The sequence below is a fragment of the Boleophthalmus pectinirostris genome, unplaced genomic scaffold (assembly GCF_026225935.1).
Source record: "Boleophthalmus pectinirostris isolate CB_2022bp ecotype Guang Dong unplaced genomic scaffold, ASM2622593v1 HiC_scaffold_5, whole genome shotgun sequence".
Lineage (NCBI taxonomy): Eukaryota > Metazoa > Chordata > Actinopteri > Gobiiformes > Gobiidae > Boleophthalmus > Boleophthalmus pectinirostris.
The window spans coordinates 24874689-25018867 of NW_026571404.1; the positions used below are offsets into that span (position 1 = coordinate 24874689).

Here is a 144179-nt window from a genome sequence, read left to right on the forward strand (position 1 = left end):
AAATGGCAGCGCCCCACTGCCTGATGGTCTGTAGCACACTATTATGATTGGTATTTCAACTGTACATGCAATATTCAGCAGTTTCAGCATAATTATGTTAAAATGTGATTGGATAGTTTAAAATGACTCACAAATGACTTTTCCTATTGTTTCTAACACAATACACTGGACCAAGACTGTTTAAGATTCCACACAGTCTTTCACGCAATTATCCAGTCAGTGCTTTGTACACAACATTTTGTTCGGCGCACTATAACAGCCTCGAAAATGGTAGAAACCAAATCGCTTTAGAATAGGAGCGGGCAGAAGAATAAGTCAGCATTTTTATCTTCCAGTCATAACAAATAGCTTTGAAAGAAAATAGTCCAAGTGGCAACAAGAGGGATGCGATAAGAACAAGCAATAAGATTAGAGGGCCACGAAGACAGTGTTCGCAACAAGAAAATGGGATATAGGACTGCTGCTTGAAGATAAAAGAAGCTAATTGTGAAATCAGAGAGCGCAGCAGGCAGTGGGGCGCTGGAGTGTGGAGAATGGACCACAGTCACAGGGACAGTTATGATTAAGGCCACTTATTAAGATGCAGCACGGAGCCCAGGCAGACGCATGGAGGGCTCACGGGTGGATAAGGCCTTGTTGTGTGAGATAAGAGCCGGCAGTCATGTGTGACGGGCTCAATACGAATCATGACTCATCGTAATCATAATCCACAGCCATCAACGCCAAACGCCATTACTGCTACGCTTTCGTTTAAGGCTACAATACACCACGTTTATCCTGTCAAGTTTCTGCCACAACAGGAAATAAACAACTGGTATTTACTGTGTTCTCAACAAGAAGGCAGAGCTGTCACTACCAGGCGCTGACCTGATGAGCCATGGTGGTTAGAGGAAGTGGGGGAAGAAGTACTCAATTTTGTTATTTAAGTAAAAGTACAAATACCAAAGCAAAAAAATAAATAAAAAATACTCATGTAAAACTAAAAGAAACACATGAAAAAATACACCAAAGTAAAAGTATTAAAGTGCCTGTTAAAAATTGACTTAAAGAGTAAAACGTAGAAGGATTTTGCTTAGATTTTGAGACCTTATAAAGCTTTAAATGTAGTGATTTTAACAAAGATTTTGACTTAATTTTGTTGTACTTGAACTGTTTTTATTTGTGTAGTTTGTTTGTTCAAACTATGGATGTGTTCAGTCCAGTTCAAAAATGTAGTGGAATAGTGTTTCTTACTGAGCTTTTTCTTGTAGGATGCCGATGGAGAGAAGGTTGGTTAGAGCAGGATTATTGCTTTGTGACGACAGGTGCCCACAACATGCTGTGCTATTGTACGAGGAAGTCTGGAGAAGTGAGGCAGCACTGGGGTAAGAACAGTGGGACAATGGTGAAGTGTGCTGAGGCATGACAGGGGACTTCAAGGAGGAGGGGTTTTGGGCCAGTTGGTGGTCATGAAATATCTAAAAGGTAAATTCACAGATGCTTAACCTGATCATTTCTATTTTTGTCTATTTTGGTCTAGACCCTAGAATTTGGATCTTTCTATGTCAATGAGCTCTTCAAAAGACTGGGTCTTTGTTTATTTATTTATGTGACACAAGCCAGTGTGAGAACTCAGTTTATCTGCAAACTAATCACGGAGAGAAATGACCAAGGCTCAGATCTGTTTAAACTCAGGCTACATTTATATGGTGACGGTCTGAACAGAAGACGCAAAAGTGGTGTATTCACTTTTAATTCCGCATTTAAACGAGCATTTTTGACAGGAAATCTGCGTGCATACGGTGATGCAAAAGTGTATGGGATTCAACTGGGTATGCATGCTCTCCGACATATTTGTTTTTGAGTACTGTATATATGTAAACGCGTATGTGACTTGAGCAGATCTGACCAGAGTTTTGCGTCTTGGGCAGTGTAGACGGAAACACTACAGCGGAACGTATTAAACTTTTCCACTCTGGAGGGTTTTTCAGATTTTTGCATTTTTAAGCCCCCAAAACGCCGTCACCATCTAAACGAAAGGCACTTCCAAAATTAGTTAAAATATTTTGTCATTTTTACCCGCAAGCGTTTTCGTGTACACAGACCCTCATAGTGGGAGTGTGTTTAGCCTTTGAAATGATTCACAACTGAAATAAAACATTGCACTGTAATATGAATAATTTTTTAAAAACTGTTATTTTGATGCCAAATATGTTTTTTTGTTTTGTTTTTTGTGCACAAACCTCTCACTCATGTTGTCTGCTCTACTTCTGTGCTGATTCATGTGTTGGTTCAGTGTTAATTAGTCTTGCAAATGCATATAAATTACAAAGTAAAAGATTTGGTTCTTTAAAAAAAAAAAAGAGAGAGAGAGATCCGGTTCCAACAATTTACATTACAGAACCGTTCAAAACAGCCAACTCATTCACGAACATCATATCACTACTGAGAATGTTCTGTGGTGTGCTGAGGCAGATGGTAGAGCTGCATTTGTCAACAAGGTACTCCAGTTGACCTAGGCTAACCCAGGCTCACCCAGGTTAACCCAGACTAGCCCAGCATCTTGGCAGCAGTGTTAAGATGAGTGCTGTGGTATAGATGCTTTGACACTAACCATAGCCACACTCCTCTCTCACTTCATGAATTTTTCATCAGTTTCACTCTATTAGAAAAAAGTATGATTATTCGTATTCCCAACTAAAATAAACACCTTTTTTGAACACAGAGCTTTTGTGCCAGTAAACAAGCTGATTGTGTTGGCAGACATAACTTGTCTTTGCAGATTCAAAGAGTTTCTTACTATGTTATGTTATGGAGATAGCCAACCATCTGAATTTGTTGATATTAGTTTTGTCCTTTTCTTCTCAGCATCAAACATTAAATTGGACTTGACATTATAATTCTTTCCTACTCTGACTGTTGACTGTGTCTCTTTCAGTATTGCCTGTTGCTGTGCTCAACGCGCTGTTTAAGCAGTGTTGTTCAGGGTATTCAGTATTTATCTCATAAATTGTATATTGATTTTTTACCACAAGGAATAAAGCCACATCTCATCTCCCTTTTACCTGAACGCCACTTTAAAAATTAAACAACTAACGACCTCGTCTACCAGAGCCCGCAGTAAAAACACATTTGTGTGTTGGCAGCAGAAAACCATAAAGCTAATGTTGACAGAGCTGTTGACACTGTGGACCATGAGGCTAGTTATCATGCACACAGCCCATGAACGCAATCATCCCCAAGAGTGAGAGTGTGACAGCAGCACCCAGGGGAGCAGCAGGACCTGTCCTCTCTCTACAAGTGTTCATATGTGTTTATGCACCTCAGAGAAGGTCACACTAATACACCACAAAACACCACAGCACAATGCACCACAACACATCACACCACAACACACCACAATATACCACAACACACCACAGCACAACACATCACAACACACCACAGCACACCACTCACCAGCTGTTTTATTAAGGACCACTTTGAAAAAGTTAATCTGAAGGAGCTATCTTCAAATAAATACATAAAATAAATAATGTCCTGTTAATTTCATAAGAGTTTACACACAGTGGTTTTGCCGTGAGCTCCTCTCCCTCACACCTCTCTCCAGACTGACTGATTTATATATGTCACTTCCTTTATCAGTGTGCCTCTCATACTACTCCAAAGCTGCTCAAAGTCTTTTTGTGCACCTCTTGTATTAAGCCCTGACTTGTCACCCTTTAAAAAAGTGTAGAGCCTCTCACTGCACAGAATCACAGAGAGCCTGTGCAGGAGGGTTAAACTGACCAAATCAATGAGCCGCAGCCTCCATCATTTCACCCTCATGCAGAGCACAGTGGCAGCTGGTGTCCGAGGCTCTTTCTTATGAAGTGCTTCCAGCCCCATGTTTGTTCCTCAGCCCTGTGCTAATTGTATCTGTGTACATGCGCCAGTACAAGAAATAATGAGCTGCTGCACAACATTTATAGGGACAATGTTCTTTGATCATGACAATAAGAGTTAAGAACAGTCTCTGTCTGAACACAGAGTGCTTCATGCCACAAAGAGCAGAAATAACAGGTCAAACTCTAAATTAGTTTGATATTAATAATAATAAGAATAAGAATGCTTTACACTTGCAATGCTCTTTACAGGCTAGTGGAAGTCTCTCAAAGCACTACACTGCAGTCATTATTCATTCACTCCACACTTAGTGGTGGTAAGCTCCTTCTGTAGCCACAGCTGCCCTGGGGCAGACTGATAGAAGCCAGGATGTCAATGTGCACCACCACCAGTCACTCATACCAGTGGTGCTTAGACACTGCTCTAACCACTGAGCCACATGTTCTCTGCACGAATGAGGAATATTAGAACTAGAATACTAGAAGTCCTTGTGTCCACACATTAGCATGCTGCAATGCTGTGTGACCAGGACCAGAGCTCTTGTCTGTGGGCCCAGGTGAACCTGAAGACTGTGTGGTGAAAGAATCAAAGGCAGACTCAGCAGATCGAGCTGAGGCAGCTGTTTGCAGCACGTTGACAGTCCTGTGTTCAGAGAGCCATGTAACATTAATCACATTAACTGATTGCGGATTATAACTGATTACAATAATTATCAACTCACTGAATAATTGATTAATTACAACCTGAATATTCATAAACGCTAAAACAAGCCACATGCATTATTACACTCAAAGAACTGAGCAATGAAGCTCTTCTAAAAGTGCATTTTGTGTTTTTGAGGAAAATTCAGTCTCAACCTGATTGTGTAATTAAACCCAGTAAATCTGATTATGAAGTCACTTTAGTTTAAGCAGAGTTAGAAATCAAAGTCAAACTACAGTGGAAGCCATCTGGTCAGGTTATGTGAATCTGAACAAAAAAATATTCAAATACACATCACTGCCATGTTCATTTGAGTGCCTAACAAAATGTTTAATTGTCATTTTGAAGGCCAAATCTATTAGAAGACATCAGAGCTGATACCAGTCTGAATCAAAAGTGTGAATTCCTCTCATGACGTCTGGTGCTCTCCGTCGTGACTGCAGCCCAGTCAATTTTACCTCCCACCAACCAATAGCGAGGCCCGTCTCCCCGAGTGTCCATCCATCTGTCTGCCTGTCATCCGCGCTCATTCTCACGCGCCCCAACGCAGCGCACCTCTGATTCCTGACAAATAGGGACGTCTCCGCGGACACTCTGCTGACAGCTTTTTCATTAGACTTTTGGGAATGAGTTCTTTCTGCGGCTCTGCTCCCAGCCTGCAGTGGGGCAGAGCAGAAGAGGTGGCTTTCTCTCAAAGTATGTGTTGCAGTGAGCTGTGATGTTGCTTTTTGCATGTTGTTTAATCCATTATTGACGTGCGTTTTTTCTGGGAGCATTCGCAGCCTGTCACAGATACTCAGGTGTAATGGCAGAGGATATGGAGCTAAAGGCACCACCAGCAAACTAAACAAACCCTGCAGAGAGAAGGAAAGAGAAGACCAGCCTCTATTCAAGCTATTCAAATAGGCCTCAAACGATTCTTTTAAAGCCTGTCACAAAAGGCTATTACAATAAATAACTTGACACACAAAAATACAATAAAAACTGATTCAATTACAGATGTTTTTATTGCTTGAAAAATACCTAGAAAAACATGTATTCTTACTAGGAATGTGGTCACCACCTATAACTTGATCAGGTGGTGCGATCCTTTCGTCTCCCCTGTAAATATACATTTCAACTACTATACTGTGCAACATTCATTAATACTATATCCATGAGGAATGCAGGTGGCAGACCCTCCAATAGAATACATACTGCATCTTTAACATTAACATGATATTGGGTTTGGATTTAGCTACATATTAATCTAAGACATAACAGAAAATCAAGTCCTACTACTACCTCACTAGCCTCCATTCCTCCTGCTAGAATGTTTACCTAAAGCTCTTCAAATCCATACGTCTCCGTGTGCAGGTGCCTCTGGACTGTAAAGAATGTGCAAGATTGCAGAACTAGCCCAGTCCTTACTCCAACTTCACTTTCTAATTTGTACTAAGTCCCCTATCTCATTTTTTAAGATGACATGAGTTTATTTTTGGAACCATCTTCAGAGAGCACAGGAGCCGCTCTTATCCAAATGCTGCCAGTTTAGTGCGTTTGAGCGTGTTTGGGCTCCTGCTGCTCAGGTCTGACACAGGTTAAAAGCTTCAGGACCCCCAGTGATCAGCAAGAGTTCAGCTGCAGTCTGGCCCCGTCCTCCATTCATTTGTCAAACTCAACTTAAAGGTACAGTAGGAACTTTCTGGAACACATCACCTGCCAGTCCACAGAAATCGACAATTAAAACCATACTTTGGAATATTTTACAAGCAGATAAGTATGTTTTATGCCATACTATGTGGAACATTGTAGCCAAAGGAATAAAATTTACATGGAAACAAGTAGGGAAAGATTATTATCCAGGCCGAGAGGCAAGTGTACTCACAATAAGGATGCAAGGGTTTTGTATTTTTTGTCTAAAATGTACATACTGTGGCTTTAAAGGTGCATTGTGTAACTTTTTTGGTAGAAGGTTCGCCACCTGCCTGATTCCTTGTAGATGTATTGCTGTCTCTACAATATTGCATTTAATTTTATTTTCCATGGAGACAAGCTGGCCACATCACCAGGGCAAGTTACACGTCAGATCTGTGGAAATGTTTTTACATTGTTTAGGGCCTGTTTACACAAGAATGCTTGCAGGTAAAAATGACAAAATATTTTATCAGAAGTGCGTTTCGTTTAGGTGGTGACGGTGTTTTGGGGGTTTAAAAATGCAAAAATCTGAAACCACCATCCAGAGTGGAAAAGTTAAATACACTTCGCTGTAGTGTTTCCATGTACACTGGCCAAGACACAAAACTCTGGTCAGATCTGCTCACATCACGTACGCGTTTACGTCACATACATCACCATCTAGTGTCACCACCGAGCCTCCTACATGCATATCGAATTAAATTCCCCACACTTTTGCGTCACCGTTTCCTCCCGATTTCCTCCTGAAAACGCTTGTCTGGACGCGGAATAAAAAGTGAAGACGCAACACCACTTTTGCATCTTCTGTTCAGACCGTCATCATAAAAAAGTAGCCTGAATGTCATACTGTGGAACATTCCAGGCAACACATTAACATAACCATGGAGACAAGCAAATGGAGGAGCCTCCACCAAAAAAGTTACCCTGTGCACCTTTAACATAAACATTATATATAATAATTGTTTTAAATGAGACAATATTTTGAAGAACCTACCACACACAATTAGTTCTACTTCTATGACCTTGGACATCTGCTTCTCTGATAGAACTGACCTGCTTTTCTGTAAGTATTTGCTATTGAAAATAATTAAGCATGTTTCTGGAAATTAGAATGTCAAATCCCCTTTTAAGCTCCCATCTTTTTGTGTTCTATTTTGAAAGTGGTTTCTTCAGTGTTATTTTCTGTCAAGCCCTGAATGCATTGGACAATAATCTCGGGCAGTTTTCACTTCCCTCTGTCCATTACAAAGACAGGAGGAGGCGATTGTCTGTTTAAAGAGCAGCTGGAGAAGATGCCTTAAATATGCAGAGCTCAAACTTCCTCTCAGGCAAAAGTGGCATTCATATTTAAATCATGTAACTTTATATAACCTCAATATTATTATTAGCTTCAAAGAGAGTTTCAGTTGGTTTCTTTAACTGCAAATATTCCAATGTTAGTTTAAAATCTCTCACAGATAAGTGTGTATAGCATTGGACAACAACCTGAGGAGACAAACAGGGGCCGCTATCTGTAATATAAATAGTACATATTAGTCTTTTTATTAAACTATAACATGCATAGATAATTATTTTAGATTTTGTTAATTGTAAATAGTAAAATATTAATGTTAAACAGCTTAACTTAGCTGAACTGATAGGCCTCGCTGTATGTAATTAGAAGATTTTCATTTACGTGTTTTAATTGTTTAAAAAAGACTGTGTGACATTTATGAACCCTGTATGTATGACCTGTTTAGTCTTAATTTTTGGAATAATCACCAATAATTACAGAGGAGTGGGCAGAGATAGGGGTAAGTGAAACTTTTCAGAGCACTTCACTTTTGTAGGACAAAGCACTGTGACTTAAGCATGAGTCAAGAGAGAATCAAAATACAATTTTGTGCAAGCTAATGATGAGGGAACATTATTATAACATGGTTAAAGGCTCATAAAAGTCTATTTTACATAATATGTTCCCTTTAAACACGTAATGCTCTACTCAGAGACAAAGTGATAAATCGAAGCAGTAACACTTTTAGCTTGTTGACAAAGCAGTGTGATACTTTTTTTTTTTTTTTTTTATCTTTTTCAGTTTTTCATTATTCTGTGTTTGATGGGGCACACAACAGAATCTAACACATGGCCTGTCTTCATGCCAGAGTAAGTGACATATTTTGAAATCTCCCTATTTCTGTTCAAAAATAGTGAGGTGGCAGACGGATTATTGTTAGATTTGTCAATTCACAGGGAAAATATTACATACCTGTGACTGTCCATGTGCCCATGAGCAATGTCACATCAGCAATTTGACCATTCTTATAGTCACTCACCATTTGTGCAGCTCAGACCCTGCCACTACACATGACTGAGCAGTTAGAGCAGCATTCAGCTGCCCTGTGAACTGAAATAAAAGAACATAAAAATAAGACACAAACTGTACACACAATCAAATACCAGGTGTAAGAACATGGAACAAGTGTGTGGAATCTAGAGGTAGGTGCTAGAGACCATTGGAGGTGATGTATTCAGTGTATGTGCATATTATTTGACCTGATCCTGACCTCACATTAGAGCAGTGACCTGATTGTGTCTTGGAGCGTCTGTGAGTGCTCAGGTTTAAAGGGGATGTGTCTTGGCTCACCTGCTCACATGTGTTCAGATCACGAGTACATTCTTACATTAAACATGCACTGTCCCTTAAACTGTGTCGCACAGAGTATTGCTGTGTATGGGGATGCTGTGGGTCTTTGATCAGAACTGGTTTGTTTTCTGTGCTCACACCTGCAGCAGGACTCCACATGAGCTTAGGTCAGGTCAATCTCCCTCTCACGTGTAGAATGGGCTTTGTCGCTTCACTGATAATCTCATGTGTTGTTGATTTAATGAAATGTGCAGTGTTAACTGCATGTAAGATCCTACTGATACTGATACATACTGATCTAATCTTACATGGACAGTGATCTAATAGAAGGTTGCATCATCTGGAGAGAAAACACAGCACCTGAGTAATGACAGTGACTATGAATGGCTCAGGCACTGGGGGGCGCGGCTCGGTAGGTCACCGGACACAATCAGGTCCCTACACCGATGTCATTGTGCTCTGTGTTTGTGAGTGTGTTTGTGTGTGTGTGTGTGTCTGTGCGTGCGTGTGTGTCTGTTTGTATGTTTGTGCGTGCGTGTGCGTACATTTGTGTGTGCGTGTGTGTGTGTGTGTGTGCGTACGTGCATGTGTGTGTGCGTGTGTCTGTGTGTGTGTTTGTGCGTGCGTGTGCATACGTGTGTGTGTGCGCGTGGACACAGGCCTTAATGGAAGTGGGCAGGTACAGCATGGACATCAGCTGAGTGTGTGTGTGTGTGTGTGTACACATCTAGGATACACATGTTGTAAGGACAGCAGCAGAAAATGCCCTACCTTGGTACAATGATACTGTGAGCCACTGGTCGGAGCCAGAGTGGAAAATATCATCAGTGGAGATAATGGTGTATTTGATGCACACGCCTGGACCACATCCGACCTGCTCTATGTGCTCAGTTGCTCAGTTAGCTCTTAATCTCCACAACACATGAATGTGATGTGGCTTCCAGAGCAGAGGGCAGATAATATTGTGTCAACCAGTTATCTCTGTGTTGCTTAGGTTGGGATTTGCTGGTCCTTTTCTATTTTTATTTCATCCAAGTTCTTCTCTGAATGGGAAATTATTATTATAATTTTTTTTTACAAAACTAGTAGGAATACTTAAAGGCCCTTTAATGGTTAAACCAAATTATATAAAGAAAATGTCATATTTGCTTATCACTTTTTTTGATTGAGGGTATGCATTTTCTTATCTTTAATAATTATTGTGTGGTGATAAGTATACTTAAGTGTACCTGACACTCCAAAGACAGATAAATGAGGGTCTGTGAATGGACAGGAGAGCCATGGTGCCCTGGAGATGGGGTGTGAGCAGAGGGGGCCTCCATCATGGTCCTGTCTGCTTCCGAAAAGAGAAGGCCGACTTTAAGCAGGATTTATGGGCCGTGTCGGGTCCCTGGGATAAGGCTGGGGAAATGGATCATCATGGAGGACACAAATGGAGTGTGCAGCTGATCCTGGGTCAGCATACTGTTACCAAGGCCCTGCACTATCACCAGGCTGGAGTATGTTCACTCACCTGCACAGCCTCACCAAGGACATCCATGGGTGACACTTCTCTGTGCACAATTGTATCTGTGACCTGCACCATCTGAGGAACTAAGTCCTCCAAATACCAATTTGTTAAATATAATAATAATAATAATAATAATAATAATAATATTATTATTATTATTTTTTTTTTATTATTATTATTATTATTATTATTATTATTATTATTACTTGAAAAGCACTCAGAGAGCGCAGACCTCCCCCAAGGACTACAGTCCCCCTCATATTAATTGTGTTTTCCATAAATATTTGTCTCGTATCTTTCAATTTGGAATATGAAAGAGGATCCGATTGTCCATCCCTGAGTCAAATTTCATGGGGTTTGGTCAATAATTAACCAAGATATTGAGAAACAAAATTTTTGGCCCCATTTACCACCACGATGTTAACTAAAATTTCAAAGTGATCCAGAATCCAGGATTTCTTCCGGATCACCCCCAAAATGAAATCAGTTCTTCCTTTTCACATTTCCAACAAATCCTGAAAATTTCATCAAAATCGGTCCATAACTTTTTGAGTTATGTTGCTAACAGACAAACAAACAAACAAACAAACAGACAAACGCCGGCAAAAACATAACCTCCTTGGCGGAGGTAATAATAATAATAATAATGAAACTGAAACTTGACAGTAGCAGTGGAATCAATGCCTATGGATTTGTGAGTGGATCACATCAAAATGTTACAAGCAATAGATCACTTTGAGCCCGGACTGCTCCACAATGGATTGGGAAATTCCCTTTCCTCTTTCCCCCACTTAACTGACAGAGAGCCAACATCCAGTGAGCATGAGTCTGCAAAGTCCTGCATGAATATAAAGATTCTCACTACTTTAATTTATATATATTATATATATATATATATATATATATATATATATATATATATATATATATATATATATATATATATATATATATATATATATATAGACTATGGTAATACAGTCGAGGTCCACTTCCTCACAAATAACACCCTAACTATATGCCAGTGTGAAGTTATTCTCTGACACCACAGAGCCAGGGCTTTCAATACAGACAAAACAGAAGAATTAAACCAGAATGACAGGTTTTTTTTTTATAATGGATATTTTTGTCCACTCCAGACTTGATACTAATAATGCTGCAGACACTGGAGGCAATAGGACCTAATGTCTTGCACAAGGACACACCAGCAGGAAGGACACCCTCCCTGGTTAATGGCCGATATGCTCTACCTCCTGAGTTTTTTTCTCACCTTTAAGTCTCCCTGCAGTCCAATCATTTCCCAAAATGGCCTTGTTCTGTCGGTAACCGTCCAGAGGAGCCAGCCAACAACTACTTCACACAGACTTAAAATACTAAAGCTGCACCTGGCAACACATATTTCTTGCACACTGAAGCTCACATTTGTTAACTGTAAAGTGGAAAACTAAACAAATTCTGACCATTATGTATTTAGCAATAGTTCATCTCATGAACATCTCTAATATTCTTCATAACAAGCTTATGATGATCTGATAGCAGTCTTCTGTTATTATAGCTTGAGTTACCTGTTTCCAAGGTAACAGAGGTGAGTGGAGGAGGTTCTTCCCCATCAGGACTCACGGATGGTCCATGTCATCAGGACCACTCTCTTCATAGTGAGATCTGTTTAATGAGAGTTCACTTCAAAGCCATGGTGTATTCTATGTCCCATCTGTGCAGGCTCCCAAGGGCCTCTCAGATGCCCTCCCAGACTCCAGCTGTGCAGGGGCCGGAGTGAGGCCCCACAGCCCAGACTACACACACATTCACATTAGTGTGTGTGTTTACAGATTACACTTAAAGGACAGTTTATGCAGTTTCACTAACAAATGACAGGAAACTGCGCAGATGCTCCTGAGTGCTGCAGTGAAGTTCAAGTCCTTTTATGGCAGACCTACATTCACCATCTGAGAGAAGTGAGGCAATTCATGATAAAAATAAATATACCTCAACTACATTATATCCTTTAATATGGCATATTTGTATGTCCTGCGGGGGCAACGAGAAACATTTTCTGAGCAATATACGTGTGAGTAACCAATCTGTTTACGCATAATCATATGGATTTTGGAAATAACGTTACATCAGGTTCTGAGCTGGAGCATTGCACATGTACAGCACAGTAGGTCGAGTAAACCTTTGTGAATGGTCCTCCAAAGACTAAAATAGAAAACTGCAAATGGAAGAGAAACTGTGATGGGTGGAGGGAGCTGTGAAAGGGAGAACAGAACACATGCACTGGCTCTTTATGCCTTCAGTTATGAATTATAAAGTAATTGCCCTGATTATATGAGTGCTGGGTGAGAGAGCACGTGTTGAGCTTATTGTGCACCTAATGTTACTGCTTCAGAAAGATCATCAAACTCCACACACATACACTCTAGTATTTCTCATTGCTTCTTGGCTCTCACTCATCAAGTATTTTGCATGTATTTCTCCATAGTATTCCTTTATGTTTAGAGATGACCAAAGTCTAGTTGCAAGTTGTGTTTTTATGCAAGTTGCCATATCCAGTTCTAACCAACAAGTGTTATTTGAGTAAGCAGGTTTCAGTTTTTTGTTTATTTTGTTAGGGGCCAGTGGCATTAACATACAGGCATGGCATGACAAAAGGCAAAAGAAAAACAAAACACAAGAGAAAATACTGAGTCTCCCTTTTGTGTCGCAGCAGGGCAGTGCCATGGGAAGAGTCAGCAATAAGGCTGAAGTGTCTTGTTCATGAACACAAGAACAGTATTAAGTGGACAAGTTTTGCACATATTTACCTTCAAATTGGTGAGCACTAAAGTTCCACTGTCAAAATCATAATTTAAATGTGCACTATGTAACTTTTTGGTTAGGGGTTTGTCACGTGCTGGCTTCTATGGATATGTCATTGCTCTGTCTGGAATGTTCCACAGTATGATATTAAGCACTCAACCTTACATTTATTAAATAACAGGTGTTTTATCGCTCAAAAATACCTAGAAAAACAGGCATTCTGATAGGGAGTGGGACTGCTGCTCCACAGATCTGATCTATAACTTGGTCTGGGTTGGTCTCTATTAAGATAGGAAGATTTAATGCCATACTGTGAAACATTCCAGACAAAGCAATAACATCTCCACGGAGAAAAGCATTTCATGGACACTCAACCAGTAAAGTTACACAAGGCACCTTTTAACTTGACTTTTTGGTGGTATAGACTCTGATAAACTGCAGGCTCTTATATAGTATTAATAACCTTATATCATTTACAGAAGACTTTAGGTGCTTACCTGAATTGCAAGCTGCTTGCCTTTTCATCAGTGTGTCTCCACAAATAATACGTCTCAAGCATCCTTCTTCTCTATCAGTGTAAAGTGTATTTGTGTCTGGATAATCCACTGGTGTCCCTCCGATTTCCACTCTGCGGCTCGAGCTCCAGACTTTTCATGCATAACAATGAGCGCACTGTTCCCACCTCACCCCACCCCCGCCCCCCCGCCCCCCTCTCCTCTGGCTCATTCACTGTACGGATATTCAAATATGTGCAGCTCTGAGCAAAGGACTTAAACAAGGAAGTGCGTATACGTGGGAAAGTGCACAAGACCAAAGTGTGTTAGGAGTGGAATGGAGAAGCAGTAGGAAGACCTGGCTGCTGAGACATCATTTAAATGTAATCTTTCTGTAAAATATGGACGCATATTTTACATGTGGTGTGTGAAGCTGCTCCAACTTCTGCTGCAAAATTGTGTGAGCCTTGCTTTTAAGTGTGCTGCCAGGGGTCGCCTTGGACTATTGCTCAACTGTGGACTTCAGTAGTTTTCAGACAGTTGACACTTGAGTTGTTCAGATTGTGGAATGTTTCAAATGTCTCAGAGTAAAGTGATAATGTGCTTCTTGGAAAATGGAACGCAAATCTTGGATATGCAAAATTTAGATAAACTGGATGAAGATTCTGCAACAGTGCAGAGCTGAACCAATATGAATGAAAAGCCAAAGCAAAGCTGAAGTGGAGTCTGTGGCGGAAAGTTCCTTTTTTGCTGCCTGTTAATCTCTGCGGACCTGACATTTGAAAGCCCCCACCGCCTCTCCTCAGCCCTCTCCACCTCTTGGTGCTGATGTGAAAATCCGGCGCTCCCACTGAATAGACTCCGTTCTCCTTGACTCTAAATCCCTTTAGAAACCCACTAGGACAATGATTTCTGTGTGCTGAAACTCACCTTGAACAAACGACCCGCTGTAACGGCTGTAATACTGCGGCGGGCGGGGCCTGGCCCATGGTGAGCAGGTGATTTTGGAGGGGCACTCTACCCCCAGCAGAACCAGCTCTGGGATTTGGCATCACTTTATATGGGCGCTCCAACATGTCCTTTATGAGTAAGAGGAGGGCAGTAATAGGTTTCACTTTGAAAAAGAAAGATTTGACATTGGCCTGTGAGAGGATACATGATTTGTGTGGATCCTCATTAACTAAAAACCATGCAATCAGCAAAGTAGCCAACAAAATATAACATTTAAGAGAAGAGGAGAAGCCAGTCTTTAGGGCAAAACATATGAAAAGAAGTATGGTCCAGATAAGGCTTAGCCACACATTAGTGTTAGTAATGCTGGATAGTTTTATAGATATTGAAATCAGGGGTAAACACAAAATACAACCAAAGGGCAAACAATAAATGGCAAAATATATAAACATACTTTTGTGGCCCAAAAACTTTAATGTGTGGCATTCGCAAAGAAATGTCTTTCATTCTCTGAGCTTGTTTTGAGGCAGCAATAGCACTCATACTTTTCCTCAACATGACCAGCTTGAGCCCATAGACTGGAATAGTGTCTGAGCTCTTTCCTTTAAAACTCTTCTACCTGATATCAAGCAGATTATGTGGAATGTATATGTGCGCGCCTAATCTTGTGGGTTTTGTTACTTGTGTCCTTTTTGTGGTTAACTGCATTTATTTAGATGTATATTTTTATTGAAGAGCTGAAACTAGAAAATGCATGAGTCTAAATATTTCAAACCTACAATTACACATACATTTTTCTCATTTTCTGTAGGAACCCCATCTGCTTGGCTTAATGAGACAGAAAGCCAAGCTTTTCCACTTCCACAGTATACATCTGTAAATACCAGAGTCATAGATGCCTTTTTCATAGTTTCAAACATGAGCCTGTCTCTGTGGTTACAGCCTCCGGTCTGATGGAACACTCCAAAGTGGACGACAATATTAGTTTTCTGTGCCAATACAAATGCAATATTGGGATACCAAATTGGGAATGAACTTTGTGCAGAACTCCGTAGATAAATAATGCATTTCCAAACATACCATAAGTCACGGGTGCGGGGAAGCATGAAGGCGTGTGGATGGAATTTAAAGTTGTGTGATCAGATTGAGGCGAGTGCTGCAATGTTATGAGGGCCACCGAATGGATTCTATAGGCTCTGCACAGTCGGAGATATGATCTTCAAGTGCTCTGAGCTGCTCATATAAGCTCCATGATGACGCTTATCCAGCACACATGAATGTACACAGCCACATGAGCAGGTGGCCCCCAATCTGAAGGGCTCAGGCAGGCCGAGGCCAGGGCACCTATGCTCTCAGCTAGTGTGCTCCATCATACTTGTCCTTGTACACTGATGCTTTGCAGTGTGCATACCTGGTGCTGTAACAGAAACATATTTCAGTTTATATATTCTCTGTGTGGATTTCTGGTTTGTGTAAATAAATAAGATAACTAATTGCTTCATTCTAAGTTGTTTTGGTGATTACTTGGTTGTATCTTCCGTGGCGCTCCTCCAGTGTGTTCAGATTCTGCTGGCTGACTGGTCTTATGGTGTTTCCAATAAAATGGCATTGGGCAGTAGTAAATACATATACAGACCATTTCTGTGGAAACCCCACTCCTCTTGAGGCTTGAAAATGATATCAACTTTTGATTTGATTTTCCAATTGATATCGATGCAATCTTGGCATTTTAGCTGTAGCTGTCTGTCTGACATTTTCTCACAGTCGAGGCTAGACGAGAAGGAGGAATGCTAATCAGTACTGTCCAATGGAAGATCCAGACTAACTGATGATGTGCAGATCGAGCATTGCACAGCATGAAGATGTGCAGTATCAAGATCAAGATGTGAAGCATCAAGAACAAAAGACATTATAGTAGTTAAAAAAAAAAAAAACATGAATTAAACTTGTCTTATGGTTAATGTAAGATGTACATATTTTATACTGAACAAAATTCAGTTTTTTGGTTGGGTTTTTTTTGTTAGTTTTTTTGTCTCTCAGTGTAGGTGAAAGTATGTATATTCTACAGGTGAACAAATGTGGCCTCATGTGTTATAAAGATGCTTTGTCTCCTGTCTATAACACTGTAGTTATAAGTGTAAGTGAGCCCATGTTGTGATTTGAATGAGTGTGTTGGTGATGTAAATAAATGAGCCCCCTCCCCTTACAGCGCTGCATGTTTAACTACAGCAGAGAGCGCTGGAGGGGGGGTGGGGCGGGGGACCATGGCAGCTCCATAACTCACTAATTCCACAGTGGGTGCTTGTGTTGTGCTACTGTGTTACAAACATGACAAATAACTAAGTGGTGCGCGCTAATTGTCCCCAGAGACAGGAATACAAGCTCTTGTTGTGAGCTAATTATCACCCAAAGGGACTGCTCCAAACACTGAAGGAGCGTGCACGAGTGTGAAGGAACGTGCATGACTCTGAGGAAACTGCATGAGTCTGAAGTAACGTGCACGGGTTTGAGGAAAGTGCGCAAATCTGAAGGAACATCCAAGAGTCTGAGGAAAGTGAGTGAATCTAAAGGAACATGCACAAGACTGAGGAAAGCGTGTAAGTTTGATGTAACGTGTACAAGTCTGAAGAAAGTGTACGAGTCTGAAGGCCTTGCACAGGTCTGAAGAAATGTGCATGAGTCTGCGGAAAGTGCACAAGGCTGAGGAAAGTGCACAAGTCTGAGGAAAGTCCACAAGTCTGAAAAAAGTGCGTAAGTCTGAAGAAAACTGCACGAGTGTGAAGAAACGTGCACAAGTCTGAAGGAAAGGGCACAAGTTTGAAGGAATGTGCATATGTCAGAAGAAAGAGTACAAGTCAGAAGGAACATGCAAGAGTCTGAAGGAATGTGCACAAATCTGAAGGAAAGTTTACCAGGCTGAAGAAAGTGCTCGAGTCTGAAGTAAAGTGTACGAGTTTGAAGGAACATGCACAAATCTGAAGGTGCATGCACGAGTTTGAAGGAACGTGCACAGGTCTGAAGTAACGTTCACGAGTCTGAGGGAATGTGCACGAGTATAAGGAAAGTGCACGAGTCGAAAAGAAAGTGCACGAGTCTGAAGGAATAGGCACAGACTTAAATAATTCCCTGTTCATTTTTCCTATAGACTGTTAGAAAAATTCAAATGTTAAGAGTTTAAAGGCACAATGGAGGATAACCAGCTTTGTGGCAACCAATGTCCCAAACATGGTTTTCAGACTTAAAAAGGAAAATTTTACAAATGTTTTGATAGCTGTTTATAAAGTTTCAGAAACACATTTAAGACCAAATTATAGCTCTTGTGGTCATTAGTAACCACATAGCTTTCAAACTTTTAATAATATGTTCTCTTTTTTTTGGAAAGTCTACAGGAAGAATTAATGGTAAATTTACTTTTTGAACCAAGTGGGCGGTCATTGTGGAGCTCCATAGTAATTGTATTAGGTTATATAAACACATAATTACTGCAAAGTGATTTTTTTTTTTTTCCGGAGTCAGGTAGGCATTTCCAGCAGACTGACTCGTACAGCTCTATTACTGGTAATTAAAGAATTTTTTTGTAATAATGGCACAAAGTAAGAAGAGTAGTGTAAAAATAAAGTTGAGATGGAACTGAATAAAATTTGTATTCAAAAGCTATTGAATGAGTTTTTATTTAGTCTAAAGCAGTGCGAATTGAAGTTCCCAGATGCAGTTTGGTAATGTATTTTAACTCTGCGTTTTTCTGTCTAATACACATAACCTTGAGGTGTTCTGACTCCTTTGTTCTTGAGCAGTGTTTCCGTAGCAGAGGACTGACACAGTTCTGTTCTCATATGAAATTTTAATCCTCCAATCTTCCCCTAGATGCAGCTGGAATTGGCTGAGTGATTGGATAACCTTCGCCCAATGAATTATGCATTTGGTAAATTACAACAGAAATGACAGTGAGTGTGGCTCCTCCTCAGCTGTTCTCTTGCTCTCTGCGGTTATGGCCCTACAGTGCTCTTCTGTGCACTGGAGGAGTCATGCTGTTAGCTGCTCTACATGAAAGTGAATCCATCTCCATTATCAGCTCATGTATTAGTTGCCATGAAGCTCTGTATACTGCTTTTGGTACTGCTCCAACACTCAAATTAATGAAGGCTGCTTGTTGTTGTTTTTTTTCTTCTTCTTTTTCATTTTTTTTTTTTTTGGTGATACTTCATAAATTGAATCAGTCATTGGGTGTCATGGAAAGGCTCTTCGTGCAGATTCAAAGTCATGGCTCATCAGTAGCCCCAGGGCAGCTGTGATGACAGAAGTAACAAGATCAATGGGCTTCTATTTACACCTTAAGAAACATATCAGTGTCAGTGACAAGTGAAATATCTAAGCCACTGTAGTCCTATGTTTGATTATCTGTAAAAGTTCTATGATTATATTGTAAATCATTCTGACCTGAGTGCCTGAAAGAGTGGCAGGTCACAGTAGCTACTGTAGTTCCAAGTAATTCCCCTTGTGGCTCAATAAAGTTTGTCTAAGTCTAGCAGCATATCTAACAGCATATAAATCCTATGATGATGAGTTCTTTTTTATTCTTTTAGAAATGGCCTCAGCTATTGTATGACTTGTAATTGTGTTTGTTGTGTGTTGTGGTGAGTGTGAGTAAGTGATATTTTTAAGTCAAAGTCAAGTGAGAGGGGACTTGTTTCCTTGGTGGTATGTAAATACGCTGAGTGTGAGTGAGGCAGTGCAGCTCCACTCAGTCACCATGAGCTGGAAGATAATGACAAGAGAGCCAGGGCCCCCACAGAGGGACAGGAGTGTGTGCCCTGCGCAGCAGGGGCCCTCAGCTAAGAAAACACTACATTTTCACACATTATCTTTACACACACACCACAGAGACACTTTTCACACATCACGCAGTCTGCTGGAAAACCTGAGCTGACCAGCACTAGAAAAACAACAAGAGGACGCTTCAATGTCACCGTGAACATACAAGCAACACTAGGTAATTACACTCAGTGTTAACGGTGTTAACTCACACTGATCATTGACTTTTACCTCAGCATCAGTTTACTTTAAAAAATCATCTCAATGGCAGTTTACAAAATATCAATGCCCATCTGTTTCACTGTAGGCCTCATGGGAGATTATATTTAGAACACACATTTTATGACATCAGTTTTATAACTGACAGTAGGCCTAGTTTGTATGCAACTTCTTACAGGCATTATAGTGCATGCATCTAAAAAATAAACTATACAGTACTACTGAAAAAATTTACTTCCTAAAATATTGTGATACTCTGTGGACTATCATGAGAATATATTGATTATTGGTAAATCATGACATTATGGGTATGTATCACAAATCATATGAAATTGTGACTAACCCTGTGATTGAGTCCATAGGTCACGAATATGCAGCTGTTTGGATGTAACTTGAATGACCATATATTAAAGGTGCACTGCGCAGCTCTTCTGGTAGAGAGTGCTGCTTGTCTCTATGGAGACATCATTGTTTTCCCTGAAATTTTATCTGGTTTGAAATTTCCATCTAATATTTATTAATTACAGGTATTTCTATTGTTCAAAAATACAATAATTCCTTCTGTGAATAGGGGCGACTCTCCACAGATCTGAATTATGATGTAGTGTAGTGCTGTAACCTGCTTGTCTCCTGTGTGACAGATAGATTTAATCTAAACAAAGCAATAATATTTCCATGGAGACAAGCAGGAGGCAGATCCTCCACTAGAAATGTTATGCAGTGTACCTTTAACAGTCTACTAGTATGTGTTCCTCTTTAGTTTACTTCCTGAGTGAATCTTTTACTGTTATCATCAACATATCAAACAAATAGGTCCAAAGTAAAATCATGTATGACAGAGATGGACGATAAAAGTTACCAATAGCTGTTAAATTAACTAAAGGGCACATATTATGCAATTTTCTTAATCTCTGTTCTGATGTGTCTTCATAAAAACATACTCAGAGGTGTGTTTTGGTTCATTCACAAACAAACCCTGCATATTTAGGCTGATATCATATGGTGCCCCACTATGTTTTAAAATTCATACAATTTTATTAGAATCATTTGGATGATTTCAGCCCTGAAATTGCCAATCTCTACTGAACTGAAGGCAAAAGGAGCTGCTTGAAAGATTACCTTGACAACTATCTCTACATGACATCAAATGTCCAAATGTTGATGAAAGTAAAATCATCAAAGGAAATAAATTATTCCGAACCTGTAAAAATAAAAACAATGTGTGTGTGTTGTTTTTGTTTGTTTGTTTGTTTTTTGTTTGTTTTTTTTGTTTTTTTATCTGCATTGTCACGTACAGCCTGTCAAGCATTACAGGTGAGCTCTTGTCTAAAGTTTGAGCAGTCTGCCAACAGCACAGCCACAATGCAGTCAGCAGGAACTGTAAAAAGTCCGACTGAAGTTGTGTCTGAGAAGCAAACTTTGAAGCCACCCTCATGTGTAGGTGTACTGCAACAAAGACACTGTGGATGTGGAGATGTGAGAGTGAGGGAGCTCGGATACTGAAACCAATGCAGCAAACTGAAAAACAGGAATATATGTGCTTTATCCACAGCTTATATTCAGAGTACAACATTTAGAGCCCGGCTTCTGAGGCTATTTCTGTTTTGTGCACTGCAGACTGTGAAGAAATAGTACAAAATGTATATAGAACGGGGATTCCAGATCTTATTATATTTCCATGATAATATGAGAAAGGAGAAAGCATTAGCTGATGGAAAAAAAGTGTTTAGTCGACTACAGCTAAAATCCCACAAGGACCCCACACAATATGACTTTATTCAAAATATATGCTATGCTTTTACATATAGTTTGAGTAACATATTTAAAAATGTAGTTGTATATATGTAACTAGAGCTGAGCGATATACCCCAAAAAATGAATAATTTTACACCATATTGTTTTTTTCTGAACATAAATATACTTTTAAGAATTGCCCTGTTACACAAAAATAATATTTTGAATCTGAACCCTGCTCCAAATTACATTTACCAACAGGATTGACTATAGATACTTGTGACATCACATTGGGGGTGTTCTGTCTGTATGCCTATGGTGGAATGTTCAGAAGTTACTATGGCGATACAATGCAAACCTGAACAAACACTGCCAAAAATGTGTCTGAAATCTCAAGAAAAAATATAAAATTTTCAGGAGCCTGTGATCAGTACGAGTATTTATGTCCTGTTTAGGGGTTTGATGTTCAAGAGTGACTAACGGGGAAACTGTTGGCTAATACTAGCTAGCTTGTGACTGTAATGTTTATAGTTCTTTAAGGTCAGTCTGTGAAACAAAGCTCAAATAAAAGTCTAACTTGAGTAACAGAACTTCAGACAGAGCAGTGCCTCTAATTAGCTAGGAAATGTTAATGACATCAGCTGCAAAGCATCAATAGAGCTCTTGAATAAAAAACCCAAGCTGATCATTGACAATTAGACAGAACTAAACTAACATTTGATGAACAGCAGCACATATATACTGTCCATGAAACTGTACTCCATTTGACAAAAGTAATCTTCTTCTTTCTGATCTCTGGGGGCATCTTTCAGGACCTCCACAGACCCCTCCTGAAGAGGCCCTGTCCTGCAGTGACTGATGACCTGTGAGCTCTCATTGACAGGAGGAAGAGAGGAGTGTAATGAGCTCTGGTGTTTGTCCAACTGATCGACAATCTGAACCTAAACAGACCCAAGACTCCCCCTGGAGAGCCACAGCACGGGCTTCACACCAGCTGACCTGAAACAAGCAGATGACCCCACCCAGCATCAGAGCAAAGATGGTTACCTTCACCTGACCAGTAAGGTAAGGTAACTAGCGACAGAAAGATGACATTTCTTTTTAACATTATTTTATGTATGTGTGTGTGTGTGTGTATGTATGTATGTATGTATGTATGTATATATATGTATATATGTATGTATGTGTATGTGTGTGTGTGTGTGTGTGTATATATATATATATATATATATATATATATATATATATATATATAATTTTATTTTTTTATTTATTTTTTATTTTTTGTTGTAATGTTGTGCCCTCATAAAATCATACTCAGAGTTGTGTTTTGTGTCATTTACGTAATAACTCACAAACCCTGCATATTTAGGCTGAGTTCTTCTCTTGAACCAAAAACTCTCTGTTCCACCTTGTGATGTCATGTGGTACTGTGCTCCATTGTGTTTTTAACTCCATACACCTTCATTATAATCATTTGAATTAGATTTCAGTCCTGGTATGGCCAGTCTCTACTAAACCAAGGGAAGCTGTTAACATCATGACATCACAAGGTGGAACAGAGCATTTTGAGCTTTGGCGATACAGACAGACTAATATTAAACTCAAACGTGTGAATGAAACAAAACACAACTCCGGTTCACAAGAGTCAAATCTGAGTAATATAGGACCTTTAAAACAATAAAGAGATATATACTTATTGTATATATATTCTCAAAATGTGCATAAAATAAAACAACAAAATAACATACAGGGATAAGAACAGCAGAGTTTTCCTGTCTTGAGTGCAGCAAGACTTGTGGTTCTCTTGGTGAATCTCTCCTCTGCCAAGTGGACAACGATAATGTACTTCTTGTTATTTATTCATGAGATATTAGAAGCAGTGTTAGACTCTTTGTGATACAGACTTGTGCAGTATTAAGAGTCTGAGCCTGGAGAGGAAATGCATCCATCAGCTGAAGCACGGCGCAGTGGTTCAGTGTAGAAAGGCTTCACCAACCAGGGCTGTTACTCTACCTTCAATGTTTGTGCAGCAACAAAAACTCATCACAGCTTTTCAAAAAGTTATTAATTTCCTCAATGAGAAGATGTTATAACAGAACCTCATGACTTATAGGGAATGTAACAACTATAGTACTGTGACATTGCCAAATCAAAAGTTAAAAGGGCCCATATTATGCTATATTCTGAGCTATGTTGTGATGTTGTTTCCTCACCATAAACATACCTGGAGTTGTGTTTTCTCTAGCTACAATATTTTACTTTGATATTGCTACTTCTGTAACTATACTATGCTATACTAATGCATCATGTATGGATGCAAATTGATTCTTTTAAAAAAGGGGAAAAAATTGAATTATCAATAGCTAAAATGCATAGAGCCAAAATAAAAACAAATCTAATTATGGAGTAAAATCTTATTAAAATGGGATATTCTCAAATAAGCAAAGTTTCAAGTGAAAAAACAACACTTTTGATCCCAGCTGTTCGATTTCATATGGTATGGATACTGTCAGTAAAATACTTCTAAATACAACTTATTTTTTCATGAACTGCTTTGTAAAATGAACACTTATAACATAAGCCAACTATGAACCCTCAAGGCATTGAGAGAATAATGTCTGGTCCAGTCTAGTCCAGTCCATTCTTTGCTTCTTTTCTATACCTCTCATAACACAGGCCAAGATTACAAGAATGGAGCTGGTAGTGTGAGGCTGACACAGTACAGTACGGCAGTTTCTCTATCAGGTAACAGCGATTTAAGCCTTGGAATCAGTTGGAATCCAAAGTGAAATCCCTATCAAAAATAGAGCTGGCACAAGATGTTGTGCTACAAGATCTCGCAAGAACTGGTAACTTGCATTTTTTTGAGAAGCTGTAGTCCCAAAAAGCAGTGCTACACAGCAGAAATATTAGATAAAGTAAATAAAATATTGTGAGGCTAAATTTGGGAACTGCTAGATTACACAATGTATTTATTACTATGTCTAAATCTCGTTTTGTCTCATTCCTGCAGACCCAATCTTGTTTCTTGTCTCATCTTGCGAAAATTGTGTCTCGTCTCACCCCTAAAAACACATTTCTGACCAGATAAATCTCAGGATCTCAGAGTATCCACTGGTGAATTCCTCCACTTAGAAACATTTACACGTTTGCTCAAGTCCTCCATCCCCCAAGACCAGCTCTGAAGCCCACGGCTCCATCTGAAGATGCCCTTAACTGCCCCTGCACTGTGCCCAGATGCAAATCACTCACCCGAGCAGCAGCAGTGACGGCGTGAAAACACTGAAAATAGACTGAAAACAGCTCTGCGTCATTACAGATCTTTTGCTGGTGCTCTGGAGAAGCCCCCCCACACTTAAGTTAATGCTGTCCACTGCAGCAAGCCACAAATAACAGGCGTATAATGAGAGTGGAGAAGGCACTGGGTTTGTTTATGCAGCCAGAGAGGAAGCCCGCAGCACCCACCAACAGATCGCCACAACACAAGGACTCCAAATGTCAATGACTTTTTCCAATAATCTAGGGTCTGATTTACACTAGAATCTGGATAAACAGGCTGGAGGAGGATGGAACATGGTCAGGATTGGAAATGGCCAAATGATACTTTGCGGTGACATCATGTTGGGGGTGTTTTACATGTATGTGTGTGGCAGAATGTTCAGAAGTTACCATGGTGACACAATGAGCACATTAGCAAAAACAGCAAAAAAAAGTTTTAAGACTGTGTGAAGACTCAAGACAAAATGGATTTAAGCAACACATTTTCAGGAGCCTGTGATCAATACTAGTGTCCATGGTCTGAATCTAATTTGATGTCAGCCAGACTTGTTTAACAGTAGCAATCAGCTCACATGTTGTAGTTAAAGCTAAATCAGCTCTTTCTGGTCAGATTACCTTAACATTAAATCTTAGATTAAAGTCTAATTTGAGTAAAAGAGTTTCGGACAGAGCAATGCCTACAAGTAGTATCATATCCCCAAGGAATGTAGATGAAATAAGATACAAAGTATCAATAGGAGCATTTTTGGTTTGTTAAAAATGAAGGCAAGAACTAAGAAAAAAGACTTTTGTATTTCTGTTAGAGGGGTTAGTATATAGACCAACCTGAATGATGAATTTAAAAAGTCCAATATTATAGAAGCATTTACAAAGGGGTATAAAGCAGTATTATTTAAAGCTATAGAGCTCTAGAATGATCTGTAAACAACCAAAGCAAGCACTGAAACATCACATTTATAAGTATAAATGCAGATACATGTGTCATTGAATTTAGGTATATGAAACTCAACTTCAAAGGCTTACTGTGTAACTTTTCTGGTACATGATCCACCACGTTGTTTCACTGCCTGCATGTAGCTATGTATAGAATGTTCCACATTATTTATTCAAGGTGTTTCTGTCACTCAAAATATACTGAAAAGACTAGCTTTCTTCCTGTCACCTATGTCACTTCTGTATGTCACCACCTGCTCTTCATGGAGACAAGGAGACCCTTCACCAGAAAAGTTATACAGTGTACCTTTAATTTCAGTTGCAAAGTAACATTTCAAATGTTTTTCATCACACTCCTGTCCTGTGGGTATAAGCTTGAACAAGGACTATTTGTATTCATTACTGAAACTAGGATGCAGTGATCCCATTTCAGAATAAATGAATATTCACAGGATTTTAGCATATATCATTCATTTTATGTCAAATTTTGAATAGTTTGAGACATCTGCTTTCTTTCTTTCTTTTTTTTTTTTTTTTTTTTTTTTGTCTTTTCTGCAAAACATTTTCTTTCAGTTCACTCATAGTTCTCACACTCTGCCCAAATTCAATTATTGCAGCACTGATAATCCCAGCTCTGTGATTGGTCAGTGCCATAGTCCATTACCTCAGCACCACAGGGAGCGTGGGGTCCCAGGGACAGGCAGGGGTCCAGAGGGGGCCATGCAGGGGGGCAGCTACTTGTGTAGCTCTATACATCCAAGGGCCATGAGATAACGCTGCTCTACCTCTGCAGACATGGACTGCATCAACCGGGAGAACAGGAAAAGTTATCATAGACATAGTAAGGTCTACACATAGAGAATAGTCAAACTTGCTTTTGCTGTCACTCAGAGGTTTGTATTAGCCAAGAATGTAGTAAGGTTAGTCATAAATAATATTACTAAAGTCGAAGTACACCATACTGGCCCATGAATTAACTCAACTAAGAGGAAAAAGTCAATAGGAAAAGTACTTCTCATATAAGAGAAGTTTTACATCTATATTGATGTAATTAGAAAGTCAAAAATATTAAATAATGCACAAAATGTGATATTTTCAAATGGTATACATTACAAAAAATTCATATTGTCAGTTTTCACTTACAGTGAGAAGGGTAACCAAAACTTTTACTTAAATTAGAGTACTGTGAACTGTAAAATATATTATTACGTGAGAGTAAAAGCATTTTATCTAAATGACAAAAACAATTTCATTTAAAAGTTATTCAAACAAATCTTGAGACCAGGTAACTGATTGCAGCATCTCTGCAACTGCCATAGTAATAAATCAGCCAAGCAGTGTAATTTTTATTTTCCACTCAAATTTATTTAGGATGTAAAGAGTCATGATTGGAGAAATATTTACCATTTTCATGTTCAGAACAAGTCAGTGGTAAAAAATAAAAAAAAAATGTGTTCACTCATTTCAGATTCCTTGTAAAGAGAAGGGAAAGATGGTGTAATATCTCTGTGATAGAACCCAAGGCAACGTGGGAATAAAAGAGCAGCAGACACTTGACGGAAATCTTGCAGTGAGGCTGAGTAACAAAGCGCTCTGTGTTCAAAGGTTATGTGTAATCGTGTTGGGAAAATCATACTTATAAGACATGCTGAAAATGCATTTACAACATGATAGGAGAGTTCTGCCCTGATGCTTTGTGGTCTATTCCCATCTATAAGAGTGCAACTTACAAGGGCTGCATTCTCACTATAACCTTTTTGTCATCCATTATTTTATTCATTTATATTTTTTTTATCAGTTTTTGTATATTGTAGTGCCATTTTAGGACCATGTAATATACAACATTTACACTTCTAATCCTATCCTCCTAATCAGTATATTACTATAGGATCATTTTATTTCCAATATCTAAAAGCCCAGTAAATTCCAAAAAAAGAGAAAAATGTTCCATATTTTGTACATATTTTTCTCAAATGCAGAAAATCCAGTACACTATACTGTGCAGTGACACCATGCTGGAGGTGTCCTACATGTATTTGTATTGGTGGAATGTTAAGCAGTTTCCATGGTGACACAAGGCATTTTGTACATTAGCACAAACAGACAAAAAAGTATTAAGATCACCTGAAAACTCAAGAAACAATACTAAATGGATAAAAAAAAAACACACACATTTTCATAAGCCAGTGATCTATACAAATGTCCATGGTCCTGTTAAGGTGTTAGGGTTAGTTTGAGTTAGGTTGACTGTAATTTTATGCATGAGAGACTTGTTTAAGTGCAACTCACCTGTTGTAGTTCCAACTAAATCAGCTCTTTCTGGTCAGCATGTGTTAAAATAAAGCTCAGATTAAAATCTAATTTGAGTAACAGAGCTTCTAACACAATAGTGCTTACAGTTAGCTTCACAAGTTTTTCCAACCAGATAGTTATTAGAACTCCAAACGTCATTTTGCAGCTCTACCTGTTAACTACTTTTTTGTGATTTTTGTGGTCTTAAAAGTCTGATGAGGACAATTTATCAGGGTTACAACACTGGACTTATTTGGGTCCTATTCTAATCCTGGTTTAGTTTTGGTTTAGTTCAGGTTCAGCTTTTGTGAGCCCCATTTCTCCCTCCACCCATGTACTGTATGTAGTTATTATTAAGGACATCCACAGTGGCATTGTGACTCATAGTATTGTCTTACTTTTATAGATTTCTTCTCAGACTAGGGTTGGACAGAACAGCTGCAGACCCAGACAATGGCGCACTGTCACAAAAGTAAACCTAAGAGCACTGCATGTTAACATAGGGATTTGTTTGTGTCAGCGCAAAATAATACATTCTTGTGAAAGTTGCAGTAGAGAAAATAAAATAAACATTCATCAGTATAAGTTAAAGTCCACATGAGAGGTTAGAGTGTTTCATTAAAACATTTCATCATTGTATTTAAAGGTGCACACAGTAACTTCCTGTGTGGAGGGTCCGTCACCATGGAGATGTTGCTTTGCCTGGAATTTTTCACAGTATGATATTAAACTTATCTATTTCTATGGAGATAGGTAGCATGTAAATTTACAGATAAAAACAACACCTGGAATTAAATAATGTGCAAGTTTAATGCCATACTGTGGTACATTTCCTTTTCCTGATTACATCTCCTAAGCATATCTCCATGGACACAACCAGGTGCTGGACTCATACCAGAACAGTGCACCTTTAAGAAGTTACTGATTTACTTTTGTAGAGGGGAAGGGGAGTGCTAATTTTGGATGTATTTTTGATGTTGATGACTTGAGTATTATGTTTTAGAACTACTCCTGTACTTTTGCACTTTTCTTTTCAACTTCTTTTTCTATAAACTGACACTTAACTGCAGTAGAACTATGATAAATACTGACCACAGGTACTATCCCACTAAACCTAGTAATAATACACAAACATGCAAACTTGTCATATTCACTTAAATGTAATGAGATTCTTAAAGCTGCTGGTGTCCTGTGAGCTCAAGTTAAAATAAACATTGACCCCAGGGGATTACTCTCTAATCTCTGAGTAATGAGGAGAGAGGACCTTCACATCAGCACCAGCAGGGCTCCTCTGACCAAGGAGAAGATCAACTCTACTGCAAACAGCCAGGGTTGACCCCCGACTGAGTAAGAAGCCTCTGAGATGGAACTGAAGTAATGTATGTGGTCCTTATGAGGCACAGAGAGAGCAAGAGCTGTGACAGGATCATTGGTAACACTTAAAGATCCTATATTTCACAAAATGGATTCTTAAGTGAGTTTTAAGTCTTTTTATCATACTGTTATCTAAAACATACCTGGAGTTGTCTTTTATTTCATTCATACATTTGAGACTAATAACAAGGTTTTCAGTAACCCTTTTGGAGATGTAGACACTCATAAGTCTAGTTTAGAGAAGGTTTATGGAGTTTAAAAACACAGTGGAGCATTTCTTTTGTTACCACATGACATCACAAGGAGTGTTTTCTCTTTGGGAGAAGAATACAGACTAAATATACAAGGCTTGTGTGTTAAACATGTGTGACTGAAACAAAACACAGCTCCAGGTATATTTTTTATGAGGAAACAAAGCAATACCATAAACCAGAAAAAAGTGGAATATGGGTCCTTTAATAATAACTTCACCTGATTGGCCTTAGCATGAAAAGGGCTTAATTGAAAATGCACAGAAGAAGAAGAATCAGAGACAAACCCAGCGCTCATTATCAGAGCTTGTACATGGTGCTACTGATGGTAAAGGTGTGTTAACTGGCTCTATATATAACACATATATGGAAAGTTGGTTGCACACAGTTTGGGCCTTGAATATGGATTAACCAATTAGAAAAAGGTATGGTCAGTTTTTATTATAAATAATGCAGAGGACTGAGAAACAGGGTAGATTTCTCTAGAACCAACAGTCACTTAACTCTCATGTATCTGAAGTAAAAGAAGTTATAGATTTTGTTTAGAATGATCTCAATGATATAAAAACAGCAATAGGACTTCTTCAAGTTTTGTTTGCCGCCATTTATCTAATATCAGACATTTCAACATTCGAATAGGACGTACGAGGAACTGGCTGGTCAGACAACTTTATTGCCATTGTCAATGAACAATATTCAGTGTGATTTGATGGTTTTGGTGTTGGTAACATATTGTAGAAATAATTAAAAGAGTATCCATCATAAAATAAAATCTAAATAAATAGATCTAAATATGTATTGTGTAAAACCAACCAGTAAAAAACATGAGCATTGTTAATGAAGTACATTATTTCAAAGTGTCAGATCCATCAGCAGAGTGGAGGAAGTTTCTCTGTGAAGGTTCTGGCTTGTATACATTATACAAACCAAAAGACTGTACACACAAATAAAACATTAGAACAGTATAAACATGTACATGTGCAACTACTGAAACACAAAGATACAAATGTGAGCTTTACACGGCCATACAATGATTCATTTAGCTGAAGTTAATGAAGCTGAACTCTGTTAGGTCCTGACCCGGGGCAGAGGAAACCTGACCCACCTGACAAACAGAGCTGCTGCTCAGGGTATACTGCGGAAAAGGAATGTCTAGCCTGGGTTAAAATTAGATTAACATTTTTTTTCTGAATTTGAAATGTTTTGACTTGGTTTGAATGCTTATCTATTTACAATATTCATACTAGTTTCATAGTTTTTAATGAATAATAAAAATATATATATTTGGGTTCATCAAGTGCATACATTTACATTTGTCAAAACAGCTTAAAAGAAGTTGACATTTCAATGATTTCACATGGCAAATGGTCATTTTTTTATCATCATTTTTTTTTTAAAGCTTTTCCACTTCCAAGGCACTGAAAGCTCTTTACAACAAGGAATCACTCACCCATTCATACACATTCATACACCAGTGTACGCAGACACTCTAGGGGTGAGGTGGGTTAAGTGGACAAGGACACAACAGCAACATTCATCTGTGGGAGCTGGAATGCTGAACCATTGATGTTTATGTTGAGAGCAGGATTCGAACCTTCAGATCAGTGGACAAACACTACCAACTGATTTAGCTAATTTCACCCATATAATTATAAAATATCTATATGTGTGTCTCCTTCGTTTTTGCAGTGTAGCAGTATCAAGGGATTAACTCAGTCAGAACCCACACTGCTCTATACTGTACAGAGAATCTCCGAACTTGATGTGATGTTTCTGATGACACAGCAGAAAACCAGCTTGGAGAGGAACCATAAATAAGCAAATATTCCAGTTTTGCTCTGCTTGATGTATGTAAATGTACTGCACTTTTCATGTAGCTCTCAAAGTTAGAATGGGGCCCCTCCTTTATGCTGTGTAATGGATTTCAGAATCAAAAGTTAGAACTGTTGTCATAGAAATTAACAATTCAAAACAAAATATGACAACTTTTGAAAGGTCCTAAAAATGGCACCATGTAGCAGGAAGCAGAACCAATAGATAGATTTGTGAACAAGCTCTGAACCACATAGTACTGTATATAGCTCTGGTGTCTGTGGTCAGTGTCTGCTCCTGGAGTCTCAAGTCTAATAAAGTTACATTCTCTCTATGGGAAATGTACAGAAGAGTCAGAGGTGAAGAGGAGACATCTGTTTTTCCAAATAATACAGCAATAAAATAAAACTGTAGTGTATGGTCTATCTTCTGCTGCCCTTGCCAGCGTAAAAAGGAAAAAATATGATTGTGGACATTTACGGAAAGCTGCAGCATTTTTGAATGATTTGTGGGACTGTGCGTTTAATCACATGCTAATGATGATTGGGTCATTTCTAGAGTTTATCTTCCACTGATGAAAGCTGTTGTTGTGTCCTTGGGCAAGATACTTAACCCATATCGCCCCCAGTGTCCATGTACACTAGTGTATGAATGTATGTGTGAAAGGGTGAATGCTTCTTTGAAGTAAAGTGCTTTGAGTGTCTTGAAGGTGGAAAAGGGCTATATAAAAAAGCAACCATGTGACCATCTATAAGGCCTTTTAATTGAAAGGTTCACAGTCAATCATTGGTCAGTAAAATGCATGTGGTTATAGTTTAAAGGGAATGCATCTTTTCAAAATGAGGAAACATTTAGTATTTCAGTTTGTGTGGTCAAAATCTGAAACTTGATGAGCTCAAAAAAGGCCCAAATATGAACATATTTAAACAATGATATAAAGAAATTATTATAGCTAAGTATGTAGAAGAAAGAATTAATGAGTTGGTTAATGAGTCATTTGAATGTACACTAAAACATTTTGAAATGCAATTATTTATTTTGTGTCAGGAGTAATGTGAATTATATTTATAAGAGTCTAGCAGAAGCACATTACTGCTTTAATGGCATTGTAAAAGGGGGTGGGGGCAAATTAGAGTTTGCTTCTCCCAACACCTTTTCAGAATTATTGATTTTTGTAGACTATATTTATGATTAGTAACATAAAATAATTGCCTTTATGTATCTGTTGATTACTGATGGAACATAATGCAATTTATCACTTATCAAATATCTGAATAAACAAAGTATTATTATTATTGTTTGGAGCAGAGTTTAAACTAATTCTGTAATAGTAGTGGTTGTGTTGTTTCTTTTCATGAAATTAATATTGAATGCCATTTGTATTTGTATTAAGAGAAAGTAAAAGGAAATAAGAAATTGGGATCAGAATACACTCCTGTTCTGAAATTGGTGTGTGAGTGTTGCTGGTTTTCATTGCGGTGGTGTAGAATGGCAGCCATGTTTTAGTCATTTAGCCCCAGGGCAAGTGAGGCTATACAAGCAGTTTTCCACCTACATGTAAATTGTTTTGCAACTTTTATTCTTTCAGTATCAAATCCTTCGAGAGTTACTATTTGTACCATCTTGACACAGACCAGAGTTGTGTAAGCCAGTGGTTCCAGGCTTTTTTTTTTTTTTTTACCTTGAGTTCCTCCAAAGCATCTTACTCATGATACACCCTACATATGCCATCATATGTTTACTATATTGCCATTAGTAATAATAACTATTAGTATTTTTTAGTTTTTTCTTGTTTTAATTATATTCATGTCAGAGAATGAGAGCCTCGCACATCAACTACTAGAGACGGGTGCGTTGGAGGAGAGGGAGCAGCCCCAGAACATACAGAAAAATCCCGCACACCGTCTTACTTGCAAACTGTGAAATTTATTAGGACAAACCGTGCCTGCAACGTTTCGGCACTAGGCCTTCGTCAGGCAAACCTGTTTGCCTGACGAAGGCCTAGTGCCGAAACGTTGCACGCACGGTTTGTCCTAATTAATTATATTCATGTCAAAATGATACTACACACATTGTAAAGGAGGTAAACAAGATCTTGTTACATTCAAATACTCAGTTTTGCTTTCTTTTAAATATAAAATCATTCTAAGTACCCTGGTTGCATATCCCCAGAGAGCCCCTCATTTGGAAACACTGTTGTAAGCTTCCTTGTATATCAGAGGCACAAAGAGGCAGGATGGTGGAGGGGGGCTGCAGTGAAACCCTTGACACTGGACTGTCCGTGGAGGATGTGGGGAGCAAAGGACAGAGCTGAGGAGCTCTGTGCCGAGTCTTGGACATGAAGAAGCACTCTGGCCCTCTCTGAAGTGTGGATACAGTGTTCTACAGTAAACACACAGAGGCTTTAAATGTTTATGAGAATCACAGCCTAACACGTGGCAGGCTTGCACACTGAGCACACTCCAGGGTCAAGAGGGTTGGGTCAGAAGAATGTGCTGAATAAATCTGTTGGGTTACAATAGACTTTTTATGTAGCATCTGTGATAAAAATGTTTGTTGTTCTCCTATCGAGCCAAATAAGTGTTTCAGTAAGAGTAAATTTTTCTACTAAAGGTCCTATATTACACAAAATTGACAAAGTGAGCTTTAAGCCATGTCAGAATGATGTTAACTCCTCAAAAACATACCTGGAGTTGTGTTTTGTTTCATTCACATACAGTATGTTGAGTAACCCTGAATTATTGGGCTGCATCTGCATCTCCACAGCTCAAAATGCTCTGTTCCACCTCATGATGACATGAAGCTGTAGTTTTCAAGTTCACAGCTAACAGCCTATTACCTTGTGTTCAGTAAGAGTGTGGTAACTCCAGTCCCATTCAAATTATTTAATGTGATCAACAAAACGGTTTTGTTGTTGTTGTTGTTGTTGTTGTTGTTGTTTTTAACAGTGAAAAAAGTACCGTAACCAAATGTTTTACAGTGTTTTTTAAGATAGGCATTGGGTAAGCTTTAGCCCAAAGTACAACTATGATGTGCATTGTACATATCTATGCATATGTATACACACATTAACATACACATGTACTGTTACACATATCCACACATACCCACACACACATTAGACATAATGTCAAAATGAAAAAAGTATATGCCACAGGCAAAGTCAACAGCTAAGCACTCCATAGAATGCTTAAGTATTCTACAGAATGTTTGCATTATCAGTGCCCCTGTAACATCCACACATTCAAATGCACACATGTATAAGCATACACACATCTTGAGTTGTCACAGCAGCTTTCTCGTTATGATAGCGTCATCGCTGAAGCCAAGCTTCAGATCACTATTATTTATGCACACCATTTCCATTACAAACTTCAGTTACAGTAATTTTCATTTAAATTAATTGTTATTAGCTCTATTGTTTATATTAGATCTGTAGTATACATTTTATTATAGTAATAACTGTTTCATTTCTACATTTTTACTGTTTTAAGTAAGTGCTAAGAAAGTCAACTTTTTAGGCTTAGACAAACTTGATCTTAAACTCACACATTACAACACAAAATAATTTAAGTAGAAGTAAAAGTATTGAGTCATAAAACTACTCTTAAAAGTAAGATTTGTTCAAAAGGTTATCGAAGTAACGTCTATCCATACAGAAAGAAACACATAATGTTCTATTTCTAGGAGCAAAACTTGTGTGCAAAAACGTAAAGGTCATATAAACAACACTGTGCGTGTGGGTTCCAATGAGGTGAGTTTCCACAGCCAGGTCCAAACATCTGCTGAGCGATGACCCGCACACCCGCACCTGGAGGAGGGCGACGTGTGCAGATAAAGTTTAAATAGAATCCTCCATTGCACCAGAAACACTGTAATCACATTTGACAGGGCACACTTAATCTCCTGCTAATGCTGTCGTTTTGCATCTAAAGTAATAGGGACCTGTTGTGGCGCATATGAAATGACAATATGAGTGATCAGAGAATGGATAAGAGCGCGCCTTCAGTGGAGTGACACATCCGAGAGCCGCTCACCACAGGTCTGCGCGCTAAATACTTCTCTCCTTAACGTTGCTCAGAAGTGTGTGAGACAGAATTAGAACACTTGAGATCATCTACTGTAGTGTAATACCACACTGTCTACAGGGAACAGTTTCACCTCACATGTTTACAATGAATGATTTAATTAGGGGTGTCAAATTATCGCGTTAATTGCGATTAATTAATTACAGTCATATTTAGCGCGTTATGTTTTTTAATCGCGTTAATCTCATTTTTAATCTCTAACTTTACTGTTTCTGTATGTGAGTTGCTTTATTATAAAACCTGTTTTTATGTGTTGTTGGGACAACAACACACACACACAAAAAAACACATTTATACATTTTTTTATTTCGGTAATTCCACTCATTGCCGGAAACCCACACAAAACGCGCGCAGTAAGAGCGATGTAAACGTCATGTTAACGTTGGCGGCGTCAGTCGCACAATGGAGGAGGTAGAAGAGCCAGTAGAACAGAGTCAGCAGTGCACAGGTAAAAACGCATTCATGTCTTGGAAATTATTCTCCCGACGTGAAATATAAAAGAAAATAACAAATATAATATCGCCTACAACTTAAATGTCACTGGTGAAAACAACCTGCATAGACTCATGATGTCTGCACTACTGTCCTATAGTGACCTGCCACATGAGGGGACACGCACACAAACACACACAACACACAAACACACACCTTCATTATCGTCATTAACCTGAGAACGCGCGGACCACGTTTCCTTCTGTAGTTACTGCACGGACACAGACGTGCTCCCGTGCGCCGCGTGTGGATCGTGTTTTCTCACGTACGCTGAGTAAACCGCGCTTCCTCCTGTGCGCCTCTAAACCAGAACTAATCCAGTCCAGGACTAAACCAGGACTAAACCAGAACTAAAACCAGGTCTAAACCAGGTCTAAACCAGGACTAAACCAGAACTAACACCAGGACTAAAACCAGGATTAATCCATTCCAGGACTAAACTAGGACTAAAGCAGGTCTAAACCAGGACTCATATATAAAGCATTTCTCTATCGATGATATTTTTAATATGGTTAAGGAAAGACTGGACTTTTTATTGTCTTTAAGTAGACAAAAGTTATTATGTTCAGATTTCCTCGTCTTTGCTACTTTACAGCAAACAGTTTCTTATTCATGGAGACTTGGGCTCAACAGCCAATTTGGAGAGATTTGTTAAACAATAAATGACTTTATAAAGTCACTTTTTTTGTTCTATATCAGTCTTTTGATCTGCCACAATAATGTAATAATGAATTTAAATGAAAATACCTCAAATTGAAGGCTTTTCTCAGCAATTTTCAGGTGAGATTAAAATTAGATTAATTTGATTAATTAATTACAGATCATAATTAATTAATCTCTCAATTTTTTTTATCGCATGACAGCACTAGATTTAATATTTTGTAATACCAGGCCTGTGGATTCATATTATGTAATGTATGAGTAAATGGGAGTAAATGAGCTTTTTGACTAATAGCCTACAACAAATCACAACCGTAATTGTTGCTCTTCTTTTGGGTCAAGTGTTTCCTTTAACTTACATTCTGGTAATCCTCTTTGAGAAATACCCCCTCCCTCTTCTTTCTGATAAGTAACTTGATTGGCTGTTTCGGACTTTGTCGTTCTTCCCTCGCAGCCAATGAGAGTCGAGCAACTGTTGCATCCGCAGGCTCCTGTGCTGCAGCAGAGATTGAGAAAGCGCTGGACCAAGTCCTCTGTCCATCACACCATTAATCAGCGTTAATCACCGTCATCTTTAGCACGCCTTACTCTCATTATACGGTCCTTGAGCGCTGTGCTCAGAGCTCTGAGAATGGGACGATAGCTCCATCTGAAACATTGCACTTCTGTTGACTTAGATACAAATAGTCTATATAAATATCCATGATAAAACATTGTTCTATAGTTTATATTATAAATCAAAACGCATACAAACTGAGACACAGACTGGGTTAGCGTTAGTAATTTCCGACGCCCTCCATCGGCACTGCCACGTCTGTCTCTCCATCCCGCCCGCCTCCTTCTCTCCTCTGTTTGTGAGTCTGCACGCGCGTCCTCTCTCGCTCACAGCGCTCTTGAAGTCGTCGGAGGCAGGACTGATACGCGGCGCTGACACTGTGGGAGCAGAGACTGTGGATTGTGAACCTATCCTCACCATCACTGCCACTCACGAGCTTGTGTCCGCGTTCTCTCAGGACTGAGGACGCATATGCCCAGTGCACTTTGGGAAACACGGATCCCATCGCATTTAAGGGACATCCCCGTTTTGGCTTCAGCTTGGTTGTGCGCGCAGACAGCGTTGCCTCTGTGGATGTGTGGGACGACTGATCACAAGTGATATTATTTTATTAGGATAGCCTTGCATCTGTATATTCTCGTCAACTCAAGGTAAGCCTTGTTTCAATTTACTTCTTCTGTGGTTTGATTTTAAACTAGTGGATCTGTGAATCCTTTTTGCACTATTGCTGGATGCTTGCACTGCGCACTCCCCTCAGGGGTCTCTGCCTAGGTACGGATACAGTGGTAGGGTTTTGCTCTGCCTTTGCAGCCTGCTGTAAAGTGGTGTATGACTCTCATGTGGAGAACGTTTTACGGTTCTGCTGTGTTCGCGTAGATCAGTGTTGGCTCTCCTCCTTTTAACCATGAAATCTGTGCATTTGGGTGACTCCAATCTTAATTACTGTAGTGTTTTTTCCAGTTTTATCAGACACATTTAAGGGCTAGTTGAATCTTTGCAAAGCTATAATTTCTGTAAGGAACGCAGTCGAGAACACTTTTTTCCAGTCTACTGTTTAGCATTGGGTGTCTGTTCGCAGAACTGCGTCCCCTTCACGTCTTCATTATATGGAATCAACATCTTGAAACGAGTGTCCCTTAAGGCTCCATATGGTTTAGTATTCAGTCCATTTAAATACTTCAGCGGCCATTCCGCGTCCTTGCCCTTTTACCGTGCGCGCACCGAAGCCGGCGGAGCGCCCTGCACATCGCATACAGATCACTTGGCCAGGGGCTCATTCCGCACTCAATTAGCTCCGCGCTCCGCTCCCTGCAGGGCAACGAGCATCGCGTTTTAATTGTAGCGCACTGCACGCTCGTAGTCTGAGCGCTGTCTTTGAAGAGTCATATCATAAAAAGATGTGAGTGGATTTTAGTCCATCGTATGTGAGATGTTGGGGTGCATTTATGCGCGTATGTGCCAAGAGCGCACAGTTAGATCACCAGAATGGCTTGGTAAGGCGCAAATGTTTGGTATTCATGGCACAAGTGAAGATTGCTGCTCTCCGCCAGGCAGTAATCTCCACACTGTTGCGCTGCGCTGCCTCAGCCTCCCCAGCTCCGCTCCGGTCCTGGGGGAGCCATTCACAAAATCATTTGCTGCTGTTGGCTTCTGCTCGACTGCGCTGTTTGTTGTGGAGCCTCATTGTGTGGAAGTCCACAGCTCAATCAAGTTAAAGGCACTTTGATTTCACACACACCAGTCAGTGAAATGAGACTCCCGATGAGCTCAGAGGAGAGTCGGACAGACTGCAGGAGAAAATATAGTCGGCCACAACTCAAATGCAAATGTCCTTTTTGTTCACATATTTTCGAAGGTGTGAAAATATCCACATCCTTCTGGTCGATTTCTGAGGCCAAACATTGTGCTTAATTTTGAATTAAATTTTTGTGTCTGCGTGAATATTTCTTTGCCTTAAAAATACATGTTGCTTATGAATAATGTGAAATTATCTTGTTTAAACCTAAATTAAATTTTAATAACTTTAATAACTTTATTTGTAATTTTGTAGCATTTTCTTCTGGTATTTTAATCAGACCAGTCTAAATTGGTAATCAATGTTTAACAAAACATGAGAACATTACAGTTCAGTAGTGATTTTGTCAGTGCAGACAGGAGCTCCAGGCTGTAGTGTTGGACAGACCCAGTGGAGTTGGTGGAGACACAGGAGAGTTTTGGTCCATCAGCGGCATCCATGTTGAGGCTGTGTAGGAGCGCTTGGTCCCAGCTGCTGGTGGCGCTCAAAGGTCCCTCTAAAAGGCTGATTCTGTTTGTGGACGTTTGCATAATGGCCTCCTGGAGCTGCACCGAGGGCTGATTTATTCTGTGAGAATGGAGAGAATTGATTAAAGAGGGACTAGGAACGTGGCGGTGAAAACATGTCTGCTCAGAGCTCTCAGAGGAGCCACTGCACTAGACCGCATTTTCCACACTCACTGTTTTGCGTTAAATACAGGGTTAAAACAAAAAACCCCACTGTCACTTTTGAAGCAGATTCTTGTATTAAAGAAAAACTCAAATTTTCAAATACATCTTTCTCTCTTTGTTCATGTGGCCTTCAGAGTTTGATTAATGACAGAAGGTGTAACAGAAAATTGGCACATACTTACATACAAATTTATTCTTACAAATCAGCGTGTAATGTATTTTCACTACCAATCTTGCTTGTTGTAGAGACTGACCTTAGTTCTAAATGGAGCCCTCTGAAATATGTGAAAATGAGGACAAAACTAGCAACACCTCTGCTGTAATGTATGTGTGATATGCAGTGATGGGAACAATATTCCAAAGATGTAGATTGAAGATTTAGTTACAGAATAGCAAATAAAATGTGTTTGGTAACTTATTTTGATGGACCAAACAAAGGACCGTATTCTGAATACTTGGAATATTTTTACACTGCGTTAAATTTAAATTATAGAGTAAAAACGCAATTTAAGACCAAAAACAACTTTATATTTGCTATGCATTTCCTCTCGCTAACTGGAGATGGAAAAACACATTTGCCTTACCACAAGAGCAGTGTTTTCTCTTTTTCTCACGAATACGGTGCAGTTTGAAACCAAAATGGTGTGATCAAGTATCACCGTGTATGCCTTTGATTTTAGAAATGTAACTCTGTTCTGAATACCACCAAATGAAAAAGTAATTGTATCAGAATAGAGTTAATCTCTATGAGTATTCAGAATATTCTTGGTATTCAGTTACTTTCCAACACTGGTGAGTTTTTTTTATTTTCATGGTAGGCGCCAATTGTTTAGAATTCAGAGAAACCAATGGCCAATAAGCTCTGCCGATATTTTTGGGCTGATATGTAGGATTGATATTGATTGTTTTCTCCAGATTATATAATTTAAATTTACTACAGATTCACCCACCCCACAAACCTTTAAGAGAGCAGTGTAGTCATGTTTTGAGCAGTTATCTTTTCCCACTAAAGTCTTAATATAAAGCTTTATGTGTATGTTTGAAACGACAGATAAAAAAAAAAAAACTAAGTACGGCTTATGCTGGAGATTTAAGGCCAATAGCTGACATGCTAAAAAGTCCAAATATTGTCTCAATATATCTGCCAAACAATATAGTGGCCTATCTCTAATATGCGACCACTCTAGCTTTCACATGCACTGTCACTATATGAACAATGGATAGGACTGATACGAGCAAACTCCAAAGGTCTCTGCTAATTAACTGGTCAAAGAGCCGTGCATTGGGGGAACAGAGCATGACTCCCATTAGAAGCAGCTGATGGGCAGTGTGACTTCTATTACCAGGATCACTGTGGCTTTTCCAGGCGTGTTGCTGCCGAAAGCTGAGCCTCCCTCCTCCTCTCTCTCAGATAACGCGCTCCGTCTGTGGGAAGGGAGCACAGATCTGGGACTAAAGGGAGACTTGTGTGACAGGGGGATTGGGTTATTCACTGCTGCTTCATGGAATCACTGCTGCCGCTGAAGTCTTGCGTGGAGATGAAATAAGAAGTCTCATAATTCACAGTACATTTCTTTAGCCTCATAACTGCCTTAGTCATTTTTGTAGTTTTCTGCCCCATTCTACTCACCAGACCTCGCTGCGGCTGTAGATGTCATTGGCTCGGTCCTCCTTCAATCACAAAGCCGGTTACAAGGCCAGCCAAAAACTATTCAGAAAGGTCAAGATTTGTTCGATTTATATGAGTATGCCTATTGATTTTTTTCACAACTCCAGTCTAGTCATAAAGCAAAGGAATCATTTTCAATATAGGCTTCGTGATCGGGTGCACATGTGGACAGTCAAAAACAAACTTAAAACAAACTAAGTCTGTCATGTAAGGTCAAAACTGTCAAAAAGTTTCGCATTATCTTGATAACTATATTCTGACAATATTTTAGCAATGCTTCAGTGTGCTAAATGTGCCTATAAATGTGTTGGCTGAGGTTCAAGTCTCACAAAAAGGTGAATGGTCCATAACAATTACCACAAAAGGGCAGACATATCTCACTGCTCTTGCTTGGGAGATTATGCTATACATTTCTGTCCATTTTATTTTTAATTGTCTATATTTGTTGTTTTAATTATAGATGACACTCATAATATTCTAGTTTTCCATAGCTCCATAACAACAATTTCCATACATATAGATATACGAGTATATACATTTTCCAATATATCTTGCATCTGCAAGCATGTCTGTAAAAACCCTTATCTTAGCCTAAAATACCCCTCTCTGATTTGGTGTTTGTGTGGAACAGACCTGAGTGCAGTGCAGCTGTAGAGGCAGCTGCAGTGGGCCTGGTGGACAGTGCTGACGCCGCTCTGGGGGGAACCTCCAACACATTCATTATTACTCTGTGTTCTTTGTGTATTTACTGTACATTAGTAGCTGCTCGCTCTCTCAAACCAGGCATAAAAATAAAGACTCACTCCTATAAATTTTAACACAAGTTGGCCTTAAGTGATTGCACTTTAATTGCTCTTTTACAGCGCAATTGTGTTTAATTCTATGTTTTTATGTTGTCAACGTTATAATTAGTACACCTCATCTCATGCATTTTCACTACCTGTTTTAAATGTGTGATTCCAATCAGACAAAAAACTATGTAAAACTACTGTTATTGTCAGTAATTTATAAAAAAAAAAAATAAAATGTTTGAGTATGCCATTTTTCAACACTTTAACCAAAACAATTCTGCTAATAAAGTAATACCAGCGTTACTATAATATCACTGCTACAACTAGATAAGTATTAGAAGTTTTACTGCCCCGTGATGGAGTAATGAGACAGGAGGGCGCTGTTGCCTGCTCCTCCATGCTCTGCTCCCTCGAGAGTTCACTTCTGCCTAGTTCTGTTCAAGCCTCTGTCTGATATTTCTGTGTGTGCTCCCGGAGTCCAAGGCCCCATCGGAGAGGCCGGTCTGTGCTAACACTCCCCAGGGATGCAGGATTCAATCTGACCCCCAGTACCTCGGATAAGAGACTGCCCCCGTGACTCCTGTTTCCCCATCTCCTCTGCTGCTCACAGAGGGAGGGGTTTTTCTTTTCTGTTCACTCTTTGTATTTTACCCTCTGTTCTGGTTTGTTGTAGTCTGACAGAAGTAAAGTCTTGTCTTTTTATACCAGTGTGCCCTAAAGCCTTGCACACTTTATAGATCACACCAGCGTAAAGTCTATTCTTTTTAGTGCTATCCAAAAATACTTATTTCAGTACTAAGGCTTTGATACCTTAATGACAATAAATTAACAGATTAAAAAAAAGTAATAAATAAATATTCAGCTCCAATTAGCGATTCAGTAGTACCATGTAGGTTTATATTTATTTGACCGAGAGGAAAGTTCCAACAAACCAGGCATAGCTTTGCTCTTGCCAAAAAGCATTCATAAACTCATTGTTGTGAATAATTAGGATGCTAAGAATTGAATACCTGAGAAATAACTTTGTATCACTGCAGTCCATTTTAAATTAGCTAGTTCAGTTTTTTCATGGTGTTGTGACCACATTTAAATCCTATTGCCCCTTGTTCTTGTAAAAGTTGTACAATGAAATGTAGACTTGACTTTTCAGCTCTGTTTTTATGGGTGTGTAGTGTTTTATGACCCCTTAAACTCTCCCCTGTCCACCAGCCTGTGTGCGTATCCAGGTGTGTGGTGTGATTGTGCTCTGTGCTGTGTAACCTAGTTTGCAGGCCTGGTGCATGCTCCCACTGAATACAAGTCCAACATGTGGTCCCCTCATCAGCTCTAAAGCACAGGCTGTACTGGCTCTGTCACATTATCCTCATTTTCCAAAGAACGAAGCAGTCTGCCCTAAACCACTCTCTTCTCCAGCTCCCTTAATTATTTTCAAATTACACTCATTCTCACTGGAACGCTCTTCTTCATCTTCATGCATGTATTATTTTAGTAGGTGTGTGGAGACTAGGTGTGTTAGAAGAATAAGGAGTCATTTTCAGAGTTTAATTTTAAAACTTGCACACTAGTCAAATGTCACAGTTTTAAACATATAATCTATTCTCATGAAATTAATTATGAACCCCTAATTATGACACTGCAACTTAAAAATTTACCTTTATTTTATCTTTACCTGTTAAATGAGCTAAGGTGTGCTGTGTAAGGTTTCTGGTTAGGGATCTGCAGCCTCTTTGCCTGACTGGAATGTTCCACAATATGACATTAAACGTATCTATCATGCATTTTTTCAGTTAAAGGCGTCTTATTAAAACGTATCTTGCCTTGTTGCTTAACCTGCCATACTGGGGACGGATCCCGGCAAAGCAATAGCATCTCCATAGAGACGAGCAGAAAAGAAAAGTTACAAAGCGCACTTTTAATGTTAATAGCAAAGCCTGTCACATAATAAAGCTGGAGACAAAGCTAGTAAGGTCAAAGGTGAAATTGAATTGCCTCATTTGTCATCGCACTAATAACTGTAATAATGTACTGGTTTATCATTATCCTTTAACTTAAGTGCTTTTAGTCTTAAGTGCTTAAACCATTCAGCTGCTCAGCTCTGATAAAAACGCATAGATCCAGGGTTATGGTATATTGATGTTTAAGGATCCATATTATGCTGATCTATGTTATAATGTTATTTCCACATGAAAAACATACTTGGAGTTGTGTTTTGTTTCCTTCACACATGTTTAACACACAAACCCTGCATATTTAGGCTGAGTTTGTCTCTGAAAAACAGAGAGCACTCTGTTCCAATTTGTGATCTCATGTGGCAATATAGGAAATGCTCCACTGTTTTTAAACTTCATACACCTTCTCTAGAATCATTTGCATCAGCCCTGGAATTGCTAATCTCTACTTAGAAGTGTATGAATGTAAAATGTAACTTGAAAACTTCTGCTTTATGACATTACAAGGTAGAACAGAGCATTTTGAGCTTTGGAGCTATAGCCATACTATTAATGCAGGGTTACTCAAACATATGTGAATGAACTAAAACACAACTCCAGGTATGTTTTCAAGGAGGTAACATCATTCTAACATGGCTTAAAGCTCACAAGAGTTAATTTTGTGTAATATGCAGGTCCTTTAACAAAAGATAATGTATGCTTTTGACCAGCATGGATTCAAACAACATTGCACTTATATATCCTCACCTAACCTAACATTTCTTACTTTTCCATTAGAAGCCTTATTTGTATTTGCGTGGGCGACTGGGCTGTTGTAGGTGTGAGCAGCCTGGGCCCAGATCAATGGTAATTCAGCATTAGTGGTGATTTGACTGATCCGGAGTATTGGCGATCAGAAGTGAAAGACATGAATATTGAGCGCTTTAGATGAGGACGAATGACTCCAGGTGGAAGCTCCATCGACTCGTGGCTCTGTCGATATTCCCATGTACGCGGCAATCTCCTCCACCATATGCACATAGGGTTACTGTGTGTGTGTAAAAATATAGGAACTGGATGGTCACATATTTCACTAGCAATCATAGGCAATACTAACTGTTGGCTTATATCAAGATTCAGTCATTTCTAATCGTTAGGATATAGTTCTTTGAAAGGTCTGTAGTCAGTTCTCTCAGTAATAGTATCTAATTTAGAGAACAGTGTGGAAGAATAAATTTTGCTATTTTTGGTTTTACATGATTTACAATTATGAAATCTGCTTTGTTCGTGCTCAGCCAGTGTACATTTTAACAGATTTTTATGTGTTTTTATTAAGATAAAATTAAATAATGTAAGAAATTGTGATAGATAAATATAGGGCAAACTTAGTCAAAAGAATTCCTTAGCCAAAATAGACTTCCTTCCTTTTACGTATTCGTTCCTGGGAGTTCAATAAAGTTTCACATTTTTATTGGCTGACAAAAACACTGACAGTATTACAACATTACAGTCACTCAGTCTCCATCCCCGACATGAAAAAAACACCACATAAAAGCGTGAAAGAAAGAAACTATTGAGAAATGACTGCACCACAAGAGTTTTAAGAGTAAACATGTTTTGATGTTGTGGTTCATCCTCACTGGCTGTATGTGTTTTGGTTTGACTCTGATTCGTTGTGTGTGACAATGATTTGCTTCAGTCTCATGACACTGCTCACATGAGACTACCTCTGGATTGGGACATTGAACATCAAGAACATCCACAGATAACACTAACTTAATCCATTCATTACATTTGATTTGGCCCTCACTCCCAGGTCACAGGCATGGAGAGTGTTTTTGCCAATTAATTTCTGATCACACAGCTCCGAATGTGCAGAAGACCATCCGAGTCAGTGTGTGGGTCAAGGAGAGATTTAATGAGTCGTTAACTTCTCATTATTCGCCACCATAATTAATCCATAATGAATGGTGTGTGCATGTGACCAGTTGAGTGCTGGGACAGTCGTGGCTTCAGTGGATGACCTGAAGTATTAGTAAAAGATTCCGTTCAAGTCTTTGACCCCTGCTCTGGACCGATGCTAATCTCATAAATCTATCTGTAAACGGGGCAATGAAAAGCATGTGATGTGTATAGAGGACGGTTAGATTTCATTTGGAACACAAGTAACTTTACTGTGTTCTGACTTTATCATATATCATATCATATATTTTTCTAGTGGTGGGTACGCCATCTTATTGACTCCATGGTGATGTTATCATTTTGCCCAAAATGTTGCTCAGTATGGCATTAAACAAATATATTCTGTATTTGTTCAATTACAGGTGTTTTTATTTGTCCAAACTATACAGCCAAAACATGCTTTATTAATGTGAACAGGTCCACTTCTCCACAGGTCAGACCTAGAACTTGGTCTGGTGATGTGGCCTGCCTGTCTTCATCGAAAATAGTTAAGTGCCCTACTGAAGAATATTTCAAGATAATAAAACACCATGGATTCAAGCAAGTGGTTAACTCTCTACCAAAAAAGTTACACAGTGCACCTTTAAGGAACAGTTTATAAGCCTAAAACCTAGACTGGTTGTTTGTATACAGAATATCCTTTTGTTGCGTCTCAGGCGAAACTCAGACACAGCCGTCCAATCAAATTTGTTTACTTCAGTGACACGTGAGAAAAGGACAAGCTTATTGGTCATAGTTCACTTACAACAAAATCAAACTTCTCACTACAGCTTCACTCATTGATTCAGTGTTTTCCAGTCCTGTGTTCTTTTCCTTCTCTATCCCACACAAGCTTGTCCATGTTCATGTTGTGTCAAAACATTCTGTAAGTGTCCCTGATTGGCTAATCCACCTGTCAATCATGCCCATCTGTACCCTAGGAGATAAGACCGCTGTGGAGACATGTTATTGTAAAGTATTGGAGAACCATGTGTTCCTGGGTTTCAGGACAAAATGTTTTTTGTTGTTGTTTTTCAAAAGAGACCAGCCTTCCTGAGCTAGTTTTCGCTGGTTAATCAAATCTGTGCCCGTTATTCCATCAGACAGACATTAACTGACATAGAAGCTGCCTCATGAGTCCTGTGTAAACAACCCAGAAGATGAAATTGAAATTGAATGTTAAGATAGTTTTCTCTTTCTGCCACATAAAATGAGCTTTGGGGTTTTCTCACTTGCTTTTCATCTTTTCCGCAGTTGGTTCTCATTTTGTGGCTATAAAACGCCATGCAGTCACAGTCATCCAAGTTTCCCAAAGTCATTTTGGATGTGTTTGTCAGAGGCGTCCATTCCCCTTCTCTTCCCAGTCCCTCCGGTGGGCTTCCAGGTGTTTTGTTCTTTGTCCCTGCATTTGCATAATTAACCTGCTTATGTTAATTGGGTTGAGTGAATGTTGCTGACGGGACACATTGTAAAGGTGAACTCTGGATGTCTGAGGCCTGGAGACAGACTGTAGCCATCAGTGAAACAGAACGCACATGCACACACACATGCAGTTTTGGCTAGTTTGAGCTGAGGTGAGGAGGTTAGAGGAGAATAAATCAAGCGTTTGACCCTCACACTGCCCGAGAATCTCCAATCTGGCTGACCACTGCTGACCAAGTGAAAGAAATATTGTTCACAACACAGCAACCTGAACCTCAACAGAGTCTGACCCTTCCGACTGTAATAGGGATAATCTGTGAAAAACGCTATTGTGATTTTGATGTATGTTTGATGTATTAGATGGACAAATCTGATCAGGTGGCTTGAGAGTTTTCCATGTTTTAAGGTATCGCTGAACAGGAACGCATGACTAATCAGAGCCACAAGGCCTTTCTCCGCAGAGCACGGCTGATAGAGCTACATTATCTTATCTCACACATTCTCAATCAGACATGTATAAAGGCAAGCACATGAATCTGAGAGTAGAGCTGGGGCAGAGCTGGACTCATTCCACTGCGGAGAATACACAATGCACACTTCTCCAGTAATTTATGACAATGTGAGTGTGGTCACCATTGAATCTCCCTGTATTCATATGGCCATGATTGACAGGTGGATTAGCCAATCAGGGACACGCATAGTTTGACCTTGTCAAAAAACAAATATGACTGCTTACATGGAAAAAGAAAGGAAAAAGTCACAGGGGACTAAAAAGCATCACAGATTTCTGTGGAATCAGTGGGTGAAGCATTAAACTGTTAAACTGAAGTGAGAGAAATGTGAGTTTGTTCAAAATGATCTTTGACCACTGAGTTCTTTCGTTCCGTGTTTGAGTCTGGCTCGAGGCATGATGAAGGCAGGTTTGAAGCAGTAGTGCAAAATGGCCAAAACAAAAAATTTAACCAAAGAGCTGTGGAACAACCCCACAAACTGCTCGGTCACTACTGGTAAATACATTTATCACAATAACAATATGTTCAGCATTAAGCATCTTAAAACCTCTACTGGTTCTAAAATTAGGCTAGCTAAAAATCCTCTGATTTGTGTGATTGCACTGTTGTGAGCCCTATTGTGCAGCACAACAGTTACAGTTTGGGTCTTTGAAAAACCCGTGTGGCTGGGAATATTAGTTTAAATTAAGCTGCTTTAATTTGACTGGTTTGCCTTGTTAGAGCGACAATGCCCCCGTATGAATCCCAGAGAATAGCTTTCACCACTTGTTAACTCAATGCGTTCTCAGGCTGCCGCACTGTAGCTCATTAGAGGGTTGTGGAGATGTCTTTTGTGTTGAGGACTTTGTTTCCGAATCGTGTGTAGCTCTGTTGCACACACAGGTGAGGGAGTCCCACTGTACTCCTCTCTCTCCGCTCTGTTCTGATCTGCAGGCTCCCGTCACGTAATGGGATTGTTCCCCGTGATTTGGTCGCCACGGAGAAATGAAAGCTGTTTGACGCAAGGAGGCAGGAGAATAGAGCTGGATGTGAGACCACTGTACCGATCCAATCCACAGTGTTTATGAAGTGCAGGGCTTAGCTGTGTGTGCATGTGTGTGTCTGTACGTGTGTGTGTACGTGTGTGTGACGGGATTTACCCACGGGCAGTACTCTCACAGATATCACTAGCACATCAGTCACACTCTTTCTCCATCTTCAACTACGAGCCCTGTCCAGTTTGATATTTATTCTTGTGTGTGGATTATATAAACCACCGTAATAACACCACAGTGGATGTTAAAGGTGCACTGTGAAACTTTTCTAATAGAGGGTCCACCACCTGTTTGTCGACGGAGATATGATTGTTTGCCTGCAGTGTTCCACAGTACGGTATTAAACTTATTTTGCATCTGTTCCATTATTGCTTAAAATACCATGAAAAACAAGCATTCTTACAATAAACTGAGACACCTCTCCCCAGATATGTCCTGTATCTTGGCCTAGTTTCGTTTCTGCTTATCTTCATGGAGGTAGATGAGTTTAATGCTTTACCGTGGAACATTCCATAACACCTCCAAGGAGACAAGCAGTTGGCGGACACAAGTTACACAATGCATCTTTAAGTTTTAGTTGCAGTATATAATGATTATTATGATTATTATGATGATGATGATGATGATTATTATTATTATTATTATTATTATTATTATTATTATTAGTTTGCATTGTGTATACATTCTGGTGAAAGGCCCTACATCTGATTGTCTCCACTAATTTTCCTGCAATGTGCCACAGTACTGCGTTAAACTTTAAGTCTCAGTAATTTTCCTTTTTGAATTTGGTAAAATGGTAAATGGTCACATTTTTCTATAGCGCTTTTACACCTTCAAGGCACTCAAAGCGCTTAACAACAAGGAATCGCTCACCCATTCACACACACATTCACACACCAGTGTACGCAGACACTGTGGGCAAGGTGGGTTGCCCAAGGACACAATGACAGCATTCATCTGTGGGAGCTGGAATCACACCAGCCAACCTGTGGGTCAGTGGATCTGACCGCTCAACCTGTGATGTTTTATGTCGAGAACTGGATTCAAACCACCAACCTTCAGATCAAATGCTCTACCAACTGAGCTACTGCCGCCCCCAATTTAACTTGTTTCTTGCATAAAAGCTGCTCCAAGAGATACATCTGGACTGAGCATGAGAATTTGCTGTACATTTTCTCCCATGTTTCACGGTTCTCATGTGTTCCTGTATTCAGAGTGCTCCAGCAGACCATCACACACTGAATCAGACGATCAATGATTGTTGAGATAGTCTGATGTTACAAAACCAGGAGGAGTTCAGTGTTCTAATGGGAGGTCAGAATTTGGTTAGTGAAGAAGAGGGGCAGTTGGTTTTGTGAAGGGCTTAAATCTGTGAGAATTGCTCTCTGCAGTAGACTACTACATAAGTCAGGATTTCCATATTAAAATGCCACAAAGCTCTATGGCCCCATATGGTACAATAATACTAGTATTTTCATCTTTTATGAGCCAGCGCCTTGGTCTTTTTGTTTTTTATTTCCCACTTAAACATTTCCATTTAACTGTATGCTTCTGGGCCTTGAAGTGGACCCATGGGCGGCAGACTTTGCTGGAGTATGTTAGGAAGTATACAGTGATGAGAGTGCACATGATTAGTGTGTGTATGAGGACTGTGTTTGTGAGAAGAGTGCGTGTGAGGAGTGTGCATGTGAGAAAAGTGCTCGTAATGAGAGTGCACGTGATGAGACGCTAAGGAGAGTACAAGTGAGGAGTGTGCCCGTGATAAAAGTGCATGTTAAGAGAGTGCATGTGAACAGAGTGTCCTTTCCAGCAGACTGAAGATGAGCGCGGGCTCGACTCCATCACAAACCGTCTTGACCCTGTCACATGTTCTGCGTAAGTCACTTTGTGTGTGTGAGCAGAGGTTAGCTATGACGCAATGTAATGATAATCAATGCAGATGAGGGAGCATGTGCGTATGAATTATAATTAGCAGTTCATGCAAATATTTGACGCCTTTCTGCTAACCTGTTTGAATATGGGATGCAACAGGAGTCTAGATTATAAAGATACTCAAATTATTAATCAGTGTTTTCATGTTTCTGCATATACTGTACATTACAGCCATTTTGGAAAGAAAAAAATATAATGTGATTTTTTTCTGACAAGTACAGCGTTTTTGATTCGATTTGTGACTCATATGTTTCAAATGTAGGATTCTTTTCAGGGTACACAGTGTAAACACTCTAAAAGCATGAATATTTGAGAGAAGGCTGAAATATGAACTGATCAACTAATTCAAGAACTCTACGCATTACAGAGTTCCAACTCCAACAAGGTTTTTCTATAAAGAGACAGGATATTTTGTACTTTGCAGAGGACATTCTGTTATTTAAATATGCATTCTTTGCGATTTGATAACTGCACCAACTCAATTTGCAGTTCATTTCAATTCTTATATATTGTGGATCCCTACTGTATGTGTAGCAGGTAATGTGAAAAACAGTGAAATATGTGATCTCATTGCCTCTGTTGGTTTGAGTGACAGAGAGGGTCAGACTCAGTGCCTGTGGCTATGATCCAAAGGTCAGCTCCTCACTTCGTCTGCCAGGAGCGAGGTGTGATGTGGCTCTGATGGAGAGGACTGGTCCAGCCTGTAGCAGCGCCACCCAAGTTCTCGGTGAGTGGAGGTCACAGTGAGAACTTGGGTGGACATGCTTCACTCCTTAGAAGTGAAGCATGTCCTTTACTTCTTAGTGAAGGACAGGCTTAGATCTTTATACTTAAAACTTGACTTGGACTCAATTATGGGAAAAAATATAATCATTACATTTGGCTTATGATTACTTGGTTCATAATTGAAATCAAGATTATTTCAATCAATTAAACTGTGAACATGAATCTGTAGCTAATCTATATGTAATCTCTTTTATCAGTAAGCCTAATGGAACACTTTTGTTTGTAGATCAGAAAACGGGTTTTGCTACACATAGGATTGACAAAGGGAGCACACATAAAATTATGAACAGATGTGAATTAATTGTATATTTGATCACAACATTTTGTAATTAACTCATGATTTAAATCATGATTACAAATGTATTTAATTGCACAGGCTTACATTTGACATTAAGATTCTTTCCTGTCTGACATAGTAATGATCCCATTTCCATAGACAGACTGGAAAACTGTGACTGGAGATGTTCATATTGATATGTATATTTGTATGCTTATGAATTCCTGTCCTTTCTGTGGGCAAGGTCTGGGCTGACAGGGTGACCTCTTTCTCAGTGTGGTCACAAAGCATGAGCTTCACAGGCACGCACCCAGCCTCTGTGTCTGCACAAGGGCGCGTCACCCAAAGGTGCCACATCCAAGGTCATCTCTTTATCCCTGTGATGCTGGCGTGGGGTGAGGGACGGGGGAGGGGGGAGGGGGTGGACTGCATGCTCTCACTGACTTTCAGCACAATAAAGCTCACATCCAACCTACACTTTTACTCACAAACACAATCTCATACAGAGGAGAGAAGATAGGGAAGGTTCAAATATTATAAAAAATAATAATAATATAAAGTCTTAATTAATTTCAATGGTTTTCAAAAAATGAATATGCTAAGCGGTACAAAAAATAAAAACTAGAAACATTTTACACATTTTTTGTACCTTCCCTGAATATTTTCAGTATGGTGTTGATCCTCATCAAAACTAATAATAATAATAACTCAGGCCATGTGTTATTATTAAAGAAACTACTAGTGTTTTGTGTTGAAAATTACAATGTATTGAGTAAAAAGAGTGTCTTTTTTAAATCATCTTTGTGTTTTCCTGAACCTTTCCTTATAATGAAAAGTTTGAACCATAACATCACAACTCTAAGCATGTCCCATTTTTGCTAAAAGTGAAAATAACCGCTAATGAATTCAAAATTAGCCACTTTTCCTGACACACAAAACTGCACCTACCATTCCCCTTGTCCCTGAGGGAAGGACACAGTGGGACACAGTGGGACAGAGGGGACATGTCTCCTCACACATGCCCGGTTCGCTCTGCTCCACAGCGTTCAGCTCAGACACAAACAGCCTGGTGAGAGCCATATGGACTGTTCTAGATTCACAAAGTGCTGATTCACTCGTGAGCCCAGCACCAGCAGCTTGTGTGGGGATTTCCACGCTGCTATGAGGAGACACAATGACCACAGTGGCACTCAAGTTTACCTCCTGTAACTGTCTGCAAACCAAACCAAATACACAGAGCTGCATGACTATCACTGCACGCCAAAATAAGCTCAACACTGGAACAAGGTTGTTTCTGGTTATACGGAAAATTGATCAGCAGATTATTTTGCTTTACACTTAAAAAAGACATATTATGCTTTTGTCTGTTATATAGTTATCTGTGACACCAATGCATCTTTATTTAATATTTCTGACATTTTCACTGACTTTTGATTCCAAACAACGTAAAAAGTAAAACAAAATATGTACTGAAGAGCGAGTGTAGGGGAAACTGAAATTTTTTGAGTAATGGCATTGTGATTACAGGCTAATAAAGATGACTTAAACTTGCGTGTCTTACGATCTTATACATTTTAGATACATACGGAAGACATCAAATATATGAAGCAAGACACATGACATGATTTAATAAAGAAAATAGTTAAATAACTACTAAATATATTTCAATAAAGCAAAGGGTGGCCAATTTGAGGATTTTTTAATGTAGAGTTATTTAAAGGTGCACTGTGTAACCTTTCAGTTGTGGATCCATCACCTGCTTGTTTCTATGGATGCCATTGCTCTAACTTGAATGTTCCACAGGATAACATTAAACAGCTTTACCTTACATATATTCAATTGAAGATGATTTTATAGCTCAAAAATATCTAGAAAAACAAGCATTCTGACAGTGAACGAGGTTACCTCTCCACAGATCTAAGTGTAACTTGGTCTGGTCTGGTCTCGGTGAAGGTAGGAAGGTTAAACATTCCAGACAAAGGAATAGCATCCCCATGGAAAAAGCATCTGATGGACCCTCCACCAGAAAAGTAACACAATGCACCTTGAACAGTTTTTTCTTTGCTACATAATTCCATACATCTTACTTAATATATTTGATGTCACCTTTATGTGTATCAGATGTAGAAAGTAGTAAGAAAAAAGGTAATGTAATTGATTAACTGTTGACCGTATACACCAATATTTCTAAACGCACCCTGCTTCATTCCCTGGCCTTGGCATGGAGGCACTGTTTGTATTGGCCATTTACAGTCTGATGAGAGCAGACATTGTACCTTTGCTTAGCGTCCACACAACAGCCCTGACCTCCGTGGTGAAGAACACACACATCATGTTTTATTCAGAGCATATGCTAAGCAGCCCCTCTCACACCTCTAGGCTGTGTGTAAGCACATGAAACAGATGTATAAAGAGCTGACATTTGGAGAAGACAGCTTTTTAATTATGTGCTCTCGTCCCATTCACTCACCACATTCAGCCGCGCCATCCAGGCCTCTCCATGCTGAGCAGGTGTGGGAACATCTCTACTCCAGATGACTCTCTCAGTGTTAATTCAGACTGAAGGAGAGGTGGAGGCCCGTCGCTGCATGCTCCTTATCAAGCAGAGGGAAACATTTACTTGTAGAAGAAGAAACCGTTTTTATTGGTTGGGTTTAGTTTTGTAAGGATGCCTGAGTAAGTGTTAAATAAATATTGTGTATTGATTACGGTATGGTTGTAAAAAATGATGCTGATGCTAACTGACACCAAAACTCAAATAGAAACTATAAACTAGATACTTGTTTAAGCAAGTGTCAATACTAAATAAGTATTAGAATGATCTTGAGCTTTATCAGCGTATACAGTGTTCCCTCGTTTATCGTGGGGGTTACGTTCTAAAAATAGCCCGCGATAGGTGAAATCCGCAAAGTAGTCAACTTTATTTTACAATTATTGTATAATTTTTAAGGTTGTAAAATCCATCACTACACACTTTATACACTTTTCTCACACGGGACAGTTAACCCTTTTTGCATCCTTCTTAAAACTTATTGCTGTTGTCGTCGTTTTGTTATTTTCCTCCTTCTTTATGTAACGAACCTAAGATATTCTGTAATGGAGCCCTACCTGCATGGGTCTATTTTGGAGACCCGCACTCGCGCAGTACAGCATCGCACCTGCCCGTTGACCCGTGATTATATCAAACCTTTGAGCTGCATACGCCACAGACCGAACCAAGATTAAACCAGGACTAACCTAGGACTGATTCCAGGACTGAAAGGTGAACCGCGATATAGCGAGGGACGACTTTAAAACCACAACGTGACATGAAGACAGAAGCATTATTTCAAGCCTGTTCAAGCCTGTTGTATTAAAATTTAGTTTTAAATTTTAAGATCGTGACAAGAGTTTGGTTGTTCATGTATCATACAAATATAAAATTGAGCCCAAAAGTACAGAGACTTTATACCTTTGTTCGGGAGATTTTCTTTTATTTATTGTCCCACTGAGATTTGGAGTCTCTTTGTTGGGGGAATCCTGACCCCAGAGAGGAAACTATTTCACGTGTTTTTCATGGTAGCACTCAGAGGGAACCTGTACAGACACAGATAGAACTCCACACACAAAGGCCTGATGCCACCCTGGAGTTGAACCCTGGACCTTTGTGCTGTGAGGCAAGAGTGCTAACTACTGTGCCTCACTAGATGTCTCTGTCTCTTTTTTATTACAGACAATATATTTGATATTTTACATATGTCCACAACAATTATTATGATACTCTCTATCCCTGCTACTTTGGTGTTTTTTCTTTGGTGTTATGGGATGTTACAAAATGAGGTAGAAGAGAAGAAAGGTAGAAAAACAATGAAACATGAAGAATAACAATTTTGAAACAGAACAGACTTTTGGAGATCTGCCTCAAGCTCTGTAGCGTATGGGTATTTTAATTGAGTTTTGAGGAAAATAGTCCAATGCATTTGATGGGCAATTCAAAAATAGATAGAGATTACTAAATACTGTTCTTTTACTGTGCTGCTTTAAAATCTAATCTATTATTCATGAAGCAGCTTTAATGTGCTGAAGCAATATTCTGTAATGTGATTTTCCTTCATTAGATATTTCCCTCACCCAAAACCTCTCTCACATCACCTTTTTCCGAAACTCATTCCCAAGTTTGGAAAAGAAAATTTACAAAATATACATACATGTTAACCATAAAATTGTGCAAAAATGTTTCAATGAAAGCTTTTGTGAGTATGGGTGATTTTAGCCAAGGTTACCAGATTTTCAGAGAGCAACAAGTGACCAAACATTTGAAAAAAAAAAAAAGTGAAAAGTTAACCCCCACAAGCATAAGCTCTAAAAAGAAAAAGAATCAATGTTGTGTATCACAGCTGAACTAGTGTGAATTAGTTGCACATATGTTTAATGTAATATTTAACATCTTTAAAATGTTAAGAGTTTATATTTTAGGAATTACTGTGAAATTACTGTGAAACAACTGAAAAAAGGCTAAAAATCACCTTTGTAGGATGTGGAAGTGCCGCTCAGAAGCAAGCCCAAAAAATCACAACCCACGACTGTCCAAATTTGCAGGCGATTTACCAAAAAAAAGAAGCCCAAAGTCGTTATAAAGAAGCAGACTTGGTGACTATGATTTTAGCTGTTCTTGTAGGTATCCATTTCATGCTGGACAGAGAGGCGGGACTCCTCCAGGAGCATGGCGGGGGTCGCACAATGACCCCTGTGTCCTCCTGGAGGGTCCAGACTGGGGCCCATTCACAGCTCATTACTCTGTGTTACTCTGTGTTGAGCACGCTCCGCCGTTTTAATGGAGCAGAACATCAGTGATCAATTGTTCAGGTTTGATCCCTCCCCCGTCCTCTCCTCCCACCACAATCTCACACTGTTTTACCTAACAGGCCTGTACTTGGTTATAGGTTTTTAATTAAACCTGTTTGGGAACATGTTTTGGCCATAGCAGCGAAATGTCACCAACAAATCAATACACCATGTTCAAGCGATCGCAACATGCATCTTTCAGTTGCCACTGCTTTATTAGTGCTGGGGTCAGAGGTCAAATCAATCTCAAAACTGCCAACACCTCATAACACAACACGATTGCATGTTTGGAAAAGGATTTAAGGGATATTATGGAACATTTCATGTTTTGTGCAGAAAACATGAAATGGAATCTACAGATGTAAAACAGCTGACTAGCTTGTGTGTTTGCTTGCAATGTGATATTATTGTATAGATGACAAGTCAGCAATTTATTTATTATTTGCAAGTAGTCAAACCACCATTTTATTCTGCCTTTAACATTTTTGGAAGATACAAAATTTGCCAACAGAAGATGTATTGACAGAGAGTAATGATTTCCCCCAAAGTCACATCATTTATATTCTGCTCATGGCTTTTTGCTTTAATAACTAAGCACTGTTTTTGTTATAAAACATGTTGGGAGTTTGTTAAAAGTCTAAATTATGATTGACTATGTATATTATTTAGAGGTCCAATATTATGCAAAATTGACTCTTGTGAGTTTTAAGCCATGTTAGTATGCTGTTACTTCACCAAAAACAACCTAGAGTTGTGTTTTGATTAACCTTTTATTATTAGTCTGTCTATATTTCCAAAGCTCAGAATGTTCTGTTCCACCTTGTGAGGTCATGAAGTGGTAGTTTTCAGATTAAGGTACATTTTAACTTTTGTTTAGTAGAGATTGGCAAATCTGTGTCTGAAATGATCTAAATGATTCCAGTGAAGGTGTATGGAGTTTAAGCACACAATGGCGCACTTCCTGTCTTACCATATGACATCACAAGGTGGAACAGAGTGTCAGTTTGAGAGAAGAACTCAGCCTAAATATACAGAGTTTGTGTGTTAAACCTGTGAATGAAACAAAACACAACTCCAGGTATGTTTGTGATGAGGAAATTACCTTATGACAGACCAGAAAATTAAGTAAAAACTAGTTGTCAAATATTTGTGAATTGTGACCAGCCAGTTGCAAACAAATGGAACACATGGTAGACAAAAATACTATTCGATTTACCTGCTACTCGGAATACTAAGAAACGTGTAATATTGTCTCTGAGATGGATATCATCAGTGGACTGTGGACAGGAGAATAGGGGTCTCTCAGATCATGACCTGCCTGTAAGCGACTGCTGGGTCTCCATGGCTCTAATGTGAGTGAGCTCAGAGTGTCAGGGCCTGGATGAATGAGCGGCATGAGGGGGGCACATCCCAGCAGAGGGGGGTCTGAAAGGCTTAGCGTGTCCCCTCAGACCCTGTGTTCTGGCCCTTGGGTCCTCAATAGAGCACAGCTAATCTGAGGGTGCTCCGGGCTGCTCCCCCTGGCACTGCACCCCCCCTCCTCTGTTTGCCTGTCCCCCCCTCCGCCCTCACCGCAAGGACACTGGTGTGGGCGTTTGTGAGAGTGGCAGCCTGTCCTGACCTTTCCTCTCAGACCGATCTGGTAGAGATTCGTATCAGGGTCCTATCTCTTCACTCATGGCATCAGGATCAGGCACTATTTTAGCTGCTAAGGTTAAGCATCAAGGTTAAATGAAATACATTCTTTTTGAACAGTGTTTAAAGAGAGTGATTTATTTCTTTTCCTCCCTTCTCCTCCAAACTAAACCCTCATGCATGTTAGTGATGTCCAGATTAGCCAGTTTATGGATTTATAAAAAAAAGTAATTTAAAGGGCTCGTGTTACTTTATTTTCCTCAAGTTCTAAGTTCTTTCCTCATCACACATACCTGGTGTTGTGTTGTTGTTTTTTTTCATTCACACATGTTTAACACACAAACCCTGAGTTCCTCTCTCAAACAGAAAACACTTTGTCCCACCTTGTGATGCCAGGTGTTAATACAGGAAGTGCTCCACTGTGTAAACTCCATACACCTTCACTTGAGTCATTTGGATCATTCCAGATCTGGAATTGTCAGTCTTCACTAAACTAAAGCTAAAAGGTAGCTCTTAACTTGAAAACTACCACTTCATGACATCATAAGGCGGAACAGAGCATTTTGAACTTTAGAGATGCAGACAGACTGATAATGCAGGATTATTCAAACATGTGTCAATGAAACAAAACACATCTCCAGGTATGTTTTTGATGAGGTAACAGCATTATAACATGTCATATATGTCAATTTAGTGTAATATAAGGGCAGGGCAACATTTTTCTCTCTCGCTGCTTATGTCACATTAACCTTTATTTTGACACTTTGAAAGTTAGATTTGTCACATACTTGAGGAATGGTGATCTTTTAGATAATGTTAATTACATTTTTATTGATTGGTCATGGTGTAAATAATCATTAAATTGTGATGTTTCTTCAATAATCTTAATACTAAATTTCAATACTGTGACATCCCTTTTGCGTACAATATGGGTGTTGCAGTCCGCTGGAGCTCCTCTGTGCAGTGTGGATGAAAGCTTCTGAAAACACAATTGCTTCAGTGCTGCTTATCCAAACAGACACGGACATGTGCGCGGTAACACAAAATAATCTGAAGTGAAAACAGATGAGAGTGATTCCTCTTCCTGACACAGACCCTCTTTACCTCCTCCCACCCGCTCCCCCTCACTGTCCCCGGGGCTGTGGTGTCAGGGCTGAAGAATAGGACAGCTGTATCCAGATCAGCCAAAGACCTACAAGCCCCATGAGGCGGGATTAGGCCAATTAGGAGCTGTCAATCACCCAGATGTACAATGGACACTTGGATCGATGGAAGAGGATACTGAGGAGGTGGGGCAGGAGACAGTGGTTTAGGTTTGACTTTTATAGTGTGATTCTTCTTTGGCGGTGGCTGCATTTCGGAGCAGTTTTTCCAGATTTACACTCTAAAGTGAAAAGTAGAGAGAAGGCTGAGCAGGGTTCAGTGGTGAGCCCGGTCACAGTGGCTACATGTGTCCAGTCAGCCATGTTTAAGAGTTTGTGGCAGCTCACTTCTTTGTGCTTCTTGGCTTTGGAGCAACAAAAGACAACCTTTACAACCTTTGGCACTTAAAAGAAAAAAAAAAACAAAAAAAAACTTGGCAACCCCTCCTCTGCTCTTCCATAAGCTCCTCCCTCAATCCACTCCTCTTCTGGCTTTTCTCTTTCTTCTTAATTTCTTAGTTCGTTTCTCCTACCTCAACTCTCTCTTAAGTCAAGCTTTCTCCTTTCCTACTCTCCTCCTCAAGCTCTTTTCTATCTTCTTTTCTCAGTTCTTTTCTCATACCTCAACTCTCTTTTCTACCAAGCTCTCTTCTCTTCTACTCTTCTCCTCTCTTCCTCTAGCACTTTCCTCTATTTGTTTCTCAGTTCTTTTCTCATACCTCGACTCTCTCTCTTCAGCCAAACTCTCTCCTCCTCCTTTCCTCTTCTAGCTCTTCTCTCTCTTCTTCTTTTCTCGTACCTCGACCCTCTTTTCTGTCAGTCTCTTTCCTGTCCTCCTCTTATCCTCTCCTTCTCTAGCTTTTCTCTCACTCCTTCTTATCTCAGTTCTTTTCTCGTACCTCAGCGCTCTCTTTCAACCCGCCAAGCTCTCTCCACCTCTTTTCCTCTCCTCCCTTCTCCTTCTCCTCTCTCCTCCTCTTTTATTCTATCTGTTCAGATCTGTGTTCAGTATTACCCGTTCTCCATTCACCCTCCACTGTACATTCTCCCACTTTTGTCTCCATATCCTCTTCCCCCTCGTCTTCCTCTCTCTTTTATGAACCCTTTATGTTGTCAGCTTCCTCTTTCCTCATTCACTCTATGGCTGTATATTGTGCGTGTCTTCGGTCCATTCATTCTGCGCACATTAAAATGAGCTGCAGTTATTAATATTTGGATAGGACAGATGTGGCTGCCTTTTAAACGCTCTCGTGTACTTTGATAGAAATGCCTGTCGTTAATAGAGCCCTGAATGATTCTTTATTATTAACCATCTGCTCCTTCCTCACTTCTGCTCATCACTTTTCCTAACCCCCTCCGCTCTCTCTCTCTCTCTCCTTTTCTCTCCTCATCTCTCTCTCCATCTCTCTTTATTGATTCCTGAGCTTTTCATCAGCGTTCAAGTGCAGATGTGAGTGTGTGCTGTACCAAGCCGTGATAAACAGTGTGTCTTTAGCCGAAGTCGGGGAAAAAGACAAGGGCGGAATGCAGAGTAGATGGAGTTATTTTTGGCCTGTGGCTCTGCTTGGTTTTCTGAGTCCTCCTAGACACGTTTTGTTCATTTGACCTTCATTCTCACCACTGGTCACAAAAGCTCTGCTGTTTGGACAGAGGCTAATGTCTTGGTCAAAGTACATGGTGTGTTTGGAAGTTAGTAGCTGACAAATACGTGACTATGTCCTGAATAAACTGTTATGATGAGGTTTACATCGTCTAGGGTAGAGATAGACCTATCGATATCAACTGGATGATATTTGCCAGTTTTAGGCAACAATTGGCAACTGGCCATTAATCTCCAGCAGAGGTCGATATTTTGTTTGGCTCAACCAGCTGCCTAAATATGCATGAAAAATAGATGCATAAAGCTTTGTTTGAACACTTAAATTCAAAGAGGTTACTGCTAAAATGTGACAACATTTTAACTTGATAATCGGTCAAAATCCATATTGGTCCATTTTTACTCCAGGACAGTGGCATAAGAGATTTAAGTGGAAATGGAAGATTGCCAGTTTAAGTCTGAGTACATACTTTGTTTTGTATTCTTGGGCAAGACACTTGACCCAAATTGACCAGTCCCTAATGTAGTAGGGTAGAATAAAAATCTGATGTGAGAAAGTCTGCCAAAATATATACAGCTCACTGACTATAGAGAACTTGGAAAGTAGATTAATTTGATCCCAACTAATGATGCCATGTTTACCTAATAGAGCTTGGGGTTGTGTCGTCACATCTCAGAGAATTTTATTTGAGCCTAATGTTAAACCAATGGACAATTTAAGATGCTAAGTGCTAAACTTAATGTTCACTTAAAAGCATCCTGACTCCATAGTTTGATAGATGTATATATGTCCTAGTAGTGATCCAGCCACTTATTTTGACATTTTTCACTAATGTATCTCTATAGACTAAAACCTCCTTCTTACAAATTGAGCTGATAATATAATATAAGTTATATGAAACACAATGAATGTTCCCACACCTTTTCACTCCACTGAGAAAAGAAGAGCGCAATAAGAATCTGTGCTGTCTCATTTAGATTCAAGTTTAGAGTTAGTGCCATGGGCTGAGCAGTGATGGAGGCAGCGCGCCCATACGTCTGAAAGTGTGAGAGGTCAGTGGAGGTGGGCTCTGTTTGTCTAGAGCACTCATGCACAAAGAACAGAGCCGCCACACTCACTTAGACAAGGCTCAGTGGACACGTGGGACTGGCCCGGGGAGCTGTGCAGGGTCCAGAGATGGGGCACAGGGGGCAGCTCGTATAGAAGGGCGTGTTTGGAGATGGTTTTGATTGATCTATTTGTGGTCCAAGGCTGAGCTGGTCCTGAAAGAATCCCATTTTGCAACAGATTTGAGATGTTTATATCCAATGCAGTAGAATAAAACAGAGCACACTAACATGCTGTGTGGAGAATGTCATTGTAGAACTCACCTCTAGACTTCATATTTGCACAACAGTCTCACTGAAATGTCACCAATCCAAACTCTGTGTAGTTTGACAAAGATAACTGTATCTGGGCCTTCTAACTCTTGGCAGAAGGGAAAAAGCTATTATAAAGAAATTGATAATAACACCGGACATTTATTAAATGGAAAGTTAATTTGAAGATGGACATTTTTACCAAACACTATATATATAGACTGGACAAATATGTGGAGCAGTATATGGCAGACATCAGTAGACATTCTTATTTATATATTTTTTTTTATTTTTATTTATTTATTTATTTTTATTTATTTATTGCTTCATTTTCTCTCTGTTGTGTTTTCTGTTCGTCCAGTGTTTTATTAAAGAAAAAATAATAATATTCCTTTCTTTCTTGGTAGCAAGCAGAAGGCCACTTTTGTTTTCCAGGCTTTTTTTTTTTTTTTTCTTTTTTTTGAGAGCAGACTGAAGGGAAATCATCACAAAGGCATTTTTAAATGAGGGGTGAGGCTATGGGACTCCGGTAAACCATGTAATATTTATGGCTCTGCACGTGGGCTGGTAGTAAACGCACACATTCACTCCAGGACTCTAGGGGGCGCTCCTCTGCACACTCTTGGGGCATAAACTGTATTATTTGTCATTGTACACATTTCAATAAACCCTGCTGTGTTCTGTACTGTTCTACTACAACTGATAAATGACTAACATATCAGTTCTCAAAGGGCCATTCTTATTTCATGTTTTTAAGATCTCCAAACATTCCTGCTGTCAGCTGCTGTGCCGGTCCCTGGGCTCTTGCGATGTGTATTCTGCGATGTCTTTCAGATCAGAACAAGCAGATTTTCCGCCTGTTTTAACCCTTAAGAAGGCGGTGAATTATTCATAGCATTGAGCTCACACTAGTTTTGCTAATGGTTCAGTCACAAAGCCATACATTTGTAAATGAGGGTAATCCACCTCTTCGGGACAGGCCTGTGTTTAGCAGAAGACAAGAAGAGTTTTGTCCAGGGCAGAGCTCAGTGGATGCTCTGAGCCTCCGCCAGGATTTGTAGCCCGTTCACCACAATGACCCTTTCATCCCGACTGGGTGTGTGCGGGGAAGTGATTCTATTCTGTGAGCCCCTATCCCAATCTCTTTATCTGTCCACAACAATGAAAGATGAAGGCTGGAGGCACAGAGAGCAGCCTGGTAGACACACACACACACACACACACACACACACACTGACACACATTTACTCACACACTCATGTCTATGGAGCACTGTGGGGTCACTGGTGCGGCCCTGGATCCACACTTTGATCAGAATGCGTCAGAGAGCTTGATTCTTGAGCAGAGCGTGTAAACAGGCCTGTCAACACTGGCCTCCTTTTCTAGATAGATAAACACAGCGTTATCCCACAAACGAAGCTGGGGGCTGAGGACTCAAATGAACTGTTTCACAACTGTACAATCCTCAATCCACAATACTCACTCAAACCCCAGAAGTAGAGCTTGCATCAGCGTTTAGTCACTGCTTTGTGGCTGTGGCTTTGCATGATTAGAATCACGTTATGGACAAGTATTCACATTGGTTTGTTTGTGCAAGAACATACTACATGTTGCATAGTATAAAGTAACATTTTTGGATCTGTCATGATAATTAGACATTGACTTATTGTACTTTCTCTTTGCACTACTGGGACATTTTTGGCAATGCGATAAGATTTAAGCCATAAAAGGTTGAATAAATTGCTTCTGTGACTCATGATAGGTGCAAGCTAAGTTCTAAAGTGTTTCATTCTGCTATTTATTTCTTTAGAATTGCTTTTGTGTCAGAGGCATAAATTAGTTTCAGTTATAATGTATCATCTAAAGTTACTTCAGCAATATATCAAACTTCAAAATTTGTTATTGTGACAGGCCTACCAATTTCCACCTATCCACTTTGGTCCTAAATATACATTCAATTAAACCACTAAATGAGAAATAAACATGACTTCAGACATTGCTAGCTTACACATAGAAAATAAACACAACAAAATCTATAATATGAACAATGATGGTGATGTATTGCCTGTTTGGTTCAGTGCTGATATGTTTTGCTATTTACACAAGATGCTAAGTATTATCATTGCAGTAAGCTTGAAAATCATACTCACTTCTAGAATAAATCCTGGTAGCACTTTATAATAATTACACCATGAATAAAGGCTACATTCATATGAACAAATAGTTTATTAAAGGGCCCATATTATGCTATTTTCTGATCTATGTTATAACGTTGTTTACTCATTCACACAAATCCTGCATATTTAGTTCTTCTCTCAAACAGAAAACACTCTGCTCCACCATGTGATATCATGTGGTAATAGAGGAACTGCTCCACTGTGTTTTTAAACTCCATACACCTTCACTAGAAACATTTCGATGATTTCAGCCCTGGAACTGCCAATCTCTGCGGTTAACGTGAGAACTACCGCTACATGACATCACACGGTGGAATACAGCATTTAGAGCTTTGAAGATATAGACAGACTAATAATAAAGGATTGCTCAAACATGTGTGAATAAAATAAAACAACTCCAATGTTGTTTCTGATGAGGAAACAACATTCTAACATGGGTTAAAGCTCGTAAGAGTCAATTTTGCATAATATAGGGCTTTTAAGGATGTGGCTTAGTAACTGCTTAATTAAGGGGTAAGGCTATTAAAAGTGTAGTTATTTTATATGGATCATTACAGTTTTGGTGAAAGTATTCTAAGTGTATTGGTATAGAAGCTGGGACAAAGAGCACACACAATACTGTAGTACAAAATATAACAGGGTGACAGTGCTGATGTGGTCTGGTTTGTGGAGCAGAAAAACGTGACTCCATCTGTGTGTAATCAGAAGTGGCCCCGCAGTTAGGGCCACGGAGTCTCTATTCCGGGCTCTGTCTGCTGCACAGGGGCCCCTCTCTGCTCTGATGAGTTTACCAGTGCGGGCCCCTTCCTGTGCTCTCTGCGGCTTTGGCACAAGAACAGCCCTTTATGTGCTCTGATAGTCTGCGTTACAGTCTGGCCCATGTAGACTTCTGTATTCTGCTCCTCACATTACTCTGCCTGTTTTTATAAGAACAACCCCTTGTCCTTCATTCCACAGCCTTGCATTCTTGGATTTTTTTTTCTCAATCAAAAGTGCCAGACTTTTTTTTACATATTCATGTCTGGTATTTGCATGTATTCGACTGAATGCAAATAGCTCACTCGCCTCAAAACATGAGTGAAAGACCAACTCTGTAATGGTTGTATTATACAAACAGAAGCTGGGATCTGAATATGGAAAGTTTTGCAAATGTTGTGCATGGAGTGAATAGTATTAGTTCCATAGTTCCATCATACAAAATGAACGTCCTAGGAACAAGTGTGGTAAAAGTTTTAGAAAGCCCATACAATTTAAATAAATAGAACATTTAGTTTGAGAAAATCCATTAACAATCTCACAAAAATCAGCATGACATTTTCTAAAACAAAAACTATCCATTGACTTAAGCATTTTACTGCATACTCAAAAGGCTAAAACTAAAACTACATATAAAAAATTCTGTCAAAATAGTCACTGCAGTATGTTTCATATACATGAATAAAATGTAACAAACTGTGGGGCCAGCAAAACAAGGGGCCCAGATCTGTCCATACCTAAACTGGCATTGTTTAGATATTCATTACATCCATTTGCTGATGAGGAGCCATTTTAAAAGCTCTTTTAGTTAAAGTGAAAGTGCCGAGTGGGTGGTCCTGCCAGGGGTCAAGGGGCGTTGTTGTGGGAACAGGGGTCGGTATTTCCTGTTAAAAATGATACAATACAGTAGCGTAGTAAAGAGTGTGGCTTCTTTACATGATAGTACAACCTGCTGTAGTAAAAGTCTGTGTAACCTCCGCCCCTGTACCCCCTCGGGTCCATTCAGACGGGCCCCTCTGAGCCTATAAACAGCTAACAAATGAGGCTAGTGTCATGTAAATGCAGGGGTCTTGTTTGTTCCTGAAGCCAGAGTGGGCCTTCCTCTGTCTGGTCTAGTCAGATGGCAAACACGCACCAGTAGACTACTGAGACAATCCTGCGCTATGGTATTAAACTAACCTAGGACCTGCACTGTAGGGCACTGGAGCTAATGAAAAGCTCAGGCTTTTTGAAGAAATGAATGCTCAAAGGTGTGCTCTGCTGCCCCCTGGCCACCCCCCAGGATTACAGCTTATTGACTGAATCTGACCCAGAGGTGAGAGAGGCTTTTTTTTTGTTGTTTTAATTTTTTTGGAATGCTCTCAAAAAAGATGTAGTCAAGGAGTGTTTGAAATTGTGAATCACATGTCAGTACAAAGTATTGAAAATCAGAAATTATTTATACTAAAACTAGTATCAATACACAATACAAATAATAAAATAATAATCAATAGTCAAAATGTAATAAATAGGACCAAATTTGACCTTTCCTGGACAGTTGTACAATGGTCTTGAGCTTGATCTGACTACACATTAACTAGTTTGTGTTTGTGTTGAAAATAAGAGTCAATTTTAAATGACCATATATTGTAATTGGTATCAAGTATGTCCCTATTTCTTAGTATAGAAATCAAGTTTGACATTTTAGAATCGTGACAACATTAATACCAAAACATTTTGAGCTGAAAGAGATGAGCTAACTGCTAACGTCACCATGATGTAGTTCCCTATGCAGTAGTTTTCAGTGTAAGTATCAGTGAGAAAGTGGGGTCTGAAGTTGAGAGCAGATCTTGCAGCAGAGATGAGTGCGGCCGTGACAGGTGTCTGTGTTGCATGCAGATGTCATCATACTTTGCTCACATAATGACACTGCCTTCATCTTCTGGAGTTTTGAGATCAGCTCAGACGAGAGGTGACACACGAGAGGTAAGAACAGAAAGAACAGAGCATCAGGATGTAGGCTTGAGCGCAAACTGAAAACGACCTGGAATAAAAGTGTTATTTCGAATCAAACACATCTTGTTTGGGTGATAAACAGTCTTATTCTCAGACAGCCAGTGCTAAATGCGGCGACAATGTTTCTGAAAAACAAAGCCAGCTGTTTGACCGTGTATAGCTCTCACTTCGGAACAAAACATTGACTTTCTAGTTTATATTTCATGCTCTTTTATGTTGGTAAATAAGCCATTCTCATTCTCTTCTGTCGGATGTACCCAGTGCAGTACAGATAAACAAGGAAATTTAAATGCCCTGTATTAGCATAATGACAGTAGACCAGACAGAGAGCACCGTTATTAGTCATAGTATTGTTCAGAATGCAGTTTATGTACATACTCAAAGACAGTGCTCCCTCTTCAGTGACCTTTTGCAGAGATCCAATTATAAGCTGACAGTGTCTTCATATGGCCCTCCCATGTAGGGTCTTTAGGCATCACAGCAGCCTGGTGGTGCCTGCTAGTTTGGGCGTGCTGTTTTTGTGTGGCTGTGTGGTGTCTGTACAGTGGGGAGAGCGTTTTGCCTCAGATTGCTTTGACCCGGGTCATGTCTGTAATCAGCCCCCCACACCTCACGCCATCCATCGCTGCAGGGCTTCATTTCAGAGCTCACATCGCACACAGCCACAGCACTGGACTGTCCACACCTCAGCTGTCTGTTTGAACAGGGTCTTATGTAAGAACCATCTGTTTGCTTTAAGAAATGATTGTGTGATTTCAGACTCAATTTGCCTCTTTCTGTATATACCACAAATGCATGCTCACAGAGTAACATAACCCAAGTCTAATCAGAGCTAGAGACCTACAGTTCTGTGCTGGCTGTTACTGTGTTAGTGCCATGCCATCACCATTATAAATATTCACAGACAGTGTAGAACACTCATCCTCTGCTAAACCTAGAATCTCACAATATTTAGCTCTTAGCACCAGATCCTTCACCTTAACAAGCTGTGTGGCAGCCCGGGCACAGAGCACCTCAGAGAGCGGCTTTAATAGCTCACTAAAAATAATTCTGCTGAAATTCAGCTGAGTCTCCTGTTGGGTTTTGTCCTCTTTCATTGAGAGTGCGGTGTTATTGGCAGGGCCATGCTCTCCCTGCTCCCCCTGCTCTCCCATCCTGCCCTGGGGCACACCGGCTGTATGCGTGAGCACACGGAGGAGCCGTTTATCAGCCTGTGCCTTGGAAACAGGCTCCATGGGCCTGTGCTCAGCAGCATCACAATCCAATCTGTGTCTGTGAGTGAAAACAGCAGATACATGCAGATAAACATTCATCCCTCAAGACCAATGCTGCATTTGCATTCACTCCTCAAAGTGAGATTAATACACTTTTAGAGGTGAGAAAGTCTCACTTCATAATGTGTGATTTGAACTGTACCTACAACAGGCTTGATTATAAGACTTTATTATTATTAGCATTTGTATTGAAAACAATCACACCCATGCTGTACTTCAGCATCATGCATCACAGAGCAGCTATTTGACTTGGTGCTACCATGATATGGGCCCACCTCACACTAAAGGCCCCCCGCACATTTCCTGCATAGGCCTGAGTGCTCCCACTGCTCCTTCTCCATCTGAGTGCGTCTGTAGGCCACGTGAGTACGTGCTCAGACATGATAGGGGGTATAAAACATTTATAGTGTTTGGATACTTCACAAAGCCATTTAGTACCTTCAAGAATGAGGAAATATAGTTTTTAATATCTTTCCATATTAGTGCAGTTGTGTTTTAAGTTTTGTGCCACTTTAATAAAAGTAAACCCAGAAAAAGACTCAAGACAAATCAATTTTTATTTTCTAAAAGTTTGAGTGGGTTTGTTGAAAGTGCAGGGCTGGTTAGGGCCAGGCAGGGATAGTTATCCTCTGAGAGGCGGTGATTCTCCATAAGCGGCTGTCTGAGGAGTCGCACACTTTAAGTCTAACTGATGAGAGGGCCTTTTACCAAGAGCGCTGTGTATTGATCCATTCACTGCAGCTCCAGTCAGTGTCCCAGTCAATACAGAGAAGGGCCCCCTTAGGTCCTCCTCTGTGGGGTAGGGGACTGACCTGAAGTATGACCACAGAGGAATCATTAAGACATGGCACTTTATGTTTTGTTTGCCAGAAGATCAGCACTTTTAATAAAACTAACACATGTGAAAACATGTTTCAAAAAAATAATATGTTGTGTGTTTTGACAAAGAAGAAGTCCTAAATTAGATCTCTGAATATGTGCATTGGAACATGAGTGAAAGCTATATGTTTTTATGGCTTTAAATGGCACTTACTGTCATTTTATCTCAGAGAGGAAGCACACTAACCACTTCAGAAGTCACTTTGTTTTTACAGAAGACTAAAATGCACTCCGATGCACTAAGATAATATGATATGAGAAAATGCCGCCATATAATTTATTGGGGAACATTGTCATCCAGAGTGTGCTACATACCAAAAATCAATGAGTGTCCTTCACAAAGGTTGCGACCTTTACCTGCTGATGCTCTCTTTCCCAAATTAAAAGAGTGGATCTTGTTACATAGGGACCACTCCACAGACACACACATCGTATTACCAACATGATGACAAAGCTATTGCAGCTAACGCTCCGAAACTCAATAGGCTTTTAACATTCATTTAGCCTGGACAGCGGCAGCAGCAGATCTGATAGCAGCGGGCTGCAGATGAATGGAGGCTGACTTTACATTACGAGACCCTGAAAGCAGCAGGAGCAGGAGGGAGGGGCAGAGATACAGAGGGGGAGGCACTAAAAATACACCTGCAAAACATGAGGCGCCACTGACAACCAGGGCAGGATCGTCCCGCTCACACTGATAACACTAACATGAACAGGCTCCAGGATCCAGCCCCTGCAGTGGCTTGGCTATTGGAGACGCATGGTCGCATGGACACATTGTCCAACAAGTCTGATTTCTTTGACACAAGTCAAAATGCTGGGAAGATAAATAATACGAAAAAAAAAGAAGAAGAAAAAAAAACTGTGTTGTCTTGACTATATAATAAGTATAAAAGTATATGGTGGGAGTGTTTCTAGTCTCTCTGATAAGCATGGTAGATGTCTCTTTATGTCTCCAGACCTCCGCAGTGCTGTATCTACTGTAGCGTGGGCTGAACTTCCAGTTTTAGCCTCTTCTTCAGACGCCTGCACATCATCTGACTGGCTCCCAGGTATTTTAGTTAACTCTGTATTCACACCGCAGGTTACAATCCCCATATCGCGCCAGCAAGTTCTATTTTATCTGGACCATCTGGCTCTGTATAAGTGGAGATTTTGTCTTTATTGGTCCAAAATGGTTTGTGTTACTACACATATCTGTTTTTTATGTATACGTTCTGTGCTTTAAAATAGGGTGGTTATGGCTGTATAAATCTCAGATGCGTACAAAGTTTATTTTTCAAAGCTGAGGTGCTTGTGTTATTGAGAAAGAGATGACAAATCCAAAGATTGTTGTTATAAAGTTCAAGCCTGCTTTGCTGTGTTGTGCTGCTGAAGCTCTGATAGCCCTGAGAAGAAATCCATAAAAACAAACGCAGCATGAACCAAAAAGGGTTTACATGGTAGCGTTTTTATTCAGAAATATGGAGAGACTTAGGCATTGATCAGTTAATCCTCTGCTTATCCTTCCATTCTGTGCCGTGGTCTTTAAATTCAGCCTTAATACTCAAAGCATGTGGAGGCTTTTAGTGGATCTTAAACTAAACATGAGCTGATCCACAGATGCACACTCTCCTGCTGCTGGTGGCTGTGGATTTGGACTGCTTTGCTTTGCCCAATCTGCTCCTGTCTGCTCCTGTCTACTCCCTGCTCCCTCTCTGCTCCTGCCTGCTCTTGCCTGCTCTTGTCTGCCCCTGTTTACGTCTCTCGGCTCTTGTCTTTCTGTCTCTGCTAATGTCTGCTCTTTCTTGCTTTTGTCTCCTCCTCTCTGCTCTTGATACCTCCTCTCTCTTCCTGTCTGCTCCTGTCTCCCACTCTGTGCTCCTGCCTCCCTCTCTCCCCCTTTTTGCTCCTGTCTGCTGCTCTCTGCTCCTCTCTCCTGTTTTCAACCCATCTTTTGCTCCTGTCTGTCCGTGTGTGCTTCTGTCTCTTCCTCCCTACTCCTGTATCCCCTCCATTCTCCTGCTCGCTGCTCCGTGTGCTCTTCTCTGGCACTCTCTACTCCTCTCAGCTCTTGTCTCCGTCTCTGCTCCTGTCTCCCCCTCTCTGCTCCTGTCTCCTGCTCCGTCTGCTCTTTTTTGACCCTGTCTACCCCTCTCTGCTCTTGTCTCCCCCTTTCTGGCTCTGTTTGCTGCTCCTGTCTGCTCTTCTTTCCTTTTGTCTCCCCCTTATTCCTCCTCCTTGCTCCTGTCTACTCCATTCTACTCCTGTCTCCTCCTCCCTGCTCCTGTCTGCTCTCTCTCCCGCCACTGTCCCCATGGGTCCTTTTCGGCCTCGTCATTGCGGAGTGACCTGCGTTATCTGTGAAGCCTGGATCTCTGAATGGCGACTGAGATAAGAGACTGTGAGCTAAAGCTGAGCGGCCCCGGAATACAAAAAGAGCAGCACAGAAGCAAAAGCAGGACTGGGTAAAGGGGCATATGTCTGCATAATACATCAGGATCTACACAGTGTGTACACAATGGCTATGTGAACAGACTGTAGTGCTGGACCACATTGAAAGAAATTATTATCTTCATATTTTATTTTCAATATTGGATTCTACAAAAATAATGAGATCCTAGTTTTGCAAAAATATCACCTTATGCCCTTGTTTGACAGATTCAACTGTTTCTAATTTTTCAAGTTTATTCCAGCTCTTTTACAGTTATACTTTCAAAAGCATGCTCTACTTTGGTTTATTTTTATTTGGATTTCTAGCCTGAAGGCCTTATCAGGTAGGACAGCCATAGAAGGGGAGGAAGAGAGTAGAGACATTCGGCAAGGTGTCCTGGTCAGTCTTGATTATACACCACCAGTGAGCACATTATTTAGATATTGTGTTGACTGCCGTTTTCACGTAGCCCAGTTTGGATTTGAATCCAAGTCCCAAGATGGAGAGTAAAAGTGTAGCAGACAAGACCAAAATCACAGAACTACCAATCTCATCGCTAAAATGCTCAAACCAATCCCCAGCTCTCTCTGTACTGATAGCACACAGCGGCTGTTGGAACAGGCTGCGGACATCTGTGTGGCCCAGCATCACAGAAAACTACAGATGCATGCTAACGTGTGCTAATGTGAGTTATGCTAACAAGGTGGCAATTATAAATATTTAAATCAGGCAAAACACCATGAATCATTCACAGCAGAGCCGCAGTGGTGTGGCGTGGTGAGTATGCTTGCATTCTACAAAAGACTGGAGATGCACTAGGCAAGAGAGCAGGTCTGTATGTGGTGACCCTTCATGGAACTTTTGCCTTGAGTTGGTTCTTAGTGATGCAATAGGCGTTTCACTACGTCCCAAATACATTAGTACAAATATATCTCAGCTGTATACAAGAGGCCATAAGGAGAGAACAGTGCAAAGATGGAAAAATGATTAACATGAGGGAACAGCATTATAATATGGTTAAAAGCTCAAAAAGTCAAGTTTGCATAATGTGTCCTTTAATAGGTAACAGTTTAGACTAGTTTTATCAAATCAAACCATTTACATTGGTTTTATTTTTGAAATATATGTTTGTTTTTTTAATTGTGCAGTAATATTTATTACCCTACTTGTCCTGCCACCTTGATTGTTTTGTTTGTGTGTGTTTTCATAATTCTTCTACAGTACATGTTGTGTTTATACCTATATCTGGGTTTATACAGTCATAGCTTCCATGCTCCACATTAAAATAGAGTGCATACATATTGTCCAGCTGCATATGTAAACAGTCTTGTATGTATTTGGGTCTGGAGTTGTCCTGACACAGCAGCCTGGTGCAGCTGCAATCCTGTGGAGCCTGTTCTCTGCTCACACATGTGCACTTGTGTTCGAAATAACTGGATCCCTAGGCAACACTGTTAACGGACAGAGCTCTCAGGAGAGACCAGAGCTTCTCCTGGTCATCCATCTCCTCCTCATAGTGATTTTAGAAATGCATAATAAAAAAAATGAGCTCAAAGTAGCACATTTACTGTAAATTAGGGAATAACAAAATTTAACATTCATACATACATGTTTTCATCTTAAAGATACCTTTAAGATAAAAATGTTACCTGTATGTAACCATGTAACTTTTTGTGAAGGGTCTGCTACGTTTTGCCTTTTACAGTTTTGCGTGGAATATTTCACCATAAAGCATTAAGCATATCTCTCTTCATGGAAGAAGCAAGTCATAATGTCATACAGTAGAACTTTGCAGCCAAAGCAATAGCATTTCCAGGGATACAAGCAGGTGGCAGACCTGCACCAGTAAAGTTACATAGTACACCTTTAAAGGGCTTATATTATACTATTTTCTGACCTATGTCTGATCTATGTTATAATGTTACAAAACATAATGTTATAAAACATGGAGTTGTGCTTTATTTCATTCACATATGTTTTACTCAAACCCTGTATATTTGAGTTTGTCTCTCAACAGAAAACTCTTTGTTCCAACTTATGATCTCATGTGGTAATACAGGAAGCACTCCACTGTGTTTTTAAACTCCATACACCTTCACTAAAATCATTTTGATCATTTCAGCCTTGGAATTGCCAATTTCTATGGAACAAAAGGTAGCTGTTAACTTTAAAACCACTACATGACACCATAGGGTAGAACAGAGCTTTTTTTAGCTTTGGAGATGTTGATAGAGTAATAATAAAGGGTTACTCAAACATGTGTGAATGAAACAAAACACAACTCTAGGTATGTTTAACATGGCTTGAAGCTCAGAAGGGTCAATTTTGTGTAATTTAGGACCTGTAAAGGACTTATTTGGAGCTTTTGATTGAGATAATTATGTGTGGTAATATGTGGTGGAGTAGAGTCCTGTACTGTGTAGAGAGATGCACTCAGCCCCCCTCACTCCTGCATACGCGGCTGCACTCTGTTGCTTGTATTAATGCGCTCATAATAAACTAAAGGAATGTTTTCAGAGCTGGTATTATTTATTTATCGATTTGTGAAGGAAACGTTCTCTTTGTGTGAGCATGTCCCACAGCTGTGCTCAGAGTACTGTGACCCCGCCAGCTCGCCCTCTGCACATCCATTCTGTTCATATTACAATCTGGCCTTGGAACTGAGGCAGGATTCATTGTTGATTTGTATAGATTGATGAAAACAACACTGTGGTAGTAAATCTAATGATAGCCATGTTTCTGACGAGTGTTGTGATTTCCATTAGATTTGCCATCTTCTTTTAAAATCAAGACTCTACTTAGAGTCACAGTGAATGTTCAGGAGCAGTAACATTCAAGATTCAAGATTTAATTTATTGTCATTGTCATAGAAAACTATGAAATTGTGTTCAGGGCATCAAACTTAGCATATTTTTGATGTAAAGTGCAAGAGCCCATCCAGTAACTTTTGAGAGAAAACTGAAATATGGACATAGAAACCAAGAATCACACACATTTTAGAACAAGTTTGTGGTGACTTAAACTACAAATTTAGCCTTTTATTTATTTATTTTCAGTATTTAATGTCAGTTATTGCAGTGGACATTATATTATCTAAAGCCCCACCATATAAAATGTAGGAGGTGCTTGTGGTTTGACATTGCTATTTTGGTTTTATTGTAATTTATTATGTATGGTATTATAGAGTAAAGATTTTTGCAAATTTGATTAGTTTTTTATCATCCATGACCCAGGGAGTGCACTGTTAGCATGCTAGTTGTTTGCATTGGCATGGCATTGTTGTGAATTGTACTTATAAACTCAATGCGGAGAACATTTAGAATTCTAAGAGTTTGTTAACAAAAAGGAATAATTTTGGGTTGCAGCTGTTTTTTACATATTAAAGCTGTAAAAATGATTTGATTTTGAATCTCTCTCGACTTTTGATGAGCAGACACAAAGGAAGTGAACGCAGAGACTATATGTAAAAGCAGAACCCCTGTGCTGTGACCTGTACACACATGCACGGTGCAGGCTTCTCAAATGGAAATGAGCCCACATTTTCCCATACACATCTTTTTGTAAACACTCTGCTCGTTTTCCCGAGAGACAAAAGCAGAATTGGAAAACATCAATGATGGGAACATAATGAGGCGCGTTTACAAGAATATTACCAAAATAGTGCTGCTCCGAATGCTTAATCACACAGTGTATCCTGGGGCGAAGGCAAACAGACCAGGGAGCACTCACAGTCATGTCATAGAGACGTTTCGTTAGATTGAACCTATATTTGTATTTTGCTATTTGAGACTCTGGGAGATTTTTATAATTACATAATGCTGTCTGACACTTTGCAGGTTATTATTTTACTTTCTGCTTCCCCATTTCCAGACATTAGGGCTTAATAGATTTGCAGACAGTGTATAGCTGATATACAAAAACAGATTAAAGTCAAAAACATTGTTATTCAGCTCTGTTTGCAGATGTATATGCTGGCACAGTGGTTAAGCTTCTTACCTCATAGCAAGAGCTGGGTTAGATTTTTGAATGGGGCAGGTATTTGTGTGTGTTTCATACAGGTTTTCTCATTCTATTGATCAACATTGTCAGGTTGGTTAATTGAATGACTAAAATAATAATAATAATAATGCCTTATAGGCTCAACAGAGCCCCTCAAAGGACTGCACTGTACTCATTATTCATTCACTCCACACTCGGTGATGGTAAGCTACTATTGTAGCCACAACTGCCCTGGGGCAGACTGACAGAAGCAAGGCTGCCAATCTGCACCATCGACACCTATGACATCACCATTCATTCACGTGCACACCACATTCATACTAGGCAAAGCAGGTGAAATGTCTTGCCTTAGGACACAACAACAGAACTTGGTTTGAGTGGGAACTGATATCCTGACCTTTGGGTTGGGGGACCATTGCTCTAACCACCATCTTACACTGTATTTCTGATCAAAATAAAAACTATAGTTTCATTGCAAGAATATTTAAGTTTACTTTTTTTGACAACCTTAATCTGATTCAGTAATTACTTTGTATGTAGAATGTAGCAATTCACATTAACTTTTTTACATAATTGTCATCTATAGTCGAGTAGTCATGCTTTGCTGTCTCTCATGTGGCTTTAGTGCATGTGCATCTGTGTGTGTGTGTTAGGGTGTAGACTTTGCAATGGGGCGTATGAGAAATGGCCCATGACTCCATCAGTCGCACCTGCCTCACTCCAGAGCGTGAGTCAGAGTGAAGGTACGAGCAGGGGGGAGGAGGGGCCTGCAGGAGGAAGAGATCTGTGGAGACGATCTAAAAATAAACCGGAGCAGCCAACATGAAGACAAGCAGAGGAATACAACGTTTGTTCTGGTTTACACACAAACTGGACCGAATAAAACAAGAGGTGTCCACGGAGACTGTGAGGGAGGCAGTTCTGTTCTCTTTGTGTGCGGACTGTCAGCCTCCAATGGCTGTCAGGGATGTGGGGCTAGCTGTAGCAAATGTAGTTTTCATGTTTTGATGTGTGGAGTTTGGATTTCTCTGTAGCTTTGATGCAGAGTACTATAGACATCAGCAGTCCCATGGGCAAAACAAATACAGAATGTACATTGTAAAGAAAATAATATAAATGTTTGAAATGTCATTTGAGAATACGATCAAGCAAGTACTGGTTTACAGTGCATGGGGAGTTTCTGGTGTGGCGCTCTAAACACTATAGTGCTGCACAGTATTTAAGAGAAATAAAAGGAAGTGATATATGTTCATTTTATGTAGTAGTAGTAGCAGTATGTTGGCAAATTTATAGAACTGGATTGTATATAAACTGCTGAATGAAAACAAGAATCACATACATTTTATGGATTTTCTGAATTTTACAATCAACCATAACCAAGGACATAGGTGTTAGTGGATACCATTGGACTAAAATAATTTGGAAAGTACAGTAAAGATGGTGATGTAAGAGTAACTTGCAGTCCATTTCTAACCTAAGATGGTGTTGTGATGGGTGTGTGGCTGCTGTGCCTATGCCTCAGGTGTGCAGTGCCATCACACTATGCAGGTGCAGACATGACAGCCACAGCTGGATCTGTGTGCTCCAGCTGTGCTCAATGCCCACATCAGGATTTTCATTTTCTGGATTTATATATATATATATATATATATATATCGCAATCAGATTCAAGTTCCTTCTTTCTCAGTTGTTAGGATTAATTAGTTAAAAGTGCATTGTGTAAATTTTCTGTTGGAGGGCCAGTCGTATGCTTTTCCTGTCTGTAATGTTTCACAGTATGGCATTTAACCTTTCTGTCTTCATGGAGACCAAACTGGATCTGTGGAGAGGGAACCTTGCTCACAGTTTGTAGGTATTTTTGAGCTATAAAACCATGTGTAATTGAATAAATGTAAGGTAGTGCTGTTTAATGTTATACCATCGAACATTCCAGGCAGAGTAATGATGTATCCATAGAAACAAGCAGGTGATTTATCCTCAAACTAAAAGCTACATAGTGCACCTTTAAGGCATACTTGACCAATGCTTACCCATCTTTCAATGCCACTCAGGGCAGCCTGTCATGAGCAGCAGTACCTGCCTATGTCCAGATTTAAGGGTGTGGTCAGGACTTCCAAACTAGAGGATTTGATTGTTGGACACACTATAAGATGTGGAGTTTATTATTCCAAATACGTCATAAAGGAAATGGAATCACTCACACCTCCACCACATCTTCAAATTCTGTGATCAACAAGAACTGCAGGGCGCCAAGTAGCGTTGTCATTCAAACACAGTTTAGAAAAAGCTTGATATTATACCAATTTCAATACCACACTGAAATCTGCCCTTAATTCAAAAGAATGCAATTTTCCACACAAGATTTCAGTAATAATAATACAATGGGAAAAATCAGGGACTACAGTTGGAAAGTCGATATTTAGTTGTAATATGCTGCAGAGCATCTCTAGTTTTTGTATTGATGAAAGGTTTATTATGCATTTTTAATTTTAGTTTTACTCTGATCTGTGTTACAATGTTGTCTCACCACAAACATACCTGGAGTTGTGTTTTGTTTCATTCACACATGTTTAACACACAAACCCTGCACATTTAGGCTGAGTTCTTTGACATCACCTTGTGATGTCATGTGGTAATACAGAAACTGCTCCACTGTGTTTTTAAACTCCATACACATTCACTGGAATGATTTGGATTATTTCAGCCCTTGAATTGCCAATCACTCCTAATGAACTTAAGGTAAAAAGTAGCTGTGAACTTGAAAACTACTGTTTCGTGACATCACAAGGTGGAGGAGTATTTTGAGCTTTAATAGACAGACTTATAATATAATACTACTCAAACATGTGTGAATGAAACAAAACAGAACTCAAGGTATGTTTTTGATCAGATAACATTTTAACATGGCCAAAAACTCACAGCAGTTAGTTCTGCATAATATAGGACTTTTTATATCTGGGAATCTCAACATATACATGGGTGTTGTCGTCATTGTGTTAATATTTATAAGGATGGACAGGAGGGGTGTTTGACAAAGTGTGGGTCAGGGACAGAGCCGTGTGCCCGTGTAGAGGTCGTCTGTTACTGTGCCATAAAGCCAGATGCGCAGTTGGCACATGGTAATGCCGTCATCCACAGCCGTTACAGCAGCAGTTATAGTGCTAATACAGGGCACTTATGGGGATAAATGTGGGCTGCTGTGGAGGCCGCCGAGACTGCAGATTGGAGAGCACAGATGTTGGGTGTTTGGATGCAGCTCAGAGAAGGTAAAAGGGAAGCTTTATTCTATGCCTGGTTCCACTCCAGGACTGTAGCTGATGATAGACACAGAAACAGCCAATTGGAGCAGCTCATGTTAATGGGCTCTATAGGGCTAGTTAGTACAATCAGGTATTGCCAGGCACATTATAAGTAGGGAAGTGCAGCAATAATATTTTACAATCCACCTTAACTTTTCTAAAATATGGATATAAGTTCCTATTTATAATTGAAAACTAACCTCTACATTTGACCCATCCTTTAGTGCAGCTGGTGCAACCTGTTAGGAGCAGTGGATCATCTCCAGTTTGGACAGGACTATTTTTGCTAGGGGACTGTATGAAAGGTGCATGTTTAGGGTGCCTGGAACCTCACCCAGCCACAGGGAGAAAAATGCAAACTTCACACAGAAAGGAGTTTGAAAGATTTTGCTGCAAGTTTGTTTTATTTTATAACCAGCTTTTTTGCACCCCATGTTTTTTTTATTATAGACAATATATATGTAATTTTCATATGACATTAACAACAATTGTAATATTAGATTTTTTTTTTTTATGTCCCACCTGTTAATAAATAAGTGTCGTATACTCAGCACTGCACATTAGTATTGGTTATTCAAGTCTGACTATGCTTCCACACAAGGAGGTTTAGGAGCTAAGAAGGACAGTACGGAGACATGATGGCCGAGATAAAATGAGAAGAGCATAATTATTCTGTGAGACGAGTTGACCAAGGAAACTGATAATGGTAAAGAAATACACATTCTGTAATAGTTGGGTGATGCCAAAGCTAACCACAGAGAAATGTCAACAATGAACTAGAGGTGTCCTTGCTAAGACTTGGCAGTAGATCCAGAATTTTACAATACCACCTTTATCTTCAAAACAGAATTTCTGATCAGCTCTAGTATCAGATCTAGTATCTACTATCTAGTAGTTAATTTGCAATGTGTTGTGATCATTTATATAATTTTATGATATATTAGATTGTTTTTTTTAATAGCAAATTCCAGTTGGTTTGTAATTTCCCCCACTCTCGTTCACCAGTGCACCATGTGAAACTGTCCATGTTTGTGTATTGAACTTCACAGACATGTATCATCACAGATCATGTTATTAGTATTTACTTATTCATAGCTCCAGACCATTTCATTCTTCAGCTGTGTTTATTGTGTGCAAAATCACTTGGCGGCAATCAATGCTATTCATCAAAATAAATCAATATGAGGTATTATCACTTTCTGAAGCCGGGAGCACGCACTGAAACATGTAACTGTTGGAGTGGATATTTATTAGACATTTATTCACACTCGGCACATTTCACAACAGCTCTGATCCAGCCGACGGCAGGAAATCGACAGAGCGGCCTCCACGATCACTCTCTCTTCATACTAATACCACTGTGGCGCTTCTCCTGTCGCCATAGCTACTCTGGGTCAGACTCACAGAGAGGTGATTGCCTTTCTATGACCAACTCTGATCTTTCTGTCACGCTAGCATTGGAATTTAGTGTTTTAAATTAAAGGCACCTTATCAGATTGTTTTTGCTTTCAAAAGGTGAACAACTGAACTAGTTCATTTTAAATAGTAGCATACCTGGCAAGGCATCCTAATTCTTCACAGCGATGCTTGTTTAAGCACTTTTCACAGCGCAACAAGAACACTGCTGATACCAACAGGCATGTTAACAGTGTACTTCCTGTTTCTCTGATGATGAAATGGTTAGATGCAGATAGCACACAGTGGTCTTATTTTGACCCTAACAACTGCTTATAGAAGTTATGTGGAACTATGGGGAAAAAAATCTGGTATAGCCATTTTAATTCAGATTAATTCAGGGGGGAAAAAAATCCATAAACTCATGTGACCTAATATCCTAATGCATTATTGATCCACATCACATCACTGTTCACTTATTGGTCCAAACAGTCGTTACGTGTGTATGTTCTAATGTAGTGTTTTTTCTTGTCTCTTGTAGATCTCTGTCTCTGAGGAAAGCAGCCCCTTGGCGAAGCGTCTCAGTGATGAGCTTAAGGTAGGCAGTGCTCTGTGCTGAGTGAATCAAAGGACCACTGATGGGCCCTGACAGCAGGCCCCTGATGCCTGTTTAGCATTCTGTGAGAGCGGCTCCTGAATGTGCTCTGTGCTGTGGGCACTGGAGAGAGCTATTCTCCTGAGACCCCACACCCTTTCATCCACAGTTCTGCTCCTCATGTGTTCAACTGGTGCTGTTCTGGTCAGAGTGCATATGACAGGTTACAATATTTCACTGAAACCTACTTCACAGAATAATATTTAAGATTCACAAAAAAAGTATTTAGTTTATTTATTTATTTATTATTAGTAGTGTTAGTAGTAGTAGTAGTAGTAGTAGTAGTAGTAGTAGTAGTAGTAGTAGTAGTAGTAGTAGTAGTAGTAGTAGTAGTATTGAATATTGGTTAAGTTTATAATTTTACTTCCTGGTTGGACAGTGTTGGACTGTGGCAGCTCTGACATATGATAGAGGTAATTCCTTAATTATTACTTAGCAACTGAAATGTTAACAAGGGCCAAAATTTGTCTAAATTGCACATGCAAACACCTTTACTTTGTTAAAAGAACTATCAGAAAGAATGAGTTCCTTGCATGAATTATTTGTATTGATGACATATTTAGAGGTATTTAATTGTAAAACTCAGCACAACATCCTGTAGTTTTGTACTTTTTTTGTACTTTTTTACATAAACTGACACTTAAGTTTAATTTACTGCAAAAAATACCAAACCATTTAATAATTACAAAAATATGAAAACCTGTCATATGCATGGTAATGTAATGTAACTCAAGATTTAAAATGATATCAATAGACTTGAAGCAAGGTATGAACTCGGCTAACTATATATCAATACAGAAAAATAAAGAAAAAAATATTGGTTAATAATGTAAATTATAATTAGATTTTAAATATATTTTGCTTTACCAGTGGTCAGGTTTGATATCAGGTTGTGTTTAATTAAGTCCACAGTGTTACAGCGTACAGTACATTTGTCAGGGCAAATATTTTTGGCACCACAGCACAGCTCCTATAATCCTGCTATTCCCAGTAATGGTCTAGTCCGAACACTGTGGCGAGCTGATTAGAAGTGTCAGTGAAGGCTGGAGATGCCCTCTGAGCATGTGTCCCAAAGTCAGCGTATCCTGGCCCCATCACCACATAAGCACTCCCCCCACCTCTCACCCCCCTGACCATCCCGCCCTTCCTCACCCTGCGCTCTCCCCTCACCCTCCCAGAGGAGACGCTGAATAGATTCAAGACTGATGGAATCAATGCACGGGCTTATCAGGGGCTGCAGCTGACGGCCATCACAAGCGCAGCAGTCCTGAGAGGAACGAGGCCGTCAAGGGAGGGAAAAGTGCACAACTGCAAAGCAGAAAGGAAGAGGAGGACAGGCGAAAATGTGTGAATGACGAAAGTGAAAGGGCAGAGGTCAGGGGTCACAGCAGAACTGGGCATGGAGACGAAACTTGTGACAGGACCTGGTCTGTTAAGGTCGAGATCCTTGTTTGGAGATACAGCAGTCAGTTTATCCACTCAAGAATTGTTCACCCAGTATAAATTTTTTTCAATTATACATTATACATTATATATATGTTTGTATGTTTATTTATGTTTATTTTATATGAATGAATTGATTTATACATGGAGGACAGTCCACTATGTGCTTGTCTATATGGATATGTTCTTGCTTTTGCTTGCTCAATTATATTTTTTATTGCCAGAAAATATCTTTAAAAATCTTGTAAATGGGGGCTCTTCGCAGTCACAGATCAGACTTGACACAGGTTTGTCTCCATGGAGATAGAGTAATGCCATACAAAGCAATAGCATCACCATGGAGAGAAGCAGATGGCGTACCCTCCTCCAGAAAAGTTACATAGTGCCCCTTTTAATGAGGTCAGCATTTCAGTGCATTGTTGTAGATAAATGTTTGATACTCGACACATTTTTTTTTCTCAATTTACTGTAAGAAAACACTTGATGTATTTAAATGGAGGCACTAAAATCTGGTGAGGGAATGTGTTTATTTATGGTGTTAGTTGCTGATGAAATGTCTGTCTTTGGGGCATTAATAACATGTATTCATTCAAATTCAGACAGCATCAGTTCTGCATGTCATGATCAGAGCCTATATTGTTCTCATTGTGTGTCCAGGCATCTGCAGGCGTTTGTATCATTTGCGTATGAATACAGGCAGGGCACGCACACTCATTTACAATCTCATATCAGAGGCGTATTTATAAAGACATGGCCAGGATTAAGGGCTGCAGTCTTGTCACGGACGCCTATTGATTTAGGAGCAAACCTGTTCTAAATCCTGGTGTGCAGGGCTTTAGTGGTGCTCAGGGCTGATTGGATATTTAACCTTTGACCCCTAAAACCACTATCTGAGCACATGTTCTCTAACAATCATGTTCCTGTCACTCGTCAAGACACTCATAGACCAAGGAGGGACAAATTACAACGGACTGAAATTCAAATTCACTATGTTTTTCTCAATGCATTACCCATAGACTGTATAAAGAAGTGGACTAAGGGAGTATGACGTCATCCATAGCATTCAGCTCCACTCAAATGTAGCTCACAAGGCCAGCTGTTATAGGGGAAAATATGGAGACGAGTTCCATATTAAGAATAGGGATTTATTTACGTACAAAATAGCAAAATGAAAACACCAGCATCATGTAGAGCGGGTTAATACTAAATTTTAAGACCAAAATGACAAGGCTCCTAGCAGTTGCAGAGAGAGGTAATGTAAACTCAACTGGAACCTGAGTGGATGGATGGAGCCATAAGCGCCTCCATTCTCACTTCCTATATGAAGAGGAGTGGCTAGTGGGTTAGGACTGCTTATATATACAGATTAGAACATGGCTGATGTCTGCTCCACATATTCATATAGCATTTTCACATTTCTCAAACGAACTGACACACAGTAGTGTAAAAAATATGTCCATGCACTTGTGTTTAATAAAGTCTTTATTGTATCAGACGTTGTATTGTTAGGAGCAGACACTTACACAAATTATATGAGAATAGTTCCAGACTCAAGTGCATCTAAAACAGCTGTCTCGCTCTGCACTGTCTCCACATCTGGGCCCTGACCCTTTGGTTGTCTCAGTGGAACCATTGCTTTATCTGATTTGTCAACACACTCCCAACGGTCTGCTTAGACTTTGCGTTCACTGTTGCTACTGAATGCATTACTATTGTTTTGTTCCTCTGAATACATATTTGTCTGTGTCTATATTTATTATCTTTTGTGATTCAGTTGCTACTTACATTGTGCCTGCAATTATTTGGATAAAAGAATGTCCTCTGCAGAGAACAAAATATTATAGTCTTTTTATTGGAAGAACTTGCCGTATCTACAGTTTAAAGACTTCTACAAATGCATGGGATTCTTGTATTAGTTTGTCAGTTCGTATTTCAGTCTTCTCCAAGTGTTAATGCTCCAGGAGTTGTTCACAGTGTGCACTCTGAACTGAATCTTACTTTTTAAATCGTAAAATCAAATCACAGTCACAATACTTGTCAGACAAATGCTGTTTGTTTTTTATCCCAAACTGTGCAGCCCTAGTCCTGACCATAGACTGTATATATAAATCATAGACTGTATAAAAAAAGTGGACTAAGAGAGTGTGACATCACCCATGGTGTTCAGCGCCACTCAAATGAGGCTCATAATGCTAACGGTTACAGGGGCAAATCTGAAGCCAGTCTTCATATTATGAAGAGGATTTTTTTGATGCACAACATAGCGTAAAAAAAAAAAAAATTCAGGATCATATAGATCTGATCATATAGAGCTGATTAATCTCACTGCAGCAGTTACAGAGAGTGGGACAAGATCCCAATGTAAGTCAACTGGAGCCAGGGTCAGTAGGAGCCGTAAGAGCCTTCTGGCGAACTTACTATTTGGAACATGGTGGCTAGCTCATTGAGCAAACGCAATATCTATGGTATTAACCCACTCTACAAGATCCTGGTGTTTTTATTTTGCTATTATGTACGTTAATAAATTACATTTCCTAGTATGGACCTGGCTTCAAATTCGCTCATATAACTGCTAGCATCATAAGCTTTATTTGACTGGAGCTGAACACTATGGGTGATGTCACACTCCCTCAAAGTTTACTTTATTGTACAGTCTATGGTTCTGACACATGTACTAACGGCACATATTTCTTTTGCACATACGGTGGGTGTTATATTTGTTTTCACAGTTGCTTCGGTGATTAGTAATGAGGTGCCTAAATCTGCAGAAGAGTGTAGATATTTTAGGAGCTATACAAGAAGGAAGGGAACAGATTTAGAGGGATGTGTAATAATGCCCACTCTAAAACAGGAACTAAGACTTCCCCGGAAAATCACAAAGTGGTGGTGATACATTTTCCCAGTGAACAGTGGTATCTTCGGTGTGTGAGTGTGAGGTGCCAGGCTTGAGCAGTGTTTTACGGCCCCTCTCCTGAAGGCAGTGGAGCTGAGAGCCTCACTATTGGCCCCATAAAGAGCCCCCCCGTCCAGGCCCCGACGGCTCACAGCACTCTGAAGAGCAGCACAAACTCAGCCTTATTGATTATCTGATTATTCTGATAAAGAAACAGTCAAGAGCTGTGAGAGTTAGAGCAGTGGCACAGGGCCCTATGAGAGGCCTTTGGGACCGATGTCTCTGTGTGGGAGCTGTTTGTTTGATGGAGCAGGCTCTTTAGTGCCTGTCTCCTGGTACACAGTATGATTGTATGAGGACAATTAACTTAATATGGTGCCATATGTGTACACGTGATGTTATAGGTCATGTTGCACATGTTATGTTTACGATAGATCTTGCCATCACAATCTTTTTAGTTATCCTGATGTTAAACCAATGGAGATTTTAAAAGTCTATCAGATTACTTTTATTATTATTATTATTATTATTATTATTATTATTGTTATTATTATTATTTTTTTTTTTTTTTTTGCTGATACAAGTATTTGGCAGTGTCATGTTGTCATTTTGGTACAAAAAAATAATAATAATCTGCTACTCACTAGCATGATCTGCAGCTATCCATAGGGGCTAACAACTTTGATGTGACAATGTGTACAGAAATATCAGTTCCCATTGGGTGCCACAGTTTTCTAACGTGGAAATCAGCAGACTTGCTTTTTTATTAAGTCATTTCAGGTGAATATTGAGGTTTAAGATGTGCAAATGATAACATAATAACCCACTGGTGTCATACATTATAACTATAGCAGACACAAGCACAATAGGTGTTCTTTAACATAGTTTTGACTAATGAATGTTTTGCACTGTGGCTAGAAAAAAGCAGTCATTAACAAAATAAATGACAGCTGAATTATTATCCATTTATATTAATTTGGATAATTTTGGAGGAAACATGTAGTTATGCAGCACAATTTCTGGCCAACTATACGGCAGCTGGTTCTAATCCCACCCACAGAGGCATAGTTGTTGTAGACAGGACATCCAAAGTAAATATAAACCAAATCACTGTGAGATTACTTTTGCTATTTAGTGCTATAACAAGTAATGAGCACTGTGGACGATTGCCAAGTGCATGACTGGCTGAAGTTATGCTTGCTCTATAAAGTATAAACTTATGGAACACCTGTAAGATTAGTGTCTGATTCAATATCAGACGATGGAGGGAGGAGGGGAGTCAATGTCTGTGTTCTGTGCAGTTATATTCTTTGTACCAGCTCGGTGAAACCAGGTAAGAGTGATCTGGGATTAAATGGAGGACACAAATGGCATTAGGATATGTAAAAAATGAGAGGAGATTGCTTTTACAAAGTTATCCTCCAGAATGAGATTAGTGACGAAGCCCAGAGCAGCCCCCGGACAACTGTATCCGTGCTGAAAAAAATTACAACCATTGCCAAAGTTAATAACAATTTTTTTTTTAAATTATATCTTTAAAATCGGGAAATGTCCCAAAAATGATGCAGGAAGCTGAAACCTATGAGAACAAAATGGTAATGTAATTTTGATTTCTAAATCTCAAACTTTGTTTAGGCATTTAAATCGTTGTAAGAGTGTTCATGATTTTGTATTTTCACAGTGTCCGGTACCTGTTTTGTCAAAATAAGTCAGCTGTGTACTGTTTGCGACTAATTAATCAGGAAGTGTACTATTAGCATGCAAGTTGCTGATAGCATTACCATGATGGCAGAACTCATCGTGGTGAATAATTAGGATGCCTGGAATGCATAAAGTAAGTGAGCAATAACTTTGGATCACTGCAAACAATTTAAAATAAAGCTGTTCTGTTTTCACATTTTTAAGACTGTAAAAATCAGGTACAGTGTCTTTAAACCTACACATCCATTGGCTTTAGTCAGTTATGAATCAATATTTTTAAATTTAACATGGTCCCCTCCCCTGAAGAACCCCACAGCTAGAAACTCCTCAGCCAGAAGATGACAATATTCCATTTCTTATTTTGCTTTATGTTGTTCCTAACGCGACACAATATGAACAGACAACAAAGCCAGGCAGAACAATGCAAAGGAAGATTAGATTTTCCGATTGAATATTCTCCGGATGTACTCGCACTGTGGTTGTAATTGCGGAAAATATGGTGTCATAACATGAAGATTTAGATGTGATTTGTGTGTTCCTGTTGAGTAGTTTTTGGATGGATCTTATGTTAATTCAGTTTTGTTATCTTTGACCTCCCTCCCTCTTTCTCTCCCCCTCTGTGTCTCTTGCTTACTTTCATTCCTTCTCTCTCTCACACTCACACACACACACACACACACTCTCTCTCTCGGTCTGTCTCTCCCTCATCTCTTTCTCTCTCGCTTTCTTCCTCTCTCTCTCTCTCTCTCTCTCTCTCTCTCTCTATCTATCTTTCTCTCCCCCCCTCCTTCCTCCTTTCTCTCCCTCTCTTTTTCTTTCTCTCTCTTTTCCCTCTCTCATTCTCTCTCTGTGTCTCTCTTCCTCCCTCTTTCTCTCTCTCACCTTCTCTCTCTCTCTCTCTGACCCCACTTCCTCTCTCTCCCTTCCACGCTTCAATTTGCGACGTGTTCAGCATGTCTTTATCATCCTCCGCTCCTGTCCTCACACGCGCATAATCCTGTTCGCGCGGCATAAATCAGATGTAAATATCCCATAAGCGGCATCTCGGAGCGGAGCTGAAGAAGAAGAGAAGGTATCTGTGTGTAGGAGAGAAGGAACGCCATGATTTATACACATTTATAAGGGGACAAGGCTTGAGGGAAGCGCAGAGGACAGAGCCATACAAGCATGTGGATTCAAGACATTTGGCATTTATGAGAAAACGGTGGGAACCTTAAACCTCCTGATGTTTTAATATGGTATCTTTGCTTTTGCAGGGCCAGTATTTGTTCCTTATGGCTCTATGTTGTTGTGTTTCTGTAATGAGGCTGTATAATCAGATAATAGGGCCCCTGCTGCTGCTTAATGGGCCCCTCATTTGTCCACAGCAGTCATTGATGCTCTGTGTCAGGGCAGAGCTGGGACAGTAACATTTCTCTTCCGTTTGGTCTTAATAATGTTTTCAAATGTTAACAAGTCTTTCAGAGCTTTTGCATTGGTACATGTTTTACAGCTGAAATTATTGTACAGTCTGGTCATAATCGGTGGTGGAAGAAGTATTCAGTTTTGTTGCTTAAGTAAAGGTATAGATACCAGAGTCAAAAAAATCTACTTAAGTTTAAAAATGTGCTTAAAAAGTAAAACATAAAAGTATTTTAAACAGATTATGAGGTTTTCAAATGTAATGATTTTGATAAAGAATTATTTTGAAATGTGTTGAGAAGAAACAACTGAATCAGTCTAGCTGTTTCATTATTTTTGTTTGCTCAAACTATGAACACGTTAAAATACACCCCACAGACATTTCAGCAGGTCTCAAACAATAATAAAAAATACTTTTACTTTTCAGTCCAGTTCAAAAATGTAGTGGAGTAGAAAGGATAGCTCTCAAATGTAGTGAAGTAAAAGTTTTTTTTTTTTAATTACTGAAGTAAAGTACACATACAACAGTTTTACTTCAGGACTTTTTTCTTTACATTCCACCTCTGGTAATAATGTTGCAGAATAGTAGCTTCAGTGACAAATGAACCATGAACCAAACAAAAAAATGCATAAATAGAAATATGAAGCTAACAGATAAATATTTCTTTGTAATAACATTAATACTAATGGATTTCTATTCTGCTTCTAGTAAGCTATTAAGCAAGCCAATATTGGATCAATGAAAGCCATTTCAAGTGCTAACGTGATCACAAGTCCAGTAAACGTGTGTGGATTTTGAAACCCACAGGGGTAGGATGATGTCCGTGTATTTGTATAGTTTTTGAGTCTATGTAGAATATCCAATGACAGTTGCCTGGCCAGCATATTCCCCAATGCTTTGCAAAGATCTGTAACACAGTCTGGACACTTGTTTTATCTCCTCAAGTTCAGATATGCATTATTGACAGGTGGATTAACGAATCAGGGGAATGTAGTTCCTTTGAATGAAAACAAGGATGGCTGCCTACAGAGAAAACATATTGGACAGAAAATGTCAATGATGTGTCACTGAAATGAACAAACCTGATTGGACGGCTCTGTTTTTGTTGGGCCTTTGACCGGACTGAGAGATCATCTGTACTGAATACACACAGAGAACCAGTCTCACGGTCCATTGTTGATGAAAACTTTTCCCTCAGTAAACAGCTGTCTGAAGATTAAGTAATTTTTTTCCTCTATAGAGATACACACATCAAAAGGGGTATGTGCTCCTGGTTTGAAGTCTCTTTGTGGCAGCTGGAGGATCTCAGCCCTCCTTTATGGCTCACCGCTCAAACCAGCTACTCCTAGAGTCACGTTACACGTTTACACAGCTGCGAAAGTCTTCATGGGATATTTCCACCCAACAATGTGAGATAGACTGATAACTTGATGTTTAGAATTGAAACAGGGACAAAACAGTAACTTCAATGGGTCATAATGGCTCCCAGCTGAGAGCAGTTTCTATAACCTCAGCAGAAACATGTGTAATATCACTGTAGACAAATTAAGTTATAAGTAAGGTTAGTTTACAGTGGCAATTTTTTAGGGTGTTGACTGTAGTTGCTTTTGTACAGAGGATAGATCATGAGAAGGGAATTTGGATGTTTGGGAGCGATGTGATGTGTTCAGTAAACCGCTGACATTTCAAAATGGGGGCTGTGCACATTTGTCATTGCTCTGTGGAAAGAACTGTCCTGGTAAAAGCAGAAGTGTAATTTTCCCCAAATGGATCTTATACTGAATATGCTGTGAGTCACAAAGCTGCCAAGCAAATATATCTAAAACTGAACTTTAACAATAAGAACATTTAAATGAGTAGCTATTTCATAACATTCCTCTTCCCAGAATACTTTTCAAACGCTATACTACTACTTATAAATTTAGCATTGTATCAGTACTCTTACTTGAGAAAAAGTTTTGGTTTTTGCTCTCACTGTGAGTAGGTCTACAAGTGCAAATCATTTAATATTGTTTGTTGACAATATTAAATGATTTGAACCTTCGTGTTTCTTGCACGCTCCTTCAAACATGTTGACTTAAAATTATAAATCTGATGTTATGTCCAGACAGATAATATTACTTAAATAATAGTTTCCCCAAATACATTTTAACACTTACTTGAGTAATTTCTTGTACATCTTCTACTTCTACTTGAGTAATTTTTGGAAGTGATAGGACTTTTGGAAGTGACAGTTACTTTTGTACAGTTGTTGACTACTGTATCCACCTCTGATCATAGTGGCAGCATTTGGAGTACTAGACGCAGCAAACCTAGTGCAGCTATTTCTCTGTGTGGTTCTATAGGCTCCACGTCTGCCCCCAGTGCCTTTAAGAATCTTAGCTATTTTATTTTTCCTTTAGCCTCAAATCAATTCCAGACACAGTGGTTTCCTGCCCTCCCCCCGGGGCCACACCGCAGCCCTCTGAGTCACACACCATCTCTGCTCCTCGGGCCCTGCACTTATTCCTGGAACTGTCGGCTTCTTCTCAAGACCATCTCAGGTTCTTTCTGTATCACTTTCTGCTGCTCCACAGGATACGCAGTAAAGTTCCCAGATCCAAATTATACAGGAGAAAATACAGATTACACTGGTGCTCAATTAACAAAGCATGGGTTTGGACTGTGGGCAGAAACACGACACTAGGCTGGACTCTGGCCCAGGGCTGAGTGGTAATGGGTAGTTTGTGTTTCAGTAAAAGGGAGCAGTTGGCCAATCTAAGGAGAAACTATATTATTATGTTTTATAAATTAGATACATGACCTTTTGGTTTGCTAATGTTTGTGCATGTTGCTAAGTAAAGCATTTATTTTCAATAGAAAAACAGTCTAATTATCATTCAGCCATCCCTTTACAATTATAAGGCTGTGTCTGCATTATGGTTAGTTCTGTGATGTTGAGGCTTTAAATTCTGACCATTTACAGAGCACAATGAGGATGGAAATTGTTTTTTGTTCATAAAAACAAAACAAAACTATAAAATTAGGGGAGAGGAATATATGAATAAATCAATTTAGATGAAAATGCTTGTTATAACCTTATAATTCTCAGGGGAAACTATGTCATTTGAAGGTCCTTTATTACACAAAACTGACTCTTGTGAGCATTTAGCCATGTTTTAATGTTGTTATCTCATCAAAAACATACCTGGAGACTGGAGTTGTCTTTTGTTTCATTCACATATGTTTGAGTAAGTCTTTATTATTATATATATCTGTCTACATCTCCAAAGCTCAAAATGCTCTGTTCCATCTTGTGATGTCATGAAGCTAGAGACTTTGAGTTAACAGTTACTTTTTCATCTTTAGTTCTGTAGAAATGGGCAATTCTAGGGCTGAAATTATCCAAATGATTCTAGTGAATGTGTATGGAAAAACACGGTGGAGTAATTCCTGTATTACCACATAACATGGAACAGGTTTGAGAGAAGAACTCCTAAATAAATGTCTAAATATGCAGGGTTTGTGTGTTAAACATTTGAATGAAACAAAAAACAAGGTATTGATCAGGAAATAATACTATAGTGTAGATCAGAAAATAGTGTAATGTGGGCCCTTTCCCGTCCACCAACAAACCCCATTCACTTCCTGCTCTTTCACTTTTTTCTATTGTGGCTTTCCGTGGCCCTTATGAAAATCTTGGGGCCTACATTTCAGGGTTTATTGCTTCGATACATAACACATGGCAGATAAAGAAGCCTCTGTTCTCTGGAGTGTCCTCGGATGCTTGGTCTTGGCCCGTTTCCTGTCACTCTCCCCTCTCTCTGTCTTTACGTGGAACTGCTCGGTGACCTTTGATCCCAGCACATGGGCCTTATGAATGGTCTGTAATAACTGCGTGTGCACTCCCGAAGATTTGCGGTCAGCGTTGGAGGGTGAGTGAAAACATGTGTGGAGGAGTGGAGCTGATGAGGAGCACTCCAGGTCAGGGGCAGATCTGCAATGGAAAAGTTCAGATATAATCTTTAAAGGTTCTATATTACACAAAATTGACTCTAGTGAACTTTAAGCCATGTTATATTGTTGTCCTCTCCTCAAAAACACAGTGGAGCACTTTCTCTATTACCACCTGAAATCACTAATGTTTTCTGTTTGAGAGAAGAACTCAGCCTAATACGGAGAAAGGTGTGAATGAAACAACTCCAGGTATGTTTTTAATGAGGAAACAATATTATAACAGATCAGAAAATAGCGTAATATGGGCCCTTTAAAGGTGCATTGTGTGACTGTTCTGGTGAAGGTTGTGCCACCTGTTTGACTTCACGGAGATGTTATTGCTTTGCCTGAACCTTTGGGTTAGTGAGTGAGCACACTGCGGTAGGGCTGAATGATTTGGGAAAAATATCAAATTGGAATTTTTCAGACAAGCACTGAGATTAGATTTGCGTTTTTTGTTTTTCTAATAGGATCCTGTCCAAAGTTCACATTTTAAACGTGTCCAGAAGAGCTGACAAAACAACTGAAATATGAACAAATACAAGAATCACATTTCAGCACATGTTTGTACTGATCTAAACTATTGGGTTAACAGTTTTTATACAGAAAAAGACAGGATATACTCATATTAATGTTTGTGGAGGAAGAATAATACTTAAATTGCAGCTTTTGCAATTTTCTAACCATTCGACTAGTGATTTAAATTTGGGAGTGATTAATTGTAGTCTTACATAGCAGACTTGTGTTTACCTTTCACATCATGATATTTCCTCCTGTGCTTTGATCATACTCTATTTTTTGTCCCACTTGTTGGATTTGTTCTGTTTTGCTGCAGCTCTGCACAGTGAAAATATTTTTGTTGATTGTAATCTTTTTATCTTTCAAGCGTAAACAGCCTGAAGACAGTTGAACCACTTGAATTGACTGGCAGCCATTTTGTGAAGAATGCTCAAAGTCTAATCAAACAAGGCTCATTAACACAATGATTGCATAGTATTTCCAACATCATTGTACTAGCCCGCTGTTCAAAATGCTAATCACAAGGAGCTAATCAGAATGAGGACAAGCCACATATTTGGGTTTATTTTTGAGCGGAACATTTTGTGAGGATAAATGGGACTTCAGCACAACAATAGTGTAGCTAATTAGGCACGAGTTGTACTTGCCACGACAATAGACGATCTCTGCGTCTGTGTTGCTCGTGGGCTTGGCTTTAACACAGAATTGAACTGTTCCCTTCAAACTCTGGAACATCAACCAAATACAACTGATTTGAAATACATTTTAAAACTATTTTACTGGAGGTCACTGTTTAATTATGTTCGGAAAATATTCAAGTTTGCTAAATCAGCACTTGGTCAGGCAGAGTTGGGTGGGTGGACAAACCAACTGAAATATGAACTGAAATGACAGGTTCTCAGGCTCAGGTGTTTGGGTAGAGGTGGTTGAGGCAGAAGTGGTTGAGGTAGAGGTGGTTGGGGAAAAGAGTTGGGCTGGGCAGAGGTGGTTGAGGCAAAGGAGGTCGGGCACAAGTGGTTGGTAGAGAAGTCCTTTAGCACTTTGTCAGGCAGAGGCGGTTGGGCAGAGAAAGTTGGGGTAGAGGTGGATGGGATAGAGGAGGTAGGTATAGTGTTGGTTGGTTAGAGGAGGATGAGCACAGGTTGGGCAGAGGTGGTTTGGGTAGAGGATTTCGGGCAGAGATGATGAGACAGAGGTAGTTCAGGGAATATTTGGTTGGGGCAGATTGTGAAGTGGCAACAAGCACATTACCAGGTGTAATTACTCTGTAGTTGTAGCAGTATCTTTGCTCTGTGCAGTGACCATGGTCTTAAGGTGATTTTGGAGGATGCTGAGGGAGCAGGGCACTTTTCCCTGTAATCACTCCAGGCCAGCCTCAGAAGCCTGTTAGTGGCTCTAATTGAAAGGCAATTAAAGCTCGGGTTTCGTAGTACGGTGTCTGTTTCAGCTTTTAGTCAACCACAGATCGCTGCACAGAAAGGGGACACCCCCAGAGCGCTGCCGCCCAGAGCAGCCTGCAGCCTCCTCAAACCTCATGGACCTGACTGGGATCATCATTTAGTTTTGGTGTGTCTCGACATGGTGATTGTGTGTGATGTACTGTTGGACTAAGTCAGACGGCAGTTTTAACAGCTCCCCGAGGTGCCATGTCCTCTACACAGTTCACAGCATTCTCACCAAATGTACTGGTTAAACAGGGAGATAAAGGGGCAGCAAATATTTCTGTTCTACTGTTTTAAAGGAGCACTCTGTAACTTTTAGGCTAGGCATCCGTTACCTGCTTGTTTCTATGTATACGACATTGCTCAGCCTGGAATGTTCCACAATATGACAAATTAACTCTACTTTACATTTATTAAATTATATCTGACTTGTAACTTGGCCTGGTTTAGCCTCCAAGAAGATAGTAAGGTTTAATACCAAAATGTGAAACATTCACACAAAGTAATAACATCTCCATAGAGAAAAGCATTTGACTGACCCTCAACCAGGAAAGTTGCACAATGCACCTTTAATATCAGAAATAAATCAAAATTCTGTGTTTCATGTCAGAGTTGCTGTTTTTATCATTTGCTTCCATGTGTCATCACTTCATTCTTAAATCCCTACAATTAAAAAAGTAGCTGGAGGTCAGGTCTGAATGTTACGGTGGAGTTTACTTTTTACCTGAGACTGCAAATTTGTTGACCTGATTTATCACAAATATCTCTGTAATTATTGGGCTTATCCACGTGAAACAAAATCAGGCACAGACATTCAGTGTCTTCTCTGTCAGCATAAATAAGTAAAAGTGAATGAATTTCTTTCACAGTAGCTTCAGAAAGCAGTGCCATTATTCAACCCCTAAGATGTGTTTTGTCAGTTGAAAGGATTTTAAAGCATAAGATTAACACGGAAAATTTGTAGAGTCTTTTGAACATTTGTGGATGATAAGTATGAATATTTCTTTCAAAAACAGTAAATCAAAAATAAAGTCTAGAATGCAACCTATTGGTACTGTATGTTTAAACAATTTGAATAAATATAAGTTAATGAAAAAAAGTTGTGGTCGTCATTGTTTTCAGAATGTGATGGTGTCATACTCTCAGATGGGGGGGCAAAAGACAGAGACAGTTTTCCCTATTGTTTACATTGTACGTTGTCATGAAATATCCAAAAGGTAAATTCACAAATGTTTGACCTGATCATTCATACTAGTGACACTACCCAAGAACTCACTGAATTACAACACAAATCAGCATTTTAGAACTATACATTTTGCCTACCTCCATCTGTGTTTAATAATATTGGTCTATGGAATGTTATGATGTCATCTCCAGCCCGGCAATAAGAGAGTAACCATGATGGCTGTTGCTAATGGACCTCAGAGCTTACACTAAGTTATGATTCATTAATAAAATCCACACACATGTATAATCTGTTTATTGCTGTGACCTGCATTTGACACAGCTCTGAGCCCTCAGCCCCACCTCTCATCGATCAGTTTCTCACTCTACCCCTTGACTCCTTACATCCAGGGCCCCCCACAGTGGGTGAGCCGGGGGCCGTGGGTGCCAGAACAGAGGTTAAACTATGCTTGAAGAGGGACAAATCTGAAGTTAAAAAGTGCTAGTACATACAAGGCTGTATATCTTTGTTTATACTGGATACGGATATGGATATGGATATGGATATGGATATGGATATGGATATACAGGCTGTGAGACAAGAAGATTTTACTAACTTTATATATGTATGTATGTATTTATTTATGTATGTATGTATGTATATACGTATGTATGTATGCATTTATTTATTTATTTTTGGTAAAGTTCATCCTTTTAGTTCCTGGTTGGACACAGGGAGCAGATATGGCATATGTAGAGGTAATTCTATAACAGTTACCTGGCAACTATAATGTTAACAAAGGCACAATGAGCATAAGTCATGGTTATGATTAAACAAATAAAAATAGATGACAATATTTATTTTGTTAAAACAATGTTTAATTTGTCAGAAAGAGGGTTTCTATTTTACACAGATTGTAACCAATCAAACCAAGTAATAAAAGATGAAAACCTGTCATATCCATTTTAATGTCAGCCCAGATGTGTTGTTAAAATGTTGACAAAAAATCAACACCCGTCTTCAAATTGTTCATGTGGTCACAGGTTTGCTTTAGGCTGTAAACCGCTGTGCCCACCACCGAGCATCTGCGTGTGTCTAATTCAGTTACAGTAATGAGCTGTAAGGCAGTGGCACTGGAGTAATTAGTGCATCACACACTTCAGCAGAGCACTCACTGTGTGCATCCAACATGTGAACTGTACACTTCAATGTGCAGAATGAAGGAATGAACAGTGGGTGTGGACTTCAGTTTCCTAAAACAGGCTCTATCCAATATTTTCCCATGGTTGAGCAAGTTTTTTCCCCTTGTACAGATATATTTCATTATTATTTGGTATGAAATGAGATTGCTGTGTGCTATCTGCATCTGTTTATTATTTATTATTAACACTATTATGTTTAAACTGAAACAATATCCTGTCTTCTTTTGTATTTCAGATTCTGATTGGCTGCGATCTGTCTCCACTGTGATGAGTGACAGCAGCAGGTCTGTTCTGAGCTAACCCACTCAGATCTACACAGCCAGTGCTAACAGGACGAAGAGCACCCACCCAGGGCAGTGTCATGGCGCTGATGGGCAAACGCGGGGCTCGGGTTCTGCTCAGGGGCCTCCTCCTGCTGCTGGGGGTCACGAGTCTCTGCAGCATCACATCTGCAACTAGGAGAGGAGCCACGCTGGAACACAGAGCACACACACACAGACATCCAGGTCAGGACATCAGCGTGGAAAGCCATATTATCATCAAGAAGTGGCGCTCTCGAATCACAGCCGAACAAAAGCACTCTTAACAGTTCAAAAATGGAACTCAAGGTTTCTGACTCCTATTCACAGAGCGAGTTTAGCTCCATCAGGGTCACTGGCTGCCAGATAGTGGGTGTAGAATTTCTGTGGAGTTATCATATAGGACCAGGTTTAGGTGTCTGCTTTTAAGTTATTGATATAACTTGAATTGATTCTAAAAATAAAAAAAAAAAAAATAAATAAAAAAACAGGGATTAACTTGATGCACTGTGTATGTGTAATTTTCCAGGGGGAGGGTCCTCCGTTTGCTTGTCTCTGTGATGTTATTGCTTTGTCTGAAATATTCCATAGTGAGTCTTGAATTCATTTAATTAAAGTTGTATTTATTCTCCAAAAATATCCTGAAAAACATGAATTTCTACCGTGAGTGGGGTCACCTCTCCATAAATCTGACCTGTAACTTAGCTTGGTGATGTCACATGCCTATGGAAATGGCTATGTCTAATACCATATTGTGGCACATTCCAGGCAAATATTTCCATAGCGACAGTAATGAGTGAACCCTCCACCAGAAAAGTTAGATAAAGCTTAGATAAAGCTGGTTCCTTTTGGACAATGACAAAATAAAACTTGATACCTTATAAATCTAATACATAGTTATAATTTATCTGATTTATGGTTAATTTAAACATACCTAAAGTGTGATTTAGTTATACAAGTCTTGTAACATGTCTTTTGACTAATTATACATTATAGTCATGGTTTATCAATAATATACATTCAATCGACAATATAATTAAAAAGTTCCCTGCAGTAGCCTTTACAAGTCTGGTGATCATAGACCGACCTGCTCCTACCTGTCTGTGTCTCATCCTCCAGGTCGCAAATCCCTCCACAGACACCATCACCGCTCGGGGAAGGTGGGTCAGGTGCTGCACCGCTCCAAGCGAGGCTGGGTGTGGAACCAGTTCTTTGTGATTGAGGAGTACACCGGCCCAGACCCCGTCTTAGTGGGCAGGGTAAGTGTCAGTATGTCATAGTCAGGGGTGAGTATTGATACGTTGCAGTCACATCAATCTGGGGGTGTTCTACGTGTACCTATTGGCAGAATGTTGAACAGTTACCATGGTGGCACAATGCACACATTAGCAAGTCAGAAATGTTTTAATATAGTCTGAAAAGTCGAGAAAAAATACAAAGTGAATTTAAACAACACATTTTCAGGAGCCTATGATCAATATGAGCCTTCATGGTTCTGTTTAAGTGTTTGATTTTCAACAAAAATGTGACAGTATCTAACTGGAAAAAACTGCTAGCTAACTTGTTTTACATGTGAGTGTACAAATCATCTCACGTCATCTCTCAAGTTATAGTTCCAACTAAGTCAGCTCTTTCTGGTCAGATTGTGTTAAAATAAAGATCAGATTAAGTCTAATTTGCATAACAGAGCAGTGCTTTCAGTTAGCATCATACCCCCAGCCAATGTTGATGACATCGGCTGCAAAGTCTCAATATACTGTAAAGTGAAAAATAGCCAAATGTTACTACAAAAATATTCAAGTAAATATCAGTTGTTATTCAAATATGAGTTAAAAAAAAATGGCATTTGACTGAATGTGATGTTTGAGTGAGTGATTGGTGGCAGTTGGAGGGGCTGTTAGCGCAGATTGGCAGTTTTGCTTCTGTTAGTCTGCCACAGGGTGGCTGTGGCTACAGAAGTAGATTACAACCACTGTACAGTGCTTTAGGTGTTTGGAATGGAGCTAGATAAATCCAATGAAGTATTAGTATTATTTAAAAAGGACGCCAGGCTCGCTACATCTTGGAAGTAGCTACCAGCTGCTCTTTGGGAAAGTGGGTACAATAGCAGTTCATGATTTATTGTTATTATTAAATATAAGCTTAAAATTTCTAGTCCCAACAGAAAGTATAAATATATACCGGTAATTGTTGGTTAACCAAAAACACACTCCCTCTAATATTTTGCATGCAGTGCACTTAAGTAAAAGTACTGTTATCCAGTATCAAGTACAGTTGAATTAATGGTAGAACTATCTAAGTGCAGTCTATTCTAAAAAGTTCCCCAAGTAAACATACCTATTTATAACTCTCGACTTCTGTAAATGAATGAAATGATGAATCCATGAATTTCTCTCTACAGCTCCACTCAGACGTGGACTCGGGTGACGGAAATATCAAATACATTCTGTCAGGAGAAGGGGCTGGCACCATCTTTGTCATTGATGATAAAACGGGCAACATCCACGCCACCAAGACGCTGGACCGAGAGGAGCAGGCTCAGTACACACTCACAGCTCAGGCCGTTGCCCGGGACACCAACAAACCCCTAGAGCCTCCCTCTGAATTCATTGTCAAAGTGCAAGACATCAATGACAACCCCCCTGAATTCCTGCACGGACCCTACTATGCCAGTGTGCCAGAGATGTCCAATGTTGGTAAGTATGAAACACAACTGAACCCGAATGCCTTTAGCTGGTATGTACTGAGGACATTTGTGGGTTTGAAAACTGGTTTTAGTCATAGAATCTGGAAATCCAAACTATGGAGCTCATTCTGCATTTTTTTGATAATTAGCCTATATTACACCAAATTGACTCTTGTGAGCTTTAAGCCGTGTTAGAATGCTGTTACCTGATTTTAAAAAAACTGCTGTTTTGTTTCACTCACATATGTTTGAGTAACCCTGCATGCTTAGTCTGTCTACATCTCTAAAGCTCAAAAAGCTCTGTTCCACCTTGTGATGTTATTAAGTGGTTGTTTTCAAGTTAACAGCTACAATTTACTTTTTTTAGTAGAGATTGGCAATTCCAGGGCTCATTGAAACAATTATAGGAATGGTGTATGGAGTTTGCAGTGGAGCTCTTCCTGTATTACCACATGACATCAATTTGGAACAGAAGAGTTTTCAGAATCTGTGTGTGTGATGGCAACAAAACAAAATACGCTCCAGGTATGTTTTTGGTGAGGAAACAACATTATAGCATAGATTAGAAAATAGTGTAATGTGGCCCTTTAAAGCTTTCCTGACTTTGAAATGTTATGAATTTAATACATTGTCAGTTCAACACAAAATACCAAGAACCATTTTAAGTCTTAGTATTTGAACTTGCTCGATTACATCCACATACCAGAGCAGACTTTCCACAAGTGGTTTCATAGACACAGATTTCTGTTTAAACGCGGTTGAAGTCTTTTTCCACACTCAGAGATTTGACATTTCTATAAACCTTTGGAAAGAGTGGAAACTAAATTGCTGGAACCCGTGCAAAGTCACGTAGCTGCTGTATTTGAGTTTGGCTGAAGCCGCTCTCCACTGGGCCCTCTCACTCTCTCTTAGATGTGAGGTGGAGGAGGCGAGGACCGGCCCCTGAAGGCTGACCTCACATTCTGCTCCACTCTCACTGTGAGAAATCCCGACAGTGAGTGGAGACATCTTTAAAGAGTAGATCTGTCAGAGCACTGGTGTTTAGGTCCATTCACACTCTTCCTGTGAAGTTTGTGCAATTCAACTCTCTATAGTCCACTGCAATTCTATGTACACAGCCTCGCTCCTCTCTGCTGAAGACGAGTTTCATCCATGTAGAAATTTGGCATCTTATTAGAAAATGTAATCAAAGAAATTCAAATTAACATGGCAAACATGGCTGAAAACATTTGATTGGAGATATTATATTACATTATAACAGTGCTCCCTCATTATTAGCCTACTCTAAGTTTTATTTCAATTGATTCATGAATGTTTCAGTAATTGTTTTGTTCTCATTTTAAGAGTCGCTTTTACTCTCTGGCTTTTAACACCGTGTGAGTGTTAGTGGTCTTTTATTGTTTTGTTCTGTTGATTTTATTTATTTTTTCCTTATTCACAGTTTAATTTATTAGTTTTTACTCTGTTGTTTTCATTATGTTTTTATTGTATTATATTGTATTTTTTAAAATTCTCTATGAGCAGCACATTTTGTTTATAAAATGTACTACAGAAATAAAGCGGATTGGCTTTAAGGCATGAGAACCTTTATCTCCACCCACAGTTCAATACTTACTTATGATTATTCAGAAAATGCAGTCTCTGGGTCATATGTGATAAAAATGGGATATGATATAAAAATGTCACTTACAAATAAAAAATGAAGAGGTGTCAGTCCTGTAGTTTTGAATATGTCAGTGGCCTTTTTCTGTCATTAATGCATTTTAGATCAATATCAATCAATACAATATGTCTTCATAACACATCTAATATGTCATTGTTGTGTGTTTGGTGTAGGCACGTCAGTGATGCAGGTGACAGCCACAGACGCAGATGACCCCACGTATGGGAACAGTGCTCGTCTGGTCTACAGCATCCTCCAGGGGCAGCCATACTTCTCTGTGGAGTCTCAGACTGGTCAGTACCACACCACCCATCACACAACTAATCCAAACGTTCAACTTGCCTGACCAGCCAGACCCTTCAACATTCCGTTCGAATCCAGGAGAGACTGAAATCAGACTATGAAACGTGAAAAATCTCCGCCCAACCTTGAAGAGATCCAACCACAGACCCGAATTGTGTCTCTCAACTGCAGAAAACAACTCCTCTCCAAAATTCTCGTAACATCCAGAACAAAATGTATAACTTCTTTTACCTAAAATAAGTCATAGTTTGGTGTTTTGATTGTTGATTCTGTAAAAATTCATGATGTTTCTCAGTGTTTTTTTTTGTTTTGTTTTGTTTTTTATGAGTAAGCAGCCATGTTTGTTTCTGACACAGCATGCGTTTTCTCTGATTAATTATTGTCAATCACACCCTGTCAAATCAGGGAGAGCCACTCATGTTTGTAAAGTTTTTTTCAAAGAGTGTGGTTCCAGCTGACCCAATAAGCGTTCAACCCTCATCCCCACAACTACAACTACACCCTCTCAGATATAACTTTGACCATCCCAATTTCAGCTTGGATGACACTGAATCTTTTCACTTAGCACGGTCTGTCTCAAAGATAAATTCGAGCTGACACAGTTACATAAGTACGTGTGGCCCAGATCTTTGTGTTTTTGTTTCCCAACTGTATTTGAATGCACCACTGAAAATTCCATTATAAGAACTTATTTGTTTCCCAGATATGGAAATGGAAACAAACTTTATTGATAGAATATTCCTTAGCCACAATAACTGAATTATGATAATAGCATAATAGAATAAGATATAATAGAATAATTAAAAGACAAACAGAACAAATAAAATAACAAGGAAAAATAGGGACTATTGTACAACATATGTGTCATATTTTGCCCCCTACTTGTTTCTGCAGAAAATCCTGTAATGTTCCACAGTATGGCATTAAATATATCAAAGTATTTGTTCTATTACTGGTGTTTGATGCTCTGAAATACCTTGAAAAACATGTATTCTTACTATGAGCACGGTCGCCTCTCTACAGATCTAACCTGTGACATGGCCTGGAGGTGCTACCAGCCTTAATTGTGATAGATAGGTTTAATGCTATACTGTGGAACATTCGGGGCAAAGCGATAACAAGAGAAAAGCACACCAGAAACGTTGCATATTGCACCTTTAAACCTTGATTTATTTCCTGAAGAATGTGCTTATCAGAATCTATAAACGCGATGCATACTTTGGCTGGACTCTGACAGTTTTGACTGTGCTGGATTGTCAGCTGGAGTCAGTTAGTAGCCCTCAGAGGACCCCATCAGGGCTCACAAGCTTAAACACAACAGAGAGGAGAGTGAGAGGAGGGCATGCATCTGTCCAGCCAGAGGAGCGTGGCCAGGCTTAGGGCAATTCATGAACAGAGAGGCGTTGGAGAGAGGCTGCACTGTGGTAAATCTGCCTAATCAAAGGACCCTGGCTCAAATCCACCGCTCACATTTCTAATTGGTTTGGAGATTATCAGCTTTTCATGCTGTCACACACACATATACACAGGGCCTCAGCTCGGCACAGACTGGCCAGGGAGATGGGGAGCACACACAGAGATTAGAAAGACGGAGATGGAAAAACATTGAGTGTAACTGCAGCAGCCATCAGTCAAAGGAAGACTGCTCCAGAACACTGACCTCTGAGGAACTTAACATGCACAAAACCATATGTGTTTCATATGGGATTAGTATCACTGTCTCTTTTGTGAAATGGTACAATATGAGCTTGTATTAGGGTTACTGTATTAGTGAACAAGGAACCAGTAGCAATAAAAAGATAAAATCTTGTGGTGGAAGAATTATGTTTTTTTTTTTGATTGGATAATCGTTTTGAGAATCAAATGACAACTTGGTCATCATGTCCAATGTTTTTGCAATCAAAGCCCCATTGTGAACGTTTTTGGACAAAATTAAAACTTTTTTTAGGATTTTGGATGGAATCATGCAAATGACATATCGTCTTCAGAAAGTTACACAGTGTTGCTTTACTATTTTTTTTAGCTTTACATTTTCCATGCTCAATTTTAAGGCACATATAGCTACACATTAGCTATATTTTTTAAAGGACTATTTTAGTCATGGTTTAAAAGCTGCAGGATGACATTTGGTTTAAGGCCAATTAAGTTTAACCTCTGGCATTTTAGTACCATCATATGATATTAATTTTACATTTTACCTAAAGGGCGGTTATGCACATTTTTATTAGTTTTATTACAAATGTCTACATGACCTATCTCTGTCCCCAGATACAAGGTAAACACATTCACATCAAATATTGCTTTTACTGATAACGTGTAATGTTGATTTATTCCTAAGTAACCATTGCAGATTCTATCACATACAATAAGTGCCCAGAGTGATAACAGAACAGTCCCTAATGGTTATCCGTGCCTGTTGTGTCTCTGAAGGCATCATCCGGACAGCATTACCCAACATGGACCGGGAGGCGCGTCAGGAGTACGACGTGGTGATCCAGGCCAAGGACATGGGCGGCCACATGGGGGGGCTCTCTGGGACCACTGAGGTCAAGATCACCCTGACAGACGTGAATGACAACCCACCCAAGTTCCCCCAGAGTGAGTCCTGTGTGGTGCTTTAAGTTTTATTTGAAATCGTTGAAGTTTGTCCAAGGCGTGCACAGAAACACCACTGAGAATTTTCTTAAATGTTTCTATCGGAAAACTCATAAAACGTATGGATTTGTTTTTACGGCAGATTTAAGTCCATCAATAACTCACAATTATTCATGTTGTTTGGGAGATAGGAAAATATTCTGACTTTTACAAAACCGTTTCAGAGAACAGCCACCTGCACAGTTCCAGATGGTGAACCGGGACAGAGATGACTTATTCAGGAGGGGTGGGAGGGATCGGAGGGGGCACAGAATGCAGAGTGCACCCATAAGACTGTACTGAGGTCAGGTTTAGGGATCAGGCTCCATGGTGTAGACTGGAAACAGCAGAAATAGACATAAACTTTAAGAAATAAAATATCTATTTTGAGACATTATGTCATATTATTAAAATATAAGTTTTGGTTGTCAATAGTAGGTAGGAATTAATGTGTTCAAACTATGTGTTCAAACAAAGTCTTATGCCAGTGTTTACATGGCTGAGGACATGAAATCCAAGTGTTTAACAACATTACAACAGTGCTGGATCACAGTCTCTGATCCTGGACATAGTCTCTGATGTCTCTGTGTGCGTTGGCCTGGGGCAGGTATGGCAGCAGCTGGTGTCCTCCCTGTGTTCCTTCTGCGTTCAGCTGCCACAGTCATTGAGGGAAAGCCTCTGAAATGAGAGAGAGCACAGGACAGACAGGCGTGAGGGCAGTGGGGGGGCAGCGGGGGGCAGGCTAGAGCTCCAACATGCTGCGGGAGGGGCACACGGCATATGGAACCAGGGCTTCAGCGGCAAATAACACAGACATTTCAGGTGAACAAATGAAAAGCTGAATCCAAGTAGAGTTGATGAAATTCATAGGAGGGAGGGCTACAGCAGATATAAAAATAGTTGATGGGTAAAGACACGGAGGAGCGAATGTGATGCAAGAGCAATGAATGTATTGGGATGGTGGATGAAATCCCACAATCCCTTGCACCAGCGCCGGGGGCCACACGACCAATTGAATTTCATGACTTACAGGATTGCCACACCTGGAGCAGGCGGATACTGGCGGAAGCGCAGCAGCAGAATGATGAGGGCACAGTGGGGCCTCCCTCACACATTAAACATTAGAACTGCACACAGAGCTGCCCAGGTCCTGGACCCACACTTCTGTTAACACTGTTACTGTTAACACTCTGTTAATATGTGATACATAATATAGGAACAGTTGAGGTTTCTCCTCTCTCACCAAACATACTGACCATTGACATTCCAAATGAAATCCAAGCACAGTAGAGTTTATTGAAAATATGCTGCATACAGCATATAAATATGTATTTATTTAAAATAAGAGATTACTAATTCATTTGAGTTTTGCAGAACCTATCATATGACATTTGGGTTCTTCTTCTACAGCGAGGTGTGCAATTTTGTTTTTGCAGAATTTTGTTTCTTTGATGAAAGATCTCATGGCTCAAAACCATGGGTCGTAGATTTCACAGTGAGACAGGGACAAAGATCAAACCAAGAACCATCGTCAACCAAAAAGTCTGATATCTGATAATATCTGATATCAAGCATGTCTATTATTTTGTAGTCTTGGCCACAGAGTAGGCCCTACTCTCAATTGGTCTATGATCAAGCTCTGTCAAACATTTGACCAACAGGCAACACCAACGCTTGAGAGGAACAGCTGAAGAGCGCAAGCAACAGGACCCTCTCTCTCCATTTCCCTTTCATTTATTAATTTTTTCAAAAGTCTAAACAACGCTAGCATGCACAGCTGGCTTCTGTTAACCAATACAGCTTTGGTGACTGCCCACAAGTGAACGATCATAAGTCTTATACGTCCCATATAAATGGCATTAAAGTGGCCAGTTCCTTAAAATGTGGGCACCTCAGATCTGGTTCACTATCTGCCTCTTCTTTCATTCACACACTTTCTCTGAGATAGTTTGTCTCTTTCATCTGTCTCTCAGAATCCATGAAATGTGACACGTACATCCAGCTTATGGCTCAGAAGCTATTTTCCTCTGGCTGTAGCCATCACTGTGACAGAGAGAGGAGAAGAGAGAGAGAATGCAGTCAGGCTGCGGTCAGGGTCTGGGTGCTAAACGGCTAAAGACAGATGTGCACAGAGAAGCACCGGAGGCTGGGGGTGTGGAGGTTTGGGGGGAGAAGGGAAGGGGGCAAGGTAAGAGGTGGACATATGGTTCTGGTGCTCCAATTCTGAGCCAGGTGCCCTCCCAACACACACACAAACACATACACACACACACTCATGCACACATACGCACACCTGACACAGTATTAATATCCTGCGGGCCTGCTCTCTCTCCTCTGGGCTGCCTCTCACAGATGGTAGGCTTCATGTTAATCTGCTGTGCCCTCCCACAGTGACCCGGGCCTCGAATAAAGAGCATGGCAGTCGGCCAGCACTCCTCTAAAGGCTGATAAAAGTGTTCAACACAGCAATGACCACAAACAAACTAACTGTCTGTGTCCACCAGGTGTGTACCAAATGTCTGTCTCTGAGGACCGCGTGCCAGGGGAGGAAGTGGGTCGAATCAAGGCTAAAGATCCCGACCTGGGAGACAACGGCCTGGTGACGTACAGCCTGCTGGACGGGGACGGGCTGGGCGTGTTCGAGCTGTCCACTGACTCCGAGACCAGGGAAGCGGTCATCAAGCTCAAGAAGGTAAGTTGCTCCTCTCTGTGTTACTGGGGCTTTTGTGTGCTTTGTAATCTACTCTTTTTTTACTGGCTCTCCAGTTATTGGCTGAAATTTAAAATTGAATAGTATGGCCTAGAGGTTGTAACACATTAGGATCATAAACTGTTCAACCATAGTTAGTTATAATCAGAGACTGTTGAATAGTCACAGAACTATCCATGTCCCACACAGACACTCTCTTCCTCACACACACCCACACACGCAATCTCTCCCTCAAACACACACACTTACACACACACACATACACATACACACACACACACACACACATGCATAATTCAGGGCCATGCTGAAAGCATTGACTTAAGCATAAAACGTGCTCTTGTTGTGTGTTTTTCCTCCTGTGTTTGCCGTGTTTCTTCCTAAATTGGCAGTCTCTTGGTGCTAGCATATAATTAGCATAGAGCCTTGGCCCATTCGAGCAGCCAAGCAGGACCACAGAGTGCCTCTCTCCACAGCTCAAACAGGCAGGCGCCATGGAAAATGTCACCTCACAATCTTTATTTTGTGACATTAGGAGCTTTATGGGCGTGACGATGCACAAGGTCGCTGTTAATCCTGGAGTTAAAGACAGAGGGGAGAGGCTCAGAGCTGAGGGCCAAAGGGTGTCCACAGCTACCAACCATGGGGACACAAAAACAATAGCTTTTCTTTATTATAATGGTTTAAATCAGGCTTGTCCAAACTACAGCCAAGGGGTCAAATGCGGCCCTTAGATAAATTGTTCTTGGCCCTCTGGCTTCCAGGTGAATTACTTTATGCAGAACTTTTTACTGCAAGTTTTTGTTTTTTAAAAGTGTACCTTGATAAAGCCAATATTAAATATTTAGCTTGTGCTTTTGAGGATCTAAGCTTGAAGTAAGCTCTGGTGGCTCATTCTAATATGTAAAAATGCACATATTTCTATTATTCACTGTAGTGAGCACCAGTCTGTGGCCCGCACTTGGCCCTCTGCTTCGTCAGAGTTTTGATATGTGGCCTTTGATGAAAAAAGTTTGGACACTCGTGCTTTAAATAGAGGAAAAATATTCAAAATTCTTAATTCCATAGCACTCAGTAACCAATAAAATACATGTTTACAAAAGGAGTAATCAAATTCACATTCTTTAGAATACACCAGGTTGACCATATAGATCATGGCATATCTGATGAATAGTGAGTGAGAAAGGAGACAGTTTAAAGAAATGTTTGAAGCATGTGAGTTCAGGGATGGTACGTCTGCTCCTGTTATGGCAAATAAAATTACCTGTAAGAAGATTTTTAAAAGAGGAGATCAACATTTATGAAGTATTTGTGAAAATTGTGATGTGTGCCTATGTGGTGAGATGTCTTTGAGTGTGTGGGAAAAGCTCTTTCTTGATGACAGAGTATTTTCTGGAGTAGGGCTAGACCAGAGCCGAGTGTTCAGTAAGGGGGTGGAGGATGAGTTCGTCTATCTTCACTAAGGTTTCCCACACCACCAGACTTACTTTATGAGAGTGTGCACACCGAAGTTGGTCTGTGACAGCTGAGAGAACATTATAATAACTAGGAAGTCCATGTAATTCTGTAACTCTAAGAAATAACTGCATTTGACCAGATCAAGTATGGCTCAAGCATAGGTCAGTTGAGATGTTTGTCAGACCAGGTGTAGAAGACCATGTCCCAGTTCTGTCTTTGAGTCTACAGCTGTCAATCACCTACTGACAATAGAGAACCTCTAGAAATAACTTGCCCCTCTCCTGTCAATGGGTGGGATTAGCTGCAAATGGAATCAGTCAGTGAAGGAGACATGGTGTAGATTAGATGTAGACACTAGAGTATGTACATAGGGATTACCTCACCACACTTAACACTGGGGCCCAGGATGTATGGGCTCCGGGTGGGAAAAGTGAACTTGCCTGTGTGCAAACAGTCTAACTCTCAACATCTGAACAGGCTGAAATCCATCTGAATCATAGACAATATAAAGTTATATAAAGTTATAGTAGTTATAGTCGCCAGATTCATATTAGAGATAGGAATTTATTTACAAAAATAACAAAATTAAAACACCAGGATCCTGTAGAGCGGGTTAATATGAACATTTTAAGACCAAAATAACAAGGCTCATAGCAGCATTTAGACAGAGGGGGTGACAGTTTTTCAATGTAAAGTCAATTGGAAACAGTCAGTGAAGTCAGAAGCACCCCCATGAACACTTCTGATATGGAATGTGGTGGCTAGAAGGTTAGCTGTGTCCATTTATGTATACAGTCTATGATCTGAATGTGCATGTTTGTAAAGGGCTATATAAACCCCACATGTTCAGTACACAGTGGTTTTCTGACAGCATACTTGAGTAATATTTCATTTGAAGTAACTTTGATATAAGTAAATAGTTTCATTACTCTTTCCATTGTGATTGACTCAGTTTTCAAGTAGTAGTTTCTCAAAATATGTTTAGTCTTAAATGAGTAAAATCACTATTATTTATATTTACTTTCTTGTAAGTAATACATTAATAAAATATGTAAATAAGTAAGTAAGTAAGTAAAAAAAAAAAAAAAAAAAAAAGTAAGGTTCCTTGACGCCAAAATTCTGCTGACCTTTGGTAAAGTAAATCATATTAGAGAGTGTGTAGCCCAAGTGTAGAACAAAGTGAATGAGTGCAGCACGACTCATGGCTCAGGGCTCAGCTCACAGACTCAGAAGGGCTGTAGTAGTAGCAGCTGATAAACAAAGCTGGATCTCCATTCTCCCTCTCTGCTCCACAAACACACTCACGGGAGCGCCTTTAATCTGCTATTCTCTTTCAACTGTGTCCTGATGAACACGCTCCAGAATATTAAAGAGGGGGGGTGTCGGACATTAGCCCAGTCTCATTACGTACAGATGGGAGGAAGAATGATGCGTTCACTGTCAGAGGACACAAAGTATCAGCAGCAGACTGGAGCAACCTCACTGTGAACTGGAACTGTGCAGCTAAAGACATAACAAGATGATAACATGAAATCCTAACCATGTTGGAAATATACTCCTAGATGGTTGTGCTTTGTAGTTTAAATATTTATTGACTAGATTGTAGAATGTAGAAGGATGAAAAGGTGAACATACTTGCACCGGATTTCAGTGTTACTCCAACTTGTTAATACAAGATTGGAAACTGTCTTTTTTATGCACGACTCCAAGTATGTCCCTATGCATAATTTGAAATACAATAAGAGTTTTCTTCATTCGGGGAAGTCAACGGAAGAGCTTGTTTATGAGTCTGCCAATAGCACACTCTCATTCAGTTCGTTTTTTGCTTTGTTTTTTCAAGCTCAAGCGCCTCGGCATAAAGAGATGTATTTCTTGCACTAACAGCCGTGGCAGAAGCAAGAGGAAGTTGAGTTGCAGCCAAGTGCTGTTGTCAACACCAGCCTCATAATCAAAGCCGAGCGTCTCTGGAGCATTCAGCCCTTCGCACAATAAGCTCCTCCTTCAGGACGGACAATAGGATTAGGCAGTGAGACTCAGGCAATAGGTTGTGAACGAGAACGCCGGCCTTCTATGACAGACCCATCTCTGAAGAAACCACTGCACATTACTGCGATCATCGGCCAATATAGATCAGTATACAACTTCATTAAGAAAGCAAAGAATCCATAAATGCATTAGCCAAAGCACATTTTTAAGAAGCTTTTTAAGAAGCTAAACAAAAGGGCCATGGAACAATTCTGTTAACTGCTGGGTCACTTGTAAATAAATAAATCACATTAAAGACAGTAACAATCAGAAAGTAATTAGATAGTATCTTAAAATGACCATAGAATTTCAGCATGTAAATATAATACTATGGTTTATGTTACGTGATATTACAGCATTCTAAGGTAAGGTGAGGTAAGGTGACATTTTGAGGAATTTCCAGATTTGTAAAGATACAACAATTTATTTTAATTTGTCATTTGCTATGGCAAGGCCCCTATTTGTTACTATAGTGAAACCCATTGATAACATACAATTGAGCAAGAGAGCAAGCCGGAATCTATTATCCTTAAGAATTTTGCACTTTTCTCTTCATATTTGAACATACAGCAGGAGTGTTTTTTTTTACATAGATGACAGAATTTTAAGACACAAGAATAATATAGTAGACTACAGACTCAGCTCCAACTCAGTTAACGAAGCAGTTCAACATTTATGGGGTTTTTAATTATAAATAAAAATACCTCTTCCTTATAGTTAAACTGGTCCCTGCTTTCCATCTGAAATGTATAAACACATTTCTAGCACATGTAAACAATTATAGCATGGAACTGCTCAGATATGCTGTAGTGAATCAGCTGAATGTCACACACACCCCATCTCCCTCAGAGCGCATTGTAAGATTTGTCTTTTTTCCCCATCAAATCATCTTCTAGTACTGTGTAGAGCTGTGGGCTTCTGACTGAAATCACCAGCTTTGGTTTTTCCCTCCATGCCACTGTTCTCTCATATAATGCTCCAATAGACTCACTGTTCACTTGTGTTTGCCGCCTTCCTCTGGTTCTCCATGAGCCGTAATGACACACTAGTTGGTCTGCTGCTGGTAATGTCAGTCTCACTCGTGTAGCAAAAGCTCCCCCTAGCAGTGCATCGGTGTATTGCACTGTTTAAAAAATGAGTGTTTTTGCACATTCAGATGACTCTGGGAGATGTTTGTTTACTGTCATTGTTTTTGGGAGTGAAATGGAGACGTGACCCACTATGCCCTCTTTTTCTGTCTCTCTCTCTCTTTTCTCTTTCTGTCTTCTGTCTCTCTCTTTCTCTGTGTCAGCACGTGGACTATGAGACCAAGAAGATGTACACACTCAAAGTGGAGGGATCGAACCCATATTTGGACCCTCGTTTCATGTCCTGGGGCCCCTACAAGGATGAAGCCACAATAAAGGTCAGTATGCACAGGGGAATGAATGTATTCTTACTGCCAGTACTTTTTAGGAAACCAGAAAATGTGTGTTCAGACATTAGACATCAGCAAATCCTTGAATTAATTAATACTTAAAAACTAGAGGCATTGCTCTGTCTGAAGCTTTGTCTTTAATCTGAGCTGATCTGACCATAAATAACATTACAGTGACAAGCTACTCCTACATTTCGGTTGAAAATCAAACACCTAACAGGACCCTGAATACTCTTGATCACAGGCTCATGGAAATGTGTTGTTAAATCTTTTTTTCTAGACAATCTAAAAACTTATCAGGCTCAGATGTTGCATTTTGTCACTAGACATACATGCATTGTTCACTAGGGGTGTTCTACATGTGTCTCTAATGGTGGAATGTTTAGGAGTTACCATGCTGACACAATGCACAAACAAACACTGTCAAAAAAGTTTAAAGACCATCTGAAAACTCAAGAAAAAAAATGTAAATGTATTTTTTAAAAAAACAAAATTTCAAAGCCTGTGATCAATACAAGCACTTATGGTCCTGGTTTGAAGTTTGATAACAACAAAAATGGTGAGTGTTCGCTAATGCTAGCCGGCCAGTGAGAGACTTGTTTAACAACACAAATAAGCTCACCTGTTGTAACTCCAGCTAAATCAGTTTTTATGGTCAGATTGTGTTAAAATAAAGCACAGATTGAAGTCTAACAAAGCCTCAGACAGAGCATGTTTACGGTTAGCATCACACCCTCAAGGAATGATGATGACATCAGTGGGAAAGTATCAATAAGCAACTAATAGTTTATAACAATTAATAACAGTCACTGTACTGTATTCATTTTTGTGAGTACATTTGATTCAGCTCTTGTTAACCCCTGTGTCTGTGTGTGGTTCAGATCTCAGTGGAGGATGAGGATGAGCCTCCCGTGTTTATAGCCCCCAGTTACACATTCGAGGTGGAGGAGAATGCACCAGAGGGCACCATGGTGGGACTAGTTCATGCCAAGGACACCGATGTGGCTAACAACCCAGTTAGGTAAGTGTTCGCAGCCAAGAAGCACATGTGTACAGACATTTTTGTGAAAAATTTACAGTGGGTACTTTTACATTATCATTATATTTTGGAGAAGGTCTTTGTATACATTCTCATACTACATTTCTGAACTGGTTTGAAGTAATGTCTGATTAGAAACAACAGAAACATTTTTAAAAAGTGGTCTCTTGACCTGGTTTAAAATGTCTGCACAATTCTTCACCATACCCCACATTTAGCTCATTTTTATTTTAAGCACATTTCAGATGCTCTCAAGAATCAAAAATACTAGTCCTTTATTAACTATGAAATTAAGAAAGCCCCACACAGCCAAACATGATATTTGTGTTGCTAGGAGCATGTAGAGTCTTGGGTCTTTCTTCTCTTATATTTAAAAATTACTTGGCTACTTAGGCGATGACGCACTGCTGTCATGATGAATCAAGAGGATGGATTCCTATGTTGCTATGTTTGTTTCATTGTTGCTGCTGCCAAATTTCGTTCAAGATCAATAAAGTATCTATCTGTCTATCTGTTGGTGAGTCTAAGGGTTTTTGTCCTACAGGTACATGATCCCTCGCTACACCGATGTGGAGCAGTTCTTCAGCATCAACTCAGAGGACGGCAGGATCACCACCACCAGACCCCTGGACCGAGAAACGCAGGCCTGGCATAACATCTCTGTGTCCGCCACTGAGATAGGTGTGTGTTTAATGCTAATCTGGTTTCCCTTTTTTTGACCAATTTGATACCCACCAACAGTGAAGGAGGGAATATATTGTCATTTGTTTAGCTAAAATACAGAAAATCATGCCTGAAAATGACCACAGTGCAAAAAGCCCCCATATTACATATATACTGGCCCACAAGTGAGTCAAGAATGGACAATGTCACACGCTCTTTTATACCAACCTTTTCAACACGGCTGTGTCTTGAAAATCTGGTCACTTTAAATTTGACTGAAACATTTTATGTGATTGTTGTAGAATATTACAGTTAGTTTATGATGAAAATAAACAGGAAATAGCAGTGAAGCTTTTGTAGATTTTGAATGATTATTTTGAGAACTGTGAAGAACAGACACACAAAACATCTGAAATGTGCCAGAGAACACCCACAACCACACGATATGGGTAGGGGCACAAGAAAGGGGTAGCATTCAGAAACAAGGAGTTGAATACTTACACTAAGGAAAATTCACAGCATAAGAGTAGTGTTAAAAGTTGTGATATATTACCTAGATGTTATCTGACACAGTGACAGTCCAACAACTCTCAGAGACCCTGGGGTTGCACAGTTTTGGCCAAAACACAAATTTTATAACTTATATTGAAAGTTATGTTTAAAAAATAAGATCACATTGTAAAAAACTAAAAACAAGATTGACATTTAGGAGAAGACTGAAATATGAACTGATACAATACAAGAATCACATGCATTTCAGAGCACGTTTGTAGAGGGCTAAAGGTACAGTAAGATTTGTCTATATAAAAATGACATATCTTACTTTTCATAATTGCACCAGCGCAAACTGAGATTTTAAGTTGATTTTGATGTATTGTACAGCCCTATTATATATTACCCACTATCCCCAAACTGGCCCCTCTTCCTGGCTCCTGTGGCCCCTCTTCCCGGCCCCCTTCTTTGGCCCCACCCTGCAGTCCTGTGGTGGGACTGGAGCGCCATGTGGTTTCCTTGTGGCATGTGCGACGCCAGCAACCAGATGGAACTCGGCTAACCGCCCACAGAGCACTGACCACGGCAGGCTATGCTAACCGCCAACAGGCCTGGGAAGCTAAATACTGCACTGGTAATGACAGGGCCGAGCAGAGGCTGGAGCGAGTAACATCACAAATATGCAGGCGGATCATGTGAAAATATATGTTTGACTGCAGTTAAAGGTTTTTACTTTTCAAATTAGTGTTTTCTGTGAAGACTGCAGTGAATTGAAAGCATAGTCTTACTCCCTTATATTTAAACACATATAACAACATTGCTCTGTTAGGTTAAGTACAGACTGTGTTTAGTGAAGGAAGGATTTTATTTTCAGAGATGTTGTGCATTATTTCACTCAAAACCTTTCCTCTTCTAACCCCATAAAGAAGTGGACTAAGGCAGTGTGACATCACCCATAGCGTTCAGCTCCAGTCAAATGAAGTTATGGGGCAAATTTGGACCAAAATGAGGAGACTTGTCGTATAGTTACAGAGCGGGAGGACAGTTTTTCAATTTAAAGTCAACTGGAGCCAGAGTCGTTGGAGCCAGAAATGGCCCATGCTCACTTCCTGTTTGAAACGGGGTAGCTAGTGGATTAGCTATGTCCATTTATATACACAATCTATGTTTAACCCTCATCCCTGTCCTTGTATATAGGAGGCCACCATCAGGACACAAAAGTTCGTGTCAATATCAAAGTCAAAGACATGAATGACAACCCCCCTGAGTTTGCAACCAACAACGAAGTGCTGATGTGTGACACTGTGGCTCCAGGGAAGGTAAGGCCATGGAGGAATGTTCAACTAGTTTTTTAAGAGCTATAAATGTAAGGTTTAAATTTGGGTCAGTTTATTTATGTGAAAAATATCCCTCAAGACCTACAGCTGTGGAACGCTGTCATATATTGGGCTATAATGGTGATGGGTGAAGCACTGTTTACTGTATTCATTCATAAGCAAGGATGATGTTAAAGACACTGTATTTGTACACTGTACTTTGTACTTGTCTCATAACATGAAAAACAGTTAATTTCAAACATTTTTAGTGGTCCAAAGTTATTCCTCACTTACCTTATGTATCCAGAGCATGCCAGTTATTCACCAGGATGAGTTTATAAATGCTTTTCACAACAAGAGAACAGAACGAAGTTGCTGTCACTAATAACTGATAACTAAACTAATAACTGACAAGAAAACACTTTATAATTAGATGCAAACAATGCACAATTAATTTATTTAGATCTCAAGGGCTGCATATACAACATATCTGTACTGGGGCAAGACAAAGGTTGATCAAATACATGGGAAAAAGTGGATAAAGGCCCTAAACTATTATATGAGATGAGATTATATGATATGATATTGTATCGTATTATATTATATTATTCTATGAATCTGTGTTATTAAAGTCAAAGATAATGTATATGAAGATTTGAAGGTTTGAGTGCTTTTGTTTGCGTTCAGGTGATTGAAACAGTGAGTGCCGTGGACAAAGACGAAATGGCCCACAGACAACACTTCACCTTCAGCCTGGCCCCAGAGGTCACCCACAACAACAACTTCTCCCTCAAAGATAACAGAGGTAAGATCTCAGTGGAAAGAACAGGGGGCAAACATATGGTTTGGAGAATCTTGGGAACCTAGATTTGATTACAGATGGGATTGATGATTATTGCTTAAATTCAGACATCTATTATTGCAAATCTGCCAAATCAGTGCCTACTTTTTACCTAAGTGTGGGCCTTCTCATTAGATGATGTTGTCCATGTGATTGCAGACAGTACTGCCAGTATCTACGTTCTGCGAAAAGGCTTCAGTCGCCTTACTCAGGATGTGTACTTCCTCCCTATTGAGATCAACGACAACGGTGTCCCAGCTTTGAGCTCCACCAACACACTGACCATCCGCGTGTGCTCCTGTGATGCCCGGGACACCATCCTGTCCTGTAACGTGGAGCCCTACGTCCTGCCCGCTGGCCTCAGTACAGGGGCGCTCATCGCAATCCTGGCGTGCATCGTCATTCTGCTCGGTAACTCCCACTGTCCTGTGTTTGATCTAAGAAATACCTCTTAGCTCTTATGGGCTGATACTTATACATCCTCAAAATATATCATGAATTTTTATGGACTTAGGTTGCAGGTTGCAAGTAGGATGCAGGTTTTTACATTTAGTGTGTTTGTCAGTGCAAACATATCCAAAATGAAAAAACTCTTTTATTTTATTCTATTTTGTGGCAAATAAGTTATATACTGTGGGTATAAATTATTTTCCTCACAGGTATCACTGGGTCATATCATGAAATAAGACAGGATTTCTGTTTTGGCCCTATCTTAGGCTGCATTTGGTCCATTCTGTGATGATTAAGACTTACATTTCAGGTAGAATAAAACCTGTCCTTGTCCTTGTTAGTCTGATGTGATTTTGTTATGCTTCAGCGATCGTGGTTCTGTTTGTGGCCCTGCGGCGTCAGAAGAAGGAGCCTCTGATTGTGTTTGAGGAGGAGGACATCAGGGAGAACATCATCACATATGACGACGAGGGAGGAGGAGAAGAAGACACTGAGGCTTTTGACATTGCCACGCTGCAGGTGAGCAAAGAACTCAGACAGAAGTAGCATCTAGTAGAGCAGTTAAAAACAGGTTAGTGTTTTCCTGGAAACTCTCATCTCTAAACTCATACATAACCCAACCAAGTTCTTCAATTTGGGTTAATTATGATTAGTATCCCCCCATGTATTCCGTAGACTTCTTCAACATTGACATTTGTGTTTTATCTTTCCAGAACCCAGATGGAGCTAATGGCTTTCTGCCCAGAAAGGACATGAAGCCGGAGCTACAGTGCCCCTTGAGACCCGGCATGGGACATCCTGCGCCCAACAGTGTGGATGTGGACGATTTCATCAAGACGCGGATTGCTGAGGCAGACTGTGACCCCACAGCGCCCCCTTATGACTCTATTCAGATCTACGGTTATGAGGGCAGGGGATCCCTGGCTGGATCCCTCAGCTCTCTGGAGTCCGTTACCACAGAGTCTGACTTGGATTATGACTATCTGCAGAGCTGGGGGCCACGCTTCAGGAAACTGGCCGATTTGTACGGGACCAAAGACTGTTCGCTTCCTGACGCTGATGAGGCAGACGACTCTTAACAGTGGACTCCTCAGCAGATGCCCCTGCACATTAGTGATTCCATCAGGATCTGAGCTTAGTTATTTCAACAACAACTAGTGAATGAACGGTTTAGGCAAATTTGTTAATATTTATGATGGTGCATTCATAAACAGAATCTTCACCTTTCCTCTTCCTCTTCCAGGACCTGGGCTAGAAAATAATGTCTGCCATTGTGGTTTAACTTGATTAAAATGACTGAAAGAATTTGGACAACCTTCCTATAAGATGACATTCCTGCGTGCGCAGATGAAATAGATGATTGTGAAACTGTTAGAATGAATTGTCAACCATTGTTGTGTGTCTTGAATAAGCGGATATTATATCTGAATGACAGACTCTGGGTTGTTGATACTTTGAAGACACTGTCTTCACAGTGTGGTGGCCTTATAATAAATCTACAACAATCCCAGAGGCTGAAGGAGAGCATTTGAGAGCACACACCTCCAGGATTGTGTGAAGGCTCCTGAAACCTTTTTTACAATGTGGACACAAGACTGTGTTATCATCCCACACCACATCTGAGAAGAACATTCCCACTGTGTGTCCTCTGTCCAGTCACTCACCAACATGGCACCTCCCACAAATGATCACATCTTCACCTGTTTCACCAATGATCAATCAGTGAAAACCTGTGAGCTGGAAAACGCCTTAAACCTTACGGACACAGTGCATTCTCTTTTGATTTGTTTTTGTAATTTGAGAAGTAAAAATGAAAGATGACTCCAAGTTACAAATGTATGAAACTGAGCTATGTACAGGACATAGAAACAACAGGGCTTCAATCATGACTCAACACAGACAAAGTCCACTCATATGAGTGCCACAATATACTGTACATCTAATAAGCTAAGCAATTTACCATCTGACCATTTCCTTCTCTCTCACCACAGTGCATCCTGTTGTGTTCCTTCACCACCAACAAAAAGGTGTCACTGGCTGTAACAGAAAGTGTATCCAGTGTAAAAAGTAAAATCACTGTGAGAGGGAAGTGTGTGGACCATGTACAGTGGAGGAGCATACACATGAGTAGAAGTCGAAGAAGTTCCTCTGAGTGCTCTGGTCACAATGCCCCATAACAACATGCCACAGTGTATCCTCTGTGGGTGTGGGAGTGTCTTTGGACTGTGTTGAGCCATGACTTTAGCGTCATGTGGGAGACCTGACTCTGGGAAACAGCACACACCTCAGTGTGACGTTCCTCTTTATATAGCCTACTATTCTAATTATTATTGCTGGTATTTTTATTATTGCTATTATTATTATTTTATTTTATTTTTTATCATTTTTACAATAAGAATTGTTTGTATGTTGGCTGCACATAAGACTTTTTGCAGGAAATCTTTAATATCCATGTTGCCATGTGTCACAGTGACAACTATTATATGGGAGGTTTCCTGCATAAAGTCCGTAATTTTTTATTTGTGTGTGTGTGTGTGTGTGTTTGTAATTTGATTTTTGTATGGATTTTGTTTCTTTCTCCAGATCAAACTCAAACCTAGCAGTCAGTGTTTGTTGCAGTGAAAGAACGCCTCATTTGTATTCTGTCACATTTTATGGAAACAATTTGTACAACTTAAAAAGTTCTTATTTTAGTATACATGCAGAATATTCCAGTATTATGACAAACGTGTGAAGAAGATATGAAAGTGACAACATCACACTTATATTTTGGGAACATTGTACTTTTGCTTTACTATGTGCTTCAAACTATGGAGCAAAAAAATCTTTGAAATAAATGCTCTTTTTATAAAATGAATTTCGTGTCTGTGTGAATTAATTAGCCTGGCTCAGTGTGCAGTGACGGGGAGACAGCACAGGTACAAAGGACCATATTTCGGGACAGGTTCATTGGTGGTTTTCAGATTCTACAATGTGGTGATATCACACTCCCAGATGGGGGCAAGAGACAAGTTTTTCCTATAGATTACATTGTACTTTGTACTTTCTCATGAAATATTTAAAAGGTGAATTCACAAATGTTGACCCTGATGATTTCTGTTAGTGACTAAGCACAAGAACACACTGTATTACAACAAAAATCAGCACTTTAAAGCTGTTAATTTTAGTTGTATTTAATAATCTGTATTTAATAATATTGGCCTATAGAATGTTGTATTGTCATCTGAAACCCAGCAATTTACAAATGTGCTTTGTTGGAATTTCTGTGTGGATCTGCGGTGAACACGGTGGTCCTAGACACCATGTCAAAAGGACAGATACTGCCTTCTCTCCTGTTCTCTTTTCTTTTGCATTGTACTGTCACCAAAGGCTTCAACAAACAAGAATGGATGCAAACTTTATTGTCAGGATCACTTCTGTTGCAGAAAAATGTGTTTGTCATTTATTTAAAAATAATTCAATAAATAGTGTAGTGTAGTCAGTCTTAGAAGTCCTTTCAACTATAATGAATTTCCCAGTGGACACACAAAAATGATTTATCTGTCAGCTGCCCAATGTATTAAACCAGGCAAGTCTGAAGAGTGAGACTCTGTGACTGACAGAGCTTGTTAATATGAATTAATGACTGAATTACATTTAGTACTCAACAGCAACTCCAACTCTGGACTATAGACCCTGCACTGAACTATAGAGTCTGCACTAAACTCACACAGGCAGACAGGTCTCTGTGATCTCAAATGGTGTGGAGGAAACAGGATATTATATTAGATATACATTTAGTTATAAATATACTATTGAAAGTCCAGTATATTTTTTGCTTTTTCCTTCTGGCCATTCATTCACATTCATTATTTAAAATACAGCTTAGAGCAGGTGTTTGTAAACAAGGCCACTGGAAAACCAACAGAGTTCAACCATCTTCGATATGTCAGAGGAGCACCACAGATCCCAGGGCTAGAGCATGTTGTCATACACTACACCCATAGTGGGCTTGATGCCTGCTAAGGTATAGCCCTAACCAAGCTTAGCTCACTGCCCATAGTTCATTTGGAGCTGGAAGCACCTCTCTGTCCATGGCCTGATTAGTTTTTAATCATCAAGAGGCTGGAAAGAAACAGGACATATTACTCCAGTCGCTCCCTCCATACCTCGCACACACCTTTCTCATTGTGCCCCTCCAGACTCTTTACTAGAGGGGACAGAGTATTCTCAGGGAGGGCACAGTCAGCCTGCTCCCGCCATGCCCTGTTCTGTCTCCAGCTCTCCCTTGCTTCTGGGGCTGTCTAATTGAAATTGGCACATTTAATTTGGGCTCAAGCCGCTTCATCTGAGTGATGGATGGTGGAGGATGAATATAATTGAACTTTGGAAAAAAACGAGAAAGGAAGCGCCAAGGAGACATCCATTAGCATAACCTGTGTGACTGCTTCATTTATCAGCACTGACCCACACTCACAATATGCACTCCACAAAGAAACATACATTTATTTAAGCCTACCTTATCCATAACTTCAGCAGAATCATAACTTTTCATTTTTGATTGTACAGAATAGTATACAGGCACATAGGTGGTGGTGCTTTGGAGTCTGAACCTTTCTGATTTAGGCCTATCAGTTGAAACTTAAAGGTGCACTATGTTAACTATCTGGAGGAGAGTTTGCCATCTGTTTGTCATGGTTTGTCATGAAATGACAAACCTCGATAACAATATGGCATAAGCTATAACGTGTATATATCTATAGCTATGGAGATAGCAGATGATGATCACACTAAGAATGTATATTATTCAGTAATAAAAGGGTCAATTCACCACATAGCTGTAGTACCTCTGACCCCCATGGAACCAAATCATTTTTTGCAGAAATCATTAGTTTTTTGTACTTAAAGTGTTAAAATGTGATGTGGTGTGACTGTCTGCACTTAACTGCTGATTTTTAAAGTTCTTTAAAATTACTCTAAATCTAATTAAATTTATTTTCTTTTTTTTTTTTTTTTTGGTATTTTTTCTGAAGTGTTTTGTAGTCCCACATGAAATTTCAGCTTTCTTGAATAGATATTACACCTATAATATACAAACAAATATTGTATCAATTATTCTATCTGTGTTAAGGCTGTAAAACCCCTCAGCACAAACTTTATACACTTTTCTCAGACAGGACAGGTGCAACCCTTTTTACTTCCTTCTTAAAACTTGTTGCTGCTGTCGTCCTTGTGTTATTTTCCTCCTTTATGTAACAACCAGAAGATTCACTTATTCCATAATGGAGCCCAACAGCGCAGAGTCCCGCACGGGTCCATTTTTGGAGACCTGCAGTACAACACCGCAACCCCGCAGTACAGGACCGCACCTGCCCGTTAACCTGAGATAATATCAAACTTTTGCGCTGCCTACGCCACGGACTGAACCAAGACTAAACCAGGACTGAAACAGGACTCACCATCAGGACGGGCTCGGAGGTGATGCAGGAGAAAGGACCGGCTCAGCTCCGAACCTCACGGAGTTAAACGCGGCAATTGCCCGATCGCGCTTTGCGGACAAACCGCTCGATGTTTTCTCTCTTAGGTCCAAGATTAGACCTGGTTTAGTCCTGACCCACCCGTGTGTAATTACTACCCGCCTGTAATACACAATATGCGTTCATACTAGGGATGGGCATGATTAATCGATTAATCGATAATTGATCATTAAGAATTTCATCGATTACGTTAATTTTAATCGACAAACCGAATGTAGGTCGCTGTGCGTAGCGTGACCAAACAGGGGTCCGTACATGTAGCTCTCTGTACTCAGGAGCGAGACACAAACAGTCGGTCAAGCACAAATGCGTATCTAACGATGATTTGTACAAGAAATTCCATACTTTCCGTTGCGTTCGGGACAAGTGTGAGTCCATGTGCACAGTGTATAAAGCAGGAACATATGTTTTGGTGTCCAGTGGGAAAAAGTTTTACCAGGTGAGAGTCGCGCAATGTCGCTGACGAGTCCCCACCTCCCACCCCCCGTACGGTGTCCTGGTTTTGACAAACGCAAATCTGGTCACACTAACCTGTATTTCACTGAATCATGTCTTTTAATCCGACAGAAATTGACCGCATCAGCGACACAAGAGCTGTAGTTTTATCTTCGCTTAGTTTATGCAAATTAGCGATGCGGTTTTAAGTTTCGTTTCGGTGAGAGTTACACAAAACTGAATTAAACACTTTATAATCTCAAACGGACTGATGTGGCTCTAGCTTCGTTATGGTTTATATGTCGTAAAGTTGAATTTATTTATGCAGATTAGTAGTGCAGATAGTAATAATAATGATGATCATTTTAATATAAAAAAGTTAATGATTAATCGATAATCGATCGTTAATTCTACCGACGATCGATTAAGAAAATTTCATCGAACGCCCATCCCTAGTTCATACGCTGTAAAAAATTGCACTAAAAAAAAATCAGAGAAACGGTGAGACACCGTAACGACGGTGGAGGGCAGCATTGTGCACTGTAGCATGTAGCCTTTGAAGAAGAAGAAACAAGCAGATTTGTAACGCTCTGTCATCCTCTAATTGTCCTCACCTGCAGTTAATCAAGGACCTGACTACTTGAGACCTGCTCACCTGGGAGACTCTGCCAGAGCTCTACAAGGAACTAGCGGACCTGGGACTTGTAACCTTTTCGCTCAAAGCTATTCTTTCTTCGGATAATAATTTAGTAGATTTAGCTCTGTTAAACTTTCTTCGCCGCTCTGGCCTTTATCTGAGAATATAATATCTTTTAACGACGGTGGAGGGCAGCATTGCGCACTGCAGCGTGTAGCCTGCCGGAAACTATTAGAAGAAGAAGAAGAGACTCTGCCAGATTGTTTTCGTCCTACGCTTTCTACTTACCTTTTTGACATTTTTGACTTACCTGTGCTCTTGCTCTCCAGTGTTCCTTGCCGTCTCCAGCCTGAAACCCAGCCCTGCTCCAGCCCTGCTCCAGTCCTGCCTCCATTTTGTAAAATAAATTCACCTTTTATTTTTACCTGGTCTGCTGTCCATTTTTGGGTCCCTCCACTGCTCAGCCACAACAGAACAATCTGGCCATATGGACCCATCGGACCAGGACCAAAACCCTGTTCTTCAGGCTCTGGCCACACAGGGGGTCAGAGTGGGCCAACATGAACAGCTCCTGAAGCAAGTGACTGAAAGACTCTGTGAATTGTTCGCAAATGTAACTCAACTTACCACTCAACTGAATCAACTCGCTGCTCAGCTCTCACCTGTGCTACCATCAACACCTGTTGGTCAACCTCAACCACCTGCTTCCCCTCCAGTCCAGCCTCCAGTCCAGCCTCCCGTCTCTTCTGCTCGTGAGCCACACATTCCTACTCCAGAGCGCTACTCCGGTGATCTTGGGTCCTGTGGTCAATTCCTCCTCCAGTGCTCCCTAGTGTTCGACCAGCAACCCAACACCTACCATACAGATAAGTCTCGCATCTCATTTTTACTAGGTCTTCTCACTGGTAGAGCTGCACAATGGGTCACTGCTGTTTGGGAATCGGACTCCACCTTATGCCAGTCATACGTTAATTTCACCGCTGAGATGAGGAAAATATTTGACCAACCGCTTAAAGGCAAGGAAGCAGCAAGACGCCTCCTCTCACTCAATCAAGGCTCATCATCTGTTGCCCAATACGCCATAGATTTTCGCATTCTAGCAGCTGAGAGTGGTTGGGACGATACGGCATTACAAGGTGTTTTTATGAGGGGGTTGAGTGATCGAGTAAAAGATGAACTGGCTGCACGTGATGAGACTAACACTCTCGAAAAACTCATTTCCCTTGCCACACCTGTCTTGACAATAGACTTGGAGAAAGACAAAAGGAGAAATCACGACAATCCTCACCTCGTACCCTCACTTTACCTCGGGTTACTTCCTCTATCTCAAATGCCCCATCTAACAGTCTCCCTGTGCATTCCAGTTCCCTTGAGTTCTCTACTGGAGAGGAGCCTATGCAGCTGTGCCGGGCTCGGTGAACACCTGCAGAACGCCAGCGCCGTCAGCAGTCTGGACTGTGTATTTACTGCGGACAGGCTGGCCACTACATCAATTCCTGCCCCCAGCGACCAAAAGAGATGGCTCACCAGTAAATGGAGAGGTTCTGGTGAGCCAAACTACTACTCTCCCGGTTTCCTCTCCACCTCTGTGCTGGTCACGTGACTCTATCCCCCTCCTTGCACTAGTTGACTCAGGAGCAGATGACAATTTCATTGACTCTAACTTTGTATCTCAAGTTAATATCCCTTTGGATCCCATAGAACCCCCCAGGGACATTTTGGCTTTGCAGGAGTGGAGGCACTGGCTGGAGGGTGCGGAACATCCCTTCATTGTGTGGCAACCGAGGGGTTCAACACTCCGGGAAATGTTAAGTTTTATGATGTGTTGCTGCAACAACGCCACCCCAAATCTAGTTTGGGGAAATGAAATCTAAACGTAAGGCACACAGGTAAGCATATCATTAAGGGAGAGAGAGCCAGGTTCCATCATTTGCACAAATCTTTATTTCTTTTCTATTTTAAAAGACAGATTTAAGTGGTTTAAAAGTAGCTACATCCATAAAAAAAAAAAAAATCAGCAAACAGTAAAACACTACAGTGAGAAAACGAGTACACAATATTGAAAATGCAAAGCAAAACCCCAAAACCCGAAGCAAAACAAAAACAAGCAAAACAAAAAGCAAACAAAATAAAACAAAAAGCAAAACAAAATAAAACAAAAAGCACCAAATAAAACAAAACAGCAGAGGTGGTGTCCTCACGCCGCTGCAGGCCCCCGCTGACACCTAGAAAATTAAATTTTGGAATTAAAATCGGAGCCTGCAGTGCAAGGATCTGGGCTAAACATACCGTGGTTGAAGGTGACAGTGCGTAATCCCCAGGCTGAATCAAAGGCAACTACACAGGATAACGCCGTCCAGAAGTGGTCCAGACAACGTGGACCGGCACACGCTACAAACATACAATTTAGAGTGGTTTGGCACAGGTAGCACGTGATGATAAGGGTTTGGTTACCTGCCGCCGCGGTTTAAGAGACACGGCGGCGCACCGCCAAGCGCAATGGGGAGGGACTCGCTCGGCTCACCCGTGGAGCTACAGAGAGACACCGGTAAAAGTATGGGCACGGATGAATGAGTGGAGGAGTACCGGGCGTACATTACCTTATCAGGGGAGACGAAAGCGCGCCCTAGGTGCTGCGTGACTCGGAGACGCGAGGGACAGATGTGGTGAGAGCACCGGCCAAGCAGCGGCCAAGCAGCGGCCAAGCAGCGACACTAAAAGGAAACGTGATAGGAAATTTGATGTAACGGGCATGGAATTTACAAAGTGAACGTTACCTGAGCTGGAGGACAGAGCGGCCACAAGGAGAGGCCCGGAAGAGCGTGTGAGCCAAAAGGGGGAACGACTGAGAAGGGAGCGCTTAAATAGCCCACCAGTGCAGCGCCACGGAACGCCAGGTAAGAGCACCTGCAGCCTAGACCCTCAAAGCCGGTCTTGCTACAATTGTTTGGACTGATCACAGAAATCTTTCATATCTCCATTCTGCCGAGACTCAACTCTCAACAGGCAAGATGGGCTCTGTTTCTGGAAAGGTTCAACTTCATCCTAACCTACCGCCCTGGCTCTTGGAATATAAAACCGGATGCCTTGTCTCGTCAGTACTCTCCTGACGTCCCTGAGTCCCAGCCTGACCCCATCCAGCCTGAGACATGTAAGATTGCTGATCCAGATAACTCACCTGAGATTGCTCCATCTATTCATTGGGAGATTGAAAGAGTGGTCCGTGAGGCTCTACGAACCCAACCTACCCCAGGTAACTGCCCCGGTGTGGGCGGAGTCTCCAGGGACCTCTAATTGTCCTCACCTGCAGTTAATCAAGGACCTGACTACTTGAGACCTGCTCACCTGGGAGACTCTGCCAGATTGTTTTCGTCCTATGCACGATGAACCTCTTGGCTCCTTGTTTCCACGTTTTTCTACTTACCTTTTTGACATTTTTGACTTACCTGCGCTCTTGCTCTCCAGTGTTCCTTGCCCTGCCCCCAGCCCTGCCCCCAGCCCAAAATTATACATTTTGCATGCAATGTATTTGTTACAAATTTATTGTTTGGCCAATATGAGGTTTTCCTGTCATTTGGTGCAATCATGCATCATATGGTGTGACTAAAAAGTTTTCTTAAAATAAATGGTATTTCAATTCTATGGCTGGAATTTTAATAACTGACAAAGTATACTTGGGTGAGTGGTATTCTTTAAGCATTTTTCTTCATTTTATGCATTTTACAGGGAAAAGTAATATGTTAATGAAATGCAAGCAGGTGACTGTCATATTGGACATCACAAGAAAATATCAATATGCATCAAAAATCTAAAGAAATGCCAACAGTTTGTTTCTGTACACTTTTTAACGTTTTAGAAAATAAAACAATTTTAAGGTTATTCTCGGTCGCACCACATATATTTTTTTTAAGGTCATAGCCAATTCATGTACATTATGTACATTAAAAATACTTACTATATTTTTATGCATATCTGACATTATAAATATTTGAAAAATTCAATAGAAACCAATATTTTTTTATATTTTAAAATTTGCCTGTTGAAAATCCTGTCATTGACCCAAAAACATACAGTGGAGTATTCCAGGAAAGGCAAGAAAAGACTAGCCTGATTCATCAGCCGGTTTCACTTCATAGAAAGCATCTGACTTTGCAGTGTTAGAATTTGTTCACTCAATGGTAGGTGGGTATTTTTTTTCATTTAACTGTGATAGAAATTTAGATTGTGGAAAGATTTCTCTCAATCTGTCTTGTGTAAATTAATGTGATTTCTACCTGAAACCCAGCCCAGTCATTAACATGTGTAAAGGTTCATCAGGCACAACTGTCTCCACCTTCAGGAAGCCTTTTGTTATGATCAACTGTATGTTCATTTAGCACCAGCCTCTGAAACCAAAGTCACTCTGCATTGATATGTATGTCACTTGTATTTCTGTATAAATACTGAGAGCTCAAATGCTCTGGGAGGGGACATGGGGGAGACAGGGTGAGAGGCTGTTGGGCTTTGGCCGGAACAGGCCTAGGCCCTGTCCATATCTGCTGTAACAAGAATAAACCTTGGTCTATATTCCAAAAACTCATCGGGCTTCGCAGATGGATTCATTATTTCTCTTCAAGACAGATATATAATTTTTTCCACAACATAACCAATCACTGCTATTTGGTCGTGACATATATAATGTGCTGCTAACGGGGCTAACAGATATATTAAGCTTTTCCCAAATCCTGTAGGAACAAGGGCAATAATGTCTTTCCCCTTGATAAAATTCACCAAACATTGTCTTAGTTCCACCTTTAAATCCTCAATCTTGGGAATCATTGCCAACACAGAATGTATAGCTCTTCACTGATTGGCTGGTGCCCAAATTCGCAGTTCTGGGGTTTTTGCGAACTGTCTAGTTTATTCTGATTCCTGACCTAGTCGCTGGAGGGAAATGAAATTGAGGCACTAAGTAGTGCCAGCCTGGCTACATAAAGACAGCAGCTCTGGAAGATCTCCTTCAGAATTTCAGCTTTACCTTAACCAAATTATTTCAGAATTATTTAAGTTGATATGGAGGAGCAGCCACTCTGTCCTGAGGTTCTTATTCATGGTTTCAGACAATTTCTTCTTGGATTTTATAGACCTTTTCCCATTCAATCATGCCCTGGCAGCATATGACAGCACTCCAAACCTCCATTCACTCCTTCCTCCCTCTTTTCTTACCTCTACCTTTCCACTCTTTGGTCCTTCCGCTCTTGAAGCTAATTAGATGAAGACATATCCGGTTGAGAAAGTATTCTCCAGAGCAGGCACTATGAATAATTGAGAGGCCATTATCCCTGAGCTGAGCTCATGTGGATTACAATGCAGCCATGTCGTTTGTCATCATCTGTGCCTGATGCTAATGTTTAACACAATGTGTTAAACAACGTTAGCTTTGGCTGCCAAATATCACCATCATTAACGCCAATCGTCTGTGGCCTAGAAGTCCTACACAAAACACAGGTTTGGTGTATGTCACTGTAACAGATGTGAGTTATGTTCAAATTTCCTACAACCCTGTTTGTGCACCACTCATTTTTAAATCATAATTCAAATTAAAAAAGAAACTTATTTAAGCTCGAGGGGCAATTTAAGGACATGTAAAGTTAGAAAGACACCAAAAGTACTGTACAGTCTATCAGGAGGGCTGGTCTGGTTAGAAAATCCTGTGCCAAGGTAGTTTGTGAAAAGTTAACACAGTCAGGATAAAAGTGTCCCTCCTCATTAAGTATGTTTACATGCACTCCAGGAAAACTAGATAAATGACACTCCATTTTAAAATGCCTTTCAATCTGGGAATTATGATTTTTATTATATATATATATATATATATATATATATATATATATATATATATATATATATATATATATATATATATATATATATATATATAAAAATGTGTTTCTCACCTTCCACGGTGGTAGGTCTCTCTCACCCTCATTGAGCTCGGGTCCTCTACCAGAGGCCTGGAGCTTGAGAGTTCTGCGCAGTATCTTTGCTGTTCCCAGTACTGCACTTTTCTGGACTGAGATGTCCGTTGTTTTTTCCCGGTATCTGTTGTAGCCACTCTTCCAGTTTGGGGGTTACAGCCCCGAGTGCTCCGATCACCACAGGCACCACTGATGCCTTTACTTTCCAGGCTCTCTCCAGCTCTTCCTTGAGCCCCTGGTATTTCTCTAGTTTCTCGTGTTCCTTTTTCCTGATATTACCATCGCTTGGTATTGCGATGTCAACCACCACGGCTCTGCTCTGTTTCTTATCCACCACCACTATGTCTGGTTTGGTTCGCCATCACCATTCTGTCAGTCTGTATCTGGAAGTCCCACAGGAATCTTGGCTCGGTCATTCTCCACAACCCTTGGAGGTGTTTCCCACCTTGATCCTGTGGTCTCCAGCCCGTACTCTGCACAGATGTTTCTGTACACTATGCCCGCCACTTGGTTTATGTCGCTCCAATGTATGCTTTCCCTGCCAGCATCTTACACCCCGCAGTTATGTGCTGGACTGTCTCAGGAGCCTCTTTGCACAGTCTACACCGTGGGTCTTGTCTGGTGTGGTAGATCTGGGCCTCTATTGCTCGAGTGCCCAGGGCCTGCTCCTGAGCAGCCAGGATCAGTGCCTCTGTGCTGTCCTTCAGACCAGCCCTCTCAAGCCATTGGTAGGATTTCTTGATATCAGCCACTTCAGTTATGTTCCGGTGGTACGCCCCATGTAGGGGTTTGTCCTGCCATGATGGTCCTCCAGCACCTCTTCCTCTGGACCCCACTGTCTGAGACATTCTCTGAGCACCTCATCTGCCGGGGCCTTGTCCTTGATGTACTCAAGGAGCTTGGATGTTTCATCCTGGACAGTGGTTCCCACACTCACTAGTCCTCGGCCCCTTCCTTCCGGCTGCGTACAGTCTCAGGTGCTGTTTGGGATGGAACCCTCCATGCAGTCAGGGACTTCATGTGAGAACACCACTGCTGAGAGCAAATCATAAAAAAGTGAGAATAGAATTTGCCACAATGCATATTGACAAGCTACAAAGCTTCTGGGAGAATGTCCTTTGGACAGATGAGACAAAACTGGAGCTCTTTGGCAAAGCACATTAGCTTTATGTTCACAGATGCAAAAATAAAGCAGACCAAGAAAAGAACACTGTCCCTACTGAGAAGCATGGAGGAGGCTTTGTTTTGTTCTGGGGCTGTTTTGCTGCATCTGGCACAGAGTGTCTTGAATCTGTGCAAGGTACAACACAATGTCAAAACTATCAAGGAATTTTGGAACGAAATGTGTCACCTAGTGTCAGAAAGCTTAGTCTCAGTCATACGTCATGGGTCTCCCAACAGGATAATGAACCAAAACACAGTACTAAAAACACCCAACAAAGGCTAAGAACAAAACATTAGACTGTTTTTCCTGGTATCTGCTGTAGCTGCTCCTACAGTTTGGGGGTTACAATCTCAAGTGCTCTGATCACCACAGGCACCACTGATGCCTTCATCTTTAAGGCCTTCTCCAGCTCTTCCTTGAGCCCCTGGTATTTCTCCAGTTTCTCATGTTCTTTTTTCCTGATATTACCATCGCTTGGTATTGCGATGTCACCACCACGGCTTTGTTCTGTTGCTTATCCACCACCACAATGTCTGGTTGGTCCATCACCATCCTGTCACTCTGTATCTGGATGTCCCACAGGATCTTGGCTCGGTCACTCTCCACGCCACAAGGGTTTATCCCTAAAGAGCAAGGAAAAAACTGCCTAGGAACCTTCAGTGTCAATCCTATTGCAAGGCCCTGTGGATAGAGGTCACAAGTTTGTGATATACTAAAATGATCACTAAATTATTTGATACTTTGTACTTGGTTTGTATTACAGTGTTCTTTCCCTAAATGAATGTGTCTGATATATCTCCTGCTTGTTATGTAATGGGGCAAACTGAGATGAACGAGGAGCAGTGTGCAGACCTAGCAGCTCTGCTGGACGAGCTGCTTTAATCACAGCACGTTTCATTTCTGTCCACAGAAACAAACACAGTGATGAACGAGCATTCTCACAGATGCATGAATAATTAAAGATGTTTGTCCCCCTGCAGTCACCGTAGTTTAGTGACTCCGCTAAGGCAAAAAAAGGACAGTTGCTACAGACAAACCTATGTTACTCATTATACCAACTTAAATATTGTGAAAGTGCCTCAGAAAAGGTCAAATTGAATGGATATTAAAATTATCTGTCAAGTCTATGACATTTCAGCCTAGTCTTTATGGTTATAAATGTGAAAAACACACCAAGGATCATACTAGGCCTAATGGCTCAGCAGTCTAATATTTTACTTCAGAATTCACAGTGTATAATGTCCCTCCTTCTCAGTGTTCAACAATGTGACATTCAAGGACACACTGAGAAACAGATCTATTCTCCTGACTCAGTCACACATACAGCAGGCAGCACACAGGTATATGTTTTAATTAGCTGACAATGACAACTGAAGGTAATACCTTTTAATTAGGCACCAATCAACACTGCAGTATTCTATGATTAAATTAGCTATTTTTGCCAATTGAAAGTGCTATATATTTTAATTAGCCTAGCTTGGAGGGCCAGGATATATGTTTTAATTAGCAAGTCCTGTGTGGCCCGTGCGCCACAGGGCTCACATCAGCCTGAGTGTTAATCACAAGCACAAATGAGACTAATTGTTTTGATCCAGGAGCCCCCAGCGGCCCTTTGCACCACTTCTGTCTACTTTTAAGAGCTTCAACACTTTCATTGTGGATTCCAATTGTGCTTGGCCTACTTTGGTTTGCCGGAGCATCAACAAGAGGGCTCAAACTTAATAGACTACACTTCATATGCTCATATCTCCTATGCTTTTCTTTTGACTGCTCGTCCAACCTCAGCACTCATGTATCATGTATCGATAAAATAATGCTTCATGCTTAGTGGAGAGGAGGTCATCCAAGAGTCCACCAGGTGTGGAAGACAGTGGCTCATTCCTGTCCCAAAGATTACGTGCCCGTGGCACTGACCTTTGACCTCATGATGAGTGTGGAGCGATTTCTGGAGTAATTATGATACATGGTACAATGTCTACATGACCTCCTCCAGTTTTCGAACCAGGTCCACCTTAGAGTGGAGTCAAGTCTAGACACATCAGCACTATGTATATATTCTATGATTTCTTCGGTGTGTTTGTCGTCACTTCTGCAGGTAAAATCATTGCTGTCTTTGATAAGCCTGTACTGTAAAATGTGTATAAATGTGTTCTGCATTATTCAGTTCGTTATCTTAATGTTGTAAAATATGTAAATATGTTGTGAGGTTTCTACTACTATATACTTTTTATATGTTATTTTATTTTCACCAGCAGGAAGCTGCATGTCTATAATTTAAATAATTTCCACCAGGAAATGAATAAAAGAAATTCAGATACTAATGCATGTTTTCTGTAAGATAATTGGCAGATGTCAGTATTAACACTTTTATTAATGGTGAATACAAATAATTCTTATGTTAGCATTATTCACTATACTGTAATTACTGAGACTATACAGAGGAAACAAAAGTAGTGCACATATTCACACCTCTTTCTGTTTCTGTTGTCAGAATGATGGGAGATGAGGGGTGATGTTGGGGTGAGTGGTGTCTCTCAGGACTCCTCATAACAGTACAGAACACACGTCGTCCATGTTGGCTCATCTTTCATATTTGGTGTCGAAGGCATCATTTTGAGGACAGCTCCATCTGGCCTCATCTGATTGAGTCAGGTGACAAATGCATTTGTCACTTCATGATTTATGATTTGGGAGCGTGGCTTTGGTGTCACTGCACACATACAGGTGTCCCAGGACAGCCTCACTGACATCACCAGGAGCACATCTGCTGTGCTCTGTTCTCTGTTTGGTTGGACACCTCTCATAAACATCACCTGTGTTCCCAGACGAGAGGTATGTTCGAGTCAAATATTGCTTTTAGTGATAACAGTTGATTTATTACATGAACATACTTTTGGTTACCTATTGCTGAAGCAAGTTGGAAATAACCTGTCATGAGCTTTACACTGGAGCTCAGTGAGTGTATTCTGGAGGTTTGGAGCTTTCATGTGAGACATCACCTTTTCTCAAAGCATGAGGAAAAACTGGTAGGCTGTGTCTTCGATGCAGGTTAAGGCACTGGCCAACCAGGTTCAGCTGTAATTGTAGCATCTGTGCTGACTACATATGGTATTATAACTAATTGACATTCACTTTACATAGCCCTTTTGTGGAAGAAAAAATGGGAAAGGCAACATTTATATTTCAGGTAATACTTACTGCAACATACTGTATAAAAATGGCAATACAGTCAAAAATAGAACCTGGTGAGGAAGGCCTTCATACTGAGAATTACTACTGTAGTCAGATATTTAACCTGTGGAATTAGCAGTGTAGAGACCTTCCACATCATACCATCTCAGTGAACACTGAACAGAGGACAGAAAGTGTGTAGCCTCGGCTCTGCTCCTGACCTTGGGCATGAGCGTCTCTAAAAAGCACAAACACACGATGGAGCTCTTTGTTCACATGTGCATTCTCTGCTCCATCTCCCTCTAAAACTCTAGTACAGAATAACGGGCCTGCTTTGGGTGAAAAATGCTCTCATTAGCCCAACCTTGGAGGGAAAGGGCAGACCAGGCTCAGAAACATGCAGCCATATCCTGTGTCTTCATCCATGTCTTTGTGTAGCTTTGGGTAGAACAGAGTGCAATGGAAGACTCTATAGTGTTTGTTCAGGTGCTCATAGTTTCAGTTATCTTTGCTGAAGTTGCAATGGGATGTTGTAGGAATGTAGTCTACTAACACCAAAAAATATAAAAATTATAGTCACACATATACACTGGGCTGAACAATGCAAGTTAAAATGCTTAAAGGACCCATATCATGCCATTTTCTGATCTATGTAATGTTTCCTTATCAAAAACATGTTATTCTATACTGAGTTATTCTCTCAAACTGAAAACACTCTGTCCCATCTTGCGATGTCATGCCGTAATACAAGAAATGCTCCACTGTGTTATTTAAATCCATACACCTTCACCAGAATCATTTGGATAATCTCACCCCTTGAACTGCCAATCTCAACTGAACAAAAGGTAAAATGTAACATCTGCTTTTTAAATGTATGCATGGCAGACATTTTCAGAGGCACTGCAACCTACTTTGTGATCAGTTAATCATTCAATTTATCAATACATACAAAATATCAAAACAAAATGATTCCTTGACCTTTTCCATATCTACCAACAGATAAATACAAATTCTACTTTAGAATAAAACGTAATATTTGAAATTCACATCACAACTGATCAAAGTTAGTGTGATTGTATACTCAAACTAAATGTGTATAATTTCAGTTCAAACCATGCTCTTGCAGAGGCAGGTGCCAGGCTGCATTAGCAGGACAAGAGCCGTCCCAAAGCTCCCAAACAGGAGACCTTTTACTGAGACTCCTGTGAAAGTGTCCAGGTAAATCTTCATGTGTTGAGGAGCTCAGATCAAACAGACCACTGCTGTCCCACTCTCAGGACTTCTTAAAGTGCTGGACAGTGGCGTCTTGTCCATGACTCAGGATCAAAGTGCTGCCAGTTTCTTTGTGTGATCTCAGCTCAGACAGCTGTGGGCGGACAGCACACATCTGGCCTGGAATACTAATCATAGTCTTCACTCTTATGCACAGTATTTTATATACTTATAAACTGATTTTCAATAAAGAACACAGATGAAATTGTGATGTGTTGATGAAAGATTCCCCACAGGAAACTATTAAACTAATCATAAATTCATATAAATATAGAAATTCAATTTAGATTTAAAATATGAAACTGTTCTGGTGGAGTGTCCAACACCTGCTTGTCTGCATTTGAGTTGCTACACAAAGTCAAACTGTACATAACTGTATCGGACCAGACACATCAGACCATCTTTCAGTGAACAGGTAGTCCTGTACCTGTAGTCAAAATGAATACACTGCAATTTAACATTTGATCTAGTAAAACTTTGAAATAAAAAATAAAAAAAAGCCATAATTTTAACAAAATTTACTGTAAATCAGTTGTTTGTCATTTATCATAATTAAAATAGAAATTAGAAACATGATTTTGTAGAGAGTTTTAAAATTAAATTATTAAAGAAATCATTTTTATGGATATTATGTTTTCATTTAGTGCACAGAGATGTTGGGAACTGAAGAGTATTTGGTCAAGTTTTTAAGACCAAGTGTGTAGTTCATTATTCCTCCACTAGAGGGGGCGGTGACAGTTTGAGTTGGAAGTCAACTCCTGTCTGTGCAGACATGAGGAGCCCAGGCTTCTCTGAACTCTGTGTCAGTTCTGATAGAATGGACAGCTGCAAGACAGACAGAGATATTTTTTTAAATACTATTAATATGGATTAATATGAACATAGAAGTATACAAATAACTCTAAGCCCAGAGAGACATTGTGTAAAACTACACAATTTTTGACTGAATGTTTAACTTGTAAAGATAAGGTGCAAGCTCATACCCGTGAAGGCCCTCGATACAAACTGCGCAGCTGGTCCCAGGACTGTTCCTGATGATGGTCTAATGTGGCTTCAACAAAAAACTGGATGACATAAGGGTAAAAAACATCAATATTATCAGAGACCATTGACTTGAACATTCCCAAATCTCAGTCCCTTTCTGAGACCTACCTGTCCACTGTAACTATTTGTAATACAGATAATAAACAACATTTTCCAAAACTATAATATGCAGTGTTTGGTTCCAAAAAGAAGTTCAGTTCAGAAGGGAAATGGCTCACCTTCTTTCTCTCAGAATCTGAGTCATGGTAGACGGATGTCACTCGTGTCTGTGGAGAAATACAAAGAACTTTATTCAAAGTCTACATAAGCCTGGAGAGACATTTCAGAAAAGAAGAGCCTTGCCTGTGCCAAGGAGGCCGTGCGGCCTCTCTTGGGCTGGCTGGGGGGCACAGTGCGACCCCCCTGACTCGATGAACATTTGTAGCAGCTCCACACTTTGTTTTTAGGGAACTGCCCCAAACTACAGTCCTTCTGCTGCAGGCACTGGAGGTGGTACAAGTGTCCACAGCTGGAAGCACCAAAGAAAAACACGTTTCTCTGGTTAGGAATAAAATTTATCATAACAGCATTATGAATAGTAATTTAATCAAAAGAACAGACCTGAAAACAATGATCTCCTCTGTGCTGTCCTGTTTCCTCTTGTACTGCTGCAAACAGATAATGCAGCTGTCCTGTCGGGGGTGGAGCCCTCGTTTCACTGCAGAGTGTAGGTGAGCCAGGGACCAGTGGAGATCATGGTTCAGCAGATTTGTAGTGGTTTCAAGCAAGGTCTTTAAAAATATATATAAAAATATTTTCAAACATTATCCAATATCTGCACAATTGGATAACCATTGCTTTAGACACAGAATGTACTGTGGTATGAAGATACAGTATAGATATTTATAAACAAGATGATGAGTTTACAAAGGGTGGTGCATGAATTGCCTTTGATGGAGCTATGAAAGTAGACACTCCTGCCTGTACCAAAATGGTAAAACATTTTTTGAAAACAAGACTGAAATTAATTCCAGTCCAAATCTCACACCTAACTGTAAACTCTAAAATGGGTCTGTACCTGTTCATAGTTGAATGTGTCAAGCATGCCCAGGATAAGACCCTGGATTTCTGCCAGCTTTCCCTTTCCATAAACAGGATCCTGAAAAATACAAATAATCACATTTACATCTTAACTAAATATGTGACAGATGTAACTTTGAGTCTAAAATATTTGCACATTTGTTCAAACTTTCATTTGAATGGCATGCAAGCAGATAGTAGTGAACAACCTGTAGTATTCTCTGGATGATTGCTGGCAGAGAGATGAAACTGCTCATGCTGTTCAGAACTTTCATTGTCAGCTCCTTGAGAACTGAAAAGCCACAGATAATGCATACTATTTAACATACTATTTAACAGCTATATATTATTCAGAAGTTAGGTCTGAAATTGCCACTGATATTTCTGTGTTAATGTAATAAACATAACTGGGTGTAGTTCATGATAATATCAACATAAACAATTTCTCAAGACTAGGACAAGTGAAGATTATTTTACTTAATAGTAAATAACCCTGACCCTGTTATTGTTACCTTCAGAGGTGTGCTTGCTGTTTGCACCTGTCATATTTTTTTGTGAAGCCATCATGGCCTCAAGAAGAGGGAACCACAAACCCTGCACACACAGCAGATCAATAAAACAAAATGCACATCAAATTAAATGAAAATATGAAATACTAATCAGGAGAAAAGCTGGTTGTCCTTAGAAGATTTGCTGAAGTAACCTCAGTTTGTTGTTGATTTAGACCTTGGGAGCTCCGGTGACACAACTCAATAACAGTGTTCAAAGCCTGCTCCAGGTCTTTGTGAGCAGACTCCTCCTCAAGACTTCCTTCAGTCTGACTGGCTGTCAACACTGTCAGCTTCTCTTTCAGCATCTTAAAAACAGGGAGACATATTTGCATGATCAGAGCAGCAGAGAGGACTCACCATCCAGGACCTCTCTACCTCCTGTTTACACTAAAGCAGGACTATACAGAAGCAGCAAGACCAGGACCAAGCCCAAGGCTAGCCTCATCTTAAACGTTTCCAGAACAGCTATCAGCAGCCTAGATACTTCTTCACACTATTATTTAATCACACAGATGATTGGGTAATTGACATTTACCTCTAAAAGGATGTTGAAGGCTCCATGGACATCACCCTTCTTCTCCAGCAGGTAGGCAGTCGCCTCATTGTGGTGGTACTTGTCAGTTATCTACAGTCATACAAATGCATGCGATTATTATGTTGGTGAGTTCTCCTAAATAATGCACGTCAGGGTGAAGCTATTACAGCAGTGTGGAATACAAAGGTTAAACCTCGAAATAAATGCAGCATCAAGGAAAATAAAACAAATATTGCTTTGTTCTTTATCACCAGCACCTTGTTTGACCTGGCTAATGTGCAGAGAATATAAACTTCCTCAATTCAAATTACTTCTTATGGCCTATTATCATGGAAAAGAGGTGGGGATGTGTGTCATAGTCACCTGAATGGCCTCCTCCAGTCTGTACTGCTGACAGCTCTGCAGGAAATCCAGCAGCTGCTCAGGGGCAAAGCGGCACATTAGCTCCAACAAGAGCTCGTGGAGTGATAGATCCTGGGTAAGACTGGGGGCCAGGCATGGGCCATCTCTAAATGCAGCAGAGAAAAGGAAATCAGACTGTGAAGGACAAAAGGAAACACCAGGAAACAACACTACCTTGGTCCCAGGAGACAGCTAAGGAGGTTAAACTGAAGCTGGGCCTCCTGAGGAAAAATAAAATAATATGATTACATTTTCATGTGGAGAATTTAAAAGGTGTTATGACAATTTTAGATATAAAGTCATATTTTTACAGAGCTACTATCATCAAAAAGTAAATATTCTGATTTCTGTCATGTTTGTATTACAAAATACTGGATCCTTTGGCATTGGACATGTTTTTCTTTACTTTTGATCAGATCAGGTTAGCAGATCATTAAGTCAATCATGTAATTTAATTGAATAAATCAAATGCTTTTGAGGGAGGCAGTTACTTGTGTGAAGCACAAAGGTCTATGAGGGCAGACATATTGTGATCAGTGTTGTGAGATGATGTTGCTCGATGATGTTGCTCTTGAAGAATATGTGGATGTACGGATTAGAGTGACACTCACCTGCAGCACGGACAGAATCGACTGCACCTCCTCAGAAAAGTGAAAGAGAACCAGGTCTGAGGATTTCTGTGCATCCAGGCACACCAGTTCCTATCAGAGTAAACTATTATTAGTTTCATGCTGTTTATTACCTGGTCCCCAAAGGGTTGACCAGGTTTTGTATTCACCCTGTGTGTCAGTGTGTGTGTCTGTCCACCCTCGATAATTCTGTCATTTATGGACCGACTGTCACCAAATTTGGTACGTGGGTCAAGCCTCCATGCCCGATGCCACAAAAAAAGTTCTGACAATCCAAGGTCATTTGAGGTCACACAGGTCAATTTAATGGTCATGCCATTATAAAGGCTAGGCAATTTCATCAATTTCTGAACCATCTGCGGGCTAAAATATTCACCCAATCATTACACAAGTTGGCCCACACATAACCGGGGTATGGGCTGGGCTCCTCATAAGATGGCTTCCGTGGTGACGAACTGCCCCCCACCGATGCCTCATGGGGGACCAGGTTGCTATCTCTGATTGCGCTGGTTTAAATGCTGTTGTATGTCTCTTTGTGATACCTTGATGTGCAGCAGAGCCTTGTCCCTCACAGCCTGCTTCTCTTCGACACTATAACCTGGCATAGACAGCAGGTTGTGCACATAGCTGAAGATTTCCTCCTAACATTTAAAAAAGATCACTTAAATGTCTCAGACTCCACTTTAGTACAGAGTTAGCACCTTACCTTCCGCAGGGGGTCATTCAAGTAGCAGTCTATGATTCTGTCATACAGGTGTTTCTTCTCATACAAAAACTCACAAACCTGGAAGCTACATGACAAAGAGGGTGGATTAGACATTAAGAGAAAATCTGTACAAAGATCAACATAAAAAGTGAAAAAAAATCTGCACATTTATCTTTAGTATGTAGAGTATATGAAAGTACAATATACAGATTATTCTTCAGACTTACAACTTGGCCTTTTCAGCTAACGTCAGTAGTCCTTCTTCATCAAACTGCACCACACCGCCCACCTGTAGCAGTTCTAGCAGCACCTGCAGGTCACGGTATAAAACAGCTACCGCATCTGCTCAAATAGGATACTGTACTCAGATAAACTGAAATATGTTGTATGCATGTCACCTGCTGCCTTTCAGTATGTCTAGAGTCATCCACTGGACTGCACAGGAACTCCAACACCTGTCCATGCAAACCACAAAACAGCCAGGCAGAGTTTAGTGACAAATACATATGAGTGTGTAAACATGGGTTCAAATGATAGATGTTCATATGTTTCTGGACCTGATCAAATAGATTTCGGTTGACAAACAGTGTGTTGTCTGGTTTGGCCAGCTGCCGAGCCAAGAAGGTGAAGAGACAGCCAACCTGAGACGGAGTGAAGTCAGGGTTATCCACCATCACCTGCCAGATAAAAATAAATGTACTTTCAACACAAGCATTCAAATAAAGGACAGTTTTGAAAACAGGTTTGAACAAATTAGTATTGCCTCATAAAGCATAACAGAAGTAAAGGACAAAAATAAGCTGTGCATCAATTGTCAACATAGGACCATAGCCACAACAATACAAAATCTGTGCACCAATAGGGTTTATGCTGCACCATTTAAGATGCCCACAATTAGACTGAAGGGAAAGCAACGTTGTCAGCTCATCTTTCACACTGACTGGGAGCACCACATATGGGACACCTACCTGAAGTAGGATGTCAACTATTCTCTGCTGGTACTCTAGTGCCTGTTTGTCATTCTTAAAGTCTTCAAACGTCTGCAATTAAAAAAAAAACATACAGTAGATAATTAGTACATTCTACTATGTATTATATCAAACATCTGACAAGTGCATTTTCTCACCATAGCCAAGACATTGAGGAACTCGCGGGTATCAAAGTGAAGCAGAGTGCGAATAAATGGGAACACATCCTCTTCCTCTGTGGAGTCAGCCGAGTGCAGTCGGATCAGGAAGTCAAAGACCTGCAACAAAAATCCTTACAATTATGCAGTTTAAACTGGACAGAGAAACAAAACAACTGAAAAACTAAATCTGTGGTGTGAGAAAAAGCCCAGTAAAGCTTATATGGCCAGCAAAAAATACTATACAGGTATAAAATAAAACTGAATATTAAAATACCTGGTTCTTGACCTGCGTCACCAGGTCTTCAGGGATGTCTCCAAGAGGATACGCTCTCCCAGCCAGACAGCAACTATCCAAACAACACATTTTACAATTACAGAAAGAAACAATGCCACTAATACTACTATAATAATCTTCAAGGACATATTCAAAAGCCAACACCAGTTTTACTTTGCAGTATTAGTGTCGACTCACCTTATGTAAACTAGGACCTTATTCCCCATTATCACTTCTTCATCTGTCAAATTGTAAAAACAGTGAGACTAATAAAATAACAAATGACTAATAATTACGAGTGCTTGTATGACTAAAAATGGGTAATCTCTCACCTGTCAGACTTCGCCCCTCTCTAAGAGGAGGACCAATCACTGAAAAAAGTTTCTGTTAAAAGTCAAAAGGAAAAGTTAGTCCAAGAGTTCATGAATATACATTACACTCACAGATAAACAGACATACTTCTAAAGGTGTGATGTAGTCATTCATGCCACTGTTGAAGACATACATCATGGCATCATACAGTTTATTATCCCAACAGACGTTCACCACCTGAGAAACACAGGCACAGGGTTAAGGTTTCAGTTACAGAACATGAACACTTCTCCTTAAGACTACACTGATATACCGAAATACTGAAATAGAAGATAAAAATAATTAATAAATGTGTTTTTATAAACATTGTGTGCACATGTGAGACGAGTAATATGGTTCTAATATGTAATATGGTAATATGGTAATAAGGAGAAAACACTTGAAGTTTGGATATTCAACCTGCTGAATGTCCAGGCTGGTCACATCCAGATGCACAATGCACCTCTCGAGGCTATCCATCATGCCGTTGCCATGGTAATGGGCAAGGAGGTCCCTCATAATAGGTGTGGTCAGATGACCCAAGCGATCTGCCACAATGTAGGACTCCAATACTTCGAGGAATACGCCCTTTGCCACAACATTTTCCAGCAGTCGGCTGTAGAGCTGATTAAACAGCAAATCCCTGCACAAAATAGCGTAGGTTCACCAAGGTGTGTCTATTCTGTTGGAGACATTAAATCTGGGTTGGGCCAATCTTATCAGAAAACAAACAATAAAGAAATGACTCCCAGTAATTTCAGTTAAAATATAATTAATATACAGTACTACAGTAAAAGAGCAGCTTTTATAGTTATTAGGATAATTAACAGTTGTTGTTTTTTTTATCCATGAACAACTACAAGTACAACTACAATGTGGAACAAAAGTATAAAAGATTACTTACAATCTTTGTAGCAGCAGGCAGTAATCCACCAGGACAGGAACAATGTCCTAAACAAAGTAAACATTTGACTCAAACACTACAAGGTCTGAACTCTAAAATCAGTGACTAGGTCTCAATAATATAAATGAAACAAATTAACTGAAATTGTGAGCTCACGTGGAAGTGCTGCTCCATCACTTGAATTTTTCCTTGCTCTGGACACTTCTTCAGAGCATGCTCCGTGAATTGCAAAAGGATCTCCACCATCTGCACAACATGAGAACATGAAGAGTGAACCAAGAACTTAAAGTTGTAATGCGGATGTGGTGGTCTTTTGGCTCCCACCTTATCACCCACAACTCCTTTCCGTTTCACTGGATCTCCACAGAGACCTGGAGTAAAACAGTTATGAGACTCTGAGCACAGATCTATAGGACTGCGAGGTAAGACTGATGTAACTCACCAACTACAGCTTTAGCTGTGCCCTCGTGAAAGACCAGGCCAAAGAGAGGGCCTCCACGAAACTGTCCTGCTTCAGCAAGCAGTCTATCCGCTGAAGAAGAAAACAATGTAACACAAAGTGTAGTAGTAACATTTATATCATACTGACATTATAATGTTCACACCTCTCTCCAGCTTCTTAGAGTCATCATGTGAGCAGACTGTCAGAAAAGAGTGCACAAAGTCAAGTACTGCTGATATTATTTAATAATAAGTCTTTTATAGTGCCAATTACCTTGGTGCCTAAATAAATGATCTGGCCGGCATAACTTGACACAGACTGGTAACAGGCCTTTTCACCGACCAGAGCCTGGAATACACACAGCATTGGATCAATTAGTTATTATTGTCTAACCAAAACTGTAAACTAGGGTTATTGGTTTATCTGCCCCAAACAATCCCAGGAGACAATACGAGTAGTTGAAGACCCCTACCAGAGCCTGGGACACATTCCCCCCTGTGGCCAGAGACTTGAAGTGTCGGCTGTTGTAGACCAGCTGAACCTGCTCCAGGTCCATAATCTCCAGGACCTCCTGACTGGGTTTATCCACCACCTGCAGCTTCTCGTGGCTGTCCACCAGAACAAGGGTACGGCTGTTTATCCACTGCTCCACACAGAGACAAAAAACTTTACTTCTCTTCACATTATTATCTCTAGAGAAACCTCTTTTCAGTGAACACTGTTCCTGAAGAGGAAAGCAGAGCCACTCACACTGAGGCTGATGAGGTCACATGTGAGCTGCAGTTGCTTCTGTTTGATGACATGGATGGTGCCCGTCTCCTCCTTCTTAACCTGAACATACCACATGTAGAGATTGAAGTGAAACGCTCTTATCTTTTCTCCTCTCTGGTGTTCCTGTTTCAGTCATTTATACAAAACCATGACCAATGTGTTGTCAGACTACATTCCTGCCAATCATGTGATTCTGTGCTAATGTTTCT

General features: G+C 40.1%; 2 protein-coding genes across 2 annotated transcripts; one reads left to right on the top strand and one right to left on the bottom strand.

Moving 5' to 3' along the window:
• The first annotated feature begins 37680 nt into the window (after nucleotides 1-37680).
• Nucleotides 37681-119852, top strand: cdh11 (cadherin 11, type 2, OB-cadherin (osteoblast)). The gene is made up of 16 exons (XM_020921043.2): nucleotides 37681-37775; nucleotides 81169-81225; nucleotides 97260-97530; nucleotides 98443-98582; nucleotides 99725-100019; nucleotides 101846-101965; nucleotides 104406-104573; nucleotides 107114-107301; nucleotides 112094-112207; nucleotides 113101-113240; nucleotides 113803-113939; nucleotides 115611-115732; nucleotides 116417-116534; nucleotides 116730-116981; nucleotides 117388-117539; nucleotides 117734-119852. The coding sequence occupies exons 3-16, from the start codon at nucleotides 97386-97388 to the stop codon at nucleotides 118097-118099; spliced, it is 2457 nt and encodes an 818-aa protein (XP_020776702.1). The 5' UTR covers nucleotides 37681-37775; nucleotides 81169-81225; nucleotides 97260-97385; the 3' UTR covers nucleotides 118100-119852.
• Nucleotides 119853-135676: 15824 nt separating this feature from the next.
• On the bottom strand, nucleotides 135677-143285 carry vps8 (VPS8 subunit of CORVET complex). The gene is made up of 29 exons (XM_055162771.1): nucleotides 143200-143285; nucleotides 143082-143128; nucleotides 142914-143003; nucleotides 142758-142804; nucleotides 142274-142496; nucleotides 141962-142051; nucleotides 141835-141886; nucleotides 141701-141743; nucleotides 141503-141575; nucleotides 141226-141345; nucleotides 141068-141139; nucleotides 140657-140776; nucleotides 140498-140554; nucleotides 140327-140409; nucleotides 140100-140184; nucleotides 139936-140034; nucleotides 139376-139465; nucleotides 138939-138985; nucleotides 138726-138870; nucleotides 138363-138452; nucleotides 137980-138132; nucleotides 137789-137870; nucleotides 137486-137568; nucleotides 137275-137355; nucleotides 136818-136987; nucleotides 136560-136725; nucleotides 136436-136483; nucleotides 136157-136237; nucleotides 135677-135998 (listed from the first exon to the last, which is right to left on the bottom strand). The coding sequence occupies exons 3-29, from the start codon at nucleotides 143001-143003 to the stop codon at nucleotides 135882-135884; spliced, it is 2607 nt and encodes an 868-aa protein (XP_055018746.1). The 5' UTR covers nucleotides 143082-143128; nucleotides 143200-143285; the 3' UTR covers nucleotides 135677-135881.
• Between the last annotated feature and the right edge of the window lie 894 nt (nucleotides 143286-144179).

Coding starts and splice junctions, on each gene's coding strand:
- cdh11 (XM_020921043.2), top strand. CDS start 97,386: ATGGCGCTGATGGGCAAACGCGGGGCTCGGGTTCTGCTCAGGGGCCTC. Junction 107,302..112,093: donor CGGTCATCAAGCTCAAGAAG/GTAAGTTGCTCC, acceptor TCTCTGTGTCAG/CACGTGGACTATGAGACCAA. Junction 112,208..113,100: donor AGGATGAAGCCACAATAAAG/GTCAGTATGCAC, acceptor TGTGTGGTTCAG/ATCTCAGTGGAGGATGAGGA.
- vps8 (XM_055162771.1), bottom strand. CDS start 143,003: ATGGTGGAGATCCTTTTGCAATTCACGGAGCATGCTCTGAAGAAGTGT. Junction 142,052..142,273: donor CCAGCCTGGACATTCAGCAG/GTTGAATATCCA, acceptor TGTGTTTCTCAG/GTGGTGAACGTCTGTTGGGA. Junction 140,555..140,656: donor ACCGAAATCTATTTGATCAG/GTCCAGAAACAT, acceptor TTGCATGGACAG/GTGTTGGAGTTCCTGTGCAG.